At 40.4% G+C, this 118,833-nt stretch overlaps 5 protein-coding genes and 2 long non-coding RNA genes across 12 annotated transcripts; 5 read left to right on the top strand and 2 right to left on the bottom strand.

Annotated features, from left to right (window-relative positions):
* Positions 1-8,088: 8,088 nt before the first annotated feature.
* LOC129764767 (coiled-coil domain-containing protein 6) lies at positions 8,089-27,055 on the bottom strand. Of its 2 annotated transcripts, none has more exons than XM_055764236.1 (5): positions 26,711-27,055; positions 15,738-15,855; positions 15,581-15,671; positions 9,737-10,170; positions 8,089-9,671 (listed from the first exon to the last, which is right to left on the bottom strand). In XM_055764236.1, exons 2-5 carry the CDS (start codon positions 15,851-15,853, stop codon positions 8,966-8,968), a joined length of 1,347 nt encoding a protein of 448 aa, XP_055620211.1. In that variant the 5' UTR covers positions 15,854-15,855; positions 26,711-27,055; the 3' UTR covers positions 8,089-8,965. The 2 variants fall into 2 exon arrangements, with proteins under 2 accessions (XP_055620211.1, XP_055620212.1); XM_055764237.1 differs by having other exon boundaries at positions 26,896-27,052.
* A 2,882-nt stretch (positions 27,056-29,937) lies between these two features.
* On the top strand, positions 29,938-33,186 carry LOC129764773 (uncharacterized). Of its 2 annotated transcripts, none has more exons than XR_008741228.1 (4): positions 29,938-30,619; positions 31,107-31,361; positions 31,421-31,672; positions 31,733-33,186. It is a non-coding gene; the product is annotated as an uncharacterized LOC129764773 (long non-coding RNA). The 2 variants fall into 2 exon arrangements; XR_008741227.1 differs by lacking the exon at positions 29,938-30,619 and adding an exon at positions 30,688-30,980.
* Positions 33,187-33,677: 491 nt separating this feature from the next.
* On the bottom strand, positions 33,678-51,593 carry LOC129764764 (uncharacterized). 3 transcript variants are annotated; one of them, XR_008741225.1, is made up of 5 exons: positions 35,274-36,176; positions 34,923-35,198; positions 34,664-34,858; positions 34,169-34,595; positions 33,678-34,090 (listed from the first exon to the last, which is right to left on the bottom strand). XR_008741225.1 is itself a non-coding variant. In XM_055764231.1 (4 exons), exon 1 carries the CDS (start codon positions 49,968-49,970, stop codon positions 44,724-44,726), a length of 5,247 nt encoding a protein of 1,748 aa, XP_055620206.1. In that variant the 5' UTR covers positions 49,971-51,593; the 3' UTR covers positions 33,751-34,090; positions 34,169-34,595; positions 34,664-34,858; positions 43,474-44,723. The 3 variants fall into 3 exon arrangements, 2 of the variants coding, with proteins under 2 accessions (XP_055620206.1, XP_055620207.1); XM_055764231.1 differs by lacking the exons at positions 34,923-35,198; positions 35,274-36,176 and adding an exon at positions 43,474-51,593 and having other exon boundaries at positions 33,751-34,090; XM_055764232.1 differs by lacking the exons at positions 33,678-34,090; positions 34,169-34,595; positions 34,664-34,858; positions 34,923-35,198; positions 35,274-36,176 and adding exons at positions 41,026-41,555; positions 43,474-51,593.
* LOC129764769 (IST1 homolog) lies at positions 39,261-40,862 on the top strand. Of its 2 annotated transcripts, none has more exons than XM_055764240.1 (3): positions 39,261-40,122; positions 40,174-40,374; positions 40,624-40,862. In XM_055764240.1, exons 1-3 carry the CDS (start codon positions 39,382-39,384, stop codon positions 40,780-40,782), a joined length of 1,101 nt encoding a protein of 366 aa, XP_055620215.1. In that variant the 5' UTR covers positions 39,261-39,381; the 3' UTR covers positions 40,783-40,862. The 2 variants fall into 2 exon arrangements, with proteins under 2 accessions (XP_055620215.1, XP_055620214.1); XM_055764239.1 differs by having other exon boundaries at positions 39,263-40,122; positions 40,588-40,862.
* Positions 42,909-53,169, top strand: LOC129764772 (uncharacterized). Its single transcript, XR_008741226.1, has 5 exons — positions 42,909-43,140; positions 51,598-51,701; positions 51,786-52,398; positions 52,473-52,660; positions 52,724-53,169. It is a non-coding gene; the product is annotated as an uncharacterized LOC129764772 (long non-coding RNA).
* A 24,248-nt stretch (positions 53,170-77,417) lies between these two features.
* On the top strand, positions 77,418-102,382 carry LOC129764763 (uncharacterized). Its single transcript, XM_055764230.1, has 10 exons — positions 77,418-80,962; positions 81,022-81,819; positions 81,883-81,961; positions 99,691-99,803; positions 99,873-100,080; positions 100,145-100,349; positions 100,407-101,078; positions 101,144-101,369; positions 101,435-101,600; positions 101,685-102,382. The coding sequence occupies exons 1-10, from the start codon at positions 78,494-78,496 to the stop codon at positions 102,092-102,094; spliced, it is 5,346 nt and encodes a 1,781-aa protein (XP_055620205.1). The 5' UTR covers positions 77,418-78,493; the 3' UTR covers positions 102,095-102,382.
* Positions 102,383-109,073: 6,691 nt separating this feature from the next.
* LOC129766549 (uncharacterized) lies at positions 109,074-115,526 on the top strand. Its single transcript, XM_055767122.1, has one exon. It carries the CDS (start codon positions 109,074-109,076, stop codon positions 115,524-115,526), a length of 6,453 nt encoding a protein of 2,150 aa, XP_055623097.1.
* Positions 115,527-118,833: the final 3,307 nt, after the last annotated feature.

The raw sequence follows: 118,833 nt of genomic DNA, 5'->3' as shown, positions 1-118,833 counted from the left end.
TCAAGAAGCCCCCCTTGAAAAAAACTCACAACCCTCTCTTCTCAATCCCCGGAACCATCCACTTTACTTCAACCCCCGATCTCGCATCCCTCATCTGTTGCTTCCGATCCCCCTCAGCCATCCAGCTCCTCTTCCCCCTCTATCGCCAACATTCCCGCTCAACCATCGACCTCGTCTTCCCCCTCCGCTGTCTCCGCTCCCCGTGTCAAGGTCTATTCGGAAGATGCACCTGATAATGGCTCGTGGGTTGTTTTCTTCCGGCCCAAACCAAACGGGAAATCGCTCAATGTAATTCAGATCATGAAAGATATGTCAAAAAACTATTCCTCCGTGGTCGAAATTCGCAAAGTTAGACCGAACAAACTGTGTGTTGTCGTGGCTGATCGGAAGCAAGCTAACGAGATTGTTGTCGACAAGCGGTTCATTTTAGAATATCGCACATACGTGCCCTGCCATAACGTAGAAATCTCGGGGGTGATTACAGAAACGGGTCTGACGAGCGAATTAATAAAAAAACGGAGATGGCAGATTTAATAAGCTCCCTTCGATGCTAGTTAAAATGTTGGACTGCCATCAACTGGGTAAAGTTTACCAGGATGGGGAAAAAACAAAATTCACGCCGTCCGACTCGTTTCGAGTAACTTTTGCTGGTTCCGCCCTCCCTGACTACGTTATGGTGGACAAATTGAGGCTTCCAGTACGACTCTTCGTGCCAAAGCCTATGACTTGCAACAAATGCAAGTCAGTTGGTCATACAGCAGATTATTGCGCCAACAAGGAGCGCTGTGCCATTTGCGGAAAGCAACATGTGGGGAAATCCTGCAGTGTGACTGAGCATAAGTGTCCTTATTGTGGGGGATCCCCACACGTGCTCTCAGCTTGTGGAACTTACAAGAGTCGCTGGGAGAAACAGAAGCGCTCTTTAAAGGAACGCTCGAAACGCATTTTTGCGGATATTTTAAAGGGCGCTTCTCCACAGGCCCAACAGCAACAACATCCTATCTCCTCCAACAATATCTTTTCCACGTTGCCAGTTGACGAAATGGAAGCGGACACAGCTAACGGGGGCACACCGTTTATTACCCAAGGGAATCCCCGGCGCAAAAATGTGACCACTCCCAAAATTCAATCACAAGTCCCTCCGGTGATATCCCCTGTTAGCTTGCCTAAAAAATCGAATGCAGCGGACAAGCAAAATCAGGTCTCCATCAGAACCATTGTCATCTCAATGCTTCCAGTATAAAAGACAATTTTGCAACAATTGATGCAAACATGGCCCCTCCTTGCAATGATTATCTCTCTTGATGTCTAATTCAAATAGAGAGGTCGGAGATATCACTGTTTTACAGTGGAATTGTCGTAGTCTTATCCCTAAGTTGGATACATTCAAAATTTTAATTCATAAGTTCAATTGTGATGTTTTTGCTCTGTCCGAAACTTGGCTTTCTTCGCGAGATGATCTATCTTTCCACGATTTTAATATTATACGCTTGGACCGTGTTGACAGATACGGGGGGGTACAATTGGGGATCAATAAGTGACACTCATTTTTTCGAATTGACCTTCTACCTATTGGAGGGATTGAAGCTGTTGCTTGTCATGCAAACATCAGAGGCAAAGACCTCTGTATTGTCAGCTTGTATTGGCCTCCGAGAGCTGCGGTTAGCCGCAAGCAACTTGTTGACATGTGCTCACTCCTTCCTGAGCCACGATTGATCTTGGGAGACTTCAACTCTCACGGAACTGCCTGGGGGGAACAGTACGACGACAATCGTTCATTGTTGATATATGACCTTTGTAACAGCTTCAATATGACCGTTTTGAACACTGGGGAAACAACACGTGTACCTAAACCTCCTGCTAACCCAAGTGCTCTTGACCTCTCGCTTTGCTCGAATTCACTATCGTTAGATTGCAAGTGGAATGTAATCCAGGACCCCAACGGTATTGATCACTTGCCAATCAAAATTTCCATCACCATTGGGTCGAATTCTTCTGAATCTATAAACATGGCATATGACTTCACAAGACAGATTGACTGGAAAAAGTATGCGGACGCGATTGCTCTGGCCATCAATTCCAGAGATGGTTTACCTCCATTGGAGGAGTATACTTTCTCGTTTGATCTATGACAGCGCAGTTCGCGCTCAAACGAAACCCATTCCAGGTTCCACCATTTCCCGAAGGCCTCCCAATCTATGGTGGGATAGCCAATGTTCCAAGCTTTATATAGAAAAATCGAATGCATTTAAAGCTTTTCGGAAACGTGAGACTCCTGAAAATTTTCAAACGTATTTAGCCCTTGAGAATCAGTTCAAAAATTTGATTAAAGAGAAAAAACGTGCTTATTGGCGAAATTTCGTGGGAGGTTTGAAAATTATGGAAAGTGGCTCGAAACATGAGAAATCGCTCTTCAACGAATGAAAGAATATTCACATCGATGGATTTTTAATTTTGCACGGAAGGTTTGTCCCGATTCCGCTCCCGTGCAAAAAATTGTTCGAGATATACCACAAGATAGGTGCGATCTTGATTCTGAGTTTTCGATGGTAGAATTCTCTATTGCTCTTCTTTTATGTAACAATTCTACTCCGGGATCGGATCGAATTAAGTTCAACTTGTTGAAAAACCTCCCTGATGTGGCGAAACATCGCTTGTTGAATTTATTCAATCGGTTTCTGGAACATAATATTGTTCCAGATGATTGGAGACAAGTACGAGTTATAGCTATTCAAAAACCCGGAAAACCCGCGTCCGACTTCAATTCGTACCGCCCAATAGCAATGCTGTCTTGTATACGGAAATTGTTGGAGAAAATGATCTTGTTTCACCTTGATCGATGGGTTGAAACGAATGGCCTACTCTCAGATACACAATATGGGTTCCGCAGGGGCAAGGGGACGAATGATTGTCTTGCTTTGCTTTCTTCAGAAATTCAAATGGCTTACGCCGAAAAAAAACAAATGGCTTCAGTATTCTTGGACATAAAGGGGGCCTTTGATTCAGTTTCAATAGAGGTCCTGTCAGACAAATTACACTCTCGGGGTCTGCCGCCTCTATTGAATAATATGTTATATAACTTGCTTTGTGAGAAACATTTGAATTTTTCTCACGGGGATTCGACAGTAAGTCGGGTCTCCTACATGGGACTCCCCCAGGGCTCATGTTTAAGCCCCCTTTTGTACAACTTCTATGTAAGCGACATCGACAATTGCCTTACACAAAATTGCAGCCTAAGACAACTTGCAGATGATGGAGTGGTGTCTGTCGTAGGATCAAACGAATCCGACCTGCAAGAACCCTTACAAGATACTTTGAACAATTTTTCAACCTGGGCCATTGGGCTAGGGATCGAGTTCTCCACAGAGAAAATAGAGATGGTGGTTTTTTCTAGGAAGCATAGACCAGCAAAACCAAAGCTTCAACTTTTGGGTAAACCGATCACTCATGCTATGTCATTCAAGTATCTTGGGGTCTGGTTCGACTCCAAATGTACTTGGGGGGCCAATATTAGGTATCTGAGTAAAAAATGCCAACAAAGAATAAACTTTCTCCGTACATTTACCGGCACCTGGTGGGAAGCCCATCCCGAAGATGTTATAATGTTGTATTGAACAACTATTCTCTCAGTGATGGAGTATGGCAGTTTCTGTTTTCAATCAGCTGCCAAAACACACCTCATTAAACTCGAGCGAATTCAGTATCTTTGTCTCCGTATTGCGTTGGGATGTATGCCCTCAACGCATACCATGAGTCTCGAGGTTTTGGCAGGCGTACTCCCACTAAAAGATCGCTTCAATTTATTATCCCTTCGGTTCTTCATCCGGTGTAAGGTCATGAACCCATTGGTGATCGCAAATATTGAGCAGCTGATCGAGCTAAATGTTCACTCCGGATTCATGAGTTCATATCATGAATTCATCTCCATGCAGGTTGATCCTTCTTCGTATATTCCCAACCGTGTTTGTTTTCCTGACTACATCAATTCCTCTGTGCATTTTGATCTGTCCATGAAGCAGGATATCCATGGAGTTCCAGATTATCATCGATCGTGTATCGTATGGGCGTGTCAATTGTGATAATATGTACTTTACTGATGGGTCCTCTATGAATGAGTCCATAGGATTTGGAGTGTTCAACAATTTTTTTAGCACCTCACACAGTCTTCAGTATCCTTGCTCAGTGTATATTGCTGAATTGGCAGCAATACACTGGGCGCTGGACAGCGTCGCCTCACGACCTGTTGAACACTATTACATTGTAACGGATAGTCTGAGCTCTGTCGAAGCTATCCGTTCAGTGAGGCCGGAAAAGCACTCGCCGTACTTCCTTGAGAGAATACGAGAAATTTTGAGTGCTTTATCCAGACGCTGTTATGTCATTACCTTTGTCTGGGTCCCTTCACATTGTTCAATTCCGGGTAATGAGAGGGCTGACTCATTAGCCAAGGGGAGGTGCAGTTGAAGGCGATATTTATCAGCGTCAAATCGCTTTCAATGAATTTTATTCTTTAGTTCGTAGAAATACCATCGCTAACTGGCATCGCAAATGGAACGAAGATGAATTGGGCCGGTGGCTCCACTCGATTATCCCTAAGGTTAGCCTCAATCCGTGGTTCAAAAGTCTGGACTTGAGTCGGGACTTTATTCGCACCTTCTCCCGACTCATGTCCAATCACTGTTCGATAGACGCGCTGCTTTTTCGTTTTAATCTTGCCGACAGCAATCTCTGCGGTTGTGGCCATGGTTACCACGACATCGAACACGTTGTTTGGTCGTGCGAGTTGTATCTTGTCGCCAGATCGAATTTAGAAAACTCCCTTCGGGCTGGAGGAAAGCAGTCCAATGTGCCGGTGAGAGATGTGTTGGCTCGGTTAGACCTTGATTACATGTCCCAAATATATGTTTTCCTTAAAGCTATCGATCTTCGAGTGTGATTGTTCATACATCCTTTTCCCCTCCTTTTCGTCCTTCGCGAGCTATCGGTTCCCTTCCTACTAACATTAGAATAAGTTAAATTGTAAATACATATTAGATGTAAGGATAGTTTTAAGAATTGAGTGTGAAGTGTCAGTGTGAATGAGAATGTGAATGTGAATGTGAGTGCGAGTGTAAACACACATCTCCTTACATCCCATCCTTTTCCAAATGAAAATGTGTCACCCTTCTAAACTCGAGTCGACCGCGAGTAATCGTTTTCCTATTTCATTAACAATAGAATTAAGGAAACAACATGTTGATATATGCTAGTTGAAATATAGTTAAGAGTTGGCTCCATTAAACTTATATAACTGAGCCTGTAAAAATAAACGGATTAATAAAAAAAATAAAAAAATATATATTTTTATTAAGGCTCATATGGCGTCAGCCAGAAGGGGCCGGGAGTTCAATATTTCGACAATGTTTGCCCTAAGACTATGTTAGTAATATGTAACCGATTACTCGCGATTGGCTCGAGGTTAGTATTACATTGTATTTTCTTATTTGCTGCAGTATCCAATGCTATGTACTTGTGACCGACACGGGATACTTCCTATTGGGGTGTAACTGACAATTAATCAGCGACGCCCCCCTAGTCTGTACCCCATATCAATCGTGGTGCGTCTCTCTCGACTCGAGGAATCCAGGATAGAATAGTCACTGGTCACTTGGCTCTTGTTGAATGATCAGTGGCCTGCACAACCTTCGGCACGTGTGTCTGTAAAGAGTGTATGTACGTATTGCCGCGACTAAGTAAAAGTTTATCGATCGGATAGGAGGGATATGAAACAGGGGTACAACGAAGGAAACATTATTAAACGTTAACATCGGCGTTTCTGAAGAACAGGTATAGATGAAGCAGAAGATCAGGATCACGGCTACCTAAAATATCCCGGACGGGGATATCCGATTGTCTGCCTTGTGCTCTCAGTGCTCTAGAGAGCTGAGAGCGAGCAGCATGGAACCGGATACACGACCAAACAATATGCTCGATGTCGTGGTAGCCATCGCCACAATCACAAAGATTGTTTGCTGCGAGCCCAATGTGATAAAGATGCCCGATTAGGTTGTAGTGATTGGACATAAGCCGAGATATAACGCGAATGAAATCACGACCTACATTCAATCCCTTGAACCATGCACTCTTCGAGACCTTAGGGATAATCGCGTGTAACCAACGAACTCATCTTCACTCCACATGCGCTGCCAACTTACGAGTGTGTGCTGAAGAGGAATGTGGAAAAATTCATAATAAGCCATTCACCTTCCAAAAAGTGTGCCTTCTGAAGCCCCTACCTTAGCTAGCAAGCCCGCTTTCTCATTCCCCGAAATCGAGCGATGAGAGGGAACCCATGCTGAAGTAATCTTGAATAATTTTTCGACCAAAACACTCAATGAATGTCTTATTCTTGTTAGGAAATAATATGAACGTTTATCAATTTTCATTGAGCGGATTGCCTCTATTGAGCTGAGACTGTATGAAAAAATAAAACAATGGTCGATGAGCAGTGTTTCAATGATCCCTAAAGCATAGTATATCGCAACGGTTTCCTTTTACGAGTGAATTTTCAATTTTTGTCACAAACGTGTGAAGCGTTGACTGTGGATTTGCCTGATTGGTAGGTAAACTGGTATATAAATAATGGGCATTTAGACATAAATACAGACTTTATGTGTTCATATAGGGGGTCTTCGTAGCCACTTGGTTACGCGTTCGCTTACCAAGCGATCGATCGTGAGTTCAAACTCAGGGCCCTCAATTGACCATCTTTGTGTTGTTATAGAATAACTACGTCCACGCAACCATCATCACAATGGAAATCGATCCACGGTCGAAATGAGATCGATTCATCCATACAATGCTCTGCTCTGCAAGACACATCGGGCTGCTGTTCTATAAATAGCTCAACAATGATCAATATCAACTGTCTTCGCTGTCCGGTCTGCTGAACAATGGAAGAACAGAAAGAATACCCTTACGCCTAAATGGCTACTACTGTGTGATTTACCATAATGTAATGGAACAGAATACTTAACGCCTAAAATGGCTACTACTAACTACTGTGTAATTTACAATTTATAGAAACATAAACATATGTACATGTACACGATTAAAACCCGGCTCTGTTACAGCTAAAATGCTAATGAGCCTAATAAATAAATGAGATAAAAAAAATGTGTTCATATAATCTTTTTTCCATAGTAATGGAACAGTGACAGTTCCAAAAGTAGTGATAATAAACTAATTGGTCTGAATGATTTTGGGAGTGATTTATCTCGTTTCCCAGCTTTTGGAATGGAAACTACTCTAACAAGTCTCCATATCAAGGAATGTGCTCTAGCATCAGACTTGCCTCAAAAATCTCGAATAAAAAACAATGGTTTGCTGGAATTCACTTGGATTTGTTGTATTTAAAAACATGTATAACGGCAGACATCACATTAAAAGTTGTTAAAAATAGAAGCTAATTTTATGAGATAATGAAAAACAAAAACATATAGCGTTCTGTTTTTTTCCTTTGTATTATTTTATCAGATACAAATTAATTCTGAATGAGTTGCTTCTCAGTTGTTTGTGTCTACCATTTTTGCTTCTAGCAAAGCCAGCTCAAGATACATATGTGAATTGTTTCATGTTGGATAGCTCAAGAATGAACGTGTTTTATATGAAGAGAAATAAGTGATCATCTTTTTATATGGTACCATATTTTTTATCGACTATGGTGTAACTTCTACGTTTTCTTTTTCGGCTTCTCATCTCATTCTGAAATCTGCACCTTTTGGACATTAAAATTCATCTTCATACGACTATGTTGTATGTGTGTGTGACTTCTTCGCGACAGTTTCATTCTATTTTATGTGCTCATCGAATAATTGCTAATTTCGATTTTTTTTCGCAGCAATAATGGGTTTTGTCATTTATTTCAATCTTTAATGTTTTTCATACGGTTGTATATTGCGTAGATTAATGCGGTTTTTCTTAATTGTTTGTGACGAATACAGAAAGACACATATCACTGAATGTTTTAATCAGCAACTATATCAATTTCTCATTTTCCCGACGAGTTCTAAAGTGGAATCGAGGAGATTATTTTGGGTGCAATAGGTGTCTTGTGTATTCGGCATTTATGAATTGATTCTTAGAAACAATAATTTTGTATTGTCGTATGCGACCGCGAGCTCAATTACATTTAAAACTAGCTTATAGTTTTATGTGTTTACGTTGACGACACAACGTTTTACTGTCCTCACAACTGACTGAATCTATTTCAAATCAGATTTTATCACTTTTCAATATATTATCCAGCGGAAATAATAACCTCATTCAATTCCATACACCAAACTTCCAATCCGTTACGATAACTAGCAACATTTTAAATTTCCCCTATTATAAGACTTTCTATTGTAACTTCAGCGTTCGTTTACGTTTAATACGAAGATCAATAGTGAAATAGTCAAAAATAAAACAAACAAATGTGGGTTATTATAGAAAGTGTGTTAGGTGTTTTGTCACCGTGCATAAATATAAATAATTGGGTTTCCCAGTATTGTTGTATCAGTTCGAAAAAAAGGATTTTGGAGACAAACGATTTTATCTAGTACGTTCTTTATATAATGATTCAACAAGACAGTGAGCAATCCCAACACACTTTCTCTCACAGTCGATACCTATTTCGATTCCAAGCGATAAATACTTAACTTCCAAATATTTTCATGTTACTTCTCTGTACATTTGCAAGCTCGTTCACACGCATGTCATCGGATTTTGTCTTACAAAATATGTATGTATAAATGACTATTCCGTAAATAATTAATATAAGTGATAATTAACCGTTAACAATAAGGGGTTCTCCCTTTTGTTTTCCACTTCTATTTTTTTTCCAATAATTGTTTCAACTGTTTTGCAACCACACTAACCGCACTGGAGATGATTATTCGTTCTATTCAATATAAGTATTATTGTGTCGCTCGTGTACCGGTGTAACTTAATCCTTACTCATTGAGGTATCCATTGGACTAGCCGGCTGCACGAAGGACGAATTTCCACTGCAAGAAATGTTACTGCTCGTGTTGTGTATTGAGGACGAAGAGATGCTGCTGTTGAATGAGGCATTTATATTGTTTCCACCCGCTCCAGCCGCCGAAGCTCCAGTGCTGCTCGAAATCATTGAAAACGAAGCGCCGCTACCACCAGGAGCGCTTGGTGCCCCAATGCTACTGTGATGATGATGGTGAAGCACATTCGGAGCAGAGGTATTTAGTCCTAGTGGAATCGCTGGTTTAATGAATCGCTCACTTGTGCGACGAGAGACCAACTGGCCACAAGCGTGGCATCGAGAGAGTCCTCCTGGACTGATGGGTCGAATACTTCCACTGCTCCCTCCGAAAGCGGATACATTCTCATTGAATAGACGTTCTTCTTCGAATTCCAATGACGACTCTGATTCGGATAAGTGACGAGAGAGCGCCTCGCGACGTTCTACTTCTTGCTGAAGTTTCCGTTGCAGACGTTTATTCTCATCGCGGATGCACTTTTCCTCTTGAGCGAACTGCTGAGATTTTTCTTTACTCTCCTTTTCAGCAGCAGCTAAATTTCCGCGTAGTTGATCAACCTCAGAACGAAGGTTCTGGATATGCGCAGTCAACTGTGAGGCAGTATCATTGCCATTTTCATTGCGATGGTTGATTTCTCTAATAAAAAGAAGGTATAGTATGTATTAGAATGAGAAATATACTAATATGAATAAGATACTTACTTAGGACTTGTCGGGTCCGATACCGGTTGATCGAGTTTAATCTGAAGTGACCGTTTTTCAGCTTCAAGTTTATCCATACGTTTCCATAATTTGTTAACGAGCGCTTCCTGTTCCTGTTCGAGTGTGTTTTCCAATTCCACCATTTCACGACGTAACTGTTCCAGATGGCTTTGCTTGGCAGACGTTTCGGCTTCAAGTTTTTCAATCTTCCTCATCAATTTATTTACCAAGCATTCTTGTTCCTGTTCCAGTGTCAGTTCGAGCTTGCACTTTTCCTGACGCAGCTGATCCAATTTGCGCGACAGATCGTTTGTCAAGCATTCTTCCTCGCGCTCGTAGTGATGGGCTAACGTTTCCTTCTCTTTCTTCAAAGCCTGAATTTTCTTCAACAAAGTATTTGAAATGTACTCCTCCTCTTGTTCGGCCTTTGCTTGCTGGAATGATATTTGCATATACATAATATGATTAGGTTGCTGATCGGATGCTATAATAGTTAACCAATGATAGTCAGTCACTAGATTTTTACTAGGGAGTACCACATTTACATCCATTCTCTTCTCGAGATGTGGCGATAGGAGGTGTAGTCTCATTTTCATAGCATCAAATAAATCAAGCAAAGGGTTGTTTCAAAAACTCGAAAATTGGACAGCTTGTGAAGATACTAGATGTTAGACAACTGCATTTAGCATCCTATGAAAACAACAAGTTTATCAGCATTCATACTCGTTTTGGGCGAGTGTCGCTGGTTGAGTTCTCCCAAACTATCCAAACCAAACCAAACCAAGTAAAAACAGCACTATGGATCAGCACAAATATCGGACCCTGATTCTGGCGAGAATCTCTCTACGGTTGCACCAAAACCTCCGATAACGGATGGACCTTCAAAAAGAAAACTATTTCCCCCGAAAGTTCACCGTAAGAAAGCTTAGGTTAGGCCCAATGAGGCACATATGAGGTGGATCAGTAGGCACAGTATATTTGGATTGGTAAACAAAATATGGTGTCGTCATTATTTGCATTCAATACAATGTTTAAATTACGTACGGTTTCATGATGTCATGAGCCAATTTGCTCATGAAATTTTGAAACTGATTGCTTTTTAATAGATGATAATTGCATTCTGGCTTATTTCCATCATTTAAAAAGTAAAAAGGTCCAGAGAACAGTCGTATTCTTAGTCCTCAGGAATAGTAGAATTTTCAATGAAATGTTGCTTGATTGCCAACTATTTTCTTGAATTACATACACCGAAACTGTGAGCTTTAAAAATATTGTCATATTATCGCGAAAATGATGAAAATTTCTTTGTTCCTTTGATGGTGAGAGAATGAAAAACCACACAAAAATATCATTTCCATTCATCTTCTCCGACATTATTCCACAAATATCCATTGCACACTACCACATTATACCATTAACATTCAGCGGGAATTGCAAAAAAAATATCTGTTTTTATTGAAAAGAAACTGAAACTAGCCTTTTTTGCATAGATGTGGGAGGCAATTGAATGTAAACACAAATATGAACGTCACAAATCGAGAAGTAACTATGCCAGCGCGTGCCATCACGCACACTACGCTAGCAATCTCTACCATCTGCTAGACCTATACTTCTTGTTCATGGGGTTAGGCCCAAAAGATTGACTAACTTGAATAGTAATAGTACAGAAACAAAATCAGCTAGTTCCTGACTGTAGTAAGGATTTTATGATATTACTCGAAAAAAAAAACAAACTAAAACAAACTGCCTCTCGATCTTCATGTAGGAAATTCGATCGCGGAGGAGGATTGATTACTTTTTTCGACATTGTGCATTTCATATATAACATATACAAGACCTTAGAAGCGGCATTTTTGCCTTTCTTCTAACTTCGTATCGTATTTTAAGTCGTATTTTACGGTGAAGGTGGAAGGAAGCCACAAATGGCTACCGCAATGGCGATCACTTTTTTCATCTCCCTCCCTCACCCTTCGCCCGAAAATCAATAATTTTGCGGAACAGTGTGAAGAAAATGATCGTTTTCGCACACTTCACATCAAGTAATATCAACCAAACTCTAATATATTATTTTTACGTTCAATAAGTATATAATGCAAGTTTTAGCAACTTTAACATTTGTTATGAAAATTGTATTGCAGAGCTCGGAACACTGCTACGGCTGCCTCTGCTGTTAAAAATAGTAAACGGAAAAGTATTACATTCAATCAAAATGCCTCGGCCTCCAGACTCGATCAACGAAGGAAATTATTAAGGAATTATCAACATCGAGTTACTGTGCGGAAGAACTGGTAAATTCCAAAAGAACCCCAATTCGTGTGTGTTATAAATTTGCTCATGTTATGCTAGCGTATAATCGGAATTTCACTTCATATGCAAATACACCTTCAATTGTTCATGCAATTGTTCATCGGAACACATCGTTCATACATTTTACTTTAGTATTGGATTGTTATTTTTTTAAAATGTATTCTAAGACTCGTATCAGTGAAGCGCTACACAGTCTGATAAGTGAATTAATCTATTTACGTACAAAAATAAAAAGAAACGAAACAAATTGCTCTTCTCTCACAAAAACCAATAACCCCATTTTTACACTCGGACACGAAATATATTATATGCATGTTTTATTGTAGAGAGGTTTTCCAGGCCACACTATCAGGTGGCCAAGGTGTCATGGTGTAGTTGGCGCCATTAACGACCAAGCCGTAAACATAATTTTTTTGACGAAAATCTAGGTGTAATTTAGATTATTGATACTAAAAAAACCCCAATGTTCAAGATATATTAATTTTTCCATCTTCCATTTTCCGGAAATGACTGTCCGAAAAATCCTTTTTTACGGGACTGATGCGTGCGTGCAAAAACAATCGCGTAATTTCAAGCAATCGCGTAAACAAACAATCTAGTGTATTCTTGGCTGCAGAATTTAACGTTTTTTAATCAAAAATGCCAGAAGAGGGTTAACTTTCTCCATTCGATTTGCGTTACATGGTAGGAAGCTCATCCGGAAAATCTCATAACCCATTATAAAACAAACAGTTTGTCTGTTGTAGAGTATGGGTTTTCTGCTTTCTGTTTTCTGTTTTTTTCTATAATAAATATATTCATACTAGCTGACCCGGCAAACTTCGTCCCGCCCAAAATTCGTTTTTTTTGTTATCAATACCTTCAAACATTCGCGGTTTTCTTACTAAGCGCAAATTCATGAGTGCAATCGCAGAACTGTTCATTGATTGATCTTCTAATCGACCCCATTGAATTTACCTTTTACTAAAAAAATCCTAGTACTTCTACCAAAACTTATCATTATAATATCAGATTATTTTCAGACACAATTCTCGTTCAAGATTTTTCAACCACTTGTAAATAACATGTTTCTCCGTTACATGGAATAAATGTTCGATACAGAAAATATGATAGAATAAAGACAGACCCCTCCCCTCTTCTCCCCTTAGAGAGTATCTAACCACCATAGAATCATTTATTGCACCCTAAAACCTCCACATGCCAAATTTGGTTTCGTTTGCTTGATTAATTCTCGAGTAATGAAGAAATTTGTGTTTCATTTGTATGGCAGCCCCCTCTTAGAAAGGGGAGGTGGAGTGTCTAACCATCATAGAAACATTTATTGTACCCTAAAACCTACAGATGCCTAATTTGGTTGCATTTGCTTGATTAATTCTCGTGTAATGTAGAAATTTGTGTTTCATTTGTATGGCAGCCCCCCCTTAGAGAGGGGGGTGGAGTATCTAACCACCGTAAAAAAATTTATTGCACCCTAAAACCTTCACATGTCAAATTTGATTTCGTTTGTTTGATTAATTCTCGAGTAATGCAGAAACTGTGTTTCATTTGTATGGCAGGTCCCCCTTAGAGAGGGGGGTGGAGTGTCTAACCACCATAGAAACATTTATTACACCGTAAAACCTCCAGATGCCTAATTTGGTTTCATTTGCTTGATTAATTCTCGAGTAATGCAGAAATTTGTGTTTCATTTGAATGGCAGCCACCCCTTTGAGAGGGGAGAGGGGTCTCAAACTATCATGAAAACATTCCCCGGCCCCGAAAACCCCTACATACCAATTTTCATGTCGATCGGTTCAGTAGTTTCCGAGTCCATAAGAATCAGACAGACAGAAATTCATTTTTATATATATATAGATAGATTTTCGGTGAATTTATTCACCTGAAGTAGAACTGTATCCAACTTTAGTGATTTCTCACCAGTGAGAAATTCACAAGCTGAAGTTGGACCTTCGTCCAACCTCTACTCCCAATATGTGCATGTCCATAGAATAAATCTCGTGGAAAACAATGTCTGTCAGTGTGGAAACGATTACGATGACATCGATCATGCAGTTAGGCAATGTATGAATATTGACGCCGTCAGAGCGCATCTTTTGAATATCCAAGAAGACAACACTATGTTTCTATCAGAGAAACGAGAAGTTGTTGCGATTCTAAATAAACGAATTGGAAAAAAATCCTATCCTTAACCCTCCTGTACTCGCGTGCAAAATCATAACACGTATACTCGCGCACGGTGTCACAGACCGAAAGTTGAACTCCTCTGTAATGTTGCCATTGTGTATTTTTCAGGCTTTATTGGCATTTATTTGAAGAACAGGGTTTGATTGAATGAAAAAACTCCAAAAAATATGTTCTTTTCATCTTTATTATGTTTGAATAGTCATCTAATTCAGCATCCTCAAAACAGAGTAATTTTTGATACTCCAACACAAATAACGAAATTCGAACTTTTCACTGTTCTTTATTAAAAGTAAGCAGCTGAATATAATTCATGGAAGTATAAAGAGCTATGAAACAACATAAAAACGTATTAATCGATTGTGGTTTCATTGGAGTAAGAATCAGAACATAGCATAACTGCATACTCGAAACAAACATATTTTTTACATTTCATGCAGTTGTTGCGTATTTTTCGGGTATTTTATCAAAGAGAAGAATGTATAACGTCCTTCTAGATAATTACTAGATGATAAAGGTTCTGGAATATAAAGTTTGCATATTTCTAATATTCTTTGTCTCTGTATTCTTGGTAAACTAAGAAGTAATGCCTTTTTTTAGATGGGGCATAAAAAGATGATATAAAAGCATTTCTAGGAACATCCTTTTCTTTTTCTTGTTTTCTTCTCGATATTGTCCATTATGAAAAAATATCCCCGAAACTGTAACTGTTGAAAATTACCATAAGCCACCAATTAGTTTATAGTTTACTGTTTACAATTCTTTCACAAGTGTGTATATGTATGACCATTAAATTTAGCGAATAACTATACGAAAGTAAAACATTTATATTTTGCTTTTAAACGTATGAAACTAACAACGAATATATCGACGAATAGTTAATATATAATATGTTAATATAATGAGAATAGTCCGATAATGATCTTATGCATTATATTCAATAAATATTCCACGCCACTAACATTAATTTATACATTTCATTGAACAATATTCTAAAATAGGAATAAAGGTTCTTGTCCAAATAAGTTACACCTATACTCGCGTCGGTGTGTCAGACCGAAAGTGTTAAAAAAGTGGTACACGTTCCTTTTGTACCAACACATGCGATACGCTAAACGATGACGAACGACGAATAACGAAGCTAGAGAGAATCGCAAAGTCGTAGTGTTGATATTTTCTGAGAAATGAGCGATTTATTGATTTCTCGGTCTGACAGACCAATGCGCGAGTATAGGAGTGTCAAACCGTCGCATCTATACGAAGTGTTCACGAATACGGAATATGGAGAAGGTTAAATATATCATTCCCCTATAAATAATTGTCAGATATATGAATGAAATTACTGTTTATACTTACAATGATAACCGAAGCTTGTCTTAGGGCACGGTTCTCCTCCTGTATGACTTTGACACGAATCTTATATGTTTCCAGTTCCACTTTCAACACCCTGAAAAAAAAACCAGATTTATTAGAACAAACTGGTTCGCAATGGCTTACAAAACACGATAGTTACTTATTTTGCTGTGTTAAACTTTCGATGCGCTTCTGTAACTGCTCTCGAGATACCGGACTTGGAGGAAGCATAACTCCTCCGTCCAACGAACTTTCCGATTCACATGGGCTGTCCATTACTAGAAATAGAATATGAAATAAAATTAAATGTCATTGCAATTGGAATACGTAAGGATTTGTTGTAGTTCGGTATAGTCCCATTCGCAGTGCTTGAATTTTCGAATTCGGGTTTAACTCTTTTATGGCGGTTTTACATTATGGAGATCTATAGCTATAGATGGATTTATTCATCCGAAAATAGATGTAAACGGGTGAGAATATATATGATACACTTCTTCGAGGTACATATGTATAGAATGTATAGAATAAATTCAGGCATATGTTAAGGCTGATGAATTTCTCACTGGTGAGAAATCACTTAAGTTGGATGCAGTTCTACTTCAGGTGAAAAAATTCACCGAAAATATGAATATTATATATAATTATTATTATATAAGATCGCGCTAGTGTAAACGGTTGATGCGATTTCTATAAATCTCAACATATTTCTTCACACGAATATACCACTAGTCTAAACCCACCCTTAGGGGTAATGGCAACCAACGATTTTATTTTTTTCTTCTCTTTAACAATAAATTATCACTTCTAGCCTAATGTGGCAACTAGTTCTGATATCTAGGAACATGCCTGATTTTTTGAGGCACGAAAAAAATTTGGAGGCGTTTTCAACAACAACAACTACCAATTTAGAATAGTAAAAGCAAATTTCCCGAAAAGTAACTGAGAAACAGTCAATTTGTTGAAGTTTCAATATACATGAACTGTCTAGGACCTGCTGAGTCTGATCATAAGTTTTATTAGTCGTTTTTGTTGAAACTAACATGAAAAATTCAAAAATAAAAAGTCATTTTTACCATCAAGTGTTTACCGCTAGACGGGCAGATGGCAACTATATTGCCACCAACATTTTACGCTAGTCCTTTTAAGGGCAGGTGGCAACTACACTGAGTTTCATGACTATACAACCACTCTATTTTTCTGAGTTTCCAGAGATATGTAAGAATTCGGTTGAATTGAAGTATATAGTGAGAATACAATAACTATCTTCATTTAGAGGACTGGCCATTTGAACTTTATTGTTGTTGAAAAAACTCTCACTCCTTTACAAAATAAATGTTAATTTCACATGAACTATAATAAGTTTCTAGGTTATCTTTAGTTCTCAATCAGTTCAAATAACCTATTCGGGGCGGTTTCGACCAAGCTATGTCATGTTGTAGTGTATATCTCCTTAAGAGCAGAGGATACTGCTCGTTTAAGCTCTTCAAATCTCTTATACTGCTTGTAGGCTGCAGTAGCCTATAGTAGCTACGATAACTTATCAAAAGTTCTTGACAGGGTTTTGATTAGGTAAACAAGCTGACCAGTCCAGAATCTGAAGCTTCTATTCATTAAATCATGCCATTACCTTCCGGATTTTATGAATTGAAGCCAAATTTCCCAATCATTACATTGTTTTTATGCAAAAACAGCAGTAAATGATTTTAAAGTACTTCGTTGCACTTCTGAAAGTTCGTTCGTGTTAATGGTAAGCTCTCTAAACCAGGCCTTTTTGAGAAAATACACCCCAAACCATAAAAAAAACCATCTCCACAGCTGTGGGTCCAAAAACTAATGTGAAAGCAAATCCCATGGGTTTTACAACTTCAGGAACTTCTCTGATAAAAAGAAATTCAACTTGAATAGAATTTCTTCATAGTGGAAGGACTACTTACGGAACGTGTCATGTAATTTTTGAACTCGTTACTTTGCAGGCGGTAGTGATAATAATTGGGTAATTTGGCTTCAATTCATAAAAACCGGAGAATCATGGCATGGTTTAATGAATAGGAACTTCTGATTCTGGACTGGTCAGCTTGTTTACCAAATCAAAACCCTGTCAAGAACTTATGAGGAGTTATCGTACGAATAGTTGATGCAGCCTACCTGCAGTATAAGTGATTTGAAGAGCTAAAACGAGCAGTATCCTCTGTGTAGATCGAGATACACATATCAACATGCAAGTTGATAGAAACCACCCCGAATTGGTTATTTGAACTGATTGAGAACTAAATATGACAGTGGCATTGTTATATCGCAAGCGAGTAGACATTGTTTTTTTCTCCCGCTGCGAATAATCGTTGTTTACGTTTATATTGTTTATCGTTGTATTTCATTGTACGTGTAAACCTCACGGGGCACCATGCAGGCCGTGGAAGTGATTTTACCGTCGTTATTTGTGTCCGTATTGTCCATTTATTCGTCGCGAATATCGTTTGTACCGGTGGCATTGTGAATAATGGTTTACGTCGGTTGTGTATCTAGCGCCGGTGCGGTTACAGCGCCGCACACAAGTTTTTGGACGTTTCGTTTGTGTTAACTTAAATTTAATTTAATCAACAAAAAATTGTATTATTTTTTAATTGTGTAAAATAAACAATTTTATTGCTCTTTGTGATCATAGAAGCCGTACCGGTCGTCGGGTAGGGGTCAGGCTTCCCCCGTAGTGCGCGCTAACGAAAACATCTAGTGGTGTCTGCCAGAGTTTGAGTAGCCGTTGGGCCGCCGCCATGGCGGGAGACCCCGGCCCCGCACGCACGGTGTGGGGCCATAAAGGCGGTGGAAACCACCGCAATATTGGACGCAGTTATTCGGGGGCAACACTACCAAGATATATGGATCCGACGTGAACACGGTGAGCTTATCATATTGCGTATTACTGGTGTAGGCGATGACGGTAAAGATAAAGACCTCCCCCCCGCTCCCTTTCTCATTCGCAAGTCTGTTGAGAACTGTGTTGGCGAAATAGAGGGTGCTTTCCCTGAGAGCAATGGTGCGGCTTATGCTCTTAAAGTTAGAAATAAAAAAAAGCGGAGGCTCTGTTACAATTGACACAACTTTCAGATGGAACAAATGTTAAGGTCACCTACCATAAACACTTTAACAGTACCAAGTGTGTGGTCAGCTGCGCACAGACAACAAATATGTCGGAGGAGGACATTGTGGACTACCTCAAAGATCAAAAAGTGACAGCGGCTAGAAGACTCAAGCGGCGGACCGGTCCAGACACGGTAGAAAACACCCCTGCGTTAATCCTGACAGTAAATGGCACATGTACACCTGAATTTATTTATTTCGGATATCTTCGAGTCAGAACAAGGCCGTATTACCCGTCGCCCATGCAGTGCTTCCAATGCTGGGCGTTCGGTCACACAAAAACAAGATGCAGACAAAACACGCCAACCTGTGGAAATTGTTCCGTTAACCATGTGATCCCGACTGGAAGTCCCAAATGTTAGCAGCCTTCGTTCTGCAGCCGATGCAAATCTGCAGACCACAACCTTGCCTCCCGTTCCTGTCCGGAATACCGAAAGGAGAATACAATCCAAAAGATTAAAGTAGACCGGGACGTCGACTATAAAATGGCAAGATTGATCTTTGGGGCAAAAAATGGTCGGCCAGTAAGCTGCCTAAGCTGTCAGAGATGACAGAGCTCCTGACCACACACCAAACAAGGAAGCCCCGGATCGAAGGCTAAATGACCTGGTAAAAAATAGGCGAAAAAGACCTTACCATCGCGAACATGGCCGCGTCGATAGAGTTACAACGCATCGAGGCGTTGAATAACACGCAAATGATCAAGTCTCTGGTGGATAAAATCGACCAGATGGCCAACACACTAGCGGCCATGGAGCAACGACTAGCCCAGAAAGATAAAATCATAAATCTTCAACAGAAAGAAATATCTAAAGCCAGGTTATCATTGCCACAAACAAAAAGTGTTGAAACATCCGGGGTAACACAAGTAACATAAATACTCCTACATCCTCCCGACCGGTCAAACCCACTTTATCTCCAAAAACACCGAAGGAAAAAACAAATTTATCACCACAAAATTCCAGCATTTCCTCCGACTCCGACATAGAATCCAACGAACTAGACGACACGCTTACGAAAACACCCTCTCCGTCTACACCAGTACTACATACCGTCCAGCCCGGAAATCGAACCACTACAAATGCAACGCCCTCGAATAAAAGAAAACCAGAATCTCCACTTATCCAACCACCGAAGGACATCCGTCAGAGATCGCTGACAGTAGGCAAGCAAACGGCATTGCCTCCAGATACCCCTCGACCCAATCAGCGATTAGACTCTCCATACCCGCTGCCGACCAATGGAAAGGATCGTCAGCCCAAATATTGTCTCTTCCAAATCCAACCTCACTTGTCGCCAGCCACCACTCCACCAATCAGCTCTCCGGTAGGGATAGTCGGGGCACCGTAGATGCGGACGCTACAGCCCCACCGGAATCGACGGACAACCTCCGGCATCCCTCGCGGCGAACTGTTGCTGACCGAAGCAGTAGCGCCCCAGGTATGCAGGGCCCCAGCAGTGCGGACGTTACACCCCCACCGGAACTGCTGGACAACCTCTGCAGCCTGCGGACGAAGAAACAAACAAACGTCGATGAAGAACGGAACCCAGTGATATTCCCTGGTAGTCGAGGCCCCGTCAGTGCGAACGCTATACCCCCACCGGTACTGGCGGACTACCCCCGGCACCAGGGATATGCAGCATTCAACGATCCAGCTTTCGGGACGCATAAGGGTGGCAACTCCTGTTCCCCGACGAACTATGTAGGAATTGTACCTAAACTTGGGACGCACAAGGGTGGCAGCACCTGTTCCCCGAAGGACCACGTGGGACCAGTGACAGAAATCGGGACGCACAAGGGCGGTAACGTCTGTTCCCCAAAGGACTGCGTGGGAACTGCATCAGATTTCGGGACGCACAAGAGTGGAAACACTCGTTCCCCGATCGATCTCACTGGAGTTCCTTGTACCGACATTTTTCGACTCCCGCTACCCTGTACTGTCATCACCGAAGTATTCACCACCAAGCCACAAAGTAGCACAGAGGATTGCAGTGACGCCGAACCGTTTTTTCCCGCCGTCGGGTCAAGTGAGCGAACGCTGGTTGAGACTTCTACTCCCAGTTGCCGCGTACCGCTGTCTCGTTCGACAACACCGCCCATCGGAGGCACTGCGATCCTTCAAGCTGCTGACCCAGCACCATCCACAGTTGACGTCCCAATCCGCCGAAGATCCGCTCGCCTCGCCGTCAGGGCTAAGTCGGTCGCCACAACAATTCTACTGGAAGCCCATGCCAGTCGAAACACAGTGCAATGCCGATATCTACGATGTATGGAAACGTAGTCGAGGAGATTTCACGCAAGCTATGGCCGGGAGTTCCAACTCCCCAACGAACCCTCCCACGTTTCCTGGACTGCCTCCAAGTGGCAATGCTGCCCAACCTGTTATCGTTGGTGGAGTTCGAGGGGGAATCGTCGCATCCAGTACCACTACACCTCCGATTCCCCACCACACTGTTCACCAGCAGCAAAGTCTGGCCACCAACACATTCACCTCCAATGGAACATCAATGGGCTGTATAAAAACTTAGGAGAACTGGAGATCCTTGACCGAGAGCTGTGCTGTGCTGAGCTGTGTGTGTCTATCATCGCACTCCAAGAGGTAAATCGAATTTCTCCAACAAACATCCAAAAAATCCTTGGGGGTAAGTTTCACTGGCACACCAAGCGGGGATCCGTCCTGCAACACTCCGTTGCACTGGGCGTCCTAAGAAATATTCCCCATCTGCGGAAACAAATTTCCACTGAGCTACCAATAATAGCAGTCCGAATCCGATCACCATTATATGCATATACCTGCCGTGTGGCACAATCCCGGAACTACGAGGGAAGCTGCTTGAGGCATTAGAGAGCTTGGAGGACTCCATAGTCATTCTGGGGGACTTCAACGCTCATCACAGCAATTGGGGAATGCAAACACCAGACGTAAGGGGGAATATCATTGCCGACCTCCTGGAGGAGCAGGAGCTCTCGGTATTAAACGACGGCACGGATACTTTCCGTAGAGGCACCAACAACACAGCCATTGATGTTTCAGCAGCCAGTCTTAATTTGGTGGATAGGCTAGGGTGGAACAAAGCCGACGACCTTCATGGCAGCGACCACCACCCGATAACCATTAGCTTCAACGGCCCGCCGCCGCTAACGACTCGAAAACCCAGATGGATCTTCGAATGGGCTGACTGGGCAGCTTACCAAACAACCTCCGACTTCCTGCTAACTAGGGACAACCCTACCACCATCGCCACTTTCAACAAAATCATTATGGAGGCAGCCGAAGCCTCAATTCCAAAAACGAAGACCACTCCGGGCAAAAAAGCGTTGCATTGGTGGTCCGAGGGCATCAAAGGGGAAGTCAGGAAGCGGAGAAAGTTCCTCCGTGCGGCCAAACGACTACCACTCGGAGACCCTATGAAGGAAGCTGCCATGAACAAATATCGAGCGCAAACATCAGGGTACGTCGATTAATCCGGAAGGCGAAACTAGACAGTTGGACTCGTTTTCTTGAGTCCATCAACGAGAACCAGTCCTCGGCGGATCTTTGGCGCAGAGTTAACGCGCTGAATGGAAAGAGCGACCCGGTAGATACTTCGGACACGCTCGGAGAATATTTTGCGCGACTGTCCTCCATCTCCGAATATGACCCCGATTTTATCCGTCGTCAGGGAGCGGGAATCACTTCGGTCAGCAACTTCATAGTCCCTATGAGTCGTCCTGATAATCCTCTCAACCGGAATTTCACCATCGAGGAACTTTCCGTCGCCCTACGTTCCGCGAAAGATGAGTCAACCGGCCCTGATGGTATCGGCTATAAGATGCTGAAACAACTGTCCCTGCTCGGACAGTCCGTCCTTCTCAGCATCTTTAACGACCTGTGGAGTACACACGAATATCCCGAGGGTTGGAGACACAGCCTAGTAATACCCATACCTAAGGTCGGCCAAAGCAGCAACAACGTCAAAGGCTACCGTCCAATTTCCCTAACCTCCTGTGTATCCAAGATCCTGGAAAGAATGACGAACAGAAGCCTGGTTACCTTTCTGTCTGAAAACAGGAAATTGGACTATCGGCAGTTCGCCTTCCGGCCAGGTATGGGCACCAACATCTACATCGCGACCCTCGGAGACTTGATAGCCGAAGCCAACAGGAACCGTCAGCACATGGAGATGGTAGTACTGGACCTGGAAAAGGCGTACAACAGAACATGGATCCCGTTAGTGCTGAAAACTCTGGCAGACTGGGGTGTTGACGGTAAACTACTTCAATTCATCAAGAACTTCGCCACACGCCGAACCTTTGAGGTCAAAATTGGGAACACCAGCTACCGAGTTTTCCACGAGGAGACAGTAGTACCTCAAGGTTCCGTTCTACCCGTCACCCTCTTTCTCGTCGCCATGAATAACCTGTTTCAGGTCCTGCCTAGGGGTGTCTTCGTGTTCGTCTACGCGGACGACATTCTTCTGATAGCAGTGGGTGATACCCACAGGATTCCACGCATCAGGATACAGGCAGCTACTAACGCCATCGGCCGGTGGGCAGCCGAGAGAGGATTCAAACTTCCAGCGCAGAAGAGCGGCCATATGGTGATATGCAGCCACAGACATCAGGGTCCCACTTCCAGGATCCATCTATACAAAGAATACATTCCTCGTCGAAAAATATTAAAGATCCTCGGAGTGCTGGTCGACCACAAACTTAGCTTCCTCCGCCATTTCGAGGAAGTTAAGAAGAGCTGCGCCACCCGGTTGAACCTTCTGAAAACCATTTCCAAACCGCACCGGAGCAACAACAGGAAGATCCGGTTACGGGTGGCCAAAGCTATCATCAGCAGCCGTCTCATCTATGGCCTCGAGCTGACGTGTTTGGCCGGAGACAAGCTCCCAAAAACTCTGGCACCGATTTATAATAAGGCACTACGGACTGTCTCCGGCCTCTTGCCAACAACACCAGCTGCCTCTGTCTGCGCTGAAATTGGGGAACCCCCTTTCGATCTAATCATCGACATGGCTATCGTGTCTAGGACTGCCAGTTTTTTGCCGAAAACCAGCGGTAGGGGGGACCCACCTGACCGCCCTTAGCAACACCATCCTGCAGCGGGTGGTGCATTCCAACCTTCCCCCGGTGGCAAAACAATCCTGGTTTGGGGCAAACGATTGGAGGTTCCCAACGACTTTCGTGGAGAACGGTATCAGGGACAACTTCCGAGCCGGGGTGAGCTCAGTCGGTCTGCCAGAACATTTCAAGGCCATCATAGCAGAAAAATACCGCCTCCACGAAATCAGGTATACGGACGGCTCAAAGGGACCATCAGGAGTTGGATTTGGGGTAAGCGACGGTAATAAGACTGATTTCCAGCAAAAAAGTGGCGGACATCTGTCAGGTTTTCTCGGCAGAGGTGGCCGGCATTTTAGAGGCAACCACAACCCCGTCCTCTAAGCCGCTGCTAGTCGTCTCCGATTCTGCAAGTGCCATTGATGCCATCGGTGCGGCTAGGTTCAAACACCCATGGGTACAGGCCGTCAGGAAGTACCTATTGGCCGACACTCATGTGGGTTCCCGGACACAGCGGCATCGCAGGGAATGAAGCGGCCGATGGATTTGCCGGTATCGATCACACCAGACCGTTTTTTACTCGAGAGGTGCCGCTTGACGACACGAAGTTGTGGATCACCAATTGTTTCCGCTCCTTTTGGTCAGAAAGGTGGCTGGCAGAGAGAGGGCTGTTCCTAAGAAAGGTAAAGGGTTCGATTGCAGGGTTCGAGGACGTAAAAAGGATGCGAGAACAACGTATCCTGTCTAGACTGAGGACCGGTCATTGCTCGGTGTCGCACGGCTTCAAAGGAGGACCTTTCCGACTACTCTGCGATCACTGCCAAATCCACAACTCTGTCGAACATTTCCTGTGTGGTTGTCCAAAATACGACGATCTGCGAAATCTTTATGGTATCAGCGGGAGCGTGCGAGATATCTTAAGCGACGAACCAGCGAAAGTAGCAGCGCTTTTCTGCTACTTAAAAGATGCCGAACTATTCTTCAGAGTCTAACGCGTGAACAATGGATCAGCCACGAAGATCCTTGTTCCTTCCCCTCTACGATGAAGGGGAATAAGAACTTCTCGGCATCAACGGTACGGCTTCCTCTCCACTGGCCTGGAGCCATGGTCCGAGGACATCCTTACCATCTGGTCCAGCAAGCAAGCAGCAATTGGAGAAAAACTAGTCCAGTCTACGTAGTCATTTTACGTTAATGTTTTATGTACATTTTATGTAAGTTGTTGTACCTTGCGGCAATATTTACTGCCGTCACTACAGAGGCGAACCAGCCCAGGAGGCTAAAAGCCTCTCAAATAAAGAATAAAAAAAAACTAAATATGACCTACGAATTAGAAACTCATTGTAATTCATGTGAAATTGACGTTAATTTTGTAAAGGAATGAGAGACAATATCCGCGTTACTAGCAGAGCAGATGATTTGGCTGGATCTGCTGAAAGTCGAGCCTCGCCAGTTAGAGGGCGCTCGTTCCATAAAACCGTGCAGCACAATGTTAAATAGCAAACAGGAAAGTGCATCACCTTACCGAGGCCATCTGCGAGACGAAAATTAATCGGATAGTCCACCTTAAGCCTAAGTAGCCTTAACCACTCTGGTCAGTTTCCCGTTTTGGTCCATGATTCTCCATAGCTCTTTTCGTGTAATTGAATCCTGTATGGCTTTAAAGCCAATGAATAGATAGTTGCGTAGGGACTCACGGCCAGGTTAAGATTTGGTCAGTAGTAGACCGACCTCCAATGAAGCCAACCTGATAAATTCCCACGACTTAGTTCGTTAGTGACGATAGTCGACAGAAGATAATTCGCGAAAACACTTTGTAGGTGACATTCTGGAGGACGATGAATCTTTCGTCTTTCCACTCGTCCAGTAGCTGTTTTGTTTCCTAAATGCGGACAATCGGTCGATCCTGAAAATTGATCAACATTTCCGGGTCTATTTAATTGACGCAACCCTTCAGATACTTCAGGATAAAGCAATATTGAGCTACAGTTTACTGAACTTATCGAGGATCAGTGTTAGGGTAAATATTTGGTCTGTTTCAGTTGTTGTTCCTCCCAAAAACCACGTCAATAAAGATTCCATAAGCGATCAGAAACCTTGGGTTGTCCGCAAAGTCTAATATTATATAGGCGAAAGGGAAATGGTTAAAGTTACCATTTTTAAATATATTTGTCCTATTCTCCACAGCTGCTTTACTAGAAAATACCATACATTTAATATTTTTTTGACATTTTAGAAGAAATAATTTGGAAACTGATTCTTTGCGGAAACAACAGATGTTTTTGCAAACAGTAAAGTGTGCAGAAAAAAAAATTTCCCCCGTCGCATCCATTACTGCACAGCCATCAAATCCTGCGTGTATAACAGGTTTATTCTTCGTACCATCAATGAAATTTGTGTTGAGCTAAACACCAACCACCCCCTCCCGACGAACAGACAAACGTGCCGAATAAAATTATTAATGCCAGCGGCCATGTTATCAACTCGACTCACATTTTTTCTCTTGCTTTAACCAAGTAATAACTGAGCCGAAAGTAATACAACGAATAGGCTGTTACACTAACGAAAAAAAAGTTATCCTTTATTAACAGTTTTTTTCGGTTCTCAAATTCACATAACGCTTTGAGTTGGTATTATGAAACGATTTCTAAAATAAAATGAATATCTAGAACACAGCACTGAAGTTACTTTTTATAAAATAATATCAATGTTCCCATGAAATAAATTGAATGTAGTATCATGTAAATTGATACATTATAAAATACGTATTTACAAACATCGAACTGACCAGTTATTCAGCGAAACGCCTCTAATTTAGCGAAGCTGAACATCAAAATGTCTAGAGAAATTCTACATTTTTTTACAATTAATCAGTTCAATCCGGGATAAGTCTAGGGGGAAACAGATGTAATTATTCTGCAGTGGGAAGAGCAGGGCAAATTACTTACTTTCTTTTCTTTACTAGCGCTCCTTTTTCCAAGAGAAGTAGACTGCCGTTTTTTTTTGCACTACCGTTCTTCGAGATAGGAACTATATTTCTCAACCCTTCTTCTTGATAATTCAAGCAACAATCACTTCTATGGCGTTAACCAGCTTTCCCAGAAGGAAGTGTGCCAAATACAGATAGGCTTACCCACAGGCGGAGTGGAATCCACCACAATTTTCAACTATTTCTTCAGGGTAACGCGAGCCACCTTATGTACTTTGCAAATGTGAAAACTACGATGATACGATGGGATACGTCTGCCACTGCTAGAAGTGCAAATTGCATGAAAAGATGGTGATGAACTAGGCGTTACGGGTAGTGAGATATATATAGAGGCATGGCAAATATTTATACATTTGTGTTGTTCGGTAAGACTTAGCACATGACGTCACAGTTTTGTTGGTAGGATCCAAAGTACATAGAATAGAAGGTAAGGGATATTTCCTGTGTATACACACGGAGAGCGAATGTATTACACACACAACGAAGTTAGTAATAAAAAATCCTCAATTTGTTCGAAGTTCTGAAGTTTTTTCAATATTTATCGATTTTAAAAGTTCTAAACATCATAAAAAGTGGCAAAATCGCCGGTCGAGTCGACGGTAAACACGATAGTGTACTTGTTTTTCACTGCAAGTAACGGTTTATGTGAATTTCTATCGACTTCATACTGAATAGTTTTTGTTTACTTCAGCAAAATGTTGAAATACCACGTTCCGCGATGCCGGAACAGAATAATTTCGAATGAGATAAACTAATCGGAGATGTTTTCAGTTATCCCATGCATTCGCTCCTTGGATCGGGAACGAGAACGACACTGCTTCGATATAACCTCTCCACACATTTGTTTATCGGTTTTGCATTATTTCTATAGTACAGGTGCGATAATTTTACTGTTTTCAATTTTAAAATAATTAAGTATACCACTATTCCATTATTTCGAAACATATTTCGAGACAGTTCTTGTGTTATAATTTAAAAAATTAAAAAATGTTTGAATTTATATGGATTCGATCTATGGTTAATGACTATTTTTTGCTTTTTTTCCTACCACTACTTGAACAAAGCAGGGAGTAGACTACCTTCTTATTCTACGCACTTTGGGCAATCCTAGATACGATGGCCAAGTCGACGATTAGGTCGAAAGGGGGTTTTCTATTGGCGATCTAACGCAAAACGTAAACGATCGGTGAGACATCTGGATTTTGTTTTTGAACTAAGAAAATGATGCTAATCAAGGAGCTGGAATTGACAGGTGGTTCGTTTACGACAGTATGAGTATAAGGCATGGATGATGCGAGAGGGGATGAAAAATGACAGCGGCTTTTTTTGTTTATAAACAAAGTAGATCAAATCTTTATGCTACATAGCGGTCCCCACCAACATATACCTACGCTGGGCTGGTTTCAATCGAACTAGCTGTTGTGTCTCACAACCCGAACGATCAGGCGAGTCTTCAGCTAAAGCAATACGGCACAAGCCCACCGGTTATTAAGAGCCACCTCTTTTATATACCCACTAGCAAAGCTCCCACAATCGCTGAGTTTCCAATCCCAGCAGCAACGGCAACAACCCTCACGTCCCGTAGAACAGCAATGCAGACAATAACTTGCAGCAGTCACCGAAACACTACAATGATGCCAACAGCGTAAACAAAACCAACATTTATGCGCAGCAAACACATAGCGGCATGCACTCCTCATTGCATGCCATTTGTTATCCTCTTTCTCGGAAAACTCTAGCCGTTCGTTTGGCCGCTGTCAATTCGAACTCAAGTAATGGCTGAACAGCAGTTCTGACATAACGTTCCACCTTATTATACCGCCTTGATGCAAATGTAACTTAAAACTCAAAAACAAATCACGTATATTTTACTTCCGGGCTTTCCAAGGTAGTTCTCACATGCACGAATCGTGCATTTTTCTACTTGTGTTTGATTGTGCTCTCGAATTTCCTTCTTTAATTCAACCATTGTCAACATTTTTATAGTTTTCACTACTGAAAGAGGTAAATAAATAACATGTTATATATAAAATTGCACAGAATTAAATTTCTTCCAAACTCATCGCAATCAAATAATCTTTTATGATTATAACATTGTAATTTATAGAAAGAACTACAAACCTTCCATAAGCTCACATGGCAAAATTTAAAACCATCATCACTTTCACCGCAGTGCCGCCTAGGTGTAGATTTGTACGTTAGATCGCCAATAGCGAATTCGTTTTTAAAACTGAGTCAGTGCCAAACTGACTCTGTAATAAAAAAACGTTTTCAGTTTCACGAATGCGGTGGTTTGTTGGTGTGCGTTATATAGTCTGATTTGTTTATATTTACGACGGCAAATGTACAGTGTCGACGTCTGGTGGTGATATTAGTGCTTGGGAGGTAAATTGTTCTCCATCAGATCAGAAGGGCCAAGTGCAGTGTAAACATATAAAAGTTTGAATGGAAATTTTTACTTAATATTGTTTGATTACCTAACACATGTAGTTCTGACACTCACTTAACCATTTGTCGATGCATTTCCTGTTTGTTCCACAAATAATTACTATTATAATATAAAACCATCATTAGACACAGTTTTCGTTCAATATTCTGCGATATCGGAAAAAACTTTTATTTAATCACATAAAATAAATATTCGATACGTTAAAGTAAATTTTCATTCATAATTTTGATTTTGAAATTTATTCCACCTGAATATCCATTATTATTTTCACCTCCCAATGAAAGCACACGTAGCTTAATGCCGTCTACTCTACTCTTCAAAATCAGAATCCGAATTGGATTACGATTCCAATAATACAAAAGCAAAAGCAGCAGGTTTTCCATTTTCATAGTCTTTAGTTTTAGATTTTCCAAAACAATATTCGGAACTTGACCGTTCAGTATAGTTGCATTGGTAAACCCGAGTGCCAACCCGTGAAACATCTCAGTGCGAAACTAACAGCTTTCGGGGCGAACTAGTGCGACACTGAGTGCGAAACTGAGTGAATAAAAAAACGTTTTGACAGCAGTTAGTGCGGCACGGCTTACAGAGACAAGGCTAGCTACTCCGGATCAGTCATTTTTTAGTGGCGTCATCTGAGTCGTTGAAGTAAACAATGTGTTCTTATTTTTTATTTTTCGTGCTTTGTAAGTTTGTGTGTTGATGATATAGTTGATTATATTTAACACCATGAATAATTTGATAAAACATTTATCCACAAAGAACATAATTCTCGGTTTTTCGGAAAGCGAAAGAATCTCTTTTTTGGCCCGATAATGTCATTTTCATAATTTATACACCCGCTCACAGCGCATTGAACCATTTTCGATTTTTCATTTCAGGAACATTTACGCGTAAGTCGGAAAACAAAATACAACTGGCGACTGTTTACACTGACGACTCGGATGACGTCATCAAAAAAAATGTTTACTCGCTAAAGAACTAGCCTTGTCTCTGTAAGCCGTGTTAGTGCGGCACTGTGGTTGAAACCAAGGCGTTGTACTATAGGTGAACCGCAATGTCAAAATTGCTGTTCGGCCATTGCTCGTGAAAAAACAAATTTGTTTACAAAACAAGTCGTATTTGTTGGTGACAAATGCATTCGTTGGCAAAATAGCTGCTCGCGCTTTATTGTCGAATCATAACAGTGCAGAAAGATGTTTTAGTATATCTTTTCGCCTTTCTTTCCAAGCAAAATGTACTTCTGTTTGGCTCCCATCGGCGGGGAAAAGAGTACTATCAGCTTACGGCGATGGTGACAAAAAATAACGCTGATTGTGGCTCCACTGATTTCGCTCAGGGAGGAGGAGAATGCTGTGCATATACCGGGAAGGAGATCCGGAAAGGGCCGTTACAAGTAATTGGCTAGAGCAAAAGGAGGTTGTGCACTATATTCCACGAATATATATTTGTTTATTTTTTTCTTCAATTATTTTCCTTAGCGAGTTGACATTGAAATCATAACCACAAACCCAAACAAAAAGTAAATAATTCTGAAAGTTACGTCTCGCTACTCGTCTCACGTCATGTCCTGAAAGTGTCAAGAACGAAACACCTTTAGTTCAGCATCTTGGTTGAAACTGAACAAAAACGAATTCGCTACTAATTTCAATGCAGATAGAGGCAGCTCGTGTTGATGCCAATTGGCGATCTAACGCAAAAATTACAGACAGGCGGCGCTGCGGTGAAAGTGATGCTGGTTTACGTTTCGTAGTGTCAAACTGGTAGTAAATTTGTGAATGTTAGTAGTTCTTTCCATAAATTACAAAGTTTGAATCATTGAAAGTTAGCGTGGTTATGATTAGATTGTAAAAAAACTTATTCTGAACATTTTTATATATAACATATTACTGTTTTTCTCTTTCAGTTGTGTAAAAGATGTCAGTGTTAAGAACGACTGATCCAATGAAGCAAGTTCGGGAGCATATTCGAGAGAAAGCTACAAAATGCATAGTTCCTGCATGCAAAAACTACACTGGAATGCCCAAAAATAAGATTTTCTTCCGTGTTCCACCCACTAATTGTACGGTGTATCAGAAATGGTTCCGTTTTGTACTCCTGTCGGGAAATCGAACAGAAAGGATTTGCAGCGATCATTTCTGCGATGCGGATTTTATTAAATGTAAGTAATTGATTCGATTTGGATTAAAACATGCACCGCAAGAAATTTGTGTTCAACAGACACCCGACTGAAACTGAAGAATCATGTAGTTCCTTCTGTGAAGCTTACGTCTTGTAATCACGAAGAGAAACTTGGGAGATTATCCTGTGTAGCCGGTTGTCATACTAAAAGACGAAGGTGTTTGGAAACATTTCCAGTTGATAAGGTATTGTTAAAACGTTGGAAACGCGCACTTGGGATAACAGTCTCTTCAAGTACGGTGGGCTGGATGATTTGCCACCATCACTTCATGAAAACTGACTTTCAAAAAAGTAAATTTTCCACATTTCATAAGTAGCAAATAAGACATTAATGATTGTGCATATTTACAGCAATTTCAACGTACCTCGAGCCAAATACAGTTCCATCTAAGAAGATTAAACCATTGATACTATTGAACACTTACAAAATCACAATTACAATAAATATGAAGGACATTCACTAAGTAATCGATTATGCTTTGTGGCAGGTTGCCGGTCAAGGGTAACGGCAAGGATTACTTTGTACAAGTTTCCTGCGCGGTCTGACAGCCGCTTCAAGATTGAAACGAATGCTATTTTTCTTCATCGAAGAAATCAATTGATGACGCAGAACCCAGTTTGCTAGAAGCGCCGGATGAAACGAAGATTGAAGTCAATGAATCCTCACCAATTACATGTTTATCTTCTCCCGCCAATATTAACGAAGCACTAGATGAATCGAAGCATATGAATGTATATAATAAAAGTGCTACCATGAGCAATGTGGAATCTAAAATTTCGCTTGATGTTGGGGACATTTCCTGTATAAATCAAACCAACGAAGATCTACAAACATCGTTTATTGTGCCTGATTTTACGCATTTAAATAGTACAAAGTACTCAATTTTGAATGACACCCGTGGTTCGGCTAATGTTCAGAATCAAAGGATCAAAGTGGAATCATCAATTTTTCAAATCACAGACGACCGAAGCGGATGTTCGGAATGTCTTCTTTCAGACCTTCTTTTGACGGACAAAGAAGTTAATTCATGGACCGGATTACCGTCACTAACTTTACTTGAGGAAATTTGTTTTGCCGTGAGAAGGAACGAAAGTTCTCAATGCCTACAATGGATCGAGTGATTCTCTCACTGACAAAGATCAAACAAAACATTTCTTTCGAGGCAATTGGAAGTTTGTTCAGGATATCAGGTGTAACGGCTTCGAAATACTTTTCACATATGGTTTCAGTTCTGGCTTCTTTATTCAGACAGTTCATACACTGGCCCACTAAAGAAGAGATAAAGGAGAATGTACCAATGTGCTTCAGAGAGCACTTTCCTAATGTAACAGTAGTACTTGATTGCACAGAGGTGCCGGTAGCCTCTCTAAATTGTTTAAACTGCAGGAATTCATCTTATTCTAACTACAAATGTCGATGAACGGTCAAGTGGGAGTAACACCTGCTGCTTTAATATCCTTCGTAAGCAAGGCATATTCCGGAAAAACTTCCGATTAATTTATTTTTAACAGCGATAGATTAATAGATCGGTTGACGCCACATGTGGATGAAATCATGGTTGACAAGGGAGTGTCTATAGAAACAGAGTGTTCAGCGAAATGCATTAAACTTCATATGCCGCCATTCATGAGAGGTGGGAGGCTATCTCCATCAGAAGCAAGCAGAAACGAAGCAATCGCACGAGCCCGTATACACGTTGAACGAGTCATCCAACGTATCAAACTATTTGGTATTCTGCGTGATACTATCACCACTAATATTCTGGCATTTATCGATGATATAATGGATATCATTTGTGTTATAGTGAACCTAACCCCACCTGTACTGAAAGATGATAAATTTTAAAATAAATGTTACTAGCTTCCATTTCATTTCAACGTTGTTATTTCTGAAAATAAAAAGTAATTGTATTTTAAACAATATTTTAGTTACGAAAATAAGTGCATTCATTCCGTCGACCCCAAGAGAGAGCGACACATCTAAATCTCCATCTACAACCAGCAATCCATTAGCATCGATTTGCCATCGAACTCCATCTTATTCAAGGAAATCTTTCCATCTATTCAGTGGGCGCTAATTTCCAACAACAAAGTGAAGGGTTTGAATTATAAGGGGCAGGGGTATTAACGGAACGGTTCACAGTTTCAATAGAATGAAATACTACTTGCACATATTTAATATTTATTTGTTCAAGATAACAACTTTTTGATCATTTTATCAAAATACAAGGTTTTTAAGTTTTTAACCACATTTTCAACAAACGCTTGATCAAAAGGGACTTCAATTGCAAGAAAATCATCGTCTTTTTTCGAATAAACGACTAATTCTGCGATTCTACAATGCAAGATCCACATGTTCAATTGAACCTGGCAAAAATATTGATGATTTTAACATAGTGTAAAAATGTTGCGACATTCCCAAGAGCATCTATTCCATCCGGCGACGCTCCAAACCAGGATTCTTCGGGTGAATAATCAGTCCGCATTGTTTCATCAGGGGATTCCTTTTTCTTTTGTAGCGTAACAGCCTCACAATCCGATCGGCCTGGGTTCAATCCCAGCTGGCGTCGTTGGGATTTTCTGAGGCGAAAAATCTCTGGTTACGTCTTCCTTCGAAAGGGAAGTAAAAGAAGTTGGCCCGGCTCATGAGTTGTTGAGTCTGATAGGTAGGAACAGGTGGAGTCGCCTCCCTGATGTCGGTGATTGGCACTGAAGTGGAGGAAATAGGCCGACGAAAAATAAGCGAAGATAAAAAAAAAAGCCAAGAATTCAGTTTCTTTACCATACCTAGTGGATGTAACGTTCAAAGACCGCATGCTCCAATACTGATTTATTTTCTTATCCCAGTTTGGGGATTTGTTTTTCATGTAGGTGAACAACGAGTAACAGTTGCTGGCAGTTATTCTAACTGATCGTTCAATTTTCCATTCGTTCGTATTTTGTTTCTTTGTGGCAAACGCTATAGCGATGGATTTATCCAAGTTGACCTCTACGTGCTTCTTGAAAAATTCTGCTTCCAATTGTGAATCAAACTGAACAGGTCCTGTTTGAATGTAACAGGTTTTTCTCGTCAAGCATTCAGACAGTTGTTTTGTCGAGCAATAGCTATCGTATTCGCATTCACTATCAAGTTGCAGTGCCCTGTTCGGATGCAGTTTTAGTGGATTCATGAATCTTCCACTAAGATGTTTTGCTAAGGCGGATCCACTGGCAACTGAAAAGGGAACAAAACGATAGCTTTATATACATTTATACACTTTCCAAACATCAAATGGTTTATACCACTAAGAATTATTTTATAAGAATCTGCCAGTATTTCCTGTGTATTGTCACTTCCACTGTACACCTCTCTCGGCTTCTTGGCGCAACATAAATCTGCTATACGTTTGGCTCCCCATGTTTTGTTTTTTTTGGAATTTCGATATTCCCCAAACCTGTATCACATCTGTGCAGGATAAGTACTCCAGCTTCCGATATCTGAAAGTATTTAATTGAAACTATGCTTCAATTGCTGTAATGTTTGGGTATATATTATTCGTACCGTTCTATATGTAGCAGGCATGTAATAATATGTTTGCATTTATTTGTGAAGTGCTTCCTCCAATTTTTAAGTTAATTTTGTGAGGGGTGTTTCCGGGGTTCAATGACTGGTTTACATACGCTTCGATGGATAGTATGTTGTTCTGATTATTCCTCCAAACGATACAAATAATGTGATTTGCTGCAAACACAGCATGTCTCTCTCTAATAGGGCGGACCGATTACCCCACGTAATCCATAATATCCACGATTGTGATATTGATGTCCTTGTCTTGATCTGCGAATTTGGGAGCGAAAAAAATCGTTTGATTCCTGTTAAAAGTTATATGATATTATTTTTGATTTTTCTTACTTGGTGATATACTCTCCATTCCAAAAAAAACTTGGATTTTTCCGAAAAAAAGCAGCCGAAAGATTTATACACACTCTGTTCAACGGTAATTGACGGATTCGGTTGATGTTTGCATCATTTTCATAGTTCGAAAATTAAACACAGATGACGCATCGAGCTTTGCGTTAGATCGCCAATAGGCCGGAGACAGTTCGTAATGTCTTATTGCACATCGGTGCTAGAGTTTTTGGGAGCTTGTCTTCGGCCAAACACGTCAGCTCGAGGCCATAGGTGAGGCGGCTGCCGATGATAGCTTTGGCCACCCGTAACCGAATTTTCCTATTTTTGCTCCGGTGCGGGTTAGGAATAGTTTTTTGAATGTCCAACCGGGTGGCACAGCTTATCTTAACTTCCTCGAAATGGCGGAGGAAGCTAAGTTTGTGATCGACCAACACTCCGAGAATCTTTAATGTTTCTCGACGAGAAAAGTGTTCTTGTATAGTTGGATCCCGGAAGTGGAGCCCTGATGTCTGTGGCCGCTTATCACCATATGGCCGCTCTTCTGTGCTGAGAGTTTGAATCCTATCTCGACAGCTCACCAACCGATGGTGTTGGTAGCTGCCTGTATCCTGATGCGTGGGTGTCACTCACTGCTATCAGAAGGTTGTCGTCCACGAAGACGAAGACGAAGACCCCCCTAGTCAGAATGTATATAAATACTTTGAACTCGAACAAAATTGCGTCTGATAACGATTTTCAATTTTAAATAAAGTTTTACGTCCGCGGTGTCAGGGTTGCCGTATACATAACGTCCAAATGAAACGCACTAGCGTATATACAAACAAATTAAAACTATTTTATTGGACAATTGATCGCTAGGGATGCTCATGTTCCCAACATAAAATTAGAGCGGAAATGGGAATGCTAGGAAAATTTAATAATAGTTAAGTAAAGATGAGTCAGTTAACTATTTTTTAAATTTTCCTAGCATTTCCAGCTCCACTCAAACTTATCAAAAATATAAAATCGTTATCAGACACAATTTTGTTTCGTATCAATGCAATGTTCCCACTTTTATACCATGGACAGACATACAACTGTACTAGCGTTGTACGTGTACAGCGTGTACACCTGGAAGAATTTGAAGTGAAAGTCGCTTTGTCGTTGAATTCCTGTGGATTTCCTGCTTGGAAAAGTTTGGGAAAAGCAAGTGAATGACCCCAAGATAAAAGTTTCCGTTGATTACTAAGAACAAAAGTAAACAAGTGACACTGATAAAAAAGCTAGCGAATGACACTGAGACAAAAGCCCTACTTCTTTTGGCGATATTTTCGACCAATAGTTAGAATTTCATGGAACTAATATCTCTCAAAAACCCACGTAAGCTATTCTTCTGAAATGGCTTCACATAGTTCATAATGTCTTCAAAACGGCTTCACAAAATCAAATGTCTTCACAGTAAGTCAAATGTCTGCAAAATGAAGACATGTCTTCAAACCTGGCATCTCTGATCAGAACGAATGATTCTATAGCCATGTAGTTCAACTGGTTGTTGTGGAGTGCCCAAATCAATTGAAGTAAAAATCTCACCAATCCATCAGAAAATGACTGAGCGATAAGCATTTGAATTGGGCATTTTGACGTAGGACTACGTCTTTCATTTCTATACTGGGGTGTGAATTCAAAGTTTCGAAAACGAAAGCGTTACGCCGGAGAACGAGATTTTGAGCGTTAATAGCTTTTAAACAACTGAACGAAATGGTATGATAAACACTTCATTCGAAAGATAAATTGTCTACGCGTTATATACTTGTTACTTTTTTATCCAAAAACTTGTTTCAATAGCCTATTAAATCACCAATCGGTATATAAGTTATAATTGAACAGCGATTGGAGCATGTTGTCTCTGCTGTGGCGAAGCTATCATCGTTCATCATGAAAGCGTTGATGAACGGTGTCACCAAGAGCCTGTTTGTGCATCTTAGGCCAGAAGGGAATCCATCGGGAGGAGAGTAATGTCACTGAAAAGGCGATAACAGCATCGAAAATTGGTTCCGCTTGAGGCATCGGAGCAGCCGCCACAAACACGCATACACACGCGCAACTCTTTTCGTTTGGTAGTATCGAGCATCGAGAAGAATCCGGAAAGATGTCATCGTTGCTGAAAAATAATCTGCCAGTTCCCCTTGGAATTGAATGTTACATTCAAGTAGACTTACTGAGATCTAGTAGAGCACGCAAAAGAGACAGTGTGCTTTGCGTTATCCAGTATCGCATCTCACAAAGTCATTGGGAGCTGTATGCAACAAATGAGCGAGACAGAAGGTAGCCGAGCGAGCAGACTTCTTGTGCGCGCTTAAATTTCGAGAGACGAGTATCGATTTTTTCTTCCTCACAACTCTTCCATGAGCAAGCGATGAGACCGGGCTTTAGCACGCGAGCTTGAGGTTGGCTCTTTCTCTTACGTAAAATTTTGTGATGCTTTCAGTAATGTTTCGTCGCGTTTCGATGCGAACGATGCACATGTGTTATGTGCAGAGATGCTCGTGCATCAGTGCTCCTGAGACTTTCTCGTGTAACTGCCTCAAAGTAACATTTGGTTAGGCCTTCGGAGATCTCACACAGCACGTAGAAGGGACAATGTGCTTTGCCCTATTCAACCTCGTATCTCACACAATCATTGCGAGCCGTGTGCAACAAATAAATCAATTGATTGGATGATTTTAGCAGCCATATTTATGTGAAACAGTTCTTCATCACAAATTGTTCTACGTGCCATTTTACGAAGATTAAAATTTTAACACCAGAAGCACAACCTCCTCCGACAGCACCAAATGTCACTTTAAGGCAGGTACACGAGAAAGTCTCGCGAGCACCAACACATGTGCATCGCTCATGTTGAGGTGCAACAAGGTATTCTTGAGCGCGTCTCAATATTTTACGAACGAGAAGAGAAGGAGCCGAACCCAAGCTCGTGTGCTAGAGCCCGGTCTCATCGCTTGCACATGAAGAGGCTATGAGAAGGAGAAAACCAATACTCGTCTCTCGAAATTTAGACGCGCGCGCACAGGAAGTCTGAATACATCTCAATATTTTACGAAAGAAAAGAGAAAGAGTCAATCCCAAGTCTGTGTGCTAACGCCCGGTCTCATCGCTTGTACATGGAAGGGTTGTGAGGAAGAGAAAATCGATACTCGTCTCTCGAAAATAAAACGCGAAAACACAGGAAGCCTGCATTCAAGCAAATGCATTTTCAATCAAGTGCAATTAACAGGAAAGCTTCTGACGATTATTCTTCCCCATCAGAATAATATTTTCGTATCCAATATAGGATGCATAAAACCTTGTGCCTCCAACTTAACCCTCTCGTTTTGAATTCCTTCGAATATTCATTTATTCATTCATTCAGAATGGATTCAGATTCAACTTCAAACAAATGATCACTAAATCAAAGATAGTCCTACGTCAACCTTGCGGTTATACCACAGATATAACCCACTTCCTGTTTTTCTCGGAGCGATCGATTTTCGTTTTACAATTTGTACCCCCAATATATTCACGAGCGTCGCAATCCTACATCAAAACAAAGCATTTGGGAGAGTCTATTTTTCAGTACAAACCCAGGTGAAGATTAATAATTTCCAAACCTTCTAGAGGTACCCTTGTTCTAATACGTCAGATTTTGACTGACAGCACGATCGAATCATGTTCGCCCAATCAAAAGGTGCTACTCCTCAAACGATGTCGTCATTGCAACCTCTTTTCTTTTCAACAACAGTAGACCGGTATTGTTCACCATGATACATGTTATAGGATTAAATGTTGTCATTTAATGTTTTATGCTTCATTTTACGCATGAAACCATTTTATTACAGAAAAACTATTTATTGTTTACTATTATTATTTAAAAGGTGCAGCTCGATAATAATGACGATTTTCACTCAACTCACTTATTTACTATCAACAGTATTACCTTCCTATGAATACAATAAATCGAATAATAATACTTCAAGTTTCTCTTCGTTTATGTTGTCAAATGTTAAGTTCATAATAATACAGTGTAACATTGTCCATGAGTCATCTTGCTTAATTTTTCATTTTACGTAGAATAATCCAAAAAGTAGCAAAAATGTTTTCGAGCGGTCCGAACTATACAAAATTGAAAACCAACTTACGACTCGCGGTCAACCGCTTGAAGTTATTGGAAAAGAAAAAGACGGAACTTGCTCAAAAAGCTAGGAAGGAGATTGCCGACTATTTGATTGCGGGGAAACCAGAAAGAGCTAAAATCCGTGTGGAGCATATAATCCGAGAAGACTATCTAGTAGAGTCAATGGAAATTGTTGAAATGTACTGTGATTTAATATTGGCTCGTTTCGGGTTGGTAACGCAAATGAAGGAAATCGACGAAGGAATTGAAGAAGCTGTTAGCAGTTTAATTTGGGTTGCCCCTAGATTGCAAGCTGACGTTCAAGAGTTGAAACTTTGCGCGGATATCTTTACTGTAAAATACGGTAAGCCGTTCGCCGAGTCGGCTAGGGCAGCGATTCCACCTCATAAAGTTTCCGACAAGCTCATGCATAAATTGGCTATTCAAGCACCCCCTAAACTGTTGGTCGAGAAGTATCTTATTGAAATAGCAAAAATTTTCAATGTTGAATACGAGCCAGATCCACTGGTGATGAAGGCTGATAAGCCGAACCACGAGGATAGCACTCTGATTGATCTATCCGATAGAAATAATCTTGATGGAGGGAATCCAGGTTCGGGTGGTGGTGCACCAGCTCCTCTCGGTTTCATAGGATATCCACAACCACCGGCACTACCGCAATTACCAACATTTCCTTCCACTGTTCCATTTAATTATCCGGTAAGTGAATTTTATTTACGTGTGAAAAGTATATGTAATATTTCTTCGTAGGGACCGAGCGCTTCAAGTTTTGGCCAATCCACAGCACCATCTTTCAATTATAATATACCGCCGAATTCGTGTGAATCACGAACTGATGAAGTGAAAGACTTGAACGTAAATTCACATTTTATGCAACATGAAAAAAGGTCTCAGGGAGATATTGGACCACCGCCGTCGTACGCATCGCTCAGTCCGGATGATAATATGCAGGTATGTTTGCTAATATGAGTCTAATTGTCTTATCTTTGTTTTGAATCATTTCTTTTCCTTATGATTCCTAAAACTAATGTTTGAATTTTTGGATTCTTGTGAGTACACTATTCATTTTTTTCGATTATGATAACAAATGTGAGCTGCATAGATTTGTTCAATTGTACATCCTCACTGTAGCATAATTTCCATCTCTTTTCTTGTTCTCAATAGAATTCAACCAAACCTAAACCACAGCCCCGGTCAAAGATTTCTCCAGAAATGAATTTTCCATTGCTACCAAACGTCCCAGCTGATTTGCCGGATGTGCCTAACGATGAAAATCCGTCCAGAGGCGGCCAGGACAATGACGAGATAGATTTTGACGAATTGTCAAGACGATTTGAGGAGTTGAAGAAAAGAAAGTAATTTCTTGCATGAGATCATACCGATTAGAGATTAAGAGTTATTCCTTTTTTTAACGCAATATTATATGATGTTTCATTTCATATGCTAGGGTTGAGTTTGATACGAATGTTAATCAAGAAATAAAATTAGCTCATTTCTAATAACATGATGACATCCACAAATGCTTATATGCGAAGAACAGGTCAACGGAGCTCATCCATGGGTTCGCACGCAATCAAGGAGCTGGAATTGACAGGTGGTTCGTTTTCGACAGTATGATGATAAGGCATGGATGATGCGAGAGGGGATGAAAAATGACAGCGGCTTTTTTGTTTATAAACAAAGTAGATCAAATCTTTATGCTACATAGCGGTCCCCACCAACATATACCTACGCTGGGCTGGTTTCAATCGAACTAGCTCTTGTGTCTCACAACCCCACCGGTTATTAAGAGCCACCTCTTTTATATACCCACTAGCAAAGCTCCCACAATCGCTAAGTTCCAATCCCAGCAGCAACGGCAACAACCCTCACGTCCCGTAGAACAGCAATGCAGACAATAACTTGCAGTAGTCAACGAAACACTACAATGATGCCAACAGCGTAAACAAAACCAACATTTATGCGCAGTAAACACATAGCGGCATGCACTCCTCATTGCATGCCATTTGTTATCCTCTTTCTCGGAAAACTCTAGCCGTTCGTTTGGCCGCTGTCAATTCGAACTCAAGTAATGGCTGAACAGCAGTTCTGACATAACGTTCCACCTTATTATACCGCCTTGCACGCAAGTCCTGGAAAAAAGGTAATGAAGATGGGAGAGTTTCGAATGACATAGTATGCGCTGCCAAAACTACCCAGCAAACATTAAGTCGTATGAATAGCTATAATTGGAGGCGATATACATACAACCAAGACACATTTGTATGATATATGATGCAGATAACTAGCATATACACACAAAAGTGGAGGCAATATACGTATATGCCATATTTTGTACGCATATAAAGCCATATATAACGATATGCGATGCTTTTTGGACTGATATGCGATTTGATACGACAACGTTACCACTCAATCCATCGATGACGTGGAAAATCGTGTTTTTGCATTTTATGCGATTTTAGATATATATGATCGATATTTTGATTGATATTTTATGCGATTGTGATTTGATACGAAATTATATGTGACTTATCATGTGCAAAGTTATACGATTTAATGTTTGCTGGGTATTTTTCAAATAGTGACGTCAGTTGTCGTGTTTATCTTTGATTGCCCACCGCATCCGTGTGAAAATGCTTTTTTCAATAAGTGTGTTATCAATGAAAAACATACATTTTATTGATGTTCCCGCGTATTATAAACATAATCTGATAGCGTGCAGTGGAAATTTGTGAAATCACGACGAAGGGAACCAACAAAAGTGATATTTTAGTGAAACATTTTCACTCCCCCACGGCAATAGAAACAAACGAACTTTCCTTTTTCTAACGATACCATATTAATATGACTATGGCTCTCAGTGTGGGTGTGTATGATGTGAGAAAATAGTGTTCAATTAAGCAGCGTTTCACTGAAAATGTTACTGCTTTCGAAGACAAACTAAGACTACTCTCTGGTTTTTTTCACCATATTAATAAGGGAAATAGGCCACAATACAATTGTCATCTGTTTAAAGACAAAAGGTTGCAAGATTTCATTAGAAATTTGGCACAAACCATCATGAAACCGTGAGTATTTCGAACATTGTTTTGTTTCTTCCATATACACTTCGTCAAGAACGCAAATAATTGCGAAACCATATTTTGGTCGCCAATACAAATATACTTCGCCTACTGCTTCACCTCTATATGTACCTCATTGGTTCGCACGTACAGGCAAAGCTTTTCTTGTGTGGGGGATAGGGACCTTCACCTGGCCCTTAGAAGTCATGTCATGCAAAACTTAAGGCTGATTTAGACGATGCCAGTCAGCGCTCTAGTTGAAGTATCCAGTGAACAGAGAATAGACACTCTGTTCAAGTTACTTGTACCAGTATCGAACAAGTAATTGGCCTCTAACTTGAACAGAGTGTCTGTTCTCTATTCACTGGATACTTTAACTAGAGCGCTGACTGGCATCGTCTAAATCAGCCTTTAGAGCATTTGATGGAAGGATGGGAAATATACACTCAAAAAATATTCAACTTGAATTTATGTGAAAACTCCCATACATTGAAAACGGGGTCCATTCTGGATGAATTACATGACTGTACACCCAGAAGACAAATTACTAAAATAAGCTACCAAATCTTTGGTAAGCCAAACATTAGTAGAATGTACATATTTGCATAAATATTAGTTAAATAAACGCAATACACATCCCTACCAACGATTGGTACTATAATCTAAGGAACTGGAGTTCCCTAGATGCTTGCTATGAAGGCAAGACTTTTCGCTCGTCCTCTCTCGAGCGCTTCGTGATTAATCTAGGGAACTTATTTCCCTAGATGTCGGCAATTGAGGCCTGAGAATCACGGTTTAAATTTATTAAAGCCAGGGATCTATTTCCCTGGACTTGGTTGGTCTCTTATGGGCTAAGCCCCTTTGCGTGAACAAATCCCGGCTAGGGCAGCCACAAAACTTCAACCTCTTCCGGCTCCAGTGCGGTCCGGTGAAGCGAAGCAAATGGTCTGCTTTTCGGATTGGGATTTGTTCCTTTTGGTTATACCTTTTATAGCGTGGCGCCTGGTTGCCAACGCTTGGGTGTATCCGGATTCTGATGCGTGACGCCTGGTTGTCAACGCTTGGTGGATTTTCGGATCACGAATTGAACTTTGAACTACGAACTTTGATTTTGAACTAACGAGTTAGACTTCTGATTTGAACTGTTTGATTTGAACTGTTTGATTTGAATTTTGAAATGGACTCAACAATTGGACTGTTTGATTTGAACTGTGAAATTGAACTGTTTGATTTGAACTGTGAAATTGAACTGACTTCCTAGGCCAGAATCCCCAGTATATATACCCAAGAATTCATTCCTAGGCGTTAAAACTATAAAGGAGAGAAGAGATCTCTCTTTCCTTCTCAGACAACCGAGCCCATATCGATTGTCTGCCTGCTATTTCCCTACATGTTATTACTACCCGCTTATCTCTGCGGACCTTTGTCGCTCTCGCTAGAGGGGTACAATTTAGAAAGTTTATTACTCATCGTCGGCTTAAAATGTTATTTTTGTTTATAGCCCTTCGTATATTCGATAATGGGCGAGGCCAGGCTTATTACCAGCAATAATCTTTCGCCTGGTGCCTTGTTGTCTTTGTGTATTCCAGGCGCCTTATCTGTCTATGCTGCCTGCTCACGGTCTCAAATGAACACGTGATTTCCTATCTTGTATGCCTGCGCTACACTATGAGTAATACGATCTATTCAGAGGATCGTGCGGGTCACAGATTTGTTTATTTATTTGTCCCTACTTTCTGGTGCGTCATGCACCGCTTGTCTGAAGCTATACAAAAGGAAAAGAAAAATAAGAAAGGGATGAATCACATGGCCGTATCTGGTGATTCATTGGGCTATAAATTTTCTATGCGCTCGTTTGCACTTCAATAACATTATTTTGTTTATTGGCCGGCCTTGCTATCTAAATTGGGTCCGTAACATTCCGGCCCTGATAAATCTACTTGTTCGATTTATAAAATTCCTGAACGGACCCTATGCTACCTGTGTTACTTATATCTCTATTTGTTTACATGTTTTCGGAGCATCATTTATTTTACATTCATCCTTATATTCTAACAGAGTTTAAAAACACTTTTAAATTTCAATTCTTCGGCACGTTGCCTGGTTCCAAAGGATGTCCTCTTCAATGCTTGGTCCATGGATCATACATCTTAGCTCTGACGCGAGCTTACATCAGTTGGCTGCATCTTTCGGATATTGGTGCTCTGGTAGCGAGCACTGACGTCTTCTTCCTGATTAGTTGATGGCTGGATCATTTCCCTTGATAATGTCCAGTACTGCAATTTTAACTGCCGGTCGTTTCAGGACACCTTTCGCGGTTTGGATCTTTGCTTGGCGAACTTGCCCGTCGCTCGCCACAAACGTTTCGATGACTCGTCCTTTAAGCCATTTTCCTGGTGGTGCGTCGTCGTCCGTGATTAAGACGATGTCGTTGACTTTGATCGGTTCTACTTTCTGCGTATTTTTATTACGCTTTAACAGAGTTGGTAAGTACTCCTTCTTCCATCGGTTCCAAAACAACTTGGAATAATGTTGAATGCGTCTCCATTGCGCTGTGTCATACTGACTGGTCGTTGGTGCATACGGTGGGGCATACTCTCCTGCTCTTCCTATTAACGCGTGGAATGGCGTCAACACTTCATCGTCGATGCAGGAGACTGGTATGTGTGTCAACGGTCGAGAGTTGACTAAAAATTCCGCTTGGATGAATGCAGCTTGCAACGTTGCTGCTGATGGCTTGCTCCTACCCCAAACTTTCAGGATCTCTGCTAGTGCTACTTTGACGTTTCTTATTAATCTCTCCCAAGCGCCTCCAAAATGTGGTGCTGAAGGTGGGTTGAATCTCCACTGGATTTCCATTTTTGCTGCTTCATTTTTGCCCATCTTCTCGTTGATTTCATTGACTAGCGACTTTAACTCTCGCTCTGCTCCAACGAAGTTCGTTCCGTTGTCGCTGTAGATACTGGTGACCTTTCCTCTTCGGTTCTGGAAGTTCCTTAACACGACCATGAACGCATCAGTACTGAGATTTTCTGCCATCTCAATATGTACTGCTCTTGTTGAGAGACAGGTGAATATGACGCCCCATCTCTTCTCGAGCGATCTCTTTACCGCTACTTCGAAAGGTCCGAAGTAATCTACTCCGCAGTTTGTAAATGGAGGTATATGCGCTTCTGTGCGGAAATGTGGTAAATCTGCCATCATCGGCTCTACCGGAGTTGCACGTCGTATTTTGCACCTATTGCAATTCTTCTTGACGTTTGCTAATACTGTTCTTATATGCAGTATCCAATACTTCTGCCGTAATGCTGCTATGACGGTGTTTTCGCCGTGGTGGAAATATCTTTCGTGTGTTGCTTTCACGATCAAATATGTATATGGATGCTTTTGTGGGAGCAATATTGGCGTTCTTGTAGTCCATGGTACTGACATGGCTTTCTTCAAACGTCCTCCACTTCTCATTACCCCTGCCTCGTCTAGGAAGGGTGCGTAACTGACCAATGGTCCTGACGATATTGTTCCGCCATTGAATAAAGTTTCCATCTCTGTTGGAAATGCTTCCCATTGCATCTTTCTATAGAGCACGTTCTCAGCTCTTTGGTAGTCCTTGTACTCAATGTCTGGAATATATCCACGACGTAATCTTTCCTTTGTCCTGTTTAATACACAAAGGTTCTTCGCCAATTTCCACCAATCTGAGTATTCCTTGTACTTATCGATGAAACTAAGTTTGCTTAGTTCTTCGTGAACTAGCACTGTTTCTCTCAACTCTTCGTCTGTTTCCTTCTCTTCAATGGAAGGCCATGACGATTCTGAGAGCTTTAGGAAATCAGGTCCCTCAAACCATTGTGATTTTCCTAGCTTTTCCTTTGTGCCTTCATCGGCTGGATTTTCATCTGTTGGCACCCATCGCCATTCATTTTTCCTGTTATCTTCCAGGATTTCACCTACTCGATGCATCACAAATACGCTTCTTCGTTTTGGACTCTTGATCCATGACAATACGGTCTGTGAATCACTCCAAATTGTTTTGCTGACGATTTTCAACCTCGTTTCATCTATTATCGTTTTGGTTAATCGGCTTCCTAACACGGCCGCTTGTAGCTCTAGGCGTGGTATGCTTAATGGTTTGACTGGTGCTACTCTAGACTTTGCTGATAGAAGTCTTACGTGTGGTGTGTTTCCAGATATACTTCTTACGTACACACATGCACAAAATGCTTTCTCAGAAGCATCTACAAAGGTGTGTAGTTCTACTTCACCTGTTCTTTCTTCGAGGATGTATCTTGGTATCGTTACGCTATCAGCAGATTCAATAATTTCTAACCAGTGTTGCCAGTCTGACTGCAACTTCTCGGGAATTTCGTCATCCCAATCTATATTTTCTATGTGCAGCCTTTGCATGAGGATTCTTCCATGCACAGTTATATTTGAGATGAGTCCAAGTGGATCGTAGACACTCATCACGAAAGCTAGTACCTCTCTCTTTGTTGGTAAACGTAGCATTTGTGTAACATCACTTCCTAGCTTGTCTAATTTGATTTGATAGCCGAGTGTGTCAGACGTGGTGTTCCAATATACACCAAGTACCTTTTCTGTCATTGAATCCTTTTCTTCGAACATTTTGATTCCGGAAATTTGTACACGTTCCGAGGGTAAACTTTGCAGAAGTTCTCTGCTGTTTGACACAAAGTTTCTGATGTGGAAACCCGCGTGATCGTGAATTTTCATAACATGTAGTACTATCTCTGCTGCCTTATCAAGCTCTTCGAAACTATCCAAATAATCGTCGACGTAGTGTTGCTTGATGATTGCTTCAGTCGCCACTGGACAATATTTTCTGAATTTTTCTGCGTTGTGGTTTTTAACCGCTTGTGCACATGACGGTGAACAGGTTGATCCGAATGTCATCACCTGCATTACGTATACATCAGGTTTCTTACTGCTATCACAATCTCTCCATAAGAATCTCTGAGCGTGTTGATCTTCAGCTCGGATTCGTACTTGGTGGAACATCTCTTTGATGTCTCCACATACAGCAATTGCTCCTTCTCGGAATCTTACTAAAACACCGAACAATGACGTAGTAGCATCCGGCCCTGATAACAGTTCCGTGTTGAACGATACACCTTGTGTCTTTGCCGCCGCATCGAAAACCAACCTTGGTTTAGGTGGCAACTTATTTTTGTTGTGCACAATAAAGTGTGGAAGATAATACACTCTTGATATCGGCTTCATAATTTCTTCCTCTGACAGTTTGCGGATGTAGCCTTTCTTCTCGTAATCCGCAAATGTTTCTATTGCCCATTTTTTCAACTCTGGGTCTTTTTTTAACGTTCTCTCACTCGTTGTCAGCCTCTTTGCTGCATTGTTGTAGCTATTTGGAAATTTCGTTTCCTCATCTTTCCATAGAAGTCCAACTTCGTATCTACCATCCTTGTATTTCATAGTACTTCTTAGAATTTGTTCAGCCTTTTCTTCTTCAGCTGATTTTGGTAGATTCTTGACTACCTTAACGCCGAAGTCTTCGGTGGAGAAATATTTCTGCAAAGCCTTGTTCATTTCATCTTCTTGCTGAATGACCATGATGTGTCCGCCTTGCACATTGGACGATATGTTGCCGAACATGAACCATCCAAGTTTGGTTCGTAGCGCTGTGGGCTCGTTCGGTTTTCTCATTCGCCTTTCGAATGGAATTAACAAGTGACTGTGACTCAGTCCAATTAATATCGTCGGGCGTATACTGCTGTAACTGCTCAACGGCAGATTCTTGAGGTATGGATACCTTTTCTCCATCACCTCCTTGTTGAAGCTTTGCTCTGGGAGTTGGAGATTCTTTATCGTTCTCACTCCTTTCATGACGTATTCTTTTTCATTGTTGCCGTTGATTCGTACCTGAACTCTACGGCTGTTTTGTTCGTTTCTCGTGACGTTCTGCGTCCACTTTAGCATTAACGGATCAATTCTTCCGTTGAGCCCTAACTTGTTCGCAATCTCCTCGTCTATTAGAGAGAGTGATGACCCCGCATCCAAGAAAGCGAACGTGTTGATGATTTTGTCATTATTTTTCAACGTCACAGGAACTATTTGGTAGAATACGTTGGATTTTGTTAGTTGTTGGTGATTGTGTATCTCACCATCTGCTTGTGTATCTGGACTATGCTGTCCTTCCGACTGATTTGAATCACTTGATTCTCTCTCATGAGATTTATGAATTAATGGATGATGTTTGAACTTACATCCATTAATTCCACATTGTTTTGCTCTTTTGCAGTCTCGCATCATATGGTTTGTAAATGCGAGACAGCTCAAGCATACCTTTGCCTTAAAGGCTAATTCATTTCGCTTTTCAGGCTTCATAGCCTTAAATCTGGTGCATTCGAGGAGTTTGTGGTTTCCCCGACATGCTTCACAATTGCGTTTTATTATTGTCGATCTATTTTCCTGATGCGTATTTACGTTAAATCGACGCTCAGGCCTCGTGTCTCGCGGCTGCGATCTGTTAATTTCTCGCGGCTGCGGTCTGCTTGTTTCTCGCGGCTGCGGCCTGCTGGTGCCATTCAGCAGTCTATTGGTTCTCGAATGAGGCTTCAGCCACTCATTGAGATCAGCTAAAGTCTTTGCCCCGTCGTACATTTCTTCAGTCCACTTCACCTGTAGACCGTAGGGCATTTTCCTTATGATCTCTTCCACCAATCGGTGGTCAATCAGGAATTCTTCTCTATCCATAAGAGAAACATTACAGACGAGATTATCCAGTGCTTCGGATATCTCGGTAATCAAATTCCGACTCTCCCTTTTGATATTGGTGAGTTCGGCTAGTAGTTCTTTATAGACTAGTTCGGGTCTTCCGAAATTATCTTCTAGTTTATCAATTATTTGGTCCATATTATTTGGATCCATCATTAACTGTCGGACGCTCCTCTCTGCGTTCCCGTACAGCACTGTTTGCAGGCGATTCAAATTTTCAAGCCTGTTAAATTGACCTTGTTTTGTGGTCTCATCAAAGGCCTTTTTAAATTTCGGCCATTCTCTGGCCGCACCTCCATATTTTGGCAAGCTCATGAGTGCTTGTCGCTTTAGGTAGACAGTCCATTCTGGCTCTGCCTCCTGATTTTGACCTTCGATGCTGTCATTATTGTGTGCTGAACTTGTACCTGGTTCAGCTTCGAATCTCGTTGTCCTCATGGACTTTACCAGAGCCTCCATTGCTGCTCTGTTCTCTTGCAAAATTTCTTGCAAGCTGTCTCCGGAAACTGATTGTCTGACTTTGACTTTCAGTTCCATCATTTCCCTTTCTGTGCTCATGCACTTAGGGCATACCCACCTTTCATCTTTCTTGGGTAGGTATGTGAGTCCCACACATGAAATGTGGAACCACCGATCGCATTCATCGCATGCGACCATGTCCTCTTTCTTGTCTTTGTCCGTACACAGACGGCAGTGCCCATTAGGGTTGGCTTTATATGCGTATGTAGCCATTTTAATTAACGTGATTCCTTCTTGAATACACGTGAGTTCAATTCAGATCTTTTTTGAGTGCTTAAATTTTCAAGTCTTATCTCTTTCTTATAAACGTGATTCCCTTTTGAATGCACGTGTGTTCAAATCAATTTCTATGAGTGCTTGAGTTCCAAGTCTTATCTCCTCTTACAACGTGATTCCCGTTTGAATACACGTGAGTTCAATTTCACTCTCTGGCGCGAGAGTTCAAATTTCAATTCTTGACTTCTTAGTCTTTTCAAAAAGGCGTGATTCTGAGCCTCCCGATTTACTCCTCTTGCGCGAGGGATCGTGCTGATAACGCGAAGGTCGTGAGTTCGATCCTCTCTGGAGCCACCAAAATATAATCTAAGGAACTGGAGTTCCCTAGATGCTTGCTATGAAGGCAAGACTTTTCGCTCGTCCTCTCTCGAGCGCTTCGTGATTAATCTAGGGAACTTATTTCCCTAGATGTCGGCAATTGAGGCCTGAGAATCACGGTTTAAATTTATTAAAGCCAGGGATCTATTTCCCTGGACTTGGTTGGTCTCTTATGGGCTAAGCCCCTTTGCGTGAACAAATCCCGGCTAGGGCAGCCACAAAACTTCAACCTCTTCCGGCTCCAGTGCGGTCCGGTGAAGCGAAGCAAATGGTCTGCTTTTCGGATTGGGATTTGTTCCTTTTGGTTATACCTTTTATAGCGTGGCGCCTGGTTGCCAACGCTTGGGTGTATCCGGATTCTGATGCGTGACGCCTGGTTGTCAACGCTTGGTGGATTTTCGGATCACGAATTGAACTTTGAACTACGAACTTTGATTTTGAACTAACGAGTTAGACTTCTGATTTGAACTGTTTGATTTGAACTGTTTGATTTGAATTTTGAAATGGACTCAACAATTGGACTGTTTGATTTGAACTGTGAAATTGAACTGTTTGATTTGAACTGTGAAATTGAACTGACTTCCTAGGCCAGAATCCCCAGTATATATACCCAAGAATTCATTCCTAGGCGTTAAAACTATAAAGGAGAGAAGAGATCTCTCTTTCCTTCTCAGACAACCGAGCCCATATCGATTGTCTGCCTGCTATTTCCCTACATGTTATTACTACCCGCTTATCTCTGCGGACCTTTGTCGCTCTCGCTAGAGGGGTACAATTTAGAAAGTTTATTACTCATCGTCGGCTTAAAATGTTATTTTTGTTTATAGCCCTTCGTATATTCGATAATGGGCGAGGCCAGGCTTATTACCAGCAATAATCTTTCGCCTGGTGCCTTGTTGTCTTTGTGTATTCCAGGCGCCTTATCTGTCTATGCTGCCTGCTCACGGTCTCAAATGAACACGTGATTTCCTATCTTGTATGCCTGCGCTACACTATGAGTAATACGATCTATTCAGAGGATCGTGCGGGTCACAGATTTGTTTATTTATTTGTCCCTACTTTCTGGTGCGTCATGCACCGCTTGTCTGAAGCTATACAAAAGGAAAAGAAAAATAAGAAAGGGATGAATCACATGGCCGTATCTGGTGATTCATTGGGCTATAAATTTTCTATGCGCTCGTTTGCACTTCAATAACATTATTTTGTTTATTGGCCGGCCTTGCTATCTAAATTGGGTCCGTAACAGGTACATTTTACTGTGCGTTAACTCAGACAATTGTCACCTCTGGCAACCGCGAAAAAATATCGGTCATTATTTCAATTTTCGCCGTGCTGATAACAATAATAAAGGTAAGTTATTTTGAATAATTTTTAAATATTGCATTTTAACGTTTGTTTTATGGCTTATCATTTCATTTCGTTGCTGTATTATAGGTTTTTACATATGGTCCACCTAATCGCGCAGAGCGCAGAGAAACCGATTCACAGTTGTGGTACTTTGCGAACCACCAGTGGAGATAGAGGTATCGTGCTGGGAATAACCGGCGAAGATGGTGATAACTCGGCCGATAAACATCCGCTTGATCTGGTGGACGATTAAATGTGATAAATGTCAGTAATACTTGCAGTGTAATCTCATAGTGCATCAGCATTGCTCGGCCACGGGACATGAACCGTGCGCAGCGGAAACTGGCAGTAGGACGGTAACGTTGACCAGCCGTAGTCACCAGGCCTTTGGACTTGGTCTTTGCTAGCAGTTTAGCGTGGCCGAGCTGCCGGCGCCGCAGATTGTCATAATATCTTGCAACGAGCTCGAACAGAAAGTGATGTGTAACTTGAACCTGGATCTGTATAATCTGTATCGGACGACGTCACCGAACCACGATGAGGTTAAACTGCGTGACTCACTCAACGAAAATCTAATCAACACCGATCTGGGCAGCTATTCACCGGATGGTGTAGCCACGGTGCTCAAGAAGTTCTTACGGGAGCTGTCCGATCCGATCATTCTGGTTATGTTTTACGACAAATTCGTCGTAAGCCTCAAGTAGGATATCCTATACATGTTTTATATAATTTTTTATTAAGTATCCATGTATCTGTCCACAAATAAATTACCAGTGATGCGTAGCAATCCGATTTCATATCCAGGATCTGCCAATTTACCACAACATGACGCTCAAGTATATCATGATACATCTGATACGAATATGCCAAATGCAGTACCAGCGGGAACTGAAAGAAGAACCGACAATACTGATGCAAGTGTGGTGCCATATTCTAATGTGTCCTTCTAGGGAGAAAATTTTGTAAGTATGCCTGCCAGCCTTATCCGACTGTCACATGTTAATGCATTTGTTTAATTTTTCCAGTCAAATCTTGCATAACACGGAAAACCACTTGCGAATAATGAAACTGTTGCTCTATAAGCTGGACTGGAACAAAAAACTATCAGAATTTCTGTCTGCTCCTGCGGTACCACAACGGAAAATCTCCCGAAGTACGGCTGTGTTACAGCAGCAGTAGCAGTAACAACAAATACCCGGTTCGTCCACTGTTTTACCAGCAGAATATGCTGCTTCAAAAAACCTGCGATAAAATCCCCGGCATCTGTGATACAAGCGTCCTTGGTTGGGGTGTATAATAATGCCCGTAGCAATAGTAGTAATGGAATAGTGACTGCCGAAAGTCGGGGGACAGCGTTGATACGAGCAGTTGATGATGCAAACACCAGCTGATCTAACGAATCAAATCGACCGGTTCCTTCCTCGAGTTCCAATTTTATTTATATAGAAATAATTATTTATAATTTTTATTGTTTATAATAAATTTAAAAAATATATTTTAATTACAATTGAAACGAAAATATTACGATTCTATACCCGATCAAAATACCACTGACGGTGGACTGACAAATGACATCGTGTTGAACAAATTTCATATATGTTTAGGATATATGTTAAACAAACGTTGAACCAACCGTTTATAGTGGGTTATACTGACCAGTTTGACATTTGTTTACCATTGTTATTGTGTAATATGTACGAATAATTCGTATTGCAAAAATTTACTAATCATTGGTAATATTTACCAAAAAATTCATTATATATACCAATGTTTTGGGTCAGTGTAGCGATACTTATTGACGAATTTACGCAAAGCTGAATCAGCTCATGCGACATCTATATTAGAGCTCAGAACCACAAAAGTGAGGGTGTTTCTTCTTCTTCTTTTTGGCTTTAAGAGGGTTTAAACTTTTTAGTTCATTCGCCTCTAGTGAGGGTGTTTGTTTATTTTACGCACTGAAAAGCAAGATTCGGTGGTGATTATTCATTTTATTTCAATTTAGATTCATTTCAGCCATTGAATGTCGTCAGTATATGGTAAAAAAGTTGGAGTTTTGTATATTTACGATGGTTTCAACGCGCGATTTGACCAAAGTCATAGATAATCTTCGAAAATTTTATGTTTGATGATGCATACCGGTTATTGATACTATGGATAACTGCGATGAAATTGATATCACATCAAATTGGCTGATATCATTGATTATGTAGGGGCCGATACGAGAAGAATTTGCAGTATTTTTAGCGCAAAACGCCCTGTTCATCGTTTACTTAGTTGAAAAAAATTAAAGTTACAATACTTATAACAAGCCATTCCTCGTAATGTACACAGCACATTGTAAAATGATGATTTTCTAACCTTTTCAGCGTAGAAAGAATACATGAAACCGGGAAATTTGAAGATAAATTCTGATTTTTCTAGAAAACTTGAACGAATTTCATACCAAAAAAAAACAAAACATCCTCATTTTACTCGCTGCGCCATCTGGTTGTAAATCCAACGTAAATTCGTCAATAGTAAAAAGTCACAAACACAACGTATTTGACATTTCATTGTTTGGGCGAGCTATGAGAATTTCCTGCGTGAAAATTTTAAAAATTCACAATGACGTCTCGATTGCTTGCAGACTTATGTGCGATTCACATAGAACGTTACGGAAAAAAACGTCCACGTTCCGTCACCGTCTCCACCAATTCACACGTGCAGTCTACGCTTGCAGCCACACCGTCACGTCAAATGTCAAACAAATGATTTATTAAATGTTATTCATGGTGTCGCCACCTACAACAGCATGCCTAGAACCAGTTCTAAATTTAGAAAGATTCAATGAAAATCATTGAATTATATTAGGGGCTGTGCACATACCACGTGGACAACTTTAGGGGGGGTAGGGGGTAAGACAATATCCACGCTTGTCCTCGGAGAGGGGGGGGGGGAGGGGGTATAGATCGAGTCCACGTGGACAGGATTTTTTTTTCAAATACAACAAGGGGTCCCATAAAAATAATACACATATTTCAACCAAAAATATTCCAACCAAACATGACAATTGAAAATTTTCGGAAAACTCTGAAAGAAAAAGGGAAAATTCGGAAAATTAAATTCCCATATGTTCTACAATTACATAGTGATAAGGGTTGTTAGTCCATTTGATGTTTGCGCTAGCGAAATTGATCTTTGTTCGAATGGATTTGAATGTGATGATACGCACTCCTACCGCCGGATGTGTTGATAAGAGCAGAACTCGAGGAAGGAATTGTCCGATTTAGGGCTGTCTTTATTCTATCATATTTTCTGTATAAAACATTTATTGCTAGTGTAGTGAATAAAAATATAGGATCAAAACTAGGGTTTCAAGGGGTTTCCCGAATTTTAGCTAGTTAAGTCAACAAAAAAGCCAATTGAAGTTATCAACCAGCTTCCATCGGATTCCAAGAACTTTCCTGAAGTACCTTTCAATACAAAGTTATTTTTGCTTAAATGAAAAATTTCCCCGTCGTCTTCAATGATTAATAAAATGATTAGCGCACCGCTTATCGAAAGGCAGTTTGGAAAACTTCCATAAATTATGTACAAAGTCAATTTGTCGATTTGACGAGAAACAAACGAAATTTTATTTAATTTTTTTGCGTCGATTTCAAAAAAGTGTCAAAGATAGTAGTGTTTTAGGAAATCGTTTTTCATTTTGCAAATATTGTAGCAAATTCCAATGTTAGCGGAACATTTTGAGCCTTGTATATCCTCAAAACCTCTGTGAACGTTTCATAATGATACGTTTAGCCATTCTTTGTAACCAATCGATGAACCTTTATTTTTTTTGTCGAGTGTATTAAAAGCACGACATTATTTTGTTTATGTGCGGGTTTCGATTCAGCTTCCGCTGCTTCACTTATATTTATTGAGGTTTTGCGAAAATGGAAGGCGAACAACACATTCTCTGAGTCATGGGCCAAGTCTCTGGAGATGTGTTCCTGGCAGCGCTACTCTTCTTTCTTCATTTTATTATAATAATTCAGGAAACAACTGAATTGCGCATTTTCAATTTCTAGTGTGTGTGTGTGATGTGTATATGTGTTGTAGACAAAATATATTGCAAGAAAAGATAAAACGTTTATGGTTTGTTTTCAAAATTTCTCTAGATTTTGAAAATACAATCTTAAAAGCAATCCAATCAACATGATTATTTCGCTTCCATTTGATTCATAGAGAGTTTCAGTAGAACTATTTACTACAGAGTTATTTTCTATCGAATGAAAAATTTTCCTTTGATTTCGAATTAAGAATATTTCATGAAATAATGAACGCACAGCAAATCGATGGTCAAATCTACTCATCGCAATCTTGAAAATATTTAATACATGGTCCAGTTGTTGCTTTGACGAATGCATTATTTTATAACAGAGTTACAGCGTTTCAAAGATCACTCAAAACTTTCGTTGTCGCTTTTTGTTCCTCTATTTTTTGTCTAGTGTAGTTCTTTGTCTACTTCGGAATACGATCGCCACAGGAAATGTCGGTTCATTTACACAATCAATTCACTTTTAGTCATCAGCGCAATAGAAACCTTTTCCGTAATAGTCTGGGAATTTTCAAAGGGTACCTTATTGAAAATATTTTCAATATCTACATATTTTTTTGACGTAGGATTACGTCTTTCGGGAACATATTGGGGTACAAATTGAAAATCGAAAATCGAGCACATCGTGAAAATTGTCCAATTTCAAACGCTTATTGCTCAGTCATTTCATGGTAGATGGAGGAAATTTTTGCGTCAATCGATTTCGGCACTCCATAACAATTTTTTATATTGAATAAAATAATATATGTCATGAAACTAACTATCGAACAATTGAAAAATCTCAACCCCTATCCTAACGGAAATACCCATTTCTGATTGGTCAAAATTGACGATGTGCTGTTTGGTGGGGCGTTCGGAAAAGTTCACGGAAACGATAGTTGTTCCGGCGTGCAACTAGCACACCTCACGTATATTCAACGACTATTTTACAGTACAAACATGTCTCTTAAATACTAGTTTACATTCATTCACTTAAACTCTACACAAACATCCTTATTGGTAATACTGGGCGGAACATCTTACCAGAAGAGAAAAATGGAAAGAGATAGACTGAGGACGGACAAAAAATGGTAAAAGATGTTGTGGGTTTTAGCCTTCCGCTTTGCTTGAGCAAGCGTGGCTTAAGTGGGTCGTGAACATAACATCGGACACTTGCGCTGTGTGGCTAAGCGTAAACATGTGGCTACAAGTGTCGTGTTTATTTATGGTACTTGAATGTTATTCCGTCGGTCGTAAAGCGTATAGCGGGTGACTAATACTTTATGACTTGTGGTTTAACGAGGGTTTGGAATAATTGAATAATTGAATTTCACTAAGTGTGAAATGAGATGAAACATGCGTGGGAAAGGATATTAGATTAAGGATAATGCTACAACGACACATGCGGGAAAGGATATTAGATTAAGGATAATGCTACAACGACACATGCGGCGGTTCCCTAACAGAGACATCAAAACCAAGATGCCCGAGGGAAAACGGCATTGCAAATATATGCAAATCGGGGGCATTTTTATATTGCAAGTTGGGTGAGTGATACGATTAATTCCAGCAAATAAAATTTAAATTTGGAACTTAAATGTTCGTGAAATTTCATATCAATGACCGATCGCATTGTGAAAAATTTAGCACAAGTGTAATTGTAAAATTGTACATGGTAGCAAATGTTTTAAAAATGATTTGATATATGAAACGATTTATTTCAATTTTCATAAATAAAAACCAAGGTGTGTTCCCGCTCGAGAACGGCTCGTTCGGTTTAAGCTGTCTGTTTTGTTGTGTTTATTTTCACCCAAGAAAAGTTCATGCGGCGAGAAAAAATTGGAAATTTTTTCTGAAAACTCACGACTCAATAATTTTTTACTAACCTTAAACGAAAAGTTATTTGTATTGCTCTTTAGTTTTCCTTCGCTTAAATCCTTATCAAAACGTCACTAACGTCACAGTTTACCAGAAAGCAATTCAACGCCAAATTAATCCTCCGCTACCCTGATCCTCCCCATTTTATTAAAATTGTGTTATTTTTTCTAAAAATGGCCTTGAAGCCTGTTGCCCGATTGAAACTTTTTTTTTTGAGAAATATCGAAAACTGTTATATCTATTTAACATATTGTTAAATATAGGTTGTTAGGTACCTGATCCGAAATATTTTAGGAGATAGGGGATCATAAAAAAATCTTCCACGTTTATGATCAAATCTTAACTACGAAAGAATTATTGAACTTTTCCCTGAAACCGTTTTTTTTTTGCCCTGAACTGACTTTAATTCAAAAAGTGCGCTATTTTGCACGATTGAATTGCTTTCATTTGAGGAAAATTTGAATAAAATTATGTTGTGAACACATTTAAATTAGTGGAAGATAACAAGAAGGATAATAGTGGGGTGTCAAGGAAGGAACTGTAGAGTGGCTGGAGAGCTTCAATTTGGCTGATAGAAACAATCCAGTTTATCATGCATTTTTGAAAAATTAATAAAAAACACCCAATTTGAAGTTTTTTCTTTATATTTAAAAGTTGATTCTGGGTTCCATTAATTTGAAAGTTGCATGCTATGCAAAATTTTCTTATCTTTCAAATGAACAGTATAATTATTCTAAGGAGCGTACTTTCTAAATGAGAGTCAGTCAAGACAAAAAATCAGACTTAACAAAAATTCAACAATGTTCTAGTTGAGAATTAACCACATGCGTAGGATTTTTTCATCAAATATGATCCTCTATCACCTCCTGAAATATTCTATAATTTATCAGAACACTGGCTCAATTGTTTTAAGTTGACGAATAGTGATGCATAGACAATCTCCTGCAAATATAAATATTTATTCCTAAAAAATAATGGAATGAAAATACTTTGGAAAAATGATTTTACACGCAATTCTGTATGAAAAACTATACAGACGTTATTATCATATATTGTTCTCGAGATATAACAAAATGTATAGAAAATTATATTTGATAAAAATCATTTACGCATATCATGGAATCTCAACCATTATGGAAGCGTTTATTTTTTATAGTTTTGGCTATGAGAGCTATGCATACCCCGTAACTATAAAAGTTCGATCATAGGAAATAGTTGGTCATTCACAATTTACGTGAGATATTTCTATAATACAGATTTCACTGAAGAAGATCCATGATATGAGAAAAAAATTGTAAGGGGTTGTATCTAGGACTCGATCGCATGTTTTCGACGTAGAACTACGCAATTATATTATGCAATCCACTTGTTTGCCACTTCGAATATTATTTTAGAATGCATCGAAATTTTTGTAATAGATTATGTTCTTCGTTACAAATAAATTTGATTTACGTCCCTTTACGTTTGATATGATGCCTAGTACTACCAAAATATGTGAACGGAAGAATTGTCAAACGATCATTGTATTTTACATTTCCCTCTGAAATTATTGCACATCTCATGTTTACGTAGTATCTAAAATGAAGATTTTCCCAGGCTTCTTAGTTTAAAAGTACGTTTCAGGGAAACATATTCCGATCTGCACAACAACAAGCCAGTATAAAAGTACTTAACAGCAAAAAATACCCCCGACTTGCATATATTTGCGGATTAATTTTGAAGTCCGTGTTAGGGAAACACAGCTCAAAGGGAAAAATACCCCCGACTTGCATATTTGATAAAGCGAATTCCCCCAGGCACAATGATTTAGAAGTTCGTGTTAGGGAAACTCGGTGGGAACAAAATTCCCCCGACTTGCATGTATATTTGCAGAGCGGATTTCCACAGGTACATCGATTTTGAAGTCCGTGTTGGGGAAATCGTAAATCGGGCCAATCAAAATTTGGCATTCAGGGCGTTTAGATAACGCTTGACATTTTACAGTCATTCAATTGTGCATCTCATGAGAAATATTTTTTTATTAATTGTGATAGACGCGTAGAAAAATTTCCTATCAATTGATGCAAACTTCTTTCCGATCTGTTAAGAAATGTTCGAGTTAAAAGCATTCGAAATACGGGTAGGTTTAGCACACAAATCGGCAGAACAAATGTATGGGAAAAAAGGAAGTTCTTCTAGTTTTCATGAATTTAACCCGTTTGTTGATTGGCGAATTATAATGTATAGCATATCGAACAAATCTTAGAGAATTTCCGATTCGATTGGTATACAAATCATGAGAATTCGTTTACAGTGAAAACAGTTATTAACGTTAACTTTATTTCATAAAAACGTGACCTGTTTTCTTATTTGGCACCCTTCCTGAAAGACGTAGTTCTACGTCAAAAATATATGAACGTTTGACTGGGCAGCACTCTCAGGCTTCTCAATCCGTTTATTGATAAAAACGGAGAGGAAATTCTTCCTGTTCACGTGGACTCAGTCTATACTCAGTCCTCCTTCTCCGTGGACAAAAGTGGACATTTTCTAACCCCCTACCTCCCTAAAGTTGTCCACGTGGTATGTGAACAGCCCTTTAGGTCATAAGCTATCCCCGCAAGATGAACCTTTTGTCTTTCGAATACATTGTCGGGGGCCAAGCGTTGAATTGAGTTCAAACGATACGAGATCGTGGTGTTTTCCTTGATCCAGCTCTGTTATTCGTGAACCACTACACCCAAAATTGATTTTTAGCTCATGTTTTGTCATCCCGATTTATTACATTAAATGAGCCTAAACATAACAGAAAATGTCATGCCTCTCAAATACGAGTAAGTATATAAGGGCTCCCGCTTTTTTCAGCCGATAGTTCTGTCAGGTTGAATTGCTAGTGCGCACACCGAGCCAAGCAAACAGTCGGGTTGGGTTGTCGGTCTCGAAAGAATGCATTTAATTTGTGTTTGACAACGGAGAAGAGAACGGTGAAGGAAAATCAAAAAGAGATTCAATGAGCATTGGGCGCATCAGATTCCTATGTCGGATGCCACAATTGAGAGCGAATTGAGAGCGAATTGGTTTATCGGCCGATAAACAATCGTCGTGTGACCCGCGGTGCGGTTTATCCGCGAAAACGAGTTCCATAGTAATTCTATGAACCTACCCTAAATTTGACAATGAGTGGTAGGTTTTTGTTCTTCTGTTTTGATCATGTCTTTCACATTATTTGACTACTGGTGTACACGACCTTACAGATGGATAGTTCAATAATTCCTGTATTGATAAAACATTGTTTTCATACTGAAATATCTGTGTTTTGACGTAGGACTACGTCTAACCGGAAGATATAGGGGGTGAAATGGAAATATAGGCACTGAACAAGTAGGAAAAAATGCAAGATTTGGAACGCTTATAACTCGAGCATTTCTCAATAGATCGCAAAGGTTTTTGCATCAATTGATAGGAAATATATCTACGCATCTATCATAACGAATAACATTTCATTTTTCTTGAGATAAATAATTGAATAATTGTGAAATATCAAGCATTGTCAAAATGCACTATGTGCCCATTTTTGATTGGTCCATTTTGTGCTCCTCAAATCGTACCGACCAAAACGGGCAACCAGAGCAGCAGCGAAATAGAATGAAGCGCGATTGGGAAGGAAAAAGAAAAAAATGAACGAAACATTGGTCGCAGTCTCACACATGCGTCTCGAGCCAGCCAGTCAGCTTAAAAATCCCCGCTCCGCTGCCGTAACGATCATTCTCAATCAAACCGTACACCACATCGGTTCGCATCACAACACATCAACAAACCAACACAAGCAGCCATGTCTGGACATGGTAAAGGAGGAAAAGTGAAGGGAAAGGCAAAATACCGCTCGAACCGTGTTGATCTGGAGTTCCCCGCAAGGGTAGCTAGGCCGAGCGCGTTAGTACCAGTGCACCAGTCCACCTAGCCGGCGTTATATAGTTTCGGCCGCCGAAGTTAGCTGGCAAAGCTGCTCGCGACGATAAGAAAACCCGCATTCGGAACAGAACACATTCGGTTCGGTGGACATCAAGACAACAGGCAGTTGCAGCGAGTGGCAAACGCAATCGCAAAACGGCATCAGGTAGCAGAAGAAAAAAGTTTGTTCTTTATACAAACTGCTTTGGTGGCAAATCCAGAACAAGGCGGCATCGAGGGCGTTCGAAATGGTTTTTTTAAAACCACGAGTACTAAGTTTTCTAAATTGGAACCATTCCATAAAACAAGGCGCTTTTCAGGGCCATTAAACCTTCCAAAAAAGAGTTTAGGAAATACAGTTCAATGCTTTCTAAAACATTATCCAAAATAATAATAAAACACAAATTGATTTTTTCATAATTTGTTTGCCTGGATCTGATGAGTATGTGAATTTGGCAGTTGTTCTGAGCTTATTGATAGTTGGGGACTTTCCTGATTATTCAATTTTCACCAATTCTTAAATTGTTTCCAGATTGAAAGTACAGTAATTTACAATTAGTTCGACATTTAGCTAATTGGACGGACCTGTAATGCGACATATTTAGTTGGACATTTTTGTAAACATAGAGTTCGGGTTCCAAATTATGACCCCACATTGAAAGTTGACACTGTACCACTGTCATCGCAAATGTTCAATTACAGGTTAAAATTACCTCCAATCCGATACTGAGTGGTGGTAATGCGACGTGCCATTTGAAACTCTCTAATTAGGGATTTCCTTTCTCAGGGTCGTTTAACCTGCTTCCGGTCACTCGCAAACAGCTGTTCCTCCAGCAAAAAGGAGCAGTGTCGGTTTTATCTTTCTCCACAAGACCTACGCATTCCTTTGAAGCCACCAACTACTCCCACAATCAACTATCTCTCAAAGGTTGAGCAATGCTAGCCAACTCCGCCGACCAATCGAGGACGAGGGCTGGCGACTCCTTTCGAGTCCGAAAAAACGGGAATTTCCAAAACCGCAATAGAGGAGATAAATGTAATTTTCTTACAATTTTCTTTTTTAATTCCTTCCTTTTAAATCTACTCTTTAATTTTCTTCTGACCCTATCCTATTTTCCCTCCCTTTTTCTTTTGTCCTATTTGTGACGTCACAAAATTTTATGCTTTTATACTTGCAGTACTTTTCGTGTATTTTTTTCTCTTCTTTCTCCGTCGTTTAACCGGATAAAATCCCCGCTGTAACCTCCAAGCGTGAATAGGACTCTTCTGGTTCCGGTATCCTTACTCGACGTCGACTATCAATGGCGGAGATTGCAGTCGAACGTCCTTTATCTCAATGGCGGGTACCACACGTCTCGGCGGAGAAAAAGATGAAATATAAAAAAAAGGCCCGCTGAAAGGACCTTTTTTTCTCTCTTCCGGTTCTCTTCTTCTTTTAAGCTCTTATATTTTCTCTTATAATTTCTTTTAATTCTTATAACAATCTTTTTCTATCTTCTCTATTTGCTCTCGATGCACTCTGGCACTATTAAAATTCACTTGTTCCGGCGCGCACTTCCTACTCTTCCAACGAATACAAATCCTGGAGCTCGAGACGCAGTCTCACACATGCGTCTCGAGCCAGCCAGTCAGCTTAAAAATCCCCGCTCCGCTGCCGTAACGATCATTCTCATTCAAACCGTACACCACATCGGTTCGCATCACAACACATCAACAAACCAACACAAGCAGCCATGTCTGGACATGGTAAAGGAGGAAAAGTGAAGGGAAAGGCAAAATACCGCTCGAACCGTGTTGATCTGGAGTTCCCCGCAAGGGTAGCTAGGCCGAGCGCGTTAGTACCAGTGCACCAGTCCACCTAGCCGGCGTTATATAGTTTCGGCCGCCGAAGTTAGCTGGCAAAGCTGCTCGCGACGATAAGAAAACCCGCATTCGGAACAGAACACATTCGGTTCGGTGGACATCAAGACAACAGGCAGTTGCAGCGAGTGGCAAACGCAATCGCAAAACGGCATCAGGTAGCAGAAGAAAAAAGTTTGTTCTTTATACAAACTGCTTTGGTGGCAAATCCAGAACAAGGCGGCATCGAGGGCGTTCGAAATGGTTTTTTTCAAAACCACGAGTACTAAGTTTTCTAAATTGGAACCATTCCATAAAACAAGGCGCTTTTCAGGGCCATTAAACCTTCCAAAAAGAGTTTAGGAAATACAGTTCATTGCTTTCTAAAACAATATCCAAAATAATAATAAAACACAAATTGATTTTTTCATAATTTGTTTGCCAGGATATGATGAGTATGTGAATTTGGCAGTTGTTCTGAGCTTATTGATTTTCACCAATTCTTAAATTGCTTCTAGATTGAAAGTACAGTAATTTACACTTATCTCGACATTTAGCTAATTGGACGGACCTGTAATGCGACATATTTAGTTGGACATTTTTGTAAACATAGAGTTCGGGGTCCAAATTATGACCCCACATTGAAAGTTGACACTGTGCCACTGTCATCGCAAATGTTCAATTACAGGTTAAAATTATTTCCAATCAGATACAGAGTGGTGGTAATGCGACGTGCCATTGAATGTAATTTACTGTAAAATATGTCACAAGCTGGATGGGAAGAAATTTTCCAACTGTGAAAGCTGTGGCGAGTGGCAAACGCAATAGCTAAACAGGAAGGTTTAACCGAACAAGATGGGAATATCGAGTGATAACAAAAACACAACACCAAAGGTTCTTTTCAGAACCATCAACATATTCATAAAGAGTAAACAGTAAACTAATCCATTTTTCAGGTAGATAGGTAGGTATTCACGTAGGAGAAGAAAATAAAACAATATATTTAAAATATATATTTAACAAAAGCTGTCCCCTTTGTATAGTCCTACGTCACTCCGGTTATGTCCCCGACATTACCCACCCGTCTTTTTTTGTGTTTGCACCTCTTTTTTAGTCATTCGTTGTGTTATCCGCGATTGTCGTGATCCGCTGTGAGCTAGCCCGACTATTCCGCGGATAATCGGGGTTCCACTGTACTTTTGTTCATCAAAACATACTAGTTGGCTGAAATATAATAATAATAAATAGTAAATAAATATAATAATAATAAATAAATCGATTTGGTTTGAATCTCGGATGGATTGTATAATGCAGAAGTCGATTTCGAACGGGTTGTGAATTTTCAAACCATGTCAGATTCCGGAAGAGCTGTTTGTTATATGTACTTATATCCCTCATAAGGGTTGTATCGATTAAAGTAGTAAAACGTATCATCCGCAACTTCATTTTCCAGAATGTTCGAACTTCCCGCTTGAGCATCCTAGTGTAGCACGGTGAATGATGAGCCAGTAGCTTTAGGGTCAATGAAACCGTTTGCTGTACCTCATAACACGTTCTGCAACAGTTAGTGCAAGCTTTTTGGCACCACTTTTGCACCCAGCAAACATTAAATCGCATAACAAGCGTATATATAACATCATATGCCCTAAATTTTGGTTGGCATATAATGCGCCTAACTGGCATATGCATGCAAAAGTGGAGGCCATATACATACATGGCAAATGCTTACCGAATTTGTTTGGATGAATATGCAACTTTGACCGGCTATAATAGCGACTTTTGCCATACTCGTATACGATTTATTACAGACATAGAAAATAAACAAATGGCGCAAAATATTTTCGTGAAATGTTTATTATAGCCTCACGAATCGCCATTTTTATACATGAATATTTTTATATATGAAGCGCGATTGGGAAGGAAAAAGAAAAAAATGAACGAAACATTGGTCGCAGTCTCACACATGAGTCTCGAGCCAGCCAGTCAGCCTAAAAATCCCCGCTCCGCTGCCGTAACGATCATTCTCATTCAAACCGTACACCACATCGGTTCGCATCACAACACATCAACAAACCAACACAAGCAGCCATGTCTGGACATGGTAAAGGAGGAAAAGTGAAGGGAAAGGAAAAATACCGCTCGAACCATGTTGATCTGGAGTTCCCCGCAAGGGTAGCTAGGCCGAGCGCGTTAGTACCAGTGCACCAGTCCACCTAGCCGGCGTTATATAGTTTCGGCCGCCGAAGTTAGCTGGCAAAGCTGCTCGCGACGATAAGAAAACCCGCATTCGGAACAGAACACATTCGGTTCGGTGGACATCAAGACAACAGGCAGTTGCAGCGAGTGGCGAGTGGCAAACGCAATCGCAAAACGGCATCAGGTAGCAGAAGAAAAAAGTTTGTTCTTTATACAAACTGCTTTGGTGGCAAATCCAGAACAAGGCGGCATCGAGGGCGTTCGAAATGGTTTTTTTAAAACCACGAGTACTAAGTTTTCTAAATTGGAACCATTCCATAAAACAAGGCGCTTTTCAGGGCCATTAAACCTTCCAAAAAAGAGTTTAGGAAATACAGTTCAATGCTTTCTAAAACATTATCCAAAATAATAATAAAACACAAATTGATTTTTTCATAATTTGTTTGCCTGGATCTGATGAGTATGTGAATTTGGCAGTTGTTTTGAGCTTATTGATAGTTGGGACTTTCCTGATTATTCAATTTTCACCAATTCTTAAATTGTTTCCAGATTGAAAGTACAGTAATTTACAATTAGTTCGACATTTAGCTAATTGGACGGACCTGTAATGCGACATATTTAGTTGGACATTTTTGTAAACATAGAGTTCGGGTTCCAAATTATGACCCCACATTGAAAGTTGACACTGTACCACTGTCATCGCAAATGTTCAATTACAGGTTAAAATTACCTCCAATCCGATACTGAGTGGTGGTAATGCGACGTGCCATTGAATGTAATTTACTGTAAAATATGTCACAAGCTGGATGGGAAGAAATTTTCCAACTGTGAAAGCTGTGGCGAGTGGCAAATGCAATCGCTGAACAGAACAAGATGGGGATATCGAGTGATAACAAAACAATAAACTCTTTAGATTGAAGATAATTTTGTGATCCTGAAAAGGACCCTTTTAAGCCTGCATGTGAATCCAACGAGCGAACAAATCGTAATGAATGTATTTTTTTGCCATCGCTCCCTTTTAACGCTCATTCGTTCGTCTCGTTGGACTCGCCCCTCTGGCTGAGTCTGTCGATTTGTCTCTATCCTGTGAGTGTGTACCGCTAGAGTATAAAACACGCGGACCCCAAAAAAAAATATCTTTTTTTCTTTCAAACCGTAAACCCGTGTGGTTGTACGGCATCGGCATCGTGGACGTAACAAAGGAGGACAAGTTAAGGGAAAGGCAAAGTCCCACTCGAATCGTGCAGGTGTGCAGTTCCCCGTAGGTGTATCCGCCAATTGCTCAGCAAGGGTAGCTAGGCCCGAGCGCGTTAGTACCAGTGCACCAGTCCACCTAGCCGGCGTTATATAGTTTCGGCCGCCGAAGTGATCGAGTTAGCTGGCAAAGCTGCTCGCGACGATAAGAAAAATCGCATTCAGAACAGAACACATCAAGACAACAACAGGCAGTTGCAGCGAGTGGCGAGTGGCAAACGCAATCGCGAAACGGCATCAGGTAGCAGAAGAAAAAAGTTTGTTCTTTATACAAACTGCTTTGGTGGCAAATCCAGAACAAGGCGGCATCGAGGGCGTTCGAAATGTTTTTTTTCAAAACCACGAGTACTAAGTTTTCTAAATTGGAACCATTTCATAAAACAAGGCGCTTTTCAGGGCCATTAAACCTTCCAAAAAGAGTTTAGGAAATACAGTTCAATGCTTTCTAAAACAATATCCAAAAAACAGGAAGTGGGTTATATATATGGTATAACCGCAAGGGTGACGTAGGACTATCGTTGATTTAGAGATCATTTGTTTGAAGTTGAATCTAAATCCATCCTGAATGAATGAATAAATAAATATTTGGGTGACTTCAAAAACGAGAGTGTTACTTTGAAGACTCAAGGTTTTATGCATCCAATATTGGATACAAAAAACCTTGTTCTGAAGAATAATCTTCAGAAGCTTTCCTGTTAACTGCACTTGATTGACAAATCACAAAACCAAATGTATGTGGTCGCAGTATTATATGGATAGAAAACATTAAAATAAACTCGCTTGAATGTAATTTTCAATTCCAAGGGGAACTGGCGGATTATTTTTCAGCAACGATCATTTCTTTCCAGGTTTCCTCTCGATAACCAGCAAACGAAAAGAGTTGCGCGCGTGTATGTGTGTGTGTGTGTGTGGCGGCTGCTTCTATGTCTTTCCGAGGAACCGTATTTCGATGCTGATACTCTCTTGGTCACCTTCTCTTCTCCTTCTGATCGATCAGCTTTTCTGCGCTCCCTCACAGTTAAAACAAACTGATTGCATTTCAGGTCAGGTCAAGCCAGGTAATGAATACCTCGATCCCTCGCCGTTCAGCTCGTTCAGTAACGATGTTGTCTTGTCGATGTCCTCAGGCGTCGTGCACTAATTACGTAACGCAAAAATCCGGATTTTGAACCTCCCCCCCCTTTTGTAACGCAATTTCCTATCTCTAATAAACAGAAAGTAACGCAACATCTAACCCCTCCCCCCTTATCGCGTTACGTAATTTGTGCACGACGCCTCACGGAAAATGAATGGGTTTCACCACCAGAATATCATTTCAGTATGCTTTTCGTGCGTGATTGAATCGAGAGAAGTTGTGGTTTACGATGGCAATTTGGAAGGCAAACTAGAGGAGAATGAACTCTCTGAGTATGAAAATTTCGGCGACTGAGCAATAATCGATTGAAAATTATATAATTTTGGCGATACGAAACATTTTCCGTTTTTCATGTTATGCATCCATTATTGGATACGAAAATATCCTACTGATGGGAAAGAATAATCTTCAGAAGCTTTCCAGCTAATTACACTTGATTGAAAAATTACGAAATCAAATGTATTTGGTCGCTGTGTTCGCCATATAATTAGAAAACATTAAAATAAACTCTTTCGCATGGATGTATTCTTCAATTCCCAGGGAACTGGAAGATTATTTTTCAGCAAAGATTAGATCTTTCCGGAATTTTCTCGATGCTGTATGGCATCCAAACGAAAATTCTCGTTTCAGTTTGGCCTACAAAAAACTTTTCTGAACTCTAATCCATCAAATTTAGAGCCCTGAAAAGGGCCGTTGATTATATGCTAAGCTAATATAGCACCCTCTCCTTGGATTCGACGGGCCAGCTGAATGTCCTTGGGCATGATGTGACGCGTTTTACGTGGATAGCACACAAATTTGTATCTTCGAATAAGCCTCCTGCAGCGTCATAACCGCGGAACTTTGGAAGCGCAAGTCGGTTTTGAAGTCCTGAGCACGATCCAAAAGCTGCAAAGGTAGCTTGCGGATCAGCAATTCGGTCGACTTCCGATAGCGATGAATTTCACGCAAAGTTCTCGGTCGATAGCGATGTGGCTTCTTCACCTATCCTGCGGCTGGTGCGCTTATCCGAGCTGCTTTCGTGTGCCTTACCACTGAAAGACTAACCTGCTATCTGCTTGGTCCCAAACAAACGAGTCGTCACGGTGCGAGAGTAGAGTAAGAAATGAACGAAAGCAAAGGAAGCGTCATTTTAAAACCTGTTTTCGAAGCTATCATTTAGCTATTGAAACAATTTTCTGACTCAATAAATAGCAATCATATAACTCTTGGATATTTTATCATTTGTACGAAATGATTATCACTGTTCCGTTTATCCGAAGCAGAATGAATCACGCTTAAAGAAGGAATGGATTTTTTCTTGGAATTTACTCAGCAAAAATAATGCCCTTTCCCAACACTTAAAAACGACAAACGGTAAACAGTTTCATCAAAGTGATTTCTTCGATATGGGGATATATTCACTACATCATGTCATGTATTTCATATTCATTATGAAAACCATATCCATGGCACCTATCGGTATCGAATTATCATCGACACCACGATTTTCGCTAAATGCTCCTTTCAGTTCGGCCTGTAAAAAACTTTTCTGAACTCTAATTCATCAAATTTGGAGCCCTGAAAAGGGCTGTTGATTATATGCTAAGCTAATATAGCACGCTCTCCTCGGATACGATGGGCCAGCTGGATGTTCTTGGGCATGATGTGACGCGTTTTGCATGGATAGCACACAAATTGGTATCTTCGAATAAGCCTCCTGCAGCGTCATAGCCGCGGAACTTTGGAAGCGCAAGTCGGTTTTGAAGTCCTGAGCAATTCCACGAACCAAATGCTGCAAAGGTAGCTTGCGGATCAGCAATTCGGTCGACTTCTGATAGCGACTAATTTCATGCGAAGTTCCCGGTCGATAGCGATGTGGCTTCTTCACGCTTCCTGCGGCTGGTGCGCTTATCCGAGCTGCTTTCGTGGTGCCTTACCACCGAAGGACTAACGAGCTGTCTGCTTAGTCCCGATGAAACGAGTCCTCACGGTGCGAGAGTAGAGTAAGAAATGAACGAAAGCAAGGGAAGTGTCATTTTATAAAACATAAAAGAATCGAATGTAAACCCCACCCTCTTTATTATATAAGCTTACTGTATACTCACGAATATAATAAGGGTGGGATTTAGATTCTATACTTTTATGGTTTATAAAATGACGCTTCCTTTGCTTTCGTTCATTTCTTACTCTACTCTCGCACCGTGAGGACTCGAGCTCGTTAGTCTTTCGCAGACAGCTCGTTAGTCATTCGGTGGTAAGGCACACGAAGTCAGCTCGGATAAGCGCACCAGTAGCAGGATAGGTGGAGAAGCCACATCGCTATCGACCGGGAACTTTGCGTAAAATTCATCGCTATCAGAAGTCGACCGAATTGCTGATCCGCAGCTACCTTTGCAGCATTTGGATCGTGAAATTGTTCAGGACTTCAAAACCGACTCGCGCTTTCAAAGTTCCGCGGCTATGACGCTGCAGGAGGCTTATTCGAAGATACCAATTTGTGTGCTATCCATGCAAAACGCGTCACATCATGCCCAAGGACATCCAGCTGGCCCATCGTATCCGAGGAGAGCGTGCTATATTAGCTTAGCATATAATCAACGGCCCTTTTCAGGGCTCCTAATTTGATGGATTAGAGTACAGAAAAGTTTTTTACAGGCCGATCTGAAAGGAGCATTTAGCGAAAATCGTGGTTTCGATAATAATTCGTTACCGATAGGTGCCATGGATATGGATTTCTTAATGAAGAATATGAAATACATGACATGATGTAGTGAATATATCTGAAGAAATCACTTTGGTGAAACTGCATTATAAAATTATTTGTGTACGAATGCCGCAATCGATAGTCGACTCTAATTTGCGCTGGGTAATTTCCTCGGAGGACTCGATTCCTCCTTTGAACATTAATAATCTTTTTCTGGCAAAACGATGTGGTATGAATCACATTATTTGAATGATAGAATGAAGAAGTTTTCTGATGAAGGAAATTCAACCTCCAAACGTATCTTTCTCCCGTTTGTCGTTTTCGCGTTCGCTAATCCTTTCTCACAACACCCATTTCACGTTTGAGAAATTGTTGAGTAAACATTGTTTGCCAGTGCGCGTAGAGCGGGAATTCCTAAAGATTCATTGCACCTCTAATAAATTGCCGAAAGACGTGGTCTTACGTTGATCGCACTTGATTGAAAAAATCCAAAACGAAATGTATTTGGTCGCAGATTTATATGAGTAGAAAGCAAATAATCGCTCGAAAATGACTTGATTTTCGCGATGTGAAACATTTTCCGTTTTTCATGTTATGCATCCAATATTGGATACAAAAATTTCCACTGATGGGGAAAAAAAATTTTTTCAGAAGCTTTCCTGCGGCGCTCGCTTATATACCGATTGGTGATTTCAATAGCCTGTTTTGAAAGCAATTTTAAGACTATTGAAACATGTTTTTGGATGAAAAAGTAACAAGTATATGACGCGTAGACATTTTATCTTTCAAATGAAGTGTTTATCATACCATTTCGTTCAGTTGTTTAAGAGCTATTAACGCTCAAAATCTCGGTCTCCAGTGTAACGCTTTCGTTCTCGAAACTTTGGTTTTACACCCCGGTATAGAAATGAAAGACGTAGTCCTACGTCAATAATAATAAAACACAAATTGATTTTGTCATAATTTGTTTGCCAGGATATGATGAGTATGTGAATTTGGCAGTTGTTCTGAGCTTATTGATTTTCACCAATTCTTAAATTGCTTCTAGATTGAAAGTACAGTAATTTACACTTATCTCGACATTTAGCTAATTGGACGGACCTGTAATGCGACATATTTAGTTGGACATTTTTGTAAACATAGAGTTCGGGGTCCAAATTATGACCCCACATTGAAAGTTGACACTGTACCACTGTCATCGCAAATGTTCAATTACAGGTTAAAATTATTTCCAATCAGATACAGAGTGGTGGTAATGCGACATGCCATTGAATGTAATTTACTGTAAAATATGTCACAAGCTGGATGGGAAGAAATTTTCCAACTGTGAAAGCTGTGGCGAGTGGCAAACGCAATAGCTAAACAGGAAGGTTTAACCGAACAAGATGGGAATATCGAGTGATAACAAAAACACAACACCAAAGGTTCTTTTCAGAACCATCAACATATTCATAAAGAGTAAACAGTAAACTAATCCATTTTTCAGGTAGATAGGTAGGTATTCACGTAGGAGAAGAAAATAAAACAATATATTTAAAATATATATTTAACAAAAGCTGTCCCCTTTGTATAGTCCTACGTCACTCCGGTTATGTCCCCGACATTACCCACCCGTCTTTTTTTGTGTTTGCACCTCTTTTTTAGTCATTCGTTGTGTTATCCGCGATTGTCGTGATCCGCTGTGAGCTAGCCCGACTATTCCGCGGATAATCGGGGTTCCACTGTACTTTTGTTCATCAAAACATACTAGTTGGCTGAAATATAATAATAATAAATAGTAAATAAATATAATAATAATAAATAGATCGATTTGGTTTGAATCTCGGATGGATTGTATAATGCAGAAGTCGATTTCGAACGGGTTGTGAATTTTCAAACCATGTCAGATTCCGGAAGAGCTGTTTGTTATATGTACTTATATCCCTCATAAGGGTTGTATCGATTAAAGTAGTAAAATGTATCATCCGCAACTTCATTTTCCAGAAAGTTCGAACTTCCCGCTTGAGAATCCTAGTGTAGCACGGTGAATGATGAGCCAGTAGCTTTAGGGTCAATGAAATCGTTTTCTGTACCTCATAACACGTTCTGCAACAGTTAGTGCAAGCTTTTTGGCACCACTTTTGCACCCAGCAAACATTAAATCGCATAACAAGCGTATATATAACATCATATGCCCTAAATTTTGGTTGGCATATAATGCGCCTAACTGGCATATGCATGCAAAAGTGGAGGCGATATACACCCAGCAAACATTAATCCGTATAATTTTGCACGTGCCAAGTCTTACAAGAAATCCGAATAAATCATAATCGCATATAATATCAATCAAAGTATGTGTCGTGTATATTTGAAATCGCATAAAATGCAAAAACTCGATTTTATATGTCATTATCAAATTAAGTCGGTAATTCGGTATAATAAACATCAGTTTTATGATGTACATTGTCGTAAAATATATTTAATCCGCATCATATGCGTATATTACGCTGATGCAGTTTGTGTGTCGTATAAGCGTATAATTTAAATAGATTCAGTACTGTAGCAAATCGTGTTGCATGCTGAAGAAAATCATGAAACAGTAAATAATATTAGATCCTAATAAAGAACATATTACATCATATTGAAATGTCAATGAAATTCTGATGCACTCGAAAGTTTCAACCGCTGTTGAATTAATCTTCAGATAGCCGCGCGAGATAGCTGGTGGATGATAATCCAGACGACCGGAGTTCGAACCAAAATCGGAGCAGTTTTCACCAAACATTAATCTGTGCCATTTTAAACATTCATATTCCACGCCCAACACAAGTCAATCAAACAATTATTATTTCTACAAACATAAATATTCATATATAAAAATGGCGATTCGTGAGGCTATAATAAACATTTCACGAAAATATTTTGCGCCATTTGTTTATTTTCTATGTCTGTAATAAATCGTATACGAGTATGGCAAAAGTCGATTTTATAGCCGGTCAAAGTTGCATATTCATCCAAACAAATTCGGTAAGCATTTGCCATGTATGTATATGGCCTCCACTTTTGCATGCATATGCCAGTTAGGCGCATTATATGCCAACCAAATTTTAGGGCATATGATGTTATATATACGCTTGTTATGCGATTTAATGTTTGCTGGGCACCCAGCAAACATTAAATCGTATAATTTTGCACGTGCTAAGTCTTACAAGAAATCAGAATAAATTATAATCGCATATAATATCAATCAAAGTATGTATCGTGTATATTTGAAATCGCATAAAATGTAAAAACTCGATTTTATATATCATTATCAAATTAAGTCGCAATTCGGTATAATAAACATCAGTTTTATGATGTACATTGTCATAAAATATATTTATTCCGCATCATATGCGTATATTACGCTGATGCAGTTTGTGTGTCGTATAAGCGTTTAATTTAAATCGATTCAGTACTGTAGTAAATCGTGTTGCATGCTGAAGAAAATCATGAAACAGTAAATCATATTAGCTCCTAATAAAGAACATATTATGTTTAAAATGGCACAGATTGATGTTTGGTTAAAACTGCTCCGATGTGGGTTCGAACTCCGGTCGTCTGGATTATCATCCACCAGCTATCTCGCGCGGCTATCTGAAATTTAATCCAAAAGCGGTTAAAACTCGTACATATGATTCGATATGATATAACCTAATACATTCTATGCAGTAAGATCAGTCATTCCTGGTTGCCGATTTTATTATTTAAGAAAAGGATCTTTGATTTCCCTATCATAGAAACCAAATATATGATATCATTGAACAGGAATAATAAAAAATAAATGAACATCAATGAAACTATCTCAATTTTAAATTATTTTTATTACAATTTTCACTGTACAATATGTTTTCTCAATCATATCCAACTAAATTCTGATCACTATTATAATGAATATAATAAACCAATCTGGCAATCTTGGTATATATCTACCAATCAATAGTGGTATATATCTAAGATTGGCGTTCAATGGCGTAGTTCACTTCGTTTTGCTGCATGTTTCATTAGAAGGGATGTTTGTCGTTGTTACTTTCATCGAACATCAGCAATTTTGAGTGCTGATATCCAGAAGTCCATTTTTGTAATGTCTTCAGACATTGCTGTTATGAAATGAAACTTGTCTGTTAAAGCATTTCATTGACATTTCAATATGATGTAATATGTTCTCTATTAGGATCTAATATGATTTACTGTTTCATGATTTTCTTCAGCATGCAACACGATTTACTGCAGTACTGAATCGATTTGAATTATACGCTTATACGACACACAAACTGCATCAGCGTAATATACGCATATGATGCGGATTAAATATATTTTATGACAATGTACATCATAAAACTGATGTTTATTATACCGAATTACCGACTTAATTTGATAATGACATATAAAATCGAGTTTTTACATTTTATGCGACTTCAAATATACACGATACATACTTTGATTTATATTATATGCGATTATGATTTATTCTGATTTTTTGTAAGACTTAGTACGTGCAAAATTATACGATTTAATGTTTGCTGGGCACTTGCGCTTATTGCGATAATACATCCAATTGTAAATAGCAGTCAAATGTTGCGACATTTCGATGTCTTGCACACAATTTTGTTTTGCATACGACATTCACGGAAACCATACTGAAAAGAAAAATGCATAATACACCAATTAGCTTCGCACTCGCTCGGAAAACATACCTCTTTCGTTCGTGAAATTGTTCACTTGTTTTACAATTTCCACTGTTGGTTTCTCAGGCGAAAAAATTGCTGGAAAATATTATAACATATATCGTAAGAACGATTCTGCGTAACATTCATTTTAAATCTCATAGGGCCTGATCACGAACGTCACTTCACTTTTTGTTCAGAGAGTGTCAACTGGAAACGACCGCAATAAAATTGAAAATGGTTTAAATAAAAGTCTCCTATTGATCCGCAGGGACCAACGTGAGTCAGACGAAAAGTTCATCTTTGGTCCCCTAGCTCGGTCAGGGCTTATCGTGGTCAATAAGCTGGAAGAACTAGTGTATACTGGACAGGCAGGATTGTTTGATGAAGTATCGTAAATGAAGCACTGGGTGGCCTAACGGAAGTAGGGCGGAACCTCAACCATGGCCGATGAAAAAATGAATGTTGACGTATTCTGTTACCTTTTCGTTGGTTTGGTGGTCAGCTGTCTCTCCATTTTGGCCTTCGCCCAAAAGTTTTCTATCGGGCGACAATATTTATCTCCAGCCGATCCATCTTCATGTGATCTTTTGTCATAATGGGCTGATCCCAGGCAAGCGCTTCGTACTGTATATCTCCCCGTTCACCATGTGACTCGAAAGAAGACCGACTTGGACATTCCCTTCTCATCTGTCAGAGAAGGACCTTCTTCGAGAACTTGATGTGGATGATATACTCGACGTCATCGCTTATCTGAGGAACGTAATATACCCGGTCCCCTGCCATTCGTTGAATTCTAGTATCAAATACGTCTTCTTCTTCTTGAATGGCGTTAACGTTACCTGTAGAACTTTTGCCGTCTCAACGTATGCATTAACTAGCGTCATTCATTAATACTTAGTTGAGATTTCTTAAGCCAAATAACACGCCTTGAATGTAATCCGAGGGGCAAGCTCTAGAATACGCGTGATCACAGTGCAAGTCGAAGGAAATTTCTCTGACGAAAAATGAAATACGTCTCGTCTTCCATTATGAGCACGAAAGAAGTTTTTCACCAGCACCTCAAGTTACTCCTTCTGGAAATGTCCATTTTGACCAGATTCTCCTTTACCGTTTGGCCAGTTGCTTCGATCTCCTGGCTTAAGGAGCGGTAGGGATAGGATGTTGTAAATACCAGATCGGCTATATCTGGCGGACATAAAGTGCCTCAGGATGTTCAACTCCTTCGCTGTGAAGTGGAGCTGACAGTATGGAAAAATCATCAAGTTGCTTGACAGTGCTAGGCTGCGAATTAACAGCCTTGAATCATTTTTGTTGTAGGCTTAATAAACGTAGGATTTAAAGAAAATTTGTTCCAATAAATTATATTTGTTCTTTTTTTAATCGCCATCCGAATTAAGTAAATTTTTTAATGCATACGTTAGCACGATGAAAAATGGATGGGAATTTTCGAGCTTTCCATTGGATAATTTGAAGAAAATTATAGAATTTGAATCGCGCTTGCTAGGCTTAAATGTTCTGACTGAGCGAGTGATTTTCAGGTGTGAACAAAATCTAAACCACCGAAAAATCACAACTAAGTTCCGATACTTAAAAGAAATAATACAGATCAGGTTTAATTGCAAGGACACATGTTAAGAGTTTCACGAATAAATGAGACTCGCTAAACTATGATTTATGTTCACATAACGTATATACATAACTTTGTTTTTTTTTTGTTCCGCTTTAGACCTCTGACCATCTGGTCACTTTAGACTAAAACTTAATTCGTGAATATAATACGTAGGACTGAATAAGATAAGAGTTACACAAATGTTATGCTGTTGATAAATGTAACTTATGTTATAGGAATTACTAAAAGCATTGATATATTCAGTACAATCATCACATGGTTTTTTAAAAGATCCTGAAAGCTGCATTCCCACCGTACAACGATTAAAGTATTAATCGTGAAATCCCATTTTTTTCCTTTCCTTGCTTCCTCAATCGTCGTCTGTTTCTGAAGGGCCCACTAATTGTTGTTTCCCGATAATTTTTTTTAACCACAGCCTCTATAAACACTACACACGTTTATCACCCTCAGAGGTCCCACTGTTTATCTTCAGTGGTCCCACTGATCATTTCTTCTTCTTCATCGAAAAAGCGAGGTTAGACTCGACAGAATACTCTGCTTACAGTATCTGTGTGTATAGAGGAGCTGAGTGAGTGGGATATTTGTTGTTTTGCTCAATTATCCTTCGTATTGTGCGAGTGTGAAGCAGCAGGAAATATATAGGCGTGATTTTGCATTGTTGCAAGCTGCTCGAGTGTTTAGGAAAAGTGACTTCGTATGGTAGCAAATGTTTCAACGGGAGTTTAACACCGTGATACAAAGTTTTAGCGATTTTTCGTGACTCGAAGTGGTTGTCGTCGAATGGGAGAGATTCCACAAGATGGCGTCTTGCGTAAAGTGACACTTACGAGCGAGGAAAAGGAAGAAGCGGTTACAGTTTTTCGTTTCATTGATTTTCAAGACGATCTGCGATGATTTTAGAGTGTCATACGCGTCAGAATGGTGTTGCTTTGAACATTGATGATAACTGGAACCCATCTTATAGTTAGAAAGGTTGAAAAGTGATATTTTGATAGCAATAAACGCATAGCTAGAATTGAATTTTGCTGTGAAGACATTTTTTTCATGTGGCTGTTAAATGGAACAGATATCGCAAGCGCCGCGACTGGACTGCGTTGGTGTATGTGAATCATTCACGAAATCGTTTTTTGTGTAAGTAAAGTGACGGATTGGCGACAGTGTAGACAAAGCGATAAAGAGTGACGCGCTCCAACAGAGGACTTTCTACGGAAAAGTTTGGAGTGCTATGATTATGGAAATGTGAAAATAACATAATTTTAACTTGAAAGATGTGCATTTTACCTTGACTGATATTGCAATCTATGATTTGTTATAAATCTGAAAGGTTCAAGGGTGGATTGGAGATTTTCAATTCTAAAAGTTATAAATTTGAACTAACACTAAAGTAAAAAAAGGTTCGGATATGCGAGGAGTGCGCAGTGAATAGAAAACGTGTAATTTTAGCGAAGAAGAAATGGTAAAAGTGAAAAAGTATCATCGATTTCATACTGGATGTTAAAGGCGAAATGGCTTATTATCAAATTGTTCCCTCAGAAGAGTTGAAAAATTTATATCAGCAGTTGAACATTGAGAATGGAGGAATTCAGCTAGTTATGGGCGACGATGTTCAGTTTGGTTCCCAGCAGGTTATTCTTGCACCCGATCAGCCTGAGCTATTGATAAATGAAAATAATCAACACCAATTACAGCAGATTGTGTACCAGGCACAGTCACAACAGACGCAGCCCCAACAGGCTCAGCAACAGCAACCACAGCATGAGACACATTATCTGATTCAGCAGGAAGATGGAGCGCTGACGGATGCATTCGGACAACCGAGCCAACCGCAACACATTTATTATTCGGAAGTTCCGAATGATGGTTCGCAGATAATTCAAACCAATCTAGTACATGATCAACCCCAGCAAACAACACTGCATACCATGCAAACCGCAGCTGAACAATTGCACCAGCAACAACAGCAACAGCAGCAACCACATCAAGTTTTGCAGGTTGTACATGGTGTTCCGAGACCGGGTCAACAAATAATTCTAAGACAACAACCTCAGGACTCACCGAAATCTCAACAGCAAATCGCAATCCAGCAATCTCAGCCGCATATTCTAACCCATCAACAGCCTACACAGGTAATATTGCAGCACCAGGGCGGGCATCAGGTGGTTCATCGTCAGGGACAACAGCAACAGACACAACATCAGATAATTTACGAACATCAAGGGCACACGGTACAGCAGAATATCCAGTTGACGCCCCAATTGGTCCACCAAAGTCAGCATCAGTCACCGCAGCCCACACAACGTGTTAGTATTCAGAAGCTTACTCCTCAGCAACATCAGCAATATATACAACAGCAAATTCAACATCCGCAGCAAATAACGCAGCAGCAGGTAATACAACAGCCGGTGCAAATGTTGCAACAACAATCTGGCGCTAGACCTTGTTTGATAATTACCAAACCTCAGAATCCTTCGCAACCAACCGCTGTTGCAGTTACCCAACAACAACAGCCTCAACTGCAAACCCCACAGAATGTTGTACGCGCTCGGAATTATCGACCGCGCGCCCCAAGAAATCCTAACCCACGGTCACGTCCAAATGTTCCTGTTACATCTGCAACATCGGCTCCACCACAACCTCGTCCGACGCGGCCTCTCAACACCATTACCAAAGTCACACCAGCAACAGCAGCAGCAGCAGCAGTTATTCGTCAACCAGGAGTTGTGCAACAGCAACAATCCCAACTACAGCAACAGGCGGTTGTAACACCTAGGACAAACATAATTCTAACTAATGCAGGTCAAAAAATCGTGACTCTTACTAACCGCCCACCACATCTCGTGCCGACGAGTTACGGCGCCGCAAAAGCAGCTCAGATAAAACGAGTCATAGCCACTTCAACTACATCTCAGCCACCTCAATTGGCACCTGTGTCACAAACCCATCCAGCACAACAACCGGTTGAGGATCAATCGCAACAGCAGCAGCAGCAGCAGCAACAGCACATGCAGGAACAACAAGCAGCTCCGGAAGCTCAAAAACCTGCGGTTTACTCAAATGATTTGGAAGACCTTGAAGATAGTATTCAAGCAGCAGTCGTTGCGAAGGCTCCACCAAGTTCCTCCTTACCTCAACCATCGGGACCGATTGAGCAGGCTTCCGTGTATCACCAAGCACCAGGAACATCGGTGCAGTCATCCCAACAACCTTCGCCGGCTCAAGCTATACAGCCACAACAGGTTTTGCAGCAACAGTCACAATCGACACCAACACCTCAGCAGCAGATACAACAACAACAGCAATCGCACTCATTCGATGAGACTAGCAGCATTATACAGTTAGGCAATGGTCAAACGATGACCGCGGCACAGTTTCGTTCATTCCAGGAGAAACAACAACTAAGACAGCAGGAAAACTTCCGTGGAGGCTTCACTCAGCGAGGACGGGGACCGACTACTGCACGAGGTATGGTCATTCGAAAGACTCTTCCCGTTAATCGACAACAGATTGCACTCCAACAACAACAGCAACAGCAACAACAGTCACACGCCCCAAATTCCCACATACAAATATCTCAACAGCATCTCTCACAGCAGCAACAAGTTGTGCAGCAACAACCTGCTCCTCCTCCTCCGCCCCAACCGGAACCAGAACCGCGTGAGAGTGCTAAAATGTTGGTTATTCTTCAAAGCGGAGAACAGCGACTCATAACATTCACGCTGCCAAAAGAGAGCTGCACGGTGCAAGACTTGCTCGAGCAGGTCGGCGTTCAGTTCTCACCTGATAGCAACATCCAATGTATATCGAATCCGGGCGGTGATATTGACTACATCGTGACGGTGGGCGTCACCATGCAAGAGACGAATGAGTATCTGAAAGCAGCGGAAAATACGATCAAGAGTCAGCAACAACAGCAACTTCAGCATCAACAACAGCAGCAGCAGCAGCAGCAGCAACAACAACAACAACAACAAGCGGTATAAAAATCCTTTCATCAATACGATAATTTTACGTTAACATATCAATACTGTTTCAGATGGTTCAGCAGCAGCAACAAATGTTGCAACAACAACAGCAGCAGATGCACCAACCACAGACTCTGCACCATCAGCCTCCAATTGGTCTTCCGCATCAGCAGCAGCAACAACAACAGCACCAGCTCCAGCAGACTCCCTCAAACCACCACCAGTCTCGCTTCAACGACTCATTCCGTGCTACGATGGCATCGACCTCGACGCCTACCTCCCACATCCAAACGTCGCAGCATCCGACAGCTGGCGATTTGGCGAAACTTGACCAGTCGGAAGCAAAAAGTAAAGAACCCCCGGTGAAGATCGTGAAAGGTTTCCTGGCGGTTTGCCAAACCTGTGGCTACACCGGAATCGATCATGCCAAGTGTCAACGATGCAAACGTATTTTCACCGACGCTCCGCGTCGAATTCCCGAACCGGATAAACCGATGCCCTCACCGCATCCACCTCCGCTTGTGCCGACCGGTGCGCCGGTGACGCCACTTCACACCAAGGTGCTTATTGCGGGAGACAAGGGTGGCCCGGGGAGTGTCGAACGGGATGCGATACCGGGGCTTAAGGGTATTCCTCTGCAGAAGAAGTCCTCGCAAACATCGCTCGGAAGCATGCTGTCGATTAGAGGGCTTGGCAGGGGTAGTACCGCAGTACGGGGTGGACGTGGCAGGGGAAGAGCTACTTCCTCCAAGTATGCAGATGCAGAGCCGGTTATTTTTACGCTTAGCAGCGATGATGAGGACCATGATCATAGCGATAAGTCCAAGAATGGGAGTAAGCCGCCTACAGTTGCTGCTGGAGTTCCGAAGGTGCGTTCTTTGTGTAGGAGAACGGATTGAATGTCAGGGCTTAGTTTTTTTTCTGATTTATAGGCTCCACCAGCAGCGGAAATCGAGAAACAAGAACCACTTAAATGTGAACCTATCATACAGGAAACAGATCATGTTGAAGGTAAGTGGCACAGCTAGTATCTTTATAATGTATCTATGAGGGTGTCATTTTTCCATCGGTCCTTAGATGTGGCTTCGATGCCGAATTGGTTTTGTTCGAGATATGATCGCATAGTTGACGTAGGATTACCTTAAGCTATTCGTTGGGTGTTGATTTTGGATATCTTTGAAAAAAATCCATAAACCAACTCTTTCATAAAACGCCGCAGTTGCGGTCGCCCACTTGCCACAACGGCCGTATTGCTGATGAATTCAGGCTACCCGTAGCGAGCCCGCAGCTTTTTTCTTTTATTTCATAGAGGCTTCAAAGTTGAAAGTTCATTCGGCTCTAAGAATCCGCAGTTTGCTTGCATCGTTCTGGGGCCTGATATTTTAGTTTGTATTAGAGGAACGCTTTGCTGTCTATATTGACGAATGAAATGTAAAGTTGAAGCCCTCCTTTCTACACAAATGTGTGAGAAATTGGAAGCTCTCATTCCAATGCAATATAACAAAAAAATTGTAAGGGGTTGTGTCTAGGACACGACCGCATGTTTTCGACGTAGAACTACGCAATTATATTATGCAATCCACTTGTTTGCCACTTCGAATATTATTTTAGAATGCACAAATAAATTTGATGAACGTCCCTTTACGTTTAATATGATGCCTAGTACTACCAAAATATGTGAACGGAAGAATTGTCAAACGATCATTGTATTTCACATTTCCCTCTGAAATTATTGCACATCTCATGTTTACGTAGTTCTCGAACCGCGAAAGTTCATTCACCTCTAGTATCTAAAATGACGATTTTCCCAGGCTTCTCAGTTTAAAAGTACGTTTCAGGAAAACATACTCCGGTCTGCACAACAACAAGCCAGTATAAAAGTACTTAACAGCAAAAAAATACCCCCGACTTGCATATATTTGCGGATTAATTTTGAAGTTCGTGTTAGGGAAACACAGCTCAAAGGCAAAACATACCCCAGACTTGCATATTTGATAAAGCGAATTCCCCCAGGCACATTGATTTAGAAGTCCGTGTTAGGGAAACACGGCTCGGTGGGAACAAAAATACCCCTGACTTGCATGTATATTTGCAGAGCGGATTTCCACAGATACATCGATTTTGAAGTCCGTGTTGGGGGAATCGTAAATCGGGCCAATCAAAACTTGGCATTCAGGGCGTTTAGATAACGCTTGACATTTTACAGTCATTCAATTGTGCATCTCATGAGAAATATTTTTTTATTAATTGTGATAGACGCGTAGAAAAATTTCCTATCAATTGATGCAAACTTCTTTCCGATCTGTTAAGAAATGTTCGAGTTATAAGCATCCGAAATACGGGTAGGTTTAGCACACATATCGGCAGAACAATTGTATGGGAAAAAAGGAAGTTCTTCCAGTTTTCATGAATTTAAACCGTTTATTGATTGGCGAATTATAATGTATAGCATATCAAACAAATCTTAGAGAATTTCCGATTCGATTGGTATACAAATCATGAGAATTCGTTCACAGTGAAAATAGTTATTAACGTTAACTTTATTTCATAAAAACGTGACCTGTTTTCTGATTTGGCACCCTTCCTGAAAGACGTAGTTCTACGTCAAAAATATTACGCTATTTTACGAATGCATAATTCTTATGTATTTTAACGAAACTTGTTTATGCGAAGGAATCAACCTTGCGAATCTGGATTGGCACTTTACTGGGTTGAAGTAAGAAAAAGTGTCGAGTGATTTACTCTTGTTCCTGGAACAAACTGAATTGACTTCCTTCGCACTAATTCCCTACGGAACGAGTCACGAACGGAAGCTAACCAGTGTTATTCCTTCCAACAAATTGAACTGACTGCCTTCGCACTAATTTCGTACGGAACGAGTAACGAACGGAAGCTGATCAATCTATTAAATATCAATTAAGCGGGAGGATCAACGAGTACAAGATCTTCACGAACTCCGAGCGCAAATTATAGAACTATTGCTGCGGTTGAAAAACTTGAATCTGAAGAACTCTCGTCAATCGATTCAATAGGAGGCTTCGGAGTTAAATCGTACGGCACGATTCCAAAGACTACTTGTTCATTCAGAGAACCTTGGGTTTTTAAATAATTTTCTTCTATCCTAATTCTAGCCTAAATTCAAATTTAATGTGTGAAGGAAAGAGTGCACCCGTGGACGAGTGGTTAGCGTCTCACATTATTATGCCGGGTGTTCGGGTTCGATTCCTGTTCTGGCCGGGGGATTTTTCATCAGAGAAATTTCCTTCGACTTGCACTGTGGTCACGCGTATTCTAGAGCTTTGCCCCTCGGAATACATTCAAGGCGTGTTATTTGGCTTAAGAAATCTCAACTAAGTATTAATAAATGACGCTAGTTGATGCATACGTTGAGACGGCAAAAGTTCCACAGGGAACGTTAACGCCATTCAAGAAGAAGTGTGGAGGAAAACTATAAACGTTCTTGCCTCTTTGTATATAAATCCTTTAACTATCGCCATTACCATACAACTCCTGGCTAATGTTTATCTAAGATTTGTAACTGCATTCTAAGACCAACGGAGCCTAGCGCAATAAGGAATGTGTGCGATCGTTTTGGTCCCTTTCCTTTCACTGTTTTATTGCACCCGCTCCCGATAGGTTGTTTATTTCGGATCGTACACTCGGCTCGCGTGTATCGTGTAATGTTTTCCTCCTGTCCTTTCGATTGTTTACGATATTAAAAAAATAAATTCTCAAATTCTTTCGATTTCTTACAAAACTCATACAATGCATCGGTTGAAAGTCAGAGGGCCTGATCACGAACATCACTTCCACACACTCGTTCGCATAATTTTCAGCGTTTGAACGTTTGTAGTTAGAATTAATACAGTGTTAGAGATAATATTCAATTTAATTAAGTATATGTTTTAGAATGATCCGGTATTTCAAACTTGAGATCAAACTTTACTATTATGTATAATAATCGACATTTGCATACCCTTGTTCATAGATCTGTCTTATTCGTTCGAATAGTAAGAAGCATTTAGTATAAATCAAGGTTAGAAACATTTTATAAGAACCATTCTACAATTTTGTTCAATAATAATACCTTCTATAACTCATAACAAATCCGAATTTATCCGCCTCACGATCTGTATAATCTGAGTTACTCCCATATGAGATTCTGAATTTTAATCCTTTTGTTATTCCCACTCTCATGTAATTTAATATTCGGGACATGAGGTTTGATTTGATTTTTTAAACAGAAACTGATTATCAGGATCCGGCGAGAACATAATCTTCATATTTTCTTTAGACGGATATCAAAATTATGGAAACAGAACTAGAGAAGAATTTAAAAATAGTATCATTTGAATGCTTTGCAATGATACACTCATTTTTTCCTTGTTTGAAACTTATTTAAATAAAATAATATTTAAATAATTAATATTCGTTCATTCAAAGTAGGATTGGGCGATCTTGGATCGATTTTCAGAAAATCGATCTTTTCCATTTAGATTTCCGATTTTTTGGATCGATTCATGATTTTTTCGATCTTAGAGTTTTTCTTCAGCATGCAGCATACAAAAGCCTTAAGTGCTAAGTCTTTTAAAATCTAATAAAAAAAATCTCACCACCTGACAAATTTGATCTTCTCGATCTTTTTGTTTGTAGAAAAAAAATGTATATTTGTTTTTCAGAAAATATTTCGACTCAATGCCAGACGTATGAAACGGTTGGATTCAACGAGATTATTGTCAGCGGAGTTCTGAATGAATATCAGTTGTTGCATTTCTGATAGTTTTCAATTAATTTATTTAATTACATAATTCCATGACGGTTCAAGATGAATGCCATGGAAACTATTTTTTTCTGGGCTTTCAAGATTTTTTTGTGATTCATTCCGAGAATCAAAATTAAATGCCTTTGATGTTTGAATAGAAATGTGGGATGATTATTGGATGTTTAAAGAAAAGCCAACACTTAAATAGAACAAGTAAATAAGATGGAAAAAGGGCATTCGATTAAACAAAGATCGATTCTTTTGCACCGATTAAATCAGTGAATCGATCCCTACGCCGTTTAGAAAATCGATCCATCAAGATCGATCTTTTTCTAAAGATCGCCCAATCCTAATTCAAAGTATATCTACAAAGCAATATCGTTGAGAATACCTATTACGAAAACGAAGAAAAAACCATGGCTTTATTCGTTTTAACTATCGTCCTGATTCGGGTCGTGTCCATCACGACCATGAAATGAAATTTCCGTTTCATGTTGTTGCAATTTTCTATTTGTTTAGTCCTAAAAATAGAAATAAAAAATTGCCATTCATTCAGGACAATTGGAAGTAGAGTTAATTACACCCCATAGTGCAGTTACCGAATCCAAATAAACAAATTTACGTCCTCTGGATACGTCAAATGCCACCAGGCGGTTAAATTGCTGTTTGTTTATCTTCTCTTTCCTAAAAAGCAAGACATGATTCAAAATGTTAGCAGAAATGCTAAACAAATACAAAATTTAACTTACTCCATATCGCGTGACCAAGTTTTACCATCTTAAACACAAGTGAAAAAAATATACGCCAAACGTTATTTTTCTCCGTGACATGACAGTATCGTGGTATTCATAATAACACCAAGTTCAACAAAGTTGTCACGATGGATGAACTTGTCCCATTTTAACCACACGGTGATCCTCGGAATAAGGTTGTATACAATTCACTTCGTTTGCACCGTGCAGTGACATTCGTGAGGTCCAGGATCTGAGGCGTGGAACAGCTACCGGAAAAGTGAAAAGAAGAGGTAATCTGTCCCATCCATAAAAAAGCTGACAAGCAAGATTGTAAGAACTAGCGTGTATCACGACTTTGAATGCTGCCTACAAAATTTTATTCCATATCCTCTTCCGCCGTCTATCATCTATACCAATCATATTTGTGGGAAGTTATTAGGCCGGATTAATGCCGGTTGTTCGACGATGCACCAGATCTTGGTGGTATCTTCTTCGAAACTGCGGCGAGTATCGAGTCCCTATGCACCACATTTTAATTGACTTCATAGCCGATACCATCGACCGACGACAGCTATGATGAATCGTGGACGAGTACGGCTTTTCCTCTTACCTTTTACTTCTCAACGCATCTACGGAGCAGGAACTAGCATTAGTAGTCCGCGTAGGTCTTATCGATTACCCATTGGCGCTCCTCAAGTTGACGACCACCATTAGCTCGATTTTTCTCGCTGTGATTAGCATACTGTCAATAACAGAATTGCTTCTCTGGATTAGGACCGCATATTTGACCATATATTCTATGTAAATTTTTACCAAATTATTCGAGAAACAGTTCCGTTGAAGGCCCGACGTTCTAGGAGTTTCAATGAACCCGACTCCACAGTTTTGAAATCTCGACAATCGGCTGCGAAAAGCAAGGGAACGATTTCTTCACAACAGGAACTCAATGCGCAAAAGAAAATTGCATGAGACTGAAGAAAAATACAAAAACTTGCAGCTTGAAATAAATATTCTTCAAAACACACTCAAGCAAAATGTGTCATCTTTCTGGAGTTTCGTACGGAACCGAAAGAACTTGACACGGATTCCGGACAAACTCCGGTCTGGATCTCCGTTCCAGATTCCGGATTTCTCCGGTCTTTATCAAGAACTGTGCAACGATGCTCGCCGTACCGATTTCAACGGTTTACAACTAATCTCTGCGTGAGGCTATCCTTCCAGATGCTTGGAGGCATGCTCCTGTCAACAAGAAAGACAGCTCTCATAATGTCGAAAACTATCGTTTAGAAGTTTACTTCATTTAGAGTTTTACTTCATGATACACTGTATCCGATTGAACAGCCTGTGATTTCGGAGTTCCAACACGGCTTCGTTAAAAAACGCACAACAACCACGAATCTTATGGCATATACGCATATGATCAACAGGAGACGCGACAAAAAGAAGATGCTATTTACTTCGATTTCTCCAAAGCTTTTGCAAAGTATCCCATGACCTTGCTACAGTAAACATTCGCTAACTGGGCGAAAAGGGAAGACCAGTTATCGACATTCGCGTTTTAACTGGTCCGGCATGTAAAATATCAAAAAAAATTTAGGGCAACTTTAATGAATTGTTTTGATCACGTTGATCATGAAATTGGATGAACAAAAGAATTCCAATGGAAGTTTCGCATTGAGTGCGACAACAGGTATGAAATGTAATTTGAGGAAATTATTTTTCTGTAATTTAATCAATGTTTTTGTCATGCGAAAATAATGTCAATTTTCATAACATTCCAAATTACATTCGAATGCCCCTCATAGCAAATCTTTCATTTGAATATGGCGTCGATTGTTTGCGAAATTCTGCTCTTTAACTAGTCCAAGGACCAGTTAACGTTCGCCCAGTTAAAAAGCAGACCAGATAGTGAGCGATTACTGTACTCTGAAAATAGATCGACTTGGCTCACCATCCTGGATCATAAACCTGTTCACCTCGTACCTATCATCCCACAAGCTGACATTGAGCGATTTACTGTCTGGTGCCAGAAAAATGGAATGCATGCAAACGCTGATAAATGCACGGCTGTTCTCCTTGACAGCAAGTCTCGGTAAAAGTTTCGAGAGCAAATGTGAGGGTTGGATTTCTGAGACACAAAACAACTCATTTCGATGACATTTACGTTCTGGATAGCGTTATACTGTACATTTGTCCGCAGCGTTTTGGAATATGTCGTGCAAGTCTGGGTCCCATATTACACTGAACATATTCAGCGCATCGAACGTGTTCAGAAACGCTTCGTAAGGTATGCGCTACGTTGTCTGCTCTGGAATAATCCCATCAACAGCGATGTGCACTTATTGGAATGCAAACCTATGGAAAGCCGACGATTGGTGCTGCAAAGATTTTTGATTTATTGACGGGCAGAATTTACTGCAGCTATCGACTTTTTAACGTTAGTCTACACGCGGTACCTAGTCGCCGTATCATATATGGCCAAAATAATCCATTAGACGTTTGCTGCCGAGTCTTCAACGAATTATCTGAACTTTTTAATGTTAATATTAGTAGATTAGTCTATAAAAGTAGAATTAAAATTCTTTAATCTATCCATACTCAACTAACTGCCAGCGGGTCGCATGTGGCAGCATTCAAGTGCGAGTGCAAGGATTTATGCGTTGATACCTCTTTGCCGGCTGAACAAAGTACACTCGACAAAAAAAAATAGAGGAACAGAGTGCGAAGTCGGAAATTTTAAGTGATTTTTGACATGCTGTAATTTCGTGAAAAATCAATGCATATTGACGGGATGCGCATCATTTTGAAGCTACAACTTTCAAGTATTAGAATATTCTACGTACATATTTTTATTTTGGTGTGTGTAGGTGTAGTAGGCAACAATATCGGGAAGAAATGAGAAATCGATTTTTCTTTGTTTTTTCAAGAATATTGTGGACTAACACAATTTTTTGTTAACCAACTCAACAGCAAATCCAATTAATCTTATCAACCAGTTTTCATTTGGTTCCAAGAACGTTCCTGTGCGTACCTAACAAATATTGTAAGGAGTGATGATACTCACACATATACATACGCATTTCCACACATATACGCATTCTTCACCCACAAACCCATAAAAACGAAAGTTACGAATCGTTCATTCTGAGAGTCGCGTAGAGTACTCCTCTAATTTACTCCAAACTTTGAAAAATCGGCTAGAAAAAACGGCTGAACGTATCAATATGAAACGTTCACAGATTTTCAGGGAATACACTAGGCTTAAACTTTGCCTGTAAACATCACAGTGGATTTTGTGAAGCATTATAAGAATCCTGTTTTTGGCACTTTTTTTTAAATCGATGGAAAAAAAATTAATAATTTTATTTCGTCAAATAACAAATTATTCTTGAGCAAAATTTATTGGAGTTTTCGAAACTGCCTTTTGATTTGCGGTGCGATGGTTGTTTATTGAATTTTTCATTCAAACTGTGTGGGAAGGTCCTACAGGAATGTTATTGAAACCAAATGAAAGCTAATAAGGTTAATCGTATCTGTTGAGTTGGTTAGCAAAAAAATTGTATTAGTCCAAAATATTCTTGAAGAAACAGAAAAAAACGATTTTTCATTTCTTCCCTATATTATTGCCCACTACACCTACACACACCAAAATAAAAATATGTACGTAAAATATTCTAATACCTGAAAGTTGAAAGTAGCTTCAAAATGATGCGCATCCCGTCAATATGCATTGATTTTTCACGAAGTTACAGCATGTCAAGAATCACTTAAAATTTCCGATTCCGCACTCTGTTCCTCTATTTTTTTGTCGAGTGCATTATGACAATCACTTTAGAGAGATGAAAGATTTATGGGCATATGAGCTAAGAACTTTCTTCCATGGCTCAAAAACTGCTTTGAAGGCAAACTATTGAAATAAAAAAAGTTGTAAATATTATGGCTTGGAAGTTCATCAAAGTCAAGCATGATCAGAGCTCAGTTTCTATTTTGCTAACGTGTTAAACGGAAGTGCAAAGTTTTTCTCATCAGAATGCACTTTCAGAAAATGCGCGAAGCAAGCATAGTGCAGAGCATGCGTCGACGGGTCGAAGCAAAGCAGAAGATCAATATTAAATAGGACGTACCGCGTCGATTTCCGTGCCGTTATGTGGAGATTGATTGTGTATGATTAGATCATACGTATGAATTGTTGATTTTATGCGTCATGAAATAGATAACGGCGGTGGGAGAACATATGAGCCGTCGCTTCGGTCCGCGATGTGTCTAGCACGAGAATAATATTCGGGATGCATACTAAGTACGCTACGTGCATTGGCAATAAGGACACATATCTCGTGTATTGTTCTTACGAGTACAAAAAAAGTCACAGGAGGATTGTGTCCGAGACACGTCCGCATAGTTGACGTAGGATTCCGTTAGGCTATCTGTTGATTTTGGATATGTTTGAAGAATTACATCGTCAACTCTTTGATAATGATTTGGTCGCTCTGAAATGGGCCGTTTTGTCTAGTTGTTGGGTATTGTTTGTTCACTCCACCAGTGTTTACCGAGTGATGATGACAGAAGGATGGTAAACAGTCGTTGAATAGTGCGTATCAGATAAAAGATACCGAAGTAGAACGAGATATGATGAAAATCGCCCTATGTGATCCTAGACGAGATGCCTCCTGTGTTATGTATGGATGAAATAAAGCAAAAAAACTCCGAACACAATTATCAAATTTTCTCATCAGTAAAAACATGTTACTTTAATATACAGAAAACATATCTGAAATGGAAAAGGTAATTTTCTTTCATAATTTTTTACTTTCTAAGTGTTTATTCACCCAATGCGAATTTCAATTGGACTCACAACAACTAATACTATATGTAGAGTATATGGATAATCACTTTTTCTAATGTTTCTTCACTTTTCCAATTTTGCTCGCCGTAAAAACTTTTCTTGAGTGAAAATGAACACAACAAAACAGACAGCTTAAACCAAACGACCCGTTCTCGAGCGCTTGGTATTTATTTATGAAAATTGAAATAAATCGTTTCATATATGAAGTCATTTTTAACACAACTGCTACCATATATAATTTTTCGCTTACACTTGTGCTAAATTTTTCACAATATACGATCGGTCATTGATATGAAATTTCACGAGGTAACCAACATTAAAGTTCCAAATTCAAATTTAATTTGCTAGAATGAATCGTATCACTCACCTTACTTGCAATATAAAAATGCCTCCGACTTTCATGTATTTTCAATGCCAATTTCCCCCAGGCAGCTTGGTTTTGATGTCTCTGTTAGGGACCCGCCGCATGTGTCGTCAATTTCGACCAATCAGGGTATTTCCGTTAGGATATGGGTTGAGATTTTTGAATTGTTTGATAGTTAATTTAATGACATATATTATTTTCTTCAATGTAAAAAAATGTTATGAAGTGCCGAAAGGATTGACGCAAAAATATCATCATGAAATGACTGAGCAATAAGCGTTTGAAATTGGACAATTTTCACGATGTGCTCGATTTTCAATTTTCGATTTGTACTCCAATATGTTCCCGAAAGACGTAATCCTACGTCAAAAAAGAACCAAAAAAACCCCATCTTAAACTGCTTCTATCAAACCACGCAAACCAATCTGGTCGTTTTCAGGACCATCAAAATTTTCGGCTAAAGAATTATTCATATTTTTTCGAGGCATTCTAGAATAATATCCGAAGTAATCAAAAGCGAATTGATTTTTATGATTTTTGCTTGTAGAGAGCTTCGGATTTTTTAGTGTAATTCCTCAGTTCATTCGCTTCTAGCCTAGAAAAAGACTAATTTGGAAAACTAAGCTAAACACTCGGCCTCGAGAAAGGCTATTCGCAGAGCCTCGCTGCCATCCTGCTTGATAGCATTTTTAGCAAAATTAAATTTCCATGGCTCCCAATATAACTTTCTAAAAAACCCTCCTTCTTCACATCCGGCTTGATATGTGATGTAAATTAAAGCCACTTAAACCCGGAAACATTGGTCGAATTCACAAAAAAATATTTATCCTTCGGAAAAAGTGACCAATAAGTAATTCACGATTTATCAGATAAATGATAAATCGTGAATGACTTATTAGTGACATTTTCCGAAGGATAAATAATTTTTTGTGAATTCGACCAATGTTTCCGGGTTTAAGTGGCTTTAATTTACATCGCGTTTCAAGCCGGATGTGAAGAAGGAGTGTTTTTTGGAAAGTTATATTGGGAGCCATGAAAATTTAATTTTGCTAATAGATACTGAAAAACTACTTGGATATTCAATAAGTTCAGTGTTTCAGTGTCGCTCTGTACAGCGAGCAACTTACAGTACATGTTAACTCTGTGAGTTAATTCGATAATCTGCTCGAATTGGTTTTTAATTGCTTCGCGAAACATTCGCACCCCTCACTCAGTTAAAGCATTTTCTCATAGGCCCTTATCATTGCTACCAAATGTGTGTACAAAAGAGTTTTATTCTTGAATTTATAATTTCACAGTCCCACGTTCATAATGCGGTCGTATCTTAGACACCCTCTTTCTTCATTTTTTGCGGCCCGCAAGAAATGTGTAAATAAATATTCAGACAACGATGATCGGGCGCGGTGCAGCGTGTGGCTCTCAGGTGATCTGTCGAAATCGTTTGAAACTCACAGGGACTTGGCAAGGCGATGGGTTTTCCAGTCTGTTGTATAACGCTGAAAGGCGGAAAGATGGAAGTTTATTTGCTTCGCTGTCGACGTGGAAGAACACAAGTGACGGTATCGCACTCATATACCCGACTGGAATACGAAGCAGGACTGCATGGGTTTAGGATTAATGAGTCTAAGGCTAAATACATGCTATCGAGAGTGGCCGTTTGTAATATCTTCCTCTCGATAATCGTGATAATCGACGGCGGCGAGCTCGAGGTGGTCGACGAGTTTGGCTCAAACTTGTCAAAGAGAAATACCGCCAATACGAGATTCGATATACGGACGGTTCCAAAGGCTCCAAAGTGATGCAAGGAGTTGGTTTCGGGATTAGCGCTCGTATTAGTTCTCTAATTTCCAGCAAGACACTCGTTGACGTTGACTTGCGTTAATATAGTCTTTTACGTTGGCTAAGATCATTCCATACTAGAAACAAAAAAATGCCATTGCAATAGTGCACAGGAAACAACTCGATTTCAACTATTTACCTATATATTACTGCCGCGATCGAGGCTCAATGATTGATATTTGAGTGAAAAACGAATGATTTTACAGACACTCGCTGGCTCAAGCAAAAGTTTCCATTTTGAATCTATCACCATCTAACGTCATTCCGATAGGCAAATGAGAGAATGCAAAATTCTCTGAGAATAGATGAGCGGAATCGAGACAGTATTTTTCCGTTAAACCCGAGAACGAACTTTGCGAAGATGATAAATGAATATTTTCTGTCTAAAATAAAGTGGGGCATAAACGGAGAATAGAAGGGTGATTTTTATCTATGAATCATTGTTGTTGAACGAATATCGATGCGATTTTGCCCATACCTGCTCACGGTTGCATGGTAGTTTGGGCCAAAATTCTCATGAAATCATTCAACTGTTTGTTTTTCAAGAGATGACAACTGTTTCGTGGCTTATTTCGATTATTTATGTGGTAAAATGGTCCAGAGAGCAGTCGTATGCTTAGTCCTTGAAAGCAGTAACATTTTCGGTGAAATTTTGATTAATTGGCGATTATTCCCTCACAACATACATCTTCTTCTTCTTCAATGGCACTAACGTTCCTAGAGGAACTTCGCCATCTCAACGTAGTATTACTTGCGTCATTTTTATTAGTACTTAGTTGAGATTTCTATGTCAAATAACACGCCTTGAATGCATTCTGAGTGGCAAGCTCTAGAATACGCGTGATCACAGTGCCAGTCGGAGGAAATTTCTTTGACGAAACATTCCCCCGACCAGAACGGGAATCGAACCCGAACACCCGGCATGTTAGTTATGACGCTAACCACTCGGCCAAGGGAGCACTAACAACATACATAACGACACTGAGAACCTTCGAAACATCAACTTCATAAAGTTAAAATAATGAAACTTCGTTTGTTTCTATCAACGTGGGGAAGTGAAAATGGCACAAGGAAATATCACTTTTATTCGTCTTTTTCGACGTGATTTCACAAATATTCACTGCACGCTATACCATTAGCCTCATGTTCAGCGGGAACTATAAAAAAATGTTAAAAACGTACGTTGATAAGTTATTTCCTGAAAATAGCATTTTCTCATGGATTCGGTGGGCAATCAAAAATAAACACAACGACTGACGTCACTATTTGAAAAATAATTATGGGCCCTATTCCAGAAAACGAGACGAGCAATTCGTCTCGTCTCGTCTCGTCTCGGCTTCAGTCACTGTCGAGACGAACAAAATATCCTATTCCAGTACACGAGTTTCATTGCAATGTTTTATTTGGTAGACTGGAAAGACTTCTGTAACTTTTTCTCGGTATAACCAGTGATGTCAGATGTGAAGACATATTTTTATTTCGAGAAAAATAAGAAACATTTTTAAAATTGATCAATCGATATTTATAAAAACCAATGTTTGTATACCTAATCAACGATTTATCAAGAAAAGTTTCAAATCTATGTTCGTTCACATTGTTCGCGACCGATATCGCGAAAGAGGAACAAGAATCGAAAAAAGCAATTTTCCTTTCCTATCCTTATCCTTTCTCCCATCCAAGCCACTCCGTCCTACCACAATCACAACCACGACAAACACAATAACCCAATGCGCAGTAAAATATGAGCTGAACGCATTCAACGATACAGAATATGAATCGATCCCTATTAATGCAATATTTGCCATTTCAATTTCAACCTGTGAAAGATCGCGATAATAAATCCCGTGTGTAGTAGTTACCCAAACTTTCCATTCTCCACAAACCCCATCCAAATTGTATGGTCTTCCAGAAGACCAAATTGCCAAAAGTATCTAATTTCCTGAGCTATCATCCAGGACTCCTTCAGTAGGCCTGGACTCCTGTGAATCAGTAGGCAAAAAAAATTGGCTTATCGAAAATGCACATTTGAATGATGTTGAGAGACTTTTCGTGCCGTGTTAATATATTCAAAACAGTCATCTGGCATCCCTGGATATGAGTACAATGTTTGTTTGAAAGAGGCCCATTTGAAAATCTGTGAAATTTTGCAATTACAGATTTGAATTTGATGGTTGCAGTTGAAAACATACATTGCTTATACAATACTAGTTTAGGCGTGTATCAATTTTTGAAGATAAAGGCGGAACAGAAGAATACCGATGCTTTAAATCAACAAGGTGAACAAACACATCAATAGAGGCGAATGAACTGCAAAGTTTAAAGCCTCTTAAAAACAAAGAAGAAGAAGAACACATCAAACAAACTAGACGACTCGACTGATTTATCGGCGAGCGTGGCCAAACGGTCGTCGAGCCAAACGAGCTACTCGTCTGTTTTTAGTCGAGCTCGGCTTCTGGAATATGAAAACGAACGGAAAGAGCGCTCGTCAGCTCGTCTCGTCTTCTGGAATAGGGCCCTATGGCAGCGCATGCTATGTCGCCCGAAACTCTAGCATCTTCATTACCTTTTTCCCAGGACCTTGATATTATGTCATATGTTTTCACTTACGATTGAATATGAAAATGACATGAATTTTAATTTTTTACACAAAACACACCATCGTTTTTAACATTGTCGAAAATTTAATGCTCGAATGCTTAAACGTCTAATATATAATTTATAAAAATAAATGAAAAATAAAGACGGGTGGGTAATGTCGGGGACAGCTTTTGTTAAATATATATTTTAAATATATTGTTTTATTTTCTTCTCCTACGTGAATACCTACCTATCTACCTGAAAAATGGATTAGTTTACTGTTTACTCTTTATGAATATGTTGATGGTTCTGAAAAGAACCTTTGGTGTTGTGTTTTTGTTATCACTCGATATTCCCATCTTGTTCGGTTAAACCTTCCTGTTTAGCTATTGCGTTTGCCACTCGCCACAGCTTTCACAGTTGGAAAATTTCTTCCCATCCAGCTTATGACATGTTGTTCAGTAAATTACATTTAATGCGATGTGCCGGAGAAACACTTTGCCACTCACTGAAACTAATTGTTGCCTTGATGAGCGCCGAACCGAAGCTGCTCTGTTCTTGATGCGGGTTTTCTGATTGTCGTGAGCAGCTTTGCAAGCCAACTCGAGCACTCCGACGGCCGAAACTCTATAATCGCTGTTAGGTATATTGGTGCTCCGGCACCAATCCGTTCGGCCTAGTTACCCTTGCGGAGCAATCAGTGAATGCGACCAACAGGGAACTGGAGACCTGCACGGTTCCAGTGAGACTTTGCCTTTCCCTTAACTTGTCCTCCTTTGTTACGTCCACGATGCCGATGCCGTACAACCACACGGGTTTACGGTTTGAAAGAAAATAAGATATTTTTTTGGGGTCCGCGTGTACACACTCACAGGATAGAGACAAATCGGCAGACTCAGCCAGAGGGGCGAGTCCAACGAGACGAACGAATGAGCGTTAAAAGGGAGCGATGGCAAAAAATACATCAGTAGAGGCGAATGAACTGCAAAGTTTAAAGCCTCTTAAAAACAAAGAAAGAAGAAGAAAAATACATTCATTACGATTTGTTCGCTCGTTGGATTCACATGCAGGCTAAAAAGGGTCCTTTTCAGGATCACAAAATTATCTTCAATCTAAAGAGTTTATTGTTCGGCTAAACCTTCCTGTTTAGCGATTTGTTGCCACTCGCCACAGCTTTCACAGTTGGAAAATTTCTTCCCATCCAGCTTTGTGACATGTTGTACAGTAAATTACATTCAATGCGACGTACCGAAGCGCCACTCAGTGTCACATTGGAGGCGATTTTAACCTGTAATTGAACATTTGCGATGACAGTGGTACAGTGTCGACTTTCAATGTGGGGTCATAATTTGGATCTCTATGTTTATAAAAATGTCCAAATAAATAAGTCGCATTACATGTCCGTCCAATTAGCTAAATGTCGAACTAATTGTAAATTACTGTACGTTCAATCTGGAAACAATTTAAGAATTGGTGAAAATTGAATAATCAGGAAAGTTCCCAACTATCAATAAGCTCAGAACAACTGCCAAATTCACATACTCATCAGATCCTGGCAAACAAATTATGAAAAAATCAATTTGTGTTTTATTATTATTTTGGATAATGTTTTAGAAAGCATTGAACTGTATTTCCTAAACTCTTGTTTGGAAGGTTTAATGGCCCTGAAAAGCGCCTTGTTTTATGGAATGGTTCCAATTTAGAAAACTTAGTACTCGTGGTTTTCAAAAAAACCATTTCGAACGCCCTCGATGCCGCCTTGTTCTGGATTGCCACCAAAGCAGTTTGTATAAAGAACAAACTTTTTTCTTCTGCTACCTGATGCCGTTTTGCGATTGCGTTTGCCACTCGCCACTCTCTGCAACTGCCTGTTGTCTTGATGTCCACCGAACCGAATTTGTTCTGTTCCGAATGCGGGTTCTCTTATCGTCGCGAGCAGCATTACCAGCCAACTCGATCACTTCGGCGGCCGAAACTATATAACGCCGGCTAGGTGGACTGGTGCACTGGTACTAACGCGCTCGGCCTAGCTACCCTTGCGGGGAACTCCAGATCAACACGGTTCGAGCGAGATTTTGCCTTTCCCTTCACTTTTCCTCCTTTACCATGTCCAGACATGGCTGCTTGTGTTGGTTTGTTGATGTGTTGTGATGCGAACCGATGTGGTGTACGGTTTGAATGAGAATGATCGTTACGGAAGGAAGGAAGGTATTGTATTATAGAGACATTAAACTTTTGCAGTTCATTCGTCTCTAGCCTTGAGAAAGGCCCTTTGAAAACTCTACTCTATTCTACTCCAGCGCTACCACCTCCGCCCTCTTGCCTTGAGAAAGGCACTCGATCCCTCGCCGTCCAGCCCGTCCAGCAACGATGTTGTCCAGTCGGTGTCCACACAAAGAATGATCGTTACGGCAGCGGAGCGGGGATTTTTAAGCTGACTGGCTGGCTCGAGAATTACGCATGTGTGAGACTGCGACCAATGTTTCGTTCATTTTTTTCTTCTTCCTTTCCAATCGTGCTTCATTCTATTTCGCTGCTGCTCTGGTTGCCCGTTTTGGTCGGTACGATTTGAGGAGCACAAAATGGACCAATCAAAAATGGGCACATAGGGCATTTTGACAATGCTTGATATTTCACAATTATTCAATTATTTATCTCATGAAAAATGAAATGTTATTCGTTATGATAGATGCGTAGATATATTTCCTATCAATTGATGCAAAAACCTTTGCGATCTATTGAGAAATGCTCGAGTTATAAGCGTTCCAAATCTTGCATTTTTTCCTACTTGTTCAGTTCCTAGATTTCCATTGCACCCCCTATATCTTCCGGTTAGACGTAGTCCTACGTCAAAAAAATCTTTATTTTAATTAACAGATGGAGATGTTCTTTACAATTTTTTGAGTAACCATCTGAAGATAATGAATTTCGGAAAAAAAAATCGAACTATACACGATTATAATTTCCGTTATTTTATACCTCTAACAAGTCAACGCATGACAGAAAACCTATGATTTTGGCTTTCCTTCCCCTCACTCTTGGCTCTCGAGTCAAATCAGCTTTGACAGCCCGTTTGTTCGCCATATTACTTTAGTCCAATCTCACTTCACACAGATTTTCCGATAGCTCCAGGGTTTTGGTGTAGATATTGGCAAATTTTGTTATATTGTCTCATATTGCAGACAACAAGCGGTGATTCTGTTTCAATAATTGTGTAGATACGTGGCAGAAGCAGTCTAAGTGACAGATGGATTAAACTTGTATCGTGTGGGAAACGTGTGAGACATCGATAGTTTTGCGTTTAGATTTGTTCACGGGTTGCTGCTGCTACTCATTGTGACATTACACCGGTTTAGTGAAATTTGATTTCCACAGGAAGAAAGCATGAGTGAACGTGGTAGGCACTGTTTCCGTAGCATTATCTACGATTTACGAACACAGATGATCTTTTTCTATACTATCAAAATGTCCGGATCATTTATCGTTAACTGATTGAATATCCACCTTAGAATAATTCTTGTCCGCTATGCAACTAAAACTAATAATTTGATAATTGAAACCAAACCTGGTATAAGTATGAGATTGATTGAAAATAATATCTATCTTTTGCCATATTTTTAGATTTCGTTCGGTTGGATGTAACTGAAATCAAAAACATGCCGGATGGATTGATGACGCACCTTGAATGTCGAACGATTCGCATTGGAACGCTCAAATACGATACAACAGAAAAGGTAAGTAAAGAAAAAACCAGCTGGTAGGTTAGTGTTTTACGGATTTCACATAGACCATGCAAATTCCAGATTGTAGTTTCGTCGCGAGGCTTACGCATTATTGCACCAAACGTGAAGCGAGCAAATGAGAACTGCATACTGGATCTGCAGTTGCACGAGGTCGTCAAGGCTGTGGTTCATTTCTCGAAGGTTTTAAATGTGATTTTCTTGTACACTTTACCATCCTGTGGCACATACATCCGCGAAAGTCTGGAGATGGGATTGCCCGAGGATAAAAGTGAGTAAAAGAGTTATTTGAGCGCACGCCGACGTATAAAGATGACTTCTGTTTGCATTTACAGCCCCATACTTCAATCCCGTTAGTCGAATAGATGATTCCCATAGACGAATTACACTGGTGATGGATCGCATAACTGAGGAATCCAAGTCTATTTTAAAAAGCATTTTCTTGACAGAGAAAATTGAAGAAATTTCCGCTCGGGATGCCAACGAATTGTTGGTGCGTTCGTGTGGTAGCAGCAAAAATAATGAAAATAACTCCAATAAGTAAGATTTCTGATACTCTTGTCATACGCAAATGCTTTCATTTATTTTATTTACCAGCACTTCCAGTTTGAACACAGTTGACGGGGTAGAAATAAGGAAAATTCTAATTTATCCCCAAGGAAAAGGAGGAATCTCAATCAACACCGAGGACTATATGTGTCTAGCGATTGATCAATATCTGAACGATGTTATCATCGATTTTTATCTGAACTATCTCAAGCTAGAACTGCTGAAAGAGGAGGAACGCAACCAGATTCACATTTTCAGCACATTTTTCTATAAACGTCTGACAACCATTGGAACGCGTCACAGAGGTCAGGACAAGGATCAGAAATTGACCGCCGCCCAGAAAAGGCATTCTCGGGTTGCTAGCTGGACGAAAAAAGTTAATATATTTGATAAGGATTACGTTATAATCCCGATCAACGAACAGTCTCACTGGTTCCTGGCGATAATCTGTTTCCCAGGCCTAGATATGCCACTATCGATGAATAGCAATACTCCAACGCCAATCAAACGGAAAAAAGCGGCTCCCAAGAATAAAAATATCACCCTCCAAATAGGTAATACGACTATTACCCCCGTGTCGAAAAGGGAGATGGAATCGATCAACCTCGGTGATGATGATATGAGCGAAAGAGACGAAGCGGAAGGGGATGACAGCGAGCTGGCGAGTGATACAGAAGAAACGGATGAGGAACCGAACGACGGGAAGCAACCAGTTAAACAGTATGCCACAAAGTACACTTCCATCAGCTAGAAAATTAATTTCCTCCTTTTATTTCTCTTTTAAGGCCGATCATTCTGATTTTCGATTCGCTAACTGGAGCATCTCGAAGTCGAGTAGTAGCTACACTCAGAGATTATTTGACGTGCGAGTATAAATGCAAGATGCCAAACAAACCTGTTAAAGTATTTAATAAGAACAACATGCCTGGCCACTGCGTGAAGGTTCCACAGCAGAATAATTTCACGGATTGTGGGCTATATTTGCTGCAATATGTGGAACACTTTTTCCTGGTAAAATTTTGCCTTCTCACAAACCTTTTGAACGTTTGTTATAAAACATTCACCTTTTTACACAGGATCCTATCAAGGATTACCGCATACCGATTAAGCTGCAAAACTGGTTTGATACGCTAATCGTAACTAAAAAGCGCGAGGACATCTCCAATTTACTCATAGAGCTCGTGAGGAAACACAATCCGAGTGTTCTACCTCTGCCGGACATTAAATTCCCTACTTTAAATGGTATGTATTCCCGCTTATATTTATGCCCTCGAAAACTGGATGCCTAATTTTTGTTTTCTTCGCAATAATTCCCACCACAACCAGGCAAGCTGATAATCGATCCCGATGACAGCTTCAACGATGCCGAGTTCGAGGAGGAGGAAATGGAAGACGAGGAATTTCAATCGGCGGCCGAATCATCCGGCACGAACGATCGTCACGTTGAGGAGGAGAGTGGCAAGCTCGTGACGCCAATATCCACCACCACCACCGCCACCACACAGAAAAAGACCATCAAATTGAAACGATTTAACTCGTCGGGGAGCAGCGCGGGCGGAATGGCGACAAATGTATCCACCGGTAACAGTAGTAGTAGCAGTCATTCGCTACTCGTAACATCACAGAAACGACCGTTGGATAACGGTGATAGCAGATCGAGCACAGATTGTAATGTAAGGCCTAAGGCACCCAAAATAAGTGATAGCCCTAATAAAATAGTTACTACACAAAATTAGCGTGTAAGATGAGCGTTAGTGGATTAGAATAATGAATAACAGGTCCCTGCGGACATCATTTAGTATTAGGTGGCATATCGAAACGTATGGAGAGAGAGAGAGAGAGCGAACCTTGTCTCGGAGAAGCTGGAAGCAACTTGTTCCTAGACACATGATCAATTCTCCCGCTGCTGGATGAAACGTGCTGCAAACCAAGTGAAGTGGTCTGTGTCAACCTTTTATTTAGCTAGATGTGTATAATGAATTTTTTTTTATTGTCGAGAAATACAGTCAAAAGCCTAAATTGAATTCTGCATGTGCACTCATTTCGTTGCCTTAGATGTCATTTATTTTCATACTCCCATGTATAGAGTGATTTCGGATTTTGTTTACTTCATGGCGAGATCAATGGAAAAGTTGACGACCCCTTATTGAATTACCGCATACGTGAACATAACCTAATATGTTAGTTCCAACATTTTCTCATAGAGGTCTGAATGGCTTCCAGCTTTTTCTAGGTTAGAAAATTTCATGTATCGTAATAAATGGACTTGGTATGATCAAAAATCCACAATACATGGCATGTATTCTGCGAAATATATGACTGATCCAATTACTTCATTACATGGAATACTTATTTATTGTAATAATAGTCTACTAAAAAGAAACAAAAAATTTTCATGAATGAAAAAAAAAATGAGACAATGCACGAATGGACATAAATGATGAATTGTTATTCAGATTAGTTTTATCCCAAACTGTAATGAATAGCATGATATAACTGTTCGAAAACGTAAATAAAAAAATATTCGCAATATAGTTTTGAATTTTTTGATCCCTTTCTACGGCATACATGGCATGTACATAATCGGTGACGTAATTGCGATCGTTTGAACGGAACGGAAGGCAGCGTATATTGGTAAGGTATTATGGTCTATCGAAATTCGTAATCGAACACGAGTATTTGCATCCAATTCATCAACATACATGGAATACGCAATCATTTCAACAGGCATAGTTAGGTTATGTTCCAGGCAGCGAAATTATCATGATCCGTTTTTGTGCTATACATGCCATGTATACCATCGATGACGTAAATATCGTGCGCTCGTTCAAGGATGACGTCATATTGAGATTTGGCTGTTTAGGGTAAAGCTGTCAATTTCTGCTACCCTATGTATTAGGCCAGTGATGAAAAAAAAATTTGAACGAAAATTATGTCTGATAAGGAGCTGTCCACATACCGGGTGGACAGAAAAAGCACGAATTTAGACTCCCTCCTCCCCCTCCGTGGACAAGCGTCGACATTGACTATACCCATCCCCTGTTGTCCACGTGGAAGGAAGGAAGGTATTGAATTAGAGAGACTTTAAACTCTGAGAGTTCATTCGTCTCTTAGTGTCCACGTGGACATTCTTCCATATATTTTAATTGGAAAAAAAGGAAATAATTACATTGTGCCTTTTTTCAATTTTAAATTAGTCTTATTTAATATTTGGTGTTTTTTAATGATAAAAAAACAAGAAAAAACACATGTTCTTTTTTTTTGTTAATAGTGACTAGATATCTTCCGATTCATTCGTCGCTGTTAATCATATATTCAAAAAAAAAAGAAAAAGAAGTAGGCAAATGTTCTAAAACTTCTCAACTGTACTTTGTCCAACTCCAGTCTAAACTTGACTGTTGCTGTCAGTGCAATACAAAACCTTTTCCGTCATCGTTTTGAGGATTTTCAGAGGACGCGTTCCATTCAATATATCGGTTAAAATTACACAAGCGTATTGAAAATATGAAAAAAAAGTATAAATATATTTTGAAAAAAAAAAACAATGCAAATAGGCTTTATTAGAAGTAGCAATTGTTTTCTATTCTTTGATTTTTTTTATTAACATTGCCCGAAAAGTTAATTCAAATAAAAATAACTTATTTGTATCGCTCTTCAGTTTGTTCCAAATTCCATTATAGTGACTTCAACCCATCATCTCATACAGTTGCCATAACCGAGCTTTTCCTGCAGCCAACGATTTCACATATTTTCAATCTCTAAGGTATATTGGTAGGAAGAGGTGTAATCAATACTAATAGGAGCACCGGTTAGTTTCTTCGTTTTTTCCAAAAATGAATGCTTTATTCTGCAAAAATAGTTACAAATTTAATATTCAAAGTATTGCCCATCGCTAGTCACAACTTTTTCCCATCTTTCTGGCAATTCACGGATCCTTTTGCGGAAATAATCGGTTTGTCGGCTAACCATGAATCGATCCATTTTTTAACCTCATTAAAAATGGAGAAGTGCAGTTCAACCAGGCCATATTGTATCGATCAATAATAGCCTGTCGGCTATGGGAATACATGGAATACTTATTTATTGTAATAATAGTCTACTAAAAAGAAACAAAAAAATTTCATGAATGAAAAAAAAAATGAGACAATGCACGAATGGACATAAATGATGAATTGTTATTCAGATTAGTTTTATCCCAAACTGTAATGAATAGCATGATATAACTGTTCGAAAACGTAAATAAAAAAATATTCGCAATATAGTTTTGAATTTTTTGATCCCTTTCTACGGCATACATGGCATGTACATAATCGGTGACGTAATTGCGATCGTTTGAACGGAACGGAAGGCAGCGTATATTGGTAAGGTATTATGGTCTATCGAAATTCGTAATCGAACACGAGTATTTGCATCCAATTCATCAACATACATGGAATACGCAATCATTTCAACAGGCATAGTTAGGTTATGTTCCAGGCAGCGAAATTATCATGATCCGTTTTTGTGCTATACATGCCATGTATACCATCGATGACGTAGAATATCGTGCGCTCGTTCAAGGATGACGTCATATTGAGATTTGGCTGTTTAGGGTAAAGCTGTCAATTTCTGCTACCCTATGTATTAGGCCAGTGATGAAAAAAAAATTTGAACGAAAATTATGTCTGATAAGGAGCTGTGCACATACCGGGTGGACAGAAAAAGCACGAATTTAGACTCCCTCCTCCCCCTCCGTGGACAAGCGTCGACATTGACTATACCCATCCCCTGTTGTCCACGTGGAAGGAAGGAAGGTATTGAATTAGAGAGACTTTAAACTCTGAGAGTTCATTCGTCTCTTAGCGTCCACGTGGACATTCTTCCATATATTTTAATTGGAAAAAAAGGAAATAATTACATTGTGCCTTTTTTCAATTTTAAATTAGTCTTATTTAATATTTGGTGTTTTTTAATGATAAAAAAACAAGAAAAAACACATGTTCTTTTTTTTGTTAATAGTGACTAGATATCTTCCGATTCATTCGTCGCTGTTAATCATATATTCAAAAAAAAAAAAAAGAAGTAGGCAAATGTTCTAAAACTTCTCAACTGTACTTTGTCCAACTCCAGTCTAAACTTGACTGTTGCTGTCAGTGCAATACAAAACCTTTTCCGTCATCGTTTTGAGGATTTTCAGAGGACGCGTTCCATTCAATATATCGGTTAAAATTACACAAGCGCATTGAAAATATGAAAAAAAAGTATAAATATATTTTGAAAAAAAAAACAATGCAAATAGGCTTTATTAGAAGTAGCAATTGTTTTCTATTCTTTGATTTTTTTTATTAACATTGCCCGAAAAGTTAATTCAAATAAAAATAACTTATTTGTATCGCTCTTCAGTTTGTTCCAAATTCCATTATAGTGACTTCAACCCATCATCTCATACAGTTGCCATAACCGAGCTTTTCCTGCAGCCAACGATTTCACATATTTTCAATCTCTAAGGTATATTGGTAGGAAGAGGTGTAATCAATACTAATAGGAGCACCGGTTAGTTTCTTCGTTTTTTTCCAAAAATGAATGCTTTATTCTGCAAAAATAGTTACAAATTTAATATTCAAAGTATTGCCCATCGCTAGTCACAACTTTTTCCCATCTTTCTGGCAATTCACGGATCCTTTTGCGGAAATAATCGGTTTGTCGGCTAACCATGAATCGATCCATTTTTTAACCTCATTAAAAATGGAGAAGTGCAGTTCAACCAGGCCATATTGTATCGATCAATAATAGCCTGTCGGCTATGGGGGTTTCGGATAAACGGAACAAGAGCTGTGTCACGTAGCGCGTTCTGATTCTTACTGAGTGTTTATTCAACAAATGTCAAAAGCTTATATTCTACCTAAAATTGTGACCTAGACACAGGCAAAACATCGTTGGTGGTAAACATCTGTGTAGGCAAAACATCTGGTGTTTTATTATGCTTGTTATGTTATGTAATGCTGAAGGCGGGTAGTTTATGCAAAGCACACGGAAGGAAGTAAACTAGGGAAATTTGTCGAAAAGACCTTGAATCTATGTTGTTTAATGTTTAATTGTTTTATGGCTCGTAGTGTTTGTGTTTTATGCCTTGAACATTTGGTTGGCATATGGAAGTTAAGTTTTGATGATACAGTAAATGCTATGAATGCTACAGATCGAAAAAGGAAGTAATCGACGGAGCAATGTCTGAGAATACGGCAAGTGGGATAGGACCTCCCATTTCAGCGTTTCCAAGTTAATGCAAATAAAAATAACTTATTTGTATCGCTCTTCAGTTTGTTCCAAATTCCATTTATGTATTAGGCGTACCGATGAGTTTCTTCGGTTTTACAACAGATGGTGTAACTTGATTATTATTCCAGCGAATCAAATTTCCAGACATTCGTTGGAAAGCTACTGCTGCGTCATTGCGCATCCTTTTCAGTACATGTCAAAAAGTTAAAGCGTAAACAACATAGTTTTTTGCCACTTCGAATATATCCAATTTCCTACTAACGAAAGTGTTTTTGCGGGAAGTGTTACTTGATTAACTCAATATGAAGAAAAAAGCTGCGGAAAGTCATCGCATTTTGGTGGAAGTGTATGGTGACCATGCTTCAACTGAGCCAACGTGTCAGACTTGGTTTGCACGGTTTGGAAGTGGTAATCTTGACTTGGAAGACGAAGACCCCGGACCGCCAACAAGGTTTGAAGAATTGGAGGCCAAGAAACTAACCGGTGCTCCTATTAGTATTGATTACACCTCTTCCTACCAATATACCTTAGAGATTGAAAATATGTGAAATCGTTGGCTGCAGGAAAAGCTCGGTTATGGCAACTGTATGAGATGATGGGTTGAAGTTACTAAAACAAAAATTCATTCTTTTTCATCCCATTTGTTCTAATGCATATGGTGATCTATTTAATCATTTGTGTAATAATCCCACTATGAAAACTGATATTAAGCGCAGAATACTACTCCTTCAAAATCGATTTCCGAGAAAATTCCAGAGAACATATATGCCTTTCTAAAGGTTTTAACGTGTAGATTGTTTCCAAAACAAAATCAAAAAAACTATTGATTCCATCCGACATTAGGATTGCACCCTAAATAATCCTACTGAAATTAGAAACATTTCTACGAGGGCTTCAAAGAACTGTACACCAGTAAAACTGCACAATCAAGAGAAAAAAATTATCACAGCTGAATCAATAATCTATAATCAAACGACGCATAAAATAACAGCTGATGAAATGTCATTCGCCTGCAGAAAATGGATTTAAGCTTACTTCTTCACTGAACTTTGGCTGCCGCTGAACTTCACTTCACTGAACTTTGGCTGCGAGATACTAGTTCAGATATTGAAGCGATAATTAGAACAAAGAAAACAATATGTTGAATGCCTAAAATGCTCCAATTTGAAGAAAAATTTTATAATGTAGTTGCCTTCTAAATGGCAACAAGTTTGCGAACAAAACGGCGCATATTTGACTGAAATTGGATAATTTTAAGTATGTTAAATAAAGCGTCGAAATTTCGATCAGAAATACGACATTTCTTTTTCCTCAACCCAATACTAATATTACTAAATTTAATATCCCACAATTCAACTGTTTACAGAATGAAGATGTGTTATCATATCTGGCATCCTTGTTCTTGGTTGTTTACATGTGGAACGGAGTGGAATGAGACATCAAAAAACGCGCGATCTAAAGCGATCAGTATGTCATAGCACACGATGAGCTCCAACTTATCGTTTCGCATCGCATCGCATCGCATGTCCTCCGGCAAATGCTGTTTTTGACATTTTTGGAGGGTGCGAGTGCGAGTGAAATCAAAAAACTTTGGAGTAGCTCATACGCTGGATCACGCATGATACTAACTGGCGTGATGTGTTCACACGGTGTGAGTAGTTGCAATGCAGTAACTGACTAGGCCAACTCGTACGCTTCTTCGCACCGTATAAACTAGGCTTTAAAGCCAAATTCAGACGAATAGTTTTTTGAATTTACTCGCACTCGCATCCCTCAAAACGCCAAAAACAAAATTTAGCGCTCGAATCAGGGATGCCAAATGTGAAGAAATGTCTATATTTTTAAAATATTTGAAAATATGCAAAGATATTTATAGACTTGAAAGTTATTGGAAAAACAAATAAAACCCTCATAGTTTCTAAACGAAATTGTTGTTATTTTGTTTTGCACGCTGGCGGGCCACGTTTTCTTTTTGAGATAGTTGAGATGGTGAGAATCTAAATATAAAATCATTATCGGGCACAATTTTCATTCAAAATTCACTCACAACTTGCAAATTAACTATTGTTCTAAGAAACAGAATACATTGTCAACGCAGAATTCGCCGAGCTGGCAACCCTATCCACCGGCATTACTGAAGGGGCGAATCGGCTGTCAATGAGCTGAACGGTTGCAAGCAAGGCGGGCGATTTCAAGCGAAATGTCAAAATCATTTCCGCTTGCCAACGACAATCTCATTTCGGATTAGAAGACGAGTGTATAAAGACGTGTTAAACAAAAGTTAGAAATAGTGAAATTAAAAGAAAAGTGGGCGAACCAATTTTTTTGAAGCAGGTAACAAAATTATCCTAAATTATAAAAACAAATATTAAAATAAATTGTCTATTCAGATTCAAGCTATCAAAAGGGTCACAGCCGACTTTTCACTACAATCTCGACAATCTTCAAAAAATTGAGGTTATGGATGAGAACTCTCAACATTCGGTCGTGATGGATGGTGTGAGCATTGTGGAGCCCACCACGGAATCCGGGAACCAGCAATCGAGCTGTACCGAATGCCGACGGTCGGACAGCGCGGAAAATATGGTCCAGTGTGACAATTGTGATGGTTGGCAGCATTACACGTGTGCGGGAGTGGACGACAGCGTTGCGGATCGTTCGTGGGTGTGTGCCCTTTGTGCTGGACATCAGCAGCAAGATGATGTTGCCTCCAATCGAAGCGAATCCAGTCGCTGCAGTGCAACATCGGCATTTTCGGTGAGTTTGGGCCAGTTGGTGGAGAAGCAACAAGCGGAGCGAGCTCGTGCGGACTTAGCGCTGCAGCGTCGCCATCTTGAGGAGCAGCAGCAGCTCATTGACAACGTGCTAGGTGGAGAGGCAGTCAGCGGAGAGGCCTCAGGAGGCTGCGATAATTGCGTTTCTTCACGGGAAGTGAATTCCGAAACGTTTTCGGGTGAGCGTAAACGACCTCCAACTACACCTAACCCCGAAGCTCCCATATCATCGTCCGTGCGTCGCTCAACGCCATTGTTGGGTGTATCACGACTAAACGAACCGCCTATGGTTTCAATTCCATCTGATGTGCTGGACGAACTCGCTCTAAACCCTCGGCAGGAGGTACAGGACCCACATGCTGCTTTATCGGAACTACGGAATCGCGTCGAACGGTGTGAAAGGCGAGCAAATCCGACCCCGGAAGAACTGGACGCACTACGTGTCCAATTAGAGAGGTGCCGAGAACTTCTGGAGGGATTCCAATCCGGAAACGATGGAAGCAGAAACCGATCGTCGAACATAAACCAGCCGGCAGCGGGTCAACTGTCAACGCTGGCGGCGAGCAAGCCGCCTTTGGAAAAGCAGATCGGTGCGATCCCGAAGGCGAGTCGTAAGTTACCACCTGTGCTGGAAGGTGATCAGCCAAGAGGACATTCAGCAACTGGACTGGAGGAAAGTACTGACCCTCTTTGGCCATTGAGGGATGTGGTAAGCCAGAATAATCCGCCCGTGGTAAGTCGGAAAGCCGCATCGATCGAAATGCGCCCCGAACATATGGAACCCCCAGGTAAGCGTCAAGCCTTGAGCCATTTGAGTAAATTTCCATCACATAATAGCTCCACGACCATTATAAATAAAGATACCCGTGAGCAGTCGCGAATTGACGCGCGCCCGGGAGAATTGTATATGCCTCCAACAATATCTTTTAATCAGTCGCGAGAATCACTCGCGCGTCCAAATGAATCAATAATGATTAATCGAAAAATATATCAAACCGAACACCGCTCGACCGGTGAACAAACGCGTGAAACTCCCCCGCGTACGGTTGATTTGTCTCAGTACCCTCGTCAGTCAGATAATTTTCAAATAAATCAAGTGATGCCTCCCTCACGATCAGTTAGTGCTCCCTCACAACAACAGCTAGCAGCAAGACAGTCCCTGGCAAAGGAACTTCCTCGATTCTCCGGTGATCCCGCCGACTGGCCGATTTTTATTTCCAATTATCGTTATACAACGGAAGCCTGTGGTTTTTCGGATGGTGAAAACATGCTTCGTCTGCAACGGTGCTTGACCGGACCAGCGCTTGAAACGGTGCGCAGCCGGTTGGTGTTGCCAGCAGCGGTTCCCCAGGTGATCGAGACACTCCGGATGCGGTTTGGACGTCCAGAATTGCTCATCAACGCATTGTTGCGTAAGGTGAGAGAAATCCCAGCACCAAGGTCAGACAGATTGGAAGGGTTGATCGACTTCGGGATGGCCGTGCAGGCTTTATGCGACCACATCGAAGCGGCGAATGAACGCGCTCATCTTTCAAATCCATCGCTTCTGCAGGAGCTTGTAGCAAAGCTTCCCGCTGATCAACGAATGATGTGGGCGGGATATAAACGAGGATTCCAACACGTAGACTTGAAAACTTTCGGTGATTATATGGCGTCAGTGGTACAAGACGCGACCAGTGTGGTTAGCTTCGAGCCCGAGGTTAAGAAGAACAGCGCTCGCGACCGCCTGAAGAACAAAGGATTTGTGAACACCCATGCAACAGATAAACCAACCAATTCCAGCGATTCTCCGAAGAAACCAATAGAGTCAGCTAAACGTTCCGACTGCTTGCACTGTAACCAAGATGGACACCGGGTGCGCGAATGTGGCGCGTTCAAGCAGCTGACTGTCGACGATCGTTGGAGAAGAGTCCGTGCATTGCAACTGTGCCAGAACTGCCTGTTCAACCATGGCCGACGTGCGTGTCGGGGACGGAAGACCTGCGACATCGAAGGCTGTCAGTTTCGCCATCATCCGCTCCTACATTCGCCTAGTGGACCTCCGAAGTTGATAGCACCGAAGGTTCAGGTGGCCGAAAATCATACACACCACCACTCGAATGCTTCTACACTGTTCCGGATCATTCCTGTAACGGTGTATGGGAAAGATGGGTCACTCAACACGTTCGCATTCTTGGACGAGGGTTCTGATCTAACGTTGGTGGAGAATGATCTGGCTACGACGTTAGGAGTAAATGGCACTCCACATCCACTTGGTCTTCGATGGACTGGGGACACTTCCCGAATAGAAAATGATTCTAGGCAAATTACAATCGAGATCGCTGGAATCGGGCAAACCAAACTACACAAGCTTGTGAACGCAAGGACCGTCAGTAACCTTGGTCTTCCTCGTCAGAGTTTCCAGATGAAAGAAGCAGTGCGGTTGTACCCACATCTTAAGGGCATCCCGGTTAGCAGCTATCAGAACGTGAAACCAAAGATTCTCATCGGTATCGACAACCTGAGGCTGGCACTTCCTTTGAAGATACGAGAAGGTGATGGTGCGGCCCCAGTAGCGGTTAAAACCAGACTAGGCTGGTGCGTCTACGGGCCGCGAGGAAACGGCAAGCGCGAATCATACAGTTTCCACGTTTGCAAATGTTCCTGCGATGAGGATCTTCAGGCAACTGTGAAAGAATTTTTCGAAATTGAAAGTGCAGGAGTTATTCCGCCTGAGCCGTCACTTTCAAAGGAAGATCAGCGGGCATTAACCATCATTGAAACAACGACAAAACGATGTGGTAACCGCTTCGAAACGGGATTGGTCTGGAAAGAAGATCATGTGGAATTTCCAGATAGCTACCCGATGGCTCTTCGACGTTTGGAGTGCCTCGAGCGTCGGATGAGTCGCGATCCGGAGTTGAAGGAGAACCTTCACCGGCAAATGCGCGAATATGAAGCCAAGGGATATGCTCACAAGGCCATACCTGAGGAACTTGAAGCCGCCAATCCAAGGAGGATATGGTATCTCCCGGTAGGAGCGGTGGTTAACCCCAAGAAACCGGGGAAAATCCGTATGGTCTGGGACGCGGCTGCGAAAGTAAACGGTGTGTCTCTGAACGGCGCGCTACTCAAAGGTCCGGATCAACTCTCCTCGTTACCTGGAGTTCTCTTCCGTTTCCGTTTGTATTGCATAGCGGTCAGCTCAGACGTTAAGGAAATGTTTCACCAGCTTAGAATCCGCGATGAAGATAAAATTTCTCAACTATTTTTATGGCGTAACAATCCATCGGAGAAGCCCACTGTATACATGATGGACGTCGCGACATTTGGAAGCACCTGCTCGCCTGCTTCGGCGCAGTTTATTAAAAACCGTAACGCAGAGCAATATGCGGAATTACATCCGGAAGCAGCGAAGGCGATAGTTCATGACCACTATGTGGATGATTATCTGGCGAGTTTCAGCTCAGTGGAGGAGGCAGCGAAAGTAGCAAGCGACGTGCGATACATTCACGGTAAAGCAGGCTTCAACCTACACAACTGGAGATCGAACAGCAGCATACTTCTACAGAAATTAGGCGAAATCCAGCAAGAAGCAGTCAAGCAGCTGAATCTGGTGGAAGGAGGAAATACGGAAAGGGTCCTCGGTATGCTTTGGAGTCCTACAACCGACGAATTGAGTTTCTCCACTCAGATGAACGACGAGATGCAAATACTGATCCGTACAGATACACGTCCAACGAAAAGGCAGGTGTTACGATGCGTAATGACCTTATTCGATCCTTTGGGACTACTTTCGCCGTTTATCATTCACGGCAAAGTTCTGATCCAGGACCTGTGGCGAGAAGGTACGGACTGGGATGAGAAGGTCAGCGACGCAGTTTACGTGAAATGGCAGAGGTGGATAAAAATGATCGAATATATTTCCGATATCCGCATCCCAAGATGCTACTTCAGTGGTGCTACACGAATAACATATCAGAATTCCGAAGTTCACGTGTTTGTGGACGCTAGCGAAGTGGCCTATTCCTGTGCGGTTTATTTGCGCACGTTCAACGAAGAGGAGAATCCGCAGTGCTGTCTGATCGCCGCCAAATCGAAGGTAGCGCCTCTGAAACCCTGGTCTATTCCCAGACTGGAATTACAGGCATGTGTTCTAGGCACACGATGGGCGAAATTTGTTGTAGGCCATCTCGACGTTCCCGTAACCAAGGTCACGTATTGGACAGACTCCAGAACCGCACTGGCCTGGATCAAATCAGATCCTCGGAATTATCGACAATTCGTTTCCTTCCGAGTAGGCGAAATTCTGGAACAGACAACAGCGACTCAATGGAAGTGGGTACCATCGAAATCCAATCCTGCGGACGAAGCGACGAAATGGGGAAGTGGTCCGTACTTCAATCAAGACAGCAAATGGTTCCGAGGACCCAATTTTCTGTGGCTAGCGGAAGAAGAGTGGCCCCGTGTTAAAGAGCCAGTGGTGGCTACTGCAGAAGAAATGCGAGCGTCGATTCTTCATCACTGTACGATAGAGACAACCATAGATTTCCACCGGTTCTCTACCTGGGAGAGACTGCAACATGCCACAGCATATGTCTTGCGATTCCTGAATAACGCGTCCAAGAAGCAGCCGAAATACTCCGGATCACTACAACAGGCGGAACTGCATGCTGCCGAAGAAATCATCATCAAATTAACTCAACGTGAAGCTTACACAGATGAAGTTGCTGCATTGTCGAATAAAGCTCTGAATAAATCGGGACAGGAGGTCATCGGGAAGAACAGTTCCATATACAACCTTATGCCGTTCCTGGACGATCGTGGCCTGCTACGCGAGCGTGGCAGAATTGAGGCAGCTGAAAGTGTACCACATGAAGTGCGACATCCGCTGATCCTTCCGAGGAAGCATCACGTCACTGAACTCCTGGTAAACAGATATCATCGCCGCTACAGACACGGGAACGCAGAAACTGTAGTGAATGAGTTACGTCAGCTTTACACGATTCCACGACTTCGTTTAGTAGTGAAGAAAGCAAAACGCGATTGCGCGCTCTGCAAAATTCGTCGGACTCGACCAATGATTCCACCAATGGCGCCGCTTCCGGTTGCGCGTCTGGCCCATCACGAACGACCATTCACCTATACGGGGCTGGACTATTTCGGGCCGCTGCTGGTGAAGCTGGGAAGGTCTATAGTTAAACGATGGATAGCACTCTTCACCTGTCTGACAGTGCGCGCTGTCCACTTGGAAGTCGCTTACACTCTATCAACAGAGTCATGTATCTCCTGCGTTCGTCGATTCGTGGGACGACGGGGATCGCCGGTAGAATTCTTCAGCGACAATGGAACGAATTTCAAAGGAGCCGAACGAGTACTGCAGCACCAGATAAACCAGGGACTGTCCTCGACATTCACCAGTGCCAACACGAAATGGAGCTTTATACCACCGGGAGCTCCACACATGGGAGGAGCTTGGGAACGCTTGGTGCAATCAGTAAAGGCGGCTATGGCTGAAGCGTACATAGAAGGGAAGCTAGATGACGAGGGGCTGCAGACACTGGTCGTGGAGGCTGAAAATATAGTAAACTCAAGGCCTCTGACGTATCTACCACTCGAGTCTGAGATGGCAGAGGCACTCACACCAAACCACTTTTTGTTGTTGAGTTCAAACGGGGTAAAGCGACGAGGCGAAGATGTGGCTCTGGGTCAGTTGAACGACCTAGTACGCCGACAAATTCTGGGAAAATCCTGGGAACTGATACAACGTCAGTTGGAGACATTTTGGCAGCGCTGGCTAGTCGAGTACCTGCCCGTGATTCGCCGACAAGCCAAATGGTTCGACGAAGTCCGAGCGTTGGAACCGGGTGACGTGGTAGTGGTAGCGGAACCTACAAAGCGAAGTGGATGGGAGAGAGGACGAATCATCCGTATGATTCCTAATCCGGATGGCCGGTGCCGTAGAGCAGTGGTGCAAATCGGAGGAAAATCTTCAGTGCGACCGGTGACTCGGTTGGCGTTGCTCGACGTGGTAAATAGATGTGGAGTTCCGGAGGACTCCGGACTACACCCGGGGGAGACTGTCAACGCAGAATTCGCCGAGCTGGCAACCCTATCCACCGGCATTACTGAAGGGGCGAATCGGCTGTCAATGAGCTGAACGGTTGCAAGCAAGGCGGGCGATTTCAAGCGAAATGTCAAAATCATTTCCGCTTGCCAACGACAATCTCATTTCGGATTAGAAGACGAGTGTATAAAGACGTGTTAAACAAAAGTTAGAAATAGTGAAATTAAAAGAAAAGTGGGCGAACCAATTTTTTTGAAGCAGGTAACAAAATTATCCTAAATTATAAAAACAAATATTAAAATAAATTGTCTATTCAGATTCAAGCTATCAAAAGGGTCACAGCCGACTTTTCACTACAATCTCGACAATACATATTCGATTCAAAAAAGTAGATTTTTATTCATTATTTTGGTTTTTGACGCGTATTTATTCCTCCTGCAAATCTACTATCATTTTCATTTCACAAATTGGTACACGAAGCTGCTGTCAAGGCGAAATAAATCAAATTTTTAAAAATATTTTAGACTGCCATTCAGTGTTTGCCAAATGATCCATTCACTGAAAAAATCGCTTTCGTTCGTTCAAATATGATCATACAGAAATCATTTCCCCCAGCGGCATTCTTTTGTTTTTACGTGCTACAAATCACGACACAAAATAGGACGAGACAACTCTGCATCGGTTCGCACTTCATGATACACCGACACGCAAGCAGAACCATCATATGCGTTTTCGGTGCAGAAAATTTATTTTCTTCTTTGTCTCTAACATATACATATCGAACCTCTCCATGCATCATGAAACAGCAGGATCGTACTGACTACCCAAAGCGAATGATTCATATTCAGGTAATCTAGCAGATCCTGCTCCCGTGGCCGAGTGGTTAGCGTCACAACTAACATGCCGGGTGTTCGGGTTCGATTCCCGTTCTGTTCGGGGGAATTTTTCGTCAAAGAAATTGCCTCCGTCTTGCACTGTGGTCACGCGTATTCTAGAGCTTGCCACTCAGAATGCATTCAAGGCGTGTTATTTGGCATAGAAATCTCAACTAAGTACTAATAAAAATGACGCAAGTAATACTACGTTGAGACGGCGAAGTTCCTCTAGGAACGTTAGTGCCATTGAAGAAGAAGAAGAAGAAGCAGATCCTGATCTTTAAGTCTCAGAGAGTGCAAATTATATGATTATTTAGCTAGATAGGGCTAAAGGAATGGTAGTCAGATTATATTTTCCATTTTTAACGCTGCTATCCCTTGAAATATATATTTTTATATAGATCGTTTTACTAGCAACACCACTCCAGTGAGAAACAAAAACTCTCTCGTTTTATCTATTTTTCCATTCGTTGCTGTCCGCAAATGGTGACCGAATGATGACGTAATTTTTCTTGTATCATTTATTGCTTTGCACTTGTCTGTGCCGTGGGTTTCGCTATAATAGAACGGGATGATATATGTGGTTTAAACTTGCATGCAGGCTTCGAAAATGGTGTGTGATGTTTGGTACAGCTCGAATATGCGAACAACAATCTTCGCTCCTCTCTTGGTTTAACCATTTAGTGTAACTCAAGTGATTACTGTCATTCATACAAGTATCTGAATGATCCACTCATATTTGGTTATATGTTCGTGAGAGGTTACTTGCACGACACATTGTGTATCATTCGATATTGATCGAAATCCAAACACTGTGAAATAGTATTGCCTCCTGAATTTCTGACCTCCATAATCAAGTCTTTTGCAAGAACATAATATTCCCCTTCATGCTGTGAGCACACATCTTCGTCAATTTGGGATTCAGAATCTCAGACACGCAAAACTTCATTCTATTCGTAACCAGAGCGAACCAAGTACATGTTAACTATTGACGTAATACCTTACACAACATATGAGTATTTTGTAACGGCTCATGAATGATTTCATAAATAGTATAAATATTGACTCACTTTTGCTGTTTTTGACAAAATAATATCTTAATAAATGGAAATAAATTGACGTAAAAATGCATTGCACTTGGTAATGGCTGAACGTAATTTTGAAAAATGGAGATCAGCCCTCTTAACACAGTTTTACACTTCATTGCATCCCTTTGGTTGTTTTACTTACCAGATCCTGATGACTGCTTCTTGCAAGAGCTGTCAGAAACAGAAAAATCTGTTAGTGATTCGGATAAATAGAGAAACGGCTTTTTTGGAGAAAACGATCACTTTCTTCCGATGACATGTTGTTCGTTTATGATTAGGCTGACCAAACGTTCAGTTTTTAACGGGACAGTACCTTTTTTTTGACTTTTTTTGGGCGTCTCGTCTTTTTATCAATTTGTACCGTATTTTGAATATAAAAATACTTGTAATAAATTCATTTTTTTTGTTTTTTTGCATAAATATATTTATTTCATATTATTTTATGTTTGGTACAAAGTTCTTAACATACGAGGTGTGTTCAAAAAGTAACGTGAATTTTGTGTTTATGAATATATATTCATTTATTCATGAATATCTATTTTGTACCCTTCACATTTGCTCTTCGTCGTTCACATCTTCTCGGTCTTCTGAGAACATTTTGTACAACCGATAAACGTTACTTCAGTCCAAGGTAGCTTCTCTGTATACTACAGTCAATGCCGTTTTTCATATAAAATTTGATACAGGTTCTTTGATCCATTTTTTTGAATAGGTAAAAATCGAAGATGAGCCAAAACACGTGCAAGCAAAGCAGCTGTCAACTATTAACTGAACATTCAAAATGGCCGAACTTGTCGGCATAAGTGAGAGACATGAGTACCAACATAACGCCACTAAATAATCGAAATTCGAATATACGTAACCCGCGAAATTCAGAATTCGCGATACTTTTTGATCATACCTCGTATTAAGTGATCAGCTATTGCTATGCATCTTAAATATAGATAAAAATAGCATAAAAAACTAGAAGTGGGTTATATCTGTGATATAACCTCAAGGTAGACGTAGGACTATCGCTGGCTCTGTAATCATTTGTTTGAAATTGTATCTGAATCAATTCACAATGAATGAATGAATAATGTTTTCTTAAGATTTCTGAAAGTTGCTCGAACGCATTCGCAAGCGAGTAGAAGAAATCACAGCCTGCATGTATTTGCGATGACGGTTTCTCCAGGTGCTTGATTTTGCGTCCGTGTTCGGGAACACATTCCGATCACCACAAAAGCAATCATCATCAATGAGCTAGATTGTTATGTTTTCAACAGTCTGTTTTGAAAGCAATTTTTAAGCTATTAAAACGATTTTTCGAACCAACAAGGTATAATTATAAAACTCTTTGACATTTTATCTTTCGAATGAAGTGATTATTATACTAGTCCATTCAGCCGGTGAAGAGGTATTACCTTACACTCCAGCGTTACTCTCTCGTTTACGAAA

Source organism: Toxorhynchites rutilus, chromosome 2 (genome assembly GCF_029784135.1).
Source record: "Toxorhynchites rutilus septentrionalis strain SRP chromosome 2, ASM2978413v1, whole genome shotgun sequence".
Classification (NCBI taxonomy): Eukaryota; Metazoa; Arthropoda; class Insecta; order Diptera; family Culicidae; genus Toxorhynchites; species Toxorhynchites rutilus.
This window is presented reverse-complemented; position numbering and strand designations above follow the sequence as displayed.

What these genes read in the sequence shown, in the direction of transcription:
- LOC129766549 (XM_055767122.1), top strand. Translation starts at nt 109,074, where the DNA reads ATGGATGAGAACTCTCAACATTCGGTCGTGATGGATGGTGTGAGCATT.
- LOC129764763 (XM_055764230.1), top strand. Translation starts at nt 78,494, where the DNA reads ATGGCTTATTATCAAATTGTTCCCTCAGAAGAGTTGAAAAATTTATAT. An exon ending in AACAACAACAACAACAAGCG is followed by an intron (nt 80,963 to 81,021) that starts GTATAAAAATCC and finishes ATACTGTTTCAG; the next exon opens with ATGGTTCAGCAGCAGCAACA. An exon ending in AATGAAAATAACTCCAATAA is followed by an intron (nt 100,350 to 100,406) that starts GTAAGATTTCTG and finishes TTTATTTACCAG; the next exon opens with CACTTCCAGTTTGAACACAG.
- LOC129764767 (XM_055764236.1), bottom strand. Translation starts at nt 15,853, where the DNA reads ATGGACAGCCCATGTGAATCGGAAAGTTCGTTGGACGGAGGAGTTATG. An exon ending in GACAAGCTTCGGTTATCATT is followed by an intron (nt 10,171 to 15,580) that starts GTAAGTATAAAC and finishes ATATCATTCCAG; the next exon opens with CAAGCAAAGGCCGAACAAGA. An exon ending in TCGGACCCGACAAGTCCTAA is followed by an intron (nt 9,672 to 9,736) that starts GTAAGTATCTTA and finishes TCTTTTTATTAG; the next exon opens with AGAAATCAACCATCGCAATG.
- LOC129764769 (XM_055764239.1), top strand. Translation starts at nt 39,382, where the DNA reads ATGTTTTCGAGCGGTCCGAACTATACAAAATTGAAAACCAACTTACGA. An exon ending in CTGTTCCATTTAATTATCCG is followed by an intron (nt 40,123 to 40,173) that starts GTAAGTGAATTT and finishes ATTTCTTCGTAG; the next exon opens with GGACCGAGCGCTTCAAGTTT. An exon ending in GTCCGGATGATAATATGCAG is followed by an intron (nt 40,375 to 40,587) that starts GTATGTTTGCTA and finishes TGTTCTCAATAG; the next exon opens with AATTCAACCAAACCTAAACC.
- LOC129764764 (XM_055764231.1), bottom strand. Translation starts at nt 49,970, where the DNA reads ATGGCTACATACGCATATAAAGCCAACCCTAATGGGCACTGCCGTCTG.